Source organism: Schistosoma haematobium, chromosome 1 (genome assembly GCF_000699445.3).
Source record: "Schistosoma haematobium chromosome 1, whole genome shotgun sequence".
Taxonomy (NCBI): domain Eukaryota; kingdom Metazoa; phylum Platyhelminthes; class Trematoda; order Strigeidida; family Schistosomatidae; genus Schistosoma; species Schistosoma haematobium.
This window is the reverse complement of record NC_067196.1, coordinates 37,205,023-37,349,201: the sequence shown is the minus strand read 5'-3', so window position 1 is coordinate 37,349,201 and position 144,179 is coordinate 37,205,023. Positions and strand designations below refer to the sequence as shown.

General features: G+C 36.5%; 5 protein-coding genes across 11 annotated transcripts; 2 read left to right on the top strand and 3 right to left on the bottom strand.

The window, feature by feature from the left end:
• The first annotated feature begins 41,136 nt into the window (after positions 1 to 41,136).
• On the top strand, positions 41,137 to 84,510 carry DRAM2_3 (DNA damage-regulated autophagy modulator protein 2). 2 transcript variants are annotated; one of them, XM_051217561.1, is made up of 10 exons: positions 41,137 to 41,253; positions 48,238 to 48,259; positions 48,319 to 48,447; positions 50,925 to 50,978; positions 61,500 to 61,567; positions 65,889 to 66,040; positions 70,626 to 70,794; positions 76,114 to 76,187; positions 80,825 to 80,941; positions 84,117 to 84,510. In XM_051217561.1, the coding sequence occupies exons 2-10, from the start codon at positions 48,252 to 48,254 to the stop codon at positions 84,186 to 84,188; spliced, it is 843 nt and encodes a 280-aa protein (XP_051073943.1). In that variant the 5' UTR covers positions 41,137 to 41,253; positions 48,238 to 48,251; the 3' UTR covers positions 84,189 to 84,510. The 2 variants fall into 2 exon arrangements, with proteins under 2 accessions (XP_051073943.1, XP_051073944.1); XM_051217560.1 differs by lacking the exon at positions 48,238 to 48,259 and having other exon boundaries at positions 84,117 to 84,233.
• MS3_00009241 (uncharacterized protein) lies at positions 41,268 to 45,426 on the bottom strand. The gene is made up of 5 exons (XM_051217578.1): positions 45,298 to 45,426; positions 43,156 to 45,257; positions 42,954 to 43,113; positions 42,339 to 42,924; positions 41,268 to 41,410 (listed from the first exon to the last, which is right to left on the bottom strand). Exons 1-2 carry the CDS (start codon positions 45,389 to 45,391, stop codon positions 44,179 to 44,181), a joined length of 1,173 nt encoding a protein of 390 aa, XP_051073945.1. The 5' UTR covers positions 45,392 to 45,426; the 3' UTR covers positions 41,268 to 41,410; positions 42,339 to 42,924; positions 42,954 to 43,113; positions 43,156 to 44,178.
• A 716-nt stretch (positions 84,511 to 85,226) lies between the features above and the next one.
• Positions 85,227 to 107,527, bottom strand: DRAM2_2 (DNA damage-regulated autophagy modulator protein 2). Its single transcript, XM_051217554.1, has 9 exons — positions 107,270 to 107,527; positions 101,644 to 101,764; positions 100,291 to 100,344; positions 96,723 to 96,790; positions 93,496 to 93,644; positions 89,521 to 89,692; positions 88,813 to 88,883; positions 86,694 to 86,810; positions 85,227 to 85,460 (listed from the first exon to the last, which is right to left on the bottom strand). The coding sequence occupies exons 2-9, from the start codon at positions 101,712 to 101,714 to the stop codon at positions 85,404 to 85,406; spliced, it is 759 nt and encodes a 252-aa protein (XP_051073942.1). The 5' UTR covers positions 101,715 to 101,764; positions 107,270 to 107,527; the 3' UTR covers positions 85,227 to 85,403.
• A 6,415-nt stretch (positions 107,528 to 113,942) lies between these two features.
• On the top strand, positions 113,943 to 130,522 carry DRAM1_3 (DNA damage-regulated autophagy modulator protein 1). 5 transcript variants are annotated; one of them, XM_051218464.1, is made up of 10 exons: positions 113,943 to 114,097; positions 115,277 to 115,392; positions 116,807 to 116,860; positions 119,038 to 119,105; positions 119,780 to 119,845; positions 124,725 to 124,870; positions 126,854 to 127,025; positions 128,127 to 128,209; positions 129,221 to 129,337; positions 130,103 to 130,522. In XM_051218464.1, exons 2-10 carry the CDS (start codon positions 115,310 to 115,312, stop codon positions 130,151 to 130,153), a joined length of 840 nt encoding a protein of 279 aa, XP_051073937.1. In that variant the 5' UTR covers positions 113,943 to 114,097; positions 115,277 to 115,309; the 3' UTR covers positions 130,154 to 130,522. The 5 variants fall into 5 exon arrangements, with proteins under 5 accessions (XP_051073937.1, XP_051073938.1, XP_051073939.1 ...); XM_051218465.1 differs by lacking the exon at positions 119,780 to 119,845 and having other exon boundaries at positions 113,943 to 113,963; XM_051218463.1 differs by lacking the exon at positions 119,780 to 119,845 and having other exon boundaries at positions 129,313 to 129,337.
• Positions 130,523 to 131,381: 859 nt separating this feature from the next.
• On the bottom strand, positions 131,382 to 134,603 carry MS3_00009197 (uncharacterized protein). 2 transcript variants are annotated; one of them, XM_012945626.3, is made up of 3 exons: positions 134,117 to 134,603; positions 132,468 to 132,746; positions 131,382 to 132,417 (listed from the first exon to the last, which is right to left on the bottom strand). In XM_012945626.3, exons 2-3 carry the CDS (start codon positions 132,736 to 132,738, stop codon positions 131,627 to 131,629), a joined length of 1,062 nt encoding a protein of 353 aa, XP_012801080.3. In that variant the 5' UTR covers positions 132,739 to 132,746; positions 134,117 to 134,603; the 3' UTR covers positions 131,382 to 131,626. The 2 variants fall into 2 exon arrangements, with proteins under 2 accessions (XP_012801080.3, XP_051073936.1); XM_051217535.1 differs by lacking the exon at positions 134,117 to 134,603 and having other exon boundaries at positions 131,382 to 132,594; positions 132,630 to 132,669.
• Between the last annotated feature and the right edge of the window lie 9,576 nt (positions 134,604 to 144,179).

Below are 144,179 nucleotides of genomic sequence, written 5' to 3'. Positions count from 1 at the left end.
TTTTCTTTAACCTATTAAAATGCTCTCTCTTAACAAATACCTTAATAAAAGAAAATTAGACTGAGTAATCATACCCTAAACATTTCTTCATGAATATTGGCTACTCTGCCTCTCGTTCTTTCTTTTACTTGCTCCCTCTTTCAGCCCCCTTGTGATATGGAACGAAAGATTTCATCCTGCACTATCCTCAAAGCCTTAGACATTCCAAAGGGACATAAGGTTGCGACATTTAGAAGCTTCCACCTTCAATGGACCTATCCTTGACCATCAGTTGCACATTTGCAACGCAACTTTCGTGAAGCGCGCCAACTGTAGTACTGATTAAAACCATCTACATTCATATCTTATAAATTATCAACCCAGCTATGTAATTTACTACAGTGGATATTGTATCATTTGTATCAATTTGATCTTGCCTGTAAACTGGCATGCCTCATGTATCAAACTGTTATTTGAGAATAAATTGTTATTATTATTAAATGTTTTTCAAGTCGGAAGTAACACGTACGCAAAAGATAGTCTCACAAGAAAAACAAGAAACTGCAGTTACTAGGGACTCATCTACGCTGAAAACGAACTTAGCGTTCTAAATTGAAAGGGAGAAAACATATTTATTGGATACAACGAAGTACATGAAGATCCTAAACTTATTACGGGACCATTTGGTGAACACTTTTATGCTTCATTAACAAACGTAATACCATGAAGGAATCAGAGCTCATCAATATACCTTCATGTGATAACACTAATGCAGATTCCAATGAACGGAATATTCTTAAGATAATTAGCACACTGAAGTACTCCTACACTGAATGGTTAGTTAATGTTCCATTTAGCATGCTACAAAGTAAAAACAACTAACTGTGCCAAATTTCTTAAACTATTTTCTGTACCGCTTTCAACAGAGTGATGCTCTTCTACCCAGAAAACAACACATATTCCCAAAGTAAATTCAAGGCCTGCATTACCGGACCGTAAACATGACCTCAGAAGAGTCTGGAGTGATGGCAAAATTATTGAAAGTGACGTTGAGTCAACAACTACTTAGCAACAATTTCATTCTAATTTTTCGGCATGTGGTTCTGAGGTTCAGTTCATGTGATACAGTTCCGGTAGACTACCTAAAGGATACAACAGTAAAGTAAGACAACAGACTCCTTGTATCAGTGCTATTCTTGGACGTTTAGAAAGAAAAGTTACACACCAGAGGCTTTTCGTTAACCTAAAACCGCTCGAAATCGTCTACACACTATATTTGTGATTTGCTCCATTCCTAAACAAATATAAAGCATGTTTGAATGTGACTACTCTCTCTCATCATATAAACCAATAGCTAGTGAAGGTATTCAGTTAAATTTTGTATTTTCCCATCTTTTTCAGCACTTTTGTGATAAATCGCTGAAATACATTTGTCTAACGCTCTAATTAATACCTTCGATATTTCAGAAGGATTTATAGCTGTTTTTACTAGAAGCCTGATAGATTTCCTGCCTGGGAATACTGTCAAGAATTACGAAATAATACAATATAGTTAACGCTTTTAAGTGAGGAAATACGCATTTACCGCATTTTACACGTTTTAAACAGTCCTCTGCCTTGAATAAATTATACCGGAACGTTTATTTCTAACAACTCGTTTATCGAACTCGTTAATTATTCATTGTGACAGTTTTGTTCTTGTAGCGTGGGGTTGAGTCGCGGTTGACTATGAACACCGCTACCAAGAAACACGTGCCAAGTAAATCAGAAGGCGAAGGTTGGACGTAACCAAATAAATCCATAAAATCTCCGAGAAGCCAAATACCAGAAGGCAATTAATGCACCAAATCGAGATATATATTTGCTGGCGATCTCATGGTATCGAAAGGATACCGAGATCGTGCCAGGATACAAGCTTGGTTACAGAACGTAACCGAATTCGCGCGAAGTTACAATCAAAGTGTGTGTATATGGATGGAAGCACAAAATAGCTGTCATTAGCACAGTCAAACAAAAGCATATTAAAACAAGCACTGGTACAGTTGGTTATAATAATAATTGTTTTTATTAAACCAGTCGTGTTCTCGTGATAAACATGAGTCACTACATTTTAATACTCCTCAATAAATGTAAATTATTTAAAATTGCCGTCTAAGCCAATGGAAGACAAGTTGAGGTTCATGAAATTAAAGCTGAATAACTGTTACAAGGGATTAACAGCATAGCATATCCACAAGTTATCTGCTTAGAATAATTGACCGAGCGCTAGAGATTTGCCTGGTGAGATTAATGGGGTAAGCATTAATACTAAATACCGGTAAAACTATTAAGTCCGGAAATTTATTTAATTGAAGCGATAAATAAATTCCCGAAATAAATAGTTTTGTGAGTCTTCCACATTTATTTCTGACCTCATTATTTTTAATGGACACATCTAACTGAACGCGCTTGGTCACACATCCGCGCCATTAGCCAGCTTTGATTAAGCGCTTCTCGATACATCGATAGCCTTTCAAATATATCTCCGGACTCTTCACTTCTGACTTCCGATTTCAATGTCTTGACATACTTTCATTATAAATATGTTACAAGTAGAGGCGTTGTCATCTTCCGAATACCTGTATGATCTTCAATGATGAGACCGACATGATCTGGTAGACCAAGTTATAAACTGTGAGTCCGTTCCTTTACAGAACATTATATATCATTTCTAAGTTTTATTTTTATATATCATGATATTGGTCTCAGATTTTCGGATTTTTTCTCTCTAGATCACGAGAGACAGATAAACTTGATTGGTGCCAGTACCACAATAACTGTGGTGAATCTTCGCAAAATTTCGGGAAAACGTGCAATGTTGGAAAGTGTAAAGCGGAACCTATTGCTGGTAGTGTGAAGTAATCTTTGTCAGTGACATCAAGAGTTTGGGAAAGCATAATTTAGAATAAGCTCCTTTTAATAGGCTTTGAGATTAAATTGCAAAGCGTTTTTATACAGTTTGACCTTCTCCATAATTCAGAGATTTTCAAGTGACTCCAAGGGGATTAATGCATTTGTCTCTTCAGGTTCTTTTAGTATTATGACTCAGACTTCTCAGTGGTTTTCACCAAGAATCTGTAGGTCAACTAATTGAGAATGGTTTCAGCTGCGTTACACGGTTCCCTATGATCAGTAGAAAAGTTGCTTTGGGAGAATATGCCGGTTATTCTGTGGCTGAAAATATTAGGTTCAGACTGTTTGCTAGTTATTTTTTAGTGAGTAGGCACTCTATATTCAGCTAAGAGGTGTAAATAATGGTAGTCATAGCAACCCACTTCAGTAATGAATGAACATTCAGTATATGGATAGGGTGCAGGATCGACTACACTTCCCAAAGCATGGTCATAATAAGTGTCAGCTTGGAAAAATACCCAAATATCAACGACAAATGATGAGTTATGAGGTTGTTTCTTACATGTGACTAAGTTTAGAAGGGACAAACAACTTAGTGGTAATTGGTACTCAAATGTATAGTATGGACCTAATGAATTAAATGCATTTGATGGACGTTCAGAAACCCAGAAAAGTCGGTAAACGTGTCTGCAATGTTGCAGATTTTTCAATTTCACAACTGATTGCCGTTTTTTCTGTCACTTTAGACTGGAGAGATTATATGGCGTAGTCATAAGTCAGAAAAGTTAATATGGACGCTTTTTAAGGACTGAAAAGTTTTCGGAAAACTTTCGGTCCTTGAGCGGTAAAACACCTTTGAATAGGCGTCTATAGAATGAACTTGATAAAATACTGTAGTCACCTTATAAACGTGTACCCTAATCTTTGAGCAAAACTTAGAAGAAAGGTAAAAGGGCAATTATGTGGATGAAGTAACAGTCCTTTACGTTTCCATTCGATTAAGTGGAATCTGTGCAGATTCTGTGTGTTTAAGACAACAATTCATACATCCATGGAATCTGCTTACTTCTGAAATATCTCTGTCTCCGTCATATAATTAACTGATTCTGATGTTCCAACCGAGTGGACATTAGTAAAGCAAATATTACCTAGTCTATGTGGCCTCAGTTCATTGGGTTTGTTTGACAAATGAGTATGAATTTTCTTGTCTCACCAAAGAGGACCCTGACTAAAATGTGTCCACTTTAATAAAGTTTTTGTAGCTTGCAGTGTTAGTCATTAGTTTTGGCCCATAATATATCTTATTTTAGTTTTCGGACATTCCATTCTATTCATTCTACTTGAGTCATATTTTGACCTTGTTAATTATTCGCTTATTAGCCTTGACTGTTTTCATATGAGCGTATATGTGTGTACACTTCATGTCCCATGACTCATCACATGTCTGTAGTTCATTTTGTCTGCCTATAAATATTGAGTAATGCCCGGCTTGAAATGGAGTTGGCTTCCCAGCCATCTTCCATACGTGTCATTTTTGCTTTGCTATGCTTCATTCGCTTCATGTACGAAATATATGTATTCTCAAGTCAATTCTCGTTATTCGACTTATTTAATTCCGTTATTGGATGACGCGATTCAAGTCGACGATGATATACGAGAATAGGCGATGACAAACATCCATACAACCTAAAATGGAGTTGAGAACCACGAGCCACTAAAAGCTTTTTAATGTCTTTGCTCGTCTAAACGCTGATCAAAGGCCCAATGTGCTACTAAAATATCTCAGACAATCAGAAATGGAAGTTCTCCGTTATACAGGTTATTTTTTACAAGAAAGCTATATCCGGTCGATTCTCTAAACCATTTGGCCTATACAAAGTCGCGCTTGGAACCTGAAGTGTTTCGACTTCCATGAAAGTTTTATTATTGAAAGACCTAACCCCAATTGGTAAATAAACTAAAAATGGTCCACTGATGAAAGTAGCATTTCATCTGCCATCCATAGTTTGTTTTGCGGAACTTTTTGCTCACTTTTCAATCCCAAGAATCCTAAAACCCTAATTGTTTCAAAGTACTACTAGATCGATCGTTCGAAAATATGTATCATTAAACTTCAATGTCTCTCACCGTAAAAAACACGACTATATGCAGCTGGATTGCAATTAAATAAACACTCAAGGACAGTTAATAAAGTCTGTTTTCATCAAAGCTTCAGCGTGGATATCACAATGCAGAAAATGCTGACGGTGATGTTGAATAACACGGAGACTGCTCAAGTTATAACTGATGTATTTATGACTCTGTCATGGAAAATCAAGCTGATCCACTCCACACCTTAGACACTACCATGCTTTAAAAAAAGAAGTAGTCTGGATATAAATTTCTAAATTGTCTTCTCTGGTGCAAAAGAAAACATGACTCAAGCAAAGCCTGATGGGCTCAGCAAAATGAAATCCCAAGAGAAATTTAGAGTAAAAACGATAGACATATAAGGACAGTGAAGCGTCATCAATTGTGGACCGAATAACTTTTATATTTAACAGATCGTATTAATGGCAGACATGTACTGATATTACATAGACATATTCCGCGCTAGATGATTAATCAGTGGTTAAAGCGAATTTGTATGTTTCAAAATATTAGTATTTAACAGAATACAGTAAACACATGTATCATTCCCAACATGTGTTCATCAGAGTTAAGACATCACTTCGCACCATTTGACAAAAACATCCAACTCATCAACAGATTCCACAATCTGCAACTTGACTGTTCGACACTTTTCTTTGAGCTAAGTGAATACACTTTTAGTAACCAATGAGAAGTCAGTGATGTTGATGTGAAGATAAATTAATGCATTCACTTCATAGTCGATTTTATCGTCTGTCATCCAAAAGGGATTTTGGTTGCTAAAATTCCATGAACCAGCACCAATTTGTCAAAGTCGGTCACCAACCTTCAAGGAATATTCTGTTACCTCCTTCATCTTCGAAGGGAAAATGAAACCGAAATTCCCTGACCAACTCCAGAGTATTTCTCAAGGAAGAATATTTGAAAAACCTGACGAATAACTTACTGTATATCTGTGGAAGTGTCTGAAGAGAAACTAACTGCATCACGCTTCATCAGCATAAAAACTAACAAAACGTATGGAGTTGAATCGAATCCTACTTTTATCACTGATACTAAGACAAATTGAACTATTTTAATTATTCATCTGCCAGTCCAACCTTCAAACATACATTATTATTTATAGTTGGCAGACTTCACAACTCATTTCCGCGTTATTGAAAACGTCATAATAAGAAACCGACCAGTGTTTAAAGACAAACTATGGTCATAAATACATCTTGCTTCATTATTATCCCTTTTAGTCAAGGAATATTAGTGAATTGACACTGATGTTGTCGCAAACTTCACACTGTTTACAATCACTTAGGTGATGTAGGTGAAATATATTTACATAAAGTGGTGGAACAGAATTACTTCTGTGACATACATGTGTACATATTTCGTGTCTATAGGTAACCCTCGTGCTATTGATAGAAGAAACCAGTCAAGTAGTGAATAGGTCTTTATTTCGATCTTAGCGCAGTCACAGTGGAGCGTGGGATTATCTGTTCAGACAAACAAAGGCTCTCAACATTCAATATAAGATAAAAGGGAATATAACGCTGATACAAAACAAGGAAGTGAATGAATACTTGAACAATACTGTTTTGGCATATGCTTGGTTGTTTGAGGTCAACTTTTAACCAACCAACCTAAGCTGTTACATTGGCCTCCCCCTAGAATCGACTTCCGTAGGAACGTCGGTTTGATTAACCTAACTATCGAAAACACCTTGGTTCTATTTCTCATCCCAAGGGAAAATTATCAACTCGCTCACTGTTTGACTTCCAATCAGTGACGACTGACGCTGTCAACGATAGTCCATGGCTGTCTTTTAATTTGCTATCTTGTCATTTTATTTTGTAGCATGTGATTTCTTCTACAACTATCGCCGACGGTTTGCTGCGTGCTTTCAAGAGAAAGTGTGAGAATGTGGAATAAGAATATGTGAGGAAGTGCCGCGAGCGGGCTACGCAACACCATGTTGGTGAGGTACGATTTTTCCATGCTCAGACCGGCTATCAGGTGTTTACTCACCTGCCTCTTGAGTCGCCCTCAAGTAAAACGTAAAGAAGAATCTACTTCAAAGGTAATGGTGAAAATCAAGCAAACCTGAAGAACTGCTCCACTGCCTGCATAAAATAATAAGATACAAAATGGAAATACATAAATGTAATTGATAATTGTTCGGTTCCATGTAAGTGCTTTGTCTCCAGAACGGATTGGTATTCTGGAAGGGAATAGACATAGTGTAGATATCTTGTGCACGAAAAACCATGAAAAAATACGCTTTTGTAATGCATATATGTAAAAGGGTGAACTTGCTAGAAGTTGGACTCTTTAACACAATCGATCAAACGCGTGACCTTGAGCCTGTGATGACCGCGTTTTACAACTAGGTGCGTAACCAAGGGTGCATCAGAGTACTCCACAAAACGGAAAAGAATATACGGTTAAGAAGCAAAAAAATTGTGTAGAGCATGCGGATCAAGTACAGTTGTGTCAAATACCCTTTTCTGGTTTGATTTAGGTATGCATGATATATTGAAGCAATATTTCGTCAATTCATCCAAGTAACGAATTGGTTTTCACGTCAGAAGTGTGTAAGTCCTATTACTCATTAGTATTATGAGTGATTAATTGGTGTAAGGAAATATTGAAGTCACTTCCTCCGTGGTCTGATGTGGCTTAACGGCTAAGCACGCGGTCTAGCATTCAGGAGGGCAGAGGTTCGAGTGCCTGTGGGGCCTGCGTTTTTGTTCACCAGACCCACCTTCAATACGATGTTTGTTGCCCGTAAGTCGCGCACATATGAGAGAAAAATGGACAAGAGGACAGATTGATATATCAAGGTGCCATATCGGAAAAGTATAAGTTCTTTGTTTACATGACTATTATTACTATAGAAAAAAACTACAAGTTTAGTAAATTTCCATTTTGCGTTATATTTAAACCAACGAATATATATATATATATATATCAGTTATTGACATAAAATGTCTTTTTTATAACGCTAATGTTAAGTTCCAGGACTTTGTATGGGCCACTAATAATAATTGGTTTAACGTTAGCATAGTCGTGATATTCATATTGTCAGTTCAATGTTATGATTACTAAACAGTTCCCTTATAAGTTGTTTAAAATTAGGTATGTGGAATCAATGCGGCTGACATAGTAACCTTACAGTAACGCACTGTACTATATCTTCACGGTTATTGATTCTTGAATGTCAGAAATTAAAAAAATCTGAATATTGCCAATAAAGATGGGTTATATGATCACACTAAAAAGCATGCTGCAGGGAAACTGGTTAAGTCATTACGTAAGTTTCCTAAACATGAAAAAAATGATGAGAGCTTTAATAAGCACATGAACATGGTTTAATCCAAAATGTTTTGTCTAGAAAACTACTTATTAATAGTAGTATTAATCGTATCAAGCTACTAAACATATCCTTAACCGAAAACTCTTAGAAGTAGTTCATATGGTATATATTGTATAGCCAGTCTACGTGAAAAATGTATATAAATATATAAGAAGTACAACCAACATAGTTAATTAATCAGAAAAAGAAATTGTAAAACTCGCCTGGGTTGCTTTTAGAATTCGTTGTATTTGCCAGTGTTAGTTGTATGAGTTTGATTAAAATCCTCAGCCATCGTTTCGGAATACCTAGCTTATGTGTCCAGTATTTAAAAAAATATTTAACATAACACGTATATATCAAAGGTAAAATGTCTGGGGAGTTGTCGGTGAGGCGGAATGAGGAAAAAAATTATTTTTTAGTAAATGCAGGGTGTGATTAGCTACGTGGTTAGATCTTATCGTGCAGCCGAAACTGTCGACATCCTTGACTGACTAATCAGATGTGCCCAGCGAACCGTTTTAGTCATTTGTAAAGATTTATTATCTTTACATTTCGATTCCGTAATGGATTTGTCAGTTAAACGATCTAACAACACGTATAGTGGTTCATGATCTAGATAAGCCGGCTTTAGTCTATCAATACTTACTGTGTCGATGTTACCATGTTTTTCTATCACGAAATATTTAGATTTTCTTGAGACGACTTTGAAAGGACCTTTAAATGGAGGGCTAAACGGTGCTTTTTTGTCACATCTTATCCAGACGTGCGTGCAATTGCTTAGATCTTTAGGTACATGTATGGCGCGCGTTTGTTCACGAGTATTAATTGGTTTAAGTTTGGATATATGGTCCCGTAGCTGATCAACGTAATTTTCTAAATTAAGTTTTTGACTGTTAGTATTAGGGTTAATAAATTCACCTGGTAGTCTCAGAGTTGTTCCGAAAACCAGTCCCGCAGCTGAACACAGTGCGTCACTCTTGACAGATGTTCATATTCCCAGCATGACTAACGGTAGGAATTCTGTCCACTGATTGGGGTTTGAGTGAGATATAAGGGCGGTTTTTAGCTGACGGTGAAAACGTTCTATCATCTCATTAGCCTGAGGATGATATGCAGTGCAGCGTATCCTATTGGAGTCTAGAAGTTTAGTCAAGTTGTTAAATAGTTCGGATTCAAATTGCGCTCCTCTATCCGTCGTTAGTGTTGTGGGTGTACCAAAAATGGTTACCCAGTTCTGCATGAAAGCCTTGGCTACTGTTTCCGCTGTGATGTCCGCTATCGGAATGGCTATAGGGAATCTGGTAAATCGATCTATGCATGTAAAAAGATAATTAAAACCGTTTGAACGTGGTAAAGGACCTACCAAGTCGATATGCATATGGGCAAAACGTGCATCTGGTTGCGAGAAAACACCTATGGGTGAATTTGTGTGACGATTAATCTTTGATTGTTGACATGCTGAACACTCTCTAACCCATTTGTGTACATCCTTCTGTAAATTCGGCCATATATATCTGGCATTGATTAGTTTAGTTGAAGCTTTTGCGCCAGGATGAGACAAAGAATGAAAGTTATTATATATCAACTTTCGCATATTTTTTGGGAACGAAAGGTCGCGGCATTGCCTTGGTCGTGTCACAATAAATTAGAATACCATCGATAGGTGATGGGAATTGTTTTAAATTCAGACTTGAATTGTTTGTTTTAAGTAGGTTTTGTAATTCTAGATCCTGCTCTTGTTCGTTTCTCAACGTTTCGAAGTTTACTGTAGACTGCTGTAGCACGTTCATTTCTAGTCTGGATAAAGCATCTGCCGCCTGATTGTCCTGACCTTTGACATGTCTGATATCGCTTGTGAACTGTGATATATAGTCAAGGTGTCGGACTTCTCGAGGTGAGTATTTATCGGCTCTCGCTTTTAATGCATTCGTCAGTGGTTTGTGATCCGTAAAGACTATAAATTCTCTGCCTTCTAACATGTGTCGGAAGTGTTTAATGGTCAGGTAGATTGCAAGAAGTTCTCGCCCGAAGGTAGAATACCTTGTTTCGGCTGGAGCGAGTCTTTTCGAGAAGAAAGCAATTGGTTTCCAGGCGTTTTTAACCAGTTGGTTAAGGGTACCGCCTACTGCTTTATCTGAAGCATCCACCATCAAAGCAAGTGGGGAAAGAGAATTCGGATACGTCAACGTAGTTGCTTGAGCCAGTTTATCTTTAAGCTTTTTAATAGCTTCGATGGCGTCAGAAGACAGTTTGAATTCTTTTGGTTTTCCTTTAAGTGAATCTGTCAAAGGTTGCATTAATTGTGCACAACCTGGTATGAATCTGCGATCAAAGTTAATTAGACCTAGAAAACTTCTCAGTTGTGTTAAAGAACTAGGTATGGGGTATTGTTTGATGGTATCCACTTCTTTTTTGATCGGTTTAATCCCTTCTGGGCTTATTGTGTGACCGAGAAATTCTGAAGTTTGAACACCGAAAACACACTTACTTTGATGTATGTTTATTCCATGTTCATCCAGTCTTTTCAACACTGCTTGTACATGCTGTTCGTGTGATTGCAAATTGGGGCTGGCAATTAACAAATCGTTTATATACCCCTGCGCAAATGGCATATCTCGAAGTAGGTTATCTTTGAATCTTTGAAATGTCTGTGCCGCATTTCTCAGGCCGAATGGCATGCGTACAAACTCGAATAAGCCAAAGGGTGTAGTAATAGCTGTCTTGGGGATATCTTCATCAGCCACCGGGCTATTGTGATATGCCCTGACTAAATCAATTTTAGTGAATATGTTCATACCCTGTAAACCGTTCGTGAAATCTTGGATATGCGGTATTGGGTGCTTATCTGGTACGGTTTGACGGTTGAGGGCTCTGTAATCCCCGCACGGTCGCCAGTCGCCTTCATTCTTCTTTGGGACCATATGCAAAGGGGATGCCCATTGACTATCAGAGGGATGGATAATACCCAGTTGTAGCATATAATCGAACTCGGCCCTGGCGATTTTGAACTTATCTGGTGCTAGTCTCCTGGGTTTTGGAAACACCGATGCACCTTCGGTTTTGATAGTATGGCTTACTTTTAGTTCGTCTTTGGAAGGCTGTGGGTTTGGTCTAGTTATGTTTGGAAATTCCGCGAGTATATCTTGGAATTTCGCTGTTGTTACTGGGGAGTTTGAATCAAGTTAAGAGATGTGATATGGCTTTCTGTGCCTTTCGTGTAATTCGAAGTTCCTTTCAGTGTTTAGCGCCGTTTTTTAGTGTCAACTAGGAATTCGTATCTCTCTAGAAAGTCCATCCCCAGTATTGCCAGATCTAAGTCGGCTACCGTGAAAACCCAAGGGAATTGCCTCCTGAACCCCAAATCTAAGGTTAAAGTTTTCTGCCCAAATGTCGCGATTTTAGTTTTATTTGCAGCTTGAAGTGTAATTGATGATGTTTCTCGACTAATCTCAGTTTTATTTTGAGGGATGATGCTAAGAGCAGCGCCAGTATCCACCAAGAAATTCAAGCCAGAGTTTCTGTCTCTAACATAAAACAAGCGACTGTTTAGGCGCCCCTCCTCAGTCGTCGCGACCTGGGGAGGGGGTACTCGTTTCCCGCTGCCTTAGGATTATGCTTAGGCCAGGCGCATGGTTGCATGCACTTGGTTGAGTTGACACCAAACTTCCAGTGGTACCAACAAAACTGCCCAGATTGTCTGGACATTTGTGACCTGTTTTGTGACTTGGATTGTGGTCGTTGTGGTGACCTGCTCCTGTTTCTATGACCCATTTGCATTCTGGTGACAGCCTCAGTGAGACTCTTAACACTCGCAATGAGTCCTTCTATTACGGGGTCTTTTGCTGATTCTACTTTTTGTGTGTGATTTATTGTGCCTGATCCAGTTGGAGGACCTCTTTCCATTATTCTGTCGGCTATACGCGTTAAATGAGATAATGAGGTTTCAGGATCTTGTGCATCCAAACAGTGTTGGACGTAGCATGGGAGAGCTTGTATCCATCCTTGTTTTAGGACTGCTTCACCCACTGTGTTATCACCCACTAAGACTTGGAGGTGACGTAAAAACTGTGACGGCGACCGATCACCTAGTGTTTCACCTTGAAAAAGTCTTTGAATTCTTTGACTATCTGATAATGATAAACGGTTCATTATCTCTCGTCTTAAGATGGTGTATGGTTGTGGTGATGGTAGATCTAAAATCAAGTCACGGACTTCTTTGGCGACTGAAGGAGGAAGGATAGAACAGAAATCTCTATAGCGAATCCCTTCAGATTTGATATTGTGTCTCGTGAAATAATGCTCTAGTTGAGCAAACCACAACTCAGGATCACTACGATCAAATTCTGGAAGTCGGGATTTCGTAGTCATAACAGTGTCTATCTCCACTGGTGACAAATCATCCAGATTATGGGTTTCTATTGAGTCTGACATGAGGTATGTGACAAATATAGCAATAAAGTTAGCACGAAAAAATGGTTTCTATAAAACGAATAACTTAAGGTAATTAAAAAAAAACTATTTATATATCCAACTTAGTTTACGGATAATCAGGTCTACTTTTACGATTGAGTACAAAAAATATAATATTAATAACAAAAATGAGGTTAAATTTGTGTTCAATCGGGCTCACCAATTTCGTGTCTATAGGTAACCCTCGTGCTATTGATAGAAGAAACCAGTCAAGTAGTGAATAGGTCTTTATTTCGATCTTAGCGCAGTCACAGTGGAGCGTGGGATTATCTGTTCAGACAAACAAAGGCTCTCAACATTCAATATAAGATAAAAGGGAATATAACGCTGATACAAAACAAGGAAGTGAATGAATACTTGAACAATACTGTTTTGGCATATGCTTGGTTGTTTGAGGTCAACTCTTAACCAACCAACCTAAGCTGTTACACATATACTCATAGATAATCATTACCTTCATACGAGCGTGATTTGATTTCCAATAACAGATTCTTGATTTTCTGATTATCTGGTTCAATGGTTAACAAACACTGACAATAGATGGTAGCATTATGATAGTCCTGCCAAACAAATAAATACAAAAGAACATTATTATCAAGGAATAAAATAATCATTTTTAATTACATTTAATTTTAAGAAACCAACGGCCAAATGATATAAACAATCAGTTTGTAGTTTGGTCAATTTATTGTCTTTTAAAATATCTACATTTTAAGAAATATTCATGTAAACGTAATCTGAAATTAGAATTTACATAAAATAATAATAATAATACTTTTATTCTCAAATAACAGTTTGATACATGAGGCATGCCAGTTTACAGGCAAGATCAAATTGATACAAATGATACAATATCCACTGTAGTAAATTACATAGCTGGGTTGATAATTTATAAGATATGAATGTAGATGGTTTTAATCAGTACTACAGTTGGCGCGCTTCACGAAAGTTGCGTTGCAAATGTGCAACTGATGGTCAAGGATAGGTCCATTGAAGGTGGAAGCTTCTAAATGTCGCAACCTTATGTCCCTTTGGAATGTCTAAGGCTTTGAGGATAGTGCAGGATGAAATCTTTCGTTCCATATCACAAGGGGGCTGAAAGAGGGAGCAAGTAAAAGAAAGAACGAGAGGCAGAGTAGCCAATATTCATGAAGAAATGTTTAGGGTATGATTACTCAGTCTAATTTTCTTTTATTAAGGTATTTGTTAAGAGAGAGCATTTTAATAGGTTAAAGAAAATAAGTGTTAACAAGGTGTGAGTGGACATACAACTGACAAATGGAGGCGATTCGGAAAGGAGCTGAGAGTATGGGATTATGTGTGGTTATAAAATAAAATATAGTGCTAGAAACAGTATGGTGATATACAATTGGCTATCTTCCTTTTATTATCGAAGCTATTAGAGCCCCTTTCGTTTTTTTGTATTATTATTTTTTTCAGGTATTATAGGGTCATGAGTAGGCTTCGTATATTCGCGAATTGTCTAGTTTGCTTGTAATAGGATTACTGGGTAGGAAGTGAAACCAATTCAACGTTCGTAACACGATTTAATGAGGTATTTTGCGTGATAAATCAGCATCAATACCATAAGTTCGTGACATCCCACTAAACCATAAGGAGCCGTAATTAAACAAAATGTTCTGCCCTACAGACATGGGTGGATTGAATTTATCTCCCCACCATCATGTTTGCTAGTCAGTAACGCCACCCTCCCTCCTTTTGTGATGTTAGGCTCTCTTACGTTTGTGGTAAGTATGAATACTGCTTTAATCAAAGCCCATGGTTGGAATACACTGTCTCTACTAGGTCCATGTTACAAGCAAATCAGATAGTTGAAAAGTCTGTTTTATGGGTTAGATGTCCATATAGTATATCACACTGCTATGAAAATAACTAATGGTTTAAAGAAGTAAGGACTTATAACAAATCAAAAGATATGAGAGGGTATAAAATTGTAGAAAAAAATGTCAGGGTAAGACAAATAAAACATTAAGAAACTCACAAGACTTTGTGGCCAAATTTTGAGCTTTGTATGATCGGCCTTAGTAGATCAGCATCCATAAAATTGAGCTATCTGTCTACTTGCAGTAGAAAAAAAGGCATGACTTTAGGAAGAATAATGTACATTCAACCTGTAGAGATTTGGGAACTGAAGGCTAGGGTTAGGAGCATAAGGCCATGATTAATAAACAATGAATAATAGGAAAGGATAAGCCATATATTCTGTGATTTGGTTATATTCGTATTAGTAACAGTCGAACTTGTTATAATCTTGTTCTTTCTAGATACTAGGCGGTCCGTAATAAAGTGCCTCATCGGTGGGCGGGAGTTCAAGGAAATGTTGAAGCTCTTTGGAGTCTAGAAATATGGTTATTAGCTTTTTGAATCTGGTAAACGTATCGCAGTTACGGATAGGCATTGGCAGCCTGTTCCACAATACACTATACCGTACTGTAAAAAACTTACAACGCATTTCTTTTTTGTGTTTTACGGTAAGTAGTGTATATGCGTTGTTTCTAAGTCTATAGGCTGGGTCGTGGGTGATAGTCGGGCAGGAGGTTAGAAAGGAGAGCCCATATATCGCTTTGTAGAGAAATATTAAATTGTTTTTTAGCCTACGGTGCCATAAAGGTTCTAAAGATAGATGCTTACATCTGTCTGTGTAATCGATATTCGAGTTACATCCTATTGGTTGACGTGTGAAACGTCTTTGAACATCTTCTACTCTTATCTTGTCTGCGATATTCATATTAGAGAAGACAAAAGAGCAGTATTCAAGGGAGGGTCGTACACATATTTTGTAGAGAGTAAGCTTAGCCTCTGTTGTGAAAAAGTTTTTCATTATAAAACCAATTAGCCGTCTAGATTTAGAAATAATAGAGGAGGCATGTTCTTCAAAGTTCAGGCTTCCTGTGTAGTTAATTCCTAAATCGTGTACTGATTCGAGTGTTTGGACTCTACATTCATTTAAGTGAAGTCGCTGTTTATAGGGATGCTTTCCAAAGTGCATGATCCCGCACTTGTTGAGGTTAAATGGTAATTGCCACTTTTCACTCCAGATAGTTAAGTTATTGAGGTCCTTTTGGATCTGAGATACACTTTCGCTTAGTGTCTCAGGCTTATAGCTGTATACTATTTTGAGATCATCAGCATATAAGTATGGTTTCCCAAATTCTATGGTGTTACATATATCGTTTATATACATAAGAAACAAAAGTGGACCTAATACGCTTCCCTGGATGACTCCACTGGTGATTGGTCTACGGGAAGAGAGACAGTCATTGTACTTTACCATCTGTTTACGTTCTGTTAAGAACGAAGCAAACCATGAGTACAGTGGTTTGTGTATTCCGAAGGACTTTAGTTTGACGAGTAGCCTTTTGTGTGGGACCTTATCAAAGGCTTTCTTAAAGTCTAGGAATAGGACTGATACAAGGAGTCCGCTGTCTCGTTTCAGAGTTATATCATTCAGGTAGTCTACTAGGCATGTATCGCATGATCTGGACCTAAGAAATCCATGCTGGGAGGTCGAGATGAGATTATTAGTTAGTAGATGTTGGATTACAGCCGCCTTAACTACTTTTTCCATCACTCTGGATACCACTGAAGTTATGTTTATAGGTCGGTAATTTTCAACGTTTGCTTCGGGTCCTGTTTTAATTTTGGGAATGATATGTGTAGTTTTCCAGGCAGTAGGGTAACACGCTGAAGAGAGTGATATCGCGAATTGTTTGAGAAGCGAAACACACATATCATCACCTCCACGTTTTAACATGCTAGATGGAATACCATCTGGTCCATCAGTGTAGGAGTGTTCCAATGTACTGATTGCCTTGGAGATATTTTGTACACTGAATTCTACATTAGTAATTTCACAGGGAGTTACTGGGATTGGTTCTGAATCATTAAATGGTTTTTCGTTAGTTAGTGAGAAACAAAAATGTCCACTAAATAATTCTGTGATAAGTTTGGGATCTTCGTATACTTGTTTGCCTGTAATGAATATACTCCCTCTCGATTTAGAGCGTTTAAGTTTATTTTGGAGCAGTATGGTGAGTGCAGAGGAGTTATTATTAAGTTCAACTGCACGTTTTTCCTGTGCTACTGCTTTTTGTTTACTTATTGCCTCTGTTCGGACAAGTATTTCTGTCATCGTTACTAAAGAGGAAAAGTCATTTAAGTTGTGGAATCGAGTACAATGTCTTTGAAGACGTCTTCTTGTACTGATCGGTATATAGAGATCTTTGGAGAACGTAGGTTTACAGTATTCTAAAGGTGCGATGTTGTTGATGATACTTTTGATGTTGTGATAAAATATATTGGTTAATGTGTCGGTATTGTTTGAGGTAAAGAAAGTTCTACAATCAGTGCTTCTTAGGTAATTGTGGAAGTTATTCCAATCAACCTTGCGATAGTTTCTACGAAGTGTTACGGTTTTACTTCTATCGGTTGTGGCTTTTACATTAAGGCTGCATATGACAATGTTATGATCACTACCTGGGAACGTTTTTCCAATATACAAAGTATTGGGGATGAGGCCACTGGTAAAGACTAAGTCTAAGATGTTTCGATGTCTGGTAGGGCTATCGACATACTGAGTCCATTGTCCAAGCTCTAGACATTCAGTAAATGATTCATCACGTCTCGGCGCTTTGACTGGCAGCCAAGAAATTTCAGGCATATTGAAGTCACCACAAATGAGCTTGCCTGTGAATGAGAGGGATGATGCTAGTGTGAATACCTCCGATAATACTGCTATTTCATCTATTGATGCGTTAGGTTGACGATAAACACAGCCAAGCAGTAAGGTAACGGAATTCGACGGCTTTAATACAATCCACACCGAATCCTTCGGTTTGTTTAGTTCAGGCATATCACATAGCAGTGAGTTTAGGCTAGAGTGAGCGTGAATAAGGCATCCTCCGCCTCGTCCATTCAATCTATCGCTTCTATATAGCAAATAGTTATCAAGAGATATACTTCGGTCGGAAATATTACTGTTCGTCCATGCTTCAGATATAATAATAAGTGATGGTTGGTATATGGATACAAACAGGGCTAAATCCGTCTTTTTGTTGCAGATCGATCGAGCGTTGATAAGACATATATTAAGCAAGTGGCCTACTAAGTTAAAATGGGTGAGGGTATCTCGGATAAAGTCATCGTAACCCTCGCGGGTGTGAGATGAGTTTGATGTGAGGGATTGGATGTTCTTCATTAGCTCGGTATTTTGATAGCTAGACTTAGTGGGAGATGTATCAAATGAGCTAGTAAAGTTGATTGGGGAGTTTACCCAGGAGGAAAGGGTGGGAGTGTTCTCTGATGGGAACTGTACGGAGGAAACAAATTTATGGTTTGCATGTGGTTTGAAATAACCTGGGCTATATGCTTCAACAGAGGTGTCACTAGGGGTCTTATTCCAAAAAAATCTTGTACAGGCCTACTGTGAAGTGTATGGTTATTTACAAAATAGTCTTGATGGTTAGACTCGTAGCCCCTGTTATGGCTATTTACGTTAGCGTGAGAGGGGTCTGCTACGCGTAACTGCGAGGAGTTGCGACTGTTGTTATACATGGGAGCCGTTGTTATGTGATGGGTCGGTACTAAAGGGTGTGAGAGGTTTTCTTTCTGAGAGTAATTACAGTTGCGATCCTGGGGAATGTAGGTAGGGTGTGGAGTGAGAAACCTATTATGACTATTCTTATTTATGGTTTTAGGCTTCGATAGCTTCCATTACATTAGATTTCTTAGTAGTTTTCAACAAATTTACAGCATAATCTAAATACAATTTATATCTAAATAACTTTTTATTGTCGGGTAGGTTAGTAGTTCTACATGATGCATCATTTTGACTTAATTGTCTAATTGGGTTCATTAGTGTTGGTTTGAATTTTGTCAACAATATTGAAATCAGTTCGTATGTATAGAGCAAAATATAACCAATTCCGAAGTGTAGGATGATGAATAACTTTAAAATAAATGACATTCCGATTTAATTGTCATATACAAACTGATAACATCTAATCTGTGTTTAAATATATAGTGTCAGATGTGAATTTTTAGAAACAAAACCATATTACAGTTCAAAGTATTCTCATTAAATGATTTGAAGTTATTTTAACACTTTAGTCTCTATTGATTTTTACTTGAGAATAGTTTGTGTGCTAAAACTATCGGTTGATTTCATGTACAAACATCAGAATATTCTTCAAAACCAATGCTAAACTGAAGTATATATATGTGTGTGTATGAGCAAATCTAAAGGCAATTCTGTTTATTCACCGTAAGGGATAACATCTAAAAGACCGTGCAATATAGCAAGCATAAGAACAATCCTGTGAATAAAAGATGACTTTTCTAAATGAAAACGGATCAACCGTTTCTTCAATCATTATACTGTAGCGTGGCGTCGAGTTGAGATTAACTATGAACACCGCTACCAAGAAACACGTGCCAAGTAAATCAGAAGGCGAAGGTTGGACGTAACCAAATAAATCCATAAAATCTCCGAGAAGCCAAATACCAGAAGGCAATTAATGCACCAAATCGAGATATATATTTGCTGGCGATCTCATGGTATCGAAAGGATACCGAGATCGTGCCAGGATACAAGCTTGGTTACAGAACGTAACCGAATTCGCGCGAAGTTACAATCAAAGTGTGTGTATATGGATGGAAGCACAAAATAGCTGTCATTAGCACAGTCAAACAAAAGCATATTAAAACAAGCACTGGTACAGTTGGTTATAATAATAATTGTTTTTATTAAACCAGTCGTGTTCTCGTGATGAATGAGTCACTACAAGTGTACACACACCTACGCGCTCATACAAAAGCAGTCAAGATTGATAAGCGAATAATTAACGAGGTCAAAATGTGACTAACAGAATGAATAGATTGGGCTGTTCGAAAGCTAGAATAAGGTACATGGGCTTAACATAATAACCGACACTACATGTCTCAAACTAACATTAGACTTCACAACAATAACTTATAAACCAAATGACTCCGCCTCAACTAATTTAGCAAAGAAGAGCCCGGATATTAACACTTCATGTAAATTTTCACACAGTTCGTAGTAAAAAACACTAATATCAATAACTTACACGCCTAGACTGAGAATAATAATTATTATTATCCCTTCAATTTCTAGTTTAACTTCACATTTTTATATAGACGATAGAAGATCAACATTTCCTGTAATTACTTATTCAGAAAGCTTCTGTGAGAGTCTAATCTTCTGTATAATTATTTTATTGGGCTTTTGAAGATCGAGTGTGTTATCTTACATGTCCGTGATTTGAAGCGATGCAGAATTATTTGGGATTTTGCTTATGCACTGATGACATGTGAAATAATGAAGTTTTTCTCATTAGCAATGTATTGTCGAAGTGTTTTTCAGGTGTACATGTCGCGAATGTTTTAATACTCGATAAATATTTTGGAGGCTAGTCCTATCCAAGAAAGATATTGGAGTTGGTACTCGTAAATCTTGGTATGTCTTAATACTGAATAAGCACACATGACTCGTGATTCAACTATTCGTATCCAATCAGATTTGACGCTTGAGGATCTGATCAAGTTGAAGAATGCTATTACGGAGTTTAGAACTGGAAAGCTAAATGGCTAAACAAACTTCACTCACTAGTGAATAATGGTCACGCTGTACTTTACTTTGAGTTTCGGACGCACTGTACACGATTTAAAGAGTAGGAAACACTTTTGGGACTTATTCTTGTCAACAGGACATGCATCATTTGTATATGAATATCGAAAAATCCAGAATGCATGTAAAAAGGCAATAGCTAAATCCCGCACTATTTACGAACGACAGTTGATGCATGATAACAGTACTTCTCCGAAACGATTGTTTTCGTATTTTAAACGGCGAACAAAAAGTAGTGATGGTATTCTCTTGTTAGTGTTACACGAAAATTCAGATTTACTAGCTGAATCAGATCGGGCAAAAGCTGAAACTTTTTTAAGCTATTTTAGCTAAGTCTACTTTACGTGTATTGTTACAAATACTTTTCTCAATGACACCGAGATACCAGCCATAGGATTTTTACATGTGACTAAGGAAGCTGTTCTTCCAATGATAACTAACCTCAAACGTTGTAAGATTACGGGCCCTGTCGGGTTACATCCACGACTGTTGTTATTTCTCGCGGACATCATTTGAAGACCGCTCGCGACGCTCTTCAACATGTTCCTTTCATTCGCTCAACTCCCTAGAGATCAGAAAGATGCTTTAGTCAGTTCTATATTTAAGGATGGTCAGAGATAGATCGTATCCAATTACCGGTCTGTCAGTCTAAATGGCAAAGTCGTTAAGTTACTTGAAAAGATAATTCGGGTTAAGTTACTAAGCCACATAGGTTCATACAGTCTGTTAACTGACGAGCAGCATGGGTTTCGTTCGTGCTTGACTAACTTATTGCGAGAGCGGATTGTAAAGCAGCCCTAGATATTTGTCTGTCTGTTGATGTGATCGATGAGTCTTGCTGATTGAACTCTATATTCGGTTCCTAAGCTCTCCTAGTAACCCCCAAGCTAGAACTACACAGCGACCTGAACACAAGAGAAAAGGCACAAAATATGCGAGAAGCACTTCACTCCAAAGGTTCGTTTTAGTACACAAAATATAGGGCTTTTCATAGTATTTTGGATGTCGTTGGGTTTCCCGAAGATTCTGGAATGCTACTAAACATGGTAGCAGTATAGTAATCAGCCAATCAGAAGCTCCACATTTGAGTTTTCACTTTCTTGATGTTTCTGGCAGATCTTCTAGTAAGCGCTGATTGTATAATATGCCTCTCAGTGTTTTCAGAGCTTTTCTCGGCTTTTACGAGGAGTTTTCTGGATCTCCTTAACACTCCCCACCTTTCAAAAAATAAGGCCTTTACTTCGGGTCTACTTGCAACTTGATAACTGGTTTTCTGCGGCGTTCGGACTTTCTTGGTATCCAACGTCTATGAGTGTCTGTTGGGGTTCCTGTCATTGGCCTATCTGTAATTATCTCTGGCGGAAGCCTCACTCGACTGTCTACCGTGCCTAGAGTCCTGTAGTGGCATTGGACAATAGCCACACAATCCACAAAGCTGTGAACACGAGACTACTCAGAAAATAGATATTCAACATTTAACGCGGAGAAATACCTAACAATGGAGAAGGCGCGAACAATGAATGGAATGGACTGGAGTTGATCGAGTGGCATGGCTCGACCATGCAGGTGTGGTCTCTGCTGAATGTTACCTTATTTCTTCTATTCATATTAAATATATTGTTCTTTCTCTAGCCTAACCTTGTTCTACATCATGTATTGGTAATTGATACGATACAGTGAGTTGGTGTAGTCGATGGTGTGACTTCCACGTAAGATCTTATAGATTAGGCAGTTATATCATGACGAATCTACAATTTTGGGATTAGGTCTATTATTAGAGCAGTACTAATATAATAGTAGACCATAGTTCTACATTGGTAAGCCCGACTAGAGAAACGCAACCTATTATTGTTAATCTTATTTCCATTCTAAATTTCTTGATCTACTTTGTATGTATGCTAACCCAATATTGTAACAGTCCTGATTAATACTCACATGTATTATCGTAATGTTATATTGATTAGTTCTCATGACATTATAGCTCAATCGATAATAAAAACTGGTCGTCTATATTAACTAATTAGCTTTGATGGTTCGTTAACAAGCTTTAATAGCATTTACCTGCTTCAGCAACATAGACTTGTTTAGACATCAAGCTCTAGCAAATATAACCTGTAAATAGCGTAAATATACATTGACTAGCAATGCAATCAAGGACTAAATAGTTATCTGGATCTAATTCTCAGTGTTCCTTCACTTAACACCTCATCCTGTTTTAAACTATGCACTATCCTGTAATATCTTTTCTTCCGACCACTGCCTGCCTAATTTCATATTCTCGAGATCCATTGCCAAACAACAAGGATGACACTTCTCCAAAAACATACGGTGAGTTCCAGCTATAAGTTTTCTGCAATCATAAGGTCATTTTTAGATGGTTCGTTCAATGACAACCACACAATTATCTGGGTTCATTCGATTGTTCTGATCCGAGCGAGTGGCAAAAACCTCAACAGCATCAAGCACCCTGGAATTAATTGCCATACTGCATGTTTTATTCTGGATGCTTTTGGATCAATACTACTCATGAATGGCGTTATATATGTCGTCCACTGAATAATCTAATTTTCAAAAATAATCAAGGCGAGTTCAACTATTTTACTGGATGATTTTTTTTTGTACTTAACATGTATATGTTTTCCGGTTCCTTTTGCCATATATTTGTAAGTGTCCCTAGGCTAAATGCAGTAACTTCTTATGAAATGTTTATAACGCGTCATATTCCTGCCTGAAGTTTCATAAGCAGTCTCAACTTTAAAAGTATTTTTCGGGTCATGTTCATTATTTTTAAATTGTCATATACGTCAACAACCTGCATGTCAACCTGGCCCATACATACGTTACACTATATCTCCATGTCTTCTAAATTTAGAAATCATCTGGATCGCCTTTAACATTTATTAATAAACCCATCATAGTCGTTGTTGCTAATCGTATTTGGGTTTATGGATTGGTTTATCATATTAGCAGACTAAAATGCGAACATAGTTTAGATAATAAGATTAAAAATTTAGGTACTATCAACTGCACTAGTAAAATAACTAAATCCTCAGGTAGCTGTTGGCTAAACAAACGTTTAAAATCAAAACTCCGTAGCCTACTAGAATTAACACTAAACGAATATTTCTGAATTGAAATTTATAATTAAATTAGGTGTCTCGGATTCTTTAACGTTATAAATTTCTGATGATTTCGAATCACCTAAAGCAACAATACCTATTTTTCCACTGACTAATCCTCATTCAACACTATAACTAGTTAAACATAGTAGTTTCAGGATATCGTCATAAAGCATTGTCATGACTTGACAATCACGTAATATGACTGATAAAATTAATGAAACTATTAACAAAATCGGTCAGCAAATTGACTTATAATTATCACTAATGTTGGTTTTCTTTTATCTTCATTCACTACAGATGATTACAGTATGTTTCTTTATCAGTTGCTCATTCAGTAAATATCTCAAAACCTTGTCAGTCTAATTGATGGTTTAGCGACACAATCATGCATGCAAATAATCAGTATAAGCAGTCGAGCAAATCTCCTGCAAACTGAAAACATCGATGTCGAATTTACCTCAACACTGACTAAGGTTCAAGCCATTATCATAGACATAAGTTGGGAGTGTACTCCCCCTGGTTACAACTTATGTTCTTTCTGATAATCACATGAGCATCACTCACTATTAATCATCTTGTAAAAACTTATTTAGCTAAATGCATCTTGCAGCACCACATCACTTCGTAATATGACACATAAGCTTAACTGATTTTAATAACTTATAACCACTATATCTCAATTAAATCGTATTTCGCCTTATGATAAACTGCATACTTGCAACTAACTTGTATGCCCAATCAGCCAGCAAGTATAAATATAAATAAAGTCTGCCGCAGATCAGAACATTGAGTCCAGAGCATGTCTCTTACGAATACACTCATGTTTAACGATTTGTTCTTAGCTATCTGTCTAAAATCCATATAATTATCACTCATGTATTTAAATTTTATTTTGATGAACATTCATGTGTATTAGTGGTATTACTAAATTCTATCACGGTCAAGTAAAAATGAGGTTGAGAAAATCTCCCCGTAACTAAATAAACCGTATCAAACTAACTGGAACACTAGTTGGAATTCTTCTCCACGGTATACTTTTGTTCCTTCAGTTAGCCTACTAATACAGATGCATTTGGAATTCAATTCATATGGACAACTTACCGGCATAATCGTTATTTGATTTCATAATTTAAACCAAAACTAATACCAATATTAACATTTCTACAATATTCATTACTTTAATATTTCTAAACACAAAATACTTACTACCTATACGTTAAGTTATTAACCAACGGCTATTAGCACGCATCGTTTTATTATTATTATTATTGTTATGCCATTCTTTATAGTTCAAATAATCTTCACCCAAATCCTCATGTCAAGCGTTTTAAGCATGAAGGCAGATATTTTAAAATTATTATATGTATTTCCCGACCAGATGCTGCCGCCTTCTTTTTGATTTATCTTTCAGCTTACCAATACCCGGAGGATTCTTATTATCCTTGGTAACCTCCGGCGCGCGACGGTCCCATCCAATTTGGTATCGAACCAACATCACGTTGATTCTGGTGGGAGAGTAGTGTAGTGGCATTGGACAATAGCCACACAATCCACAAAGCTGTGAACACGAGACTACTCAGAAAATAGATATTCAACATTTAACGCGGAGAAATACCTAACAATGGAGAAGGCGCGAACAATGAATGGAATGGACTGGAGTTGATCGAGTGGCATGGCTCGACCATGCAGGTGTGGTCTCTGCTGAATGTTACCTTATTTCTTCTATTCATATTAAATATATTGTTCTTTCTCTAGCCTAACCTTGTTCTACATCATGTATTGGTAATTGATACGATACAGTGAGTTGGTGTAGTCGATGGTGTGACTTCCACGTAAGATCTTATAGATTAGGCAGTTATATCATGACGAATCTACAATTTTGGGATTAGGTCTATTATTAGAGCAGTACTAATATAATAGTAGACCATAATTCTACAGTACTTTTCTCTCTGTGTATTTGATTGATGTGTCTAATCCACATTCCAAAAGTCCCAGGTACTTCATATAAAACATTTCCCTCTCTTTTTCCAACGACTCCCGCATCCACAACGATTTTTCCCAATGCATAAACTGACGATCACTTTATCACCGACGTCAAAACTTCGTATATTCTGATTTTGTCTGCGCCCATCCGTTGGTTTAGGTGGTAACATAACGTCGAATGTTCCTCCCAAACATCGCTTCAGCACAGGATTTCCCATGTGGAGCGATAAGGTTAGGCATAGTTTTATAAGCTGTTGAAAATTTCTTATTTACTTAGCTTGTGCCCTCTCGTTCCCCTTTCAGTAGTGCTCGTTTGAGTGTGTCCAAAAAAGCGCTCTTCCTGTCCATTTTATTGGGAATGATAGGATGAATAGCGTATATGTACAGTTACATTAATGTTGCAGAAGTGTCTGAATGATTCTGCAGTGAACTGTGAGCCATTATCGGTCACTAAAGTCTCCGGAACTACAAAGCAGCTGGACAGTTCAGATAACTTCTTAATTGTTTCACTGGCGTTGATTTGTGACCATTTTGTGAGTGCGTCTGCTATGATTAGGTACACTCTTTCTCCTATTGGACCAGCTAAATCTGCATGCAGCCTCTCCCAGGGGATATTGGGCTTTTCCCATTGTTACGTTCACACTTTTTTTGGACTTTTAGCTGCTTGCAGGCATGACGAACACTAGAGGCATCTGGTTTCGATATCTTGATCCATTGTCTCAGAACCTCGTGGCGTAATGTTTTTGGAACAACGATTCGGTCACCAAACACAACACAGCAATCGACCATCATGAGTGAGTCCCGTCGGCGAAAATATCACAGCGTTTCTCCTTGAAAACGACGGTTCGGCCACTTCGTGAGAAAGTAACCACTGACTTCGCTTAATGTCTTGTCGTTTTCCGTGGCTTCTCTGATGGTTTTAAAAGTAGCTGGTGAACCAATGACTGCGTCTTCTAATATTCGATGTACTTCTGTTTCCGTCTCAATGGCTGCCACCAAAGTATCTTCCCCCTGTTTTACTCGTGAACCAATCAGTCTAAGTAGAGCGTCAGCTTGTCCAAAATCGATAGTGGGCTGGTACTTGATCTCGAATTCACAACCCATGAGTGTATTTCTCCTCTGTTGCAGTCTGTTTGCTGTGCATACCCGGATAACTTTTTTTGACCCAAAAATGACTATTAATGGTTTATGGTCAGTTAATAGAGTGAACTGACGTCCGAATATCATCTTGTGAAATTTCTTAACAGCGAAGATAATCGACAATGCTTCCTCCTCGATCTGACTATAGTTACGTTCTGCTGTAGGTAATGTAGCGGTAAATAAATCCCCAAAATAAATAGCTCTGTAAGTTTTCGACATTGGATGCTGATCATATGTTTTAGTGGAGTCATCTGGCTGAAGGAGCTCGGTCATGCATCCACACCAGATCACGTGTGGTAACGCTGTGCTCAACATCTACTGCAATCGCTAGACAGATCAGATCAGAGAATTCCGATATATTGGTAATCGCCAAATACACTCTTCCGATCTCCTCGACTCTGTTTTTTGATTTCTCTGGGTGGTTACGAATTATATTAGAAGGTGTTACTGGTAGAAGCGTTGTCAAACACTGAATACCTGTGTCATCTTCACTAACGACCTAGTCGCATATGATATGGCTTTCTCAGATCCATCTGGCACGATGTGAGAAATAGTTGCACCAATTCCATAGTTCTAAGCGTCTGATGCTATAACAGTGTGTAAAGATGGATCGTAATGAGTGAGCAGTATTTTTGTGATTTCAACGAAAGCATCTTGGCAAGTTGCAGACCACTTCCATTTACATTCTTCTCCAGAAGGTTATTTAAGGGGGCACGTAGTTGGCGAAGTTTCGGAATAAAAGCTCGATAATGACTAACTAGTCCCAAAAAGGATCGTGGTGTGGGGACTTCCGTCAGTCTGGGCATAGTTTTCACTGCCTGGGTATTGTCTTGATCTAGTCTTCTGCCATCTTTGTCGATTATAATTCCGAGGTAGAGTACCTTATGCATACAAAAGTTACATTTCACTGAACGAAGCCGAAGTTCATATTCGGCTATTCGCGACAGCACCTGGTCGAGCTTCTATTCTAAGTCTATTCTATTTACTCCCATAATTAATATATCATCCAGATAAGCTGCTGCACCTGGAACATCCTGTAGAATAGTATCCATTACTTGACGAAATATGGATGGGGCCGTCATTACTCCGAAAAGTAGTCGATTATACCGGAATAGGCCCTTGTGTGTGTTTATAGTGAGCAGACTTTCACACTCCTCAGCAACAGGAATTTGTAAATAAGCTTCCGATAAGTCCAACTTTGCAAAGAGCTTACCTCCATTCATTTCAGTAAGAAGATCTTCGGGTAGGAGTAATGGATACTGATGAGTTTCTAGGGCTTCATTTAGCACGACTGAGTAGTCGGCATATAAACGGACGATAACATTAGTCTTTTTTACTACCACTATCGGTGCAGCCCATCCTGAAAAATTCACTGGTTCAATGACACCTAGTTTCTGAAGTCGTTCTAGCTCTTGTTCAACCTCTGGGGTGGCAGAATGTGGTACAGGTACTTTAGGTCGAAACACAGGCTTTGGTTCTTGTCGTAAGGTAAGTGCAGCTTTGAATTTAGTGCATTCTCCAAGACCATCACCATATACCATCTTATGTCATTTTTATAATGCTTCCACTGAGTTTTTATCATGAGCTTTAAACGTACTGACGTTGTTACAGGTTGAGTTTGTGAGGCGATCCGCTAACTTCAACCCTTCTATCCAATAAAGCCCCAATAGGCCGAGCGATGGACGGTCTGTCAGAAATATTACACCCTTCTAAGTAAAGTCTTTGACCGTGACTTCACAAAGAACCTAACCAGCAATATTTGGAATTTTTTGTGCCTTAAGGTAACTCTTGTGCTATTGATAGAAGAAACCAGACAAGTAGTGAATAGGTCTTTATTTCGTTCTCAGAGCAGTCACAGTGGAGCGTGGGATTATTTGCTCAGACAAACAAAGCCTCTCAACATTCAGTGTAAGATAATAGGGAATATAACGCCTATGCAAAATGAAGAAGTGAATGCATACTTGAACTATACTGTTTTGGTATATCCTTGCTTGTTTGAGGTCAACTTTTAACCAACCAACCTAAGCTGTTACATTAGCTTCCCCCTAGAATCGACTTCCGTAGGAACGTCGATTCGGTTAACCTACCTATCAAAAACACCTTAGTTCTCTTTTCTCGGCCTAAGGGAAATATAAACCCGCTCACTGTTTGACTTCCAATCAATGTCGACTAATTCCGTCAGCAATCAACGATAGTCCATGGCTGTCTTTTAATTTGTCATTTTATTTTGTAGCATGTGATTTCTTCTACAACTATCGCTGACGGTTTGCTACGTGCTCTCAAGAGAAAGTGCGAGAACGTGGGACAAGAATATATGAGGAAGTGCCGCGAGCGGGCTACGCAACACCATGTTGGTGAGGTACGATTTTTCCATGCTCAGACCGGCTATCAGGTGTTTACTCACCTGCCTCTTGAGTCGCCCTCAAGTAAAACGTAAAGAAGAATCTACTTCAAAGGTAATAGTGAAAACCAATCAAAACTGAAAAACTGCTCTACTGCCTGTATAAAATAATAAGATACAAAATGGAAATACATAAATATAATTGATAATTGTTCGGTTCCACGTAAGTGATTGGCCTCCAGAACGGATTGGCATTATGGAAGGAAATAGACATAGTGTAGCCATTTTGTGTATGAAAAAGTATGAAAACAAAAAAAACTTTTTATAATGCATATATGTAAAAGTGTAAACTTGCTAGAAGTTGGACTCATTGTCAAACCCGATCAAATGTATAACCCTGGGCCTATGTCGACCGCCTTTTATAACCAAGTACGTACCCAAGGGTGCATAAGAGTACTCCAAAAACACGGAAAGGAATATACGGTTAAGGAGGAAAAAATTATGAAGAGTACGAGGACCAAGTACGTTTATGTCAAATACCCTTTTCTGGTTTGATGTAGGTATGCATGATATATTGAAACGATATTTCGTCAATTCATCCAGGTAACGAATTGGTCTGCACCTTAGAAGAGTGTAAGTCCTATTATTTACTAGTATTATCAATGACTAATCGGTATAAGGAAATATTGTTATCCCCTCGTGATCTGATATGGTCTAATGGCCAGACACGCGGTCTAGCATTCAGGATCTTGAAATGCAAGTTTTACTGCTGCATACGAAGTAACCGATATCTATTACTTAAACTTCAGGTGCCTTAACTAATCGCTTTCTGTCATCCTCTGTCAACGAAAAAGACCTTGGTAAGCTATATGACGTCGCGACACAAGGTTACTTTCACGATATCCGAGACAAGATGATAAAGCGTAATAGAAGAAAACAAGACCAGGTATGTACTAATTTAAAGTGATAACCTCCCCACGGCTCTATAGTTGCAGTCAACAGTACTAATGAACATAACCGTAAGTTCAACTTCAAGTATTTGGCTGAGCCAAAGCATGTCATTGAGATATGGTTGTGACTTTTTTCTTTTTTTTAAATTCAGAATTCACAGGACGACTACCTCAATCCTCAATAGCCGAACGAACGTGGCTTAAGGGAATAGTCCGTGCAATTGTTTTGATGTTCTACCTACATTTCAATAGACATTATTTTTTCAAACAGCTTACTCTTTTACTTACATGGGAAACTGCTGAAGTGTTGAAAATGTGTGTTTGAGTTTCAGTTAACTTTTGGTTAAATGCACATTCCTTATAAACAAAACATCACCTGTTCCTTCTTTTTCAGATAATTTCAAATAACAATGAATTAGCAATTGCATTGGATATGCAAAACAATCGATGCTTAAGCTTCTGCTCTAGTGTTGTACAGTAATACGCTTTTCCTTCTAAATAAAATTTTTCAAAAATGTACCGCTTTTCCACTGCATTACAGATATATTTTGATCTGTTGTTGAAAATAAAGGCGAACATAGGAGACCTTTGGGGTTCTGTCAATGGATGGAAAATAGGGGGTTATGTATGTATTAAGGCGAAAAGTAGACAATTAAGCGTATAAGTAGGCAATTCCGCGGAAATTTAGGCGAAAAGTAGACAATTCTGCGGACGTTTAGGCGAAAATCCGACAATTCGGCGGATATTTAAGCGAAAATTCGACGATTCGGCGGATATTTAGGCGATAAGTCGGTAATTTGTCGACAAAACGGCGAAAAAGGGAAAAATCCGCATTATTTTCCCCGGACAGGCGAAAAAGGCGACATTCTGGCGCGTTTTCCCCTTTATTTCCCCTTTCGCTACCAAAGCATTTACCCCTTTGTTTCCCCTTTTTTGGTTGTCTGGAGAGGGCAAAGGTTCGAGTGCGTATGGGGCCTGCGTTCTTGTTTACCAAAACCCCCTTGCATACCATGTTCGTTGTCCGTAATTCGTTCAGATATGAATAAAAATGACAAGAGGACAGATTGATATGTCAAAGTGCCATATTGGAATAGTATAAGTTCTTTGTTTATAATAATAATACTGTAGAAATACTACAAGTTTGGTAGATTTCCATTTTACGTTATACTTAAGCCACCAAAAATATAAGTTATTGAGATAGCATGTTTGTTTTTTTATAACGGTAGTGTTAATTTCCAGAATTTTGTATAGGCCATTAATAATAATTGGTGGTGCCAATAAGACTGGGTTATATGATCACATTGAAAAGCATGCTGCGAGAAAACTGGTTAACTTATCCCATAATTTTTCTATACCTAAAAAGATGATGAGAACCTTAATAAGTGCTTGACCATGGTTTAATCCAAAATGTTTTGTATAAAAACCACTTAATAATAGTAGCATCGATCGTATCAAGTTACTAATCATATCTCTGACCGAAAACTTTTAGAAGTAGTTCATATGGTATATATGTATAGCCAGTCTACGTGAAAAATGTATATAAATATATAAGAAGTACAACCAACATAGTTAATTAATCAGAAAAAGAAATTGTAAAACTCGCCTGGGTTGCTTTTAGAATTCGTTGTATTTGCCAGTGTTAGTTGTATGAGTTTGATTAAAATCCTCAGCCATCGTTTCGGAATACCTAGCTTATGTGTCCAGTATTTAAAAAAATATTTAACATAACACGTATATATCAAAGGTAAAATGTCTGGGGAGTTGTCGGTGAGGCGGAATGAGGAAAAAAAATTATTTTTTAGTAAATGCAGGGTGTGATTAGCTACGTGGTTAGATCTTATCGTGCAGCCGAAACTGTCGACATCCTTGACCGACTAATCAGATGTGCCCAGCGAACCGTTTTAGTCATTTGTAAAGATTTATTATCTTTACATTTCGATTCCGTAATGGATTTGTCAGTTAAACGATCTAACAACACGTATAGTGGTTCATGATCTAGATAAGCCGGCTTTAGTCTATCAATACTTACTGTGTCGATGTTACCATGTTTTTCTATCACGAAATATTTAGATTTTCTTGAGACGACTTTGAAAGGACCTTTAAATGGAGGGCTAAACGGTGCTTTTTTGTCACATCTTATCCAGACGTGCGTGCAATTGCTTAGATCTTTAGGTACATGTATGGCGCGCGTTTGTTCACGAGTATTAATTGGTTTAAGTTTGGATATATGGTCCCGTAGCTGATCAACGTAATTTTCTAAATTAAGTTTTTGACTGTTAGTATTAGGGTTAATAAATTCACCTGGTAGTCTCAGAGTTGTTCCGAAAACCAGTCCCGCAGCTGAACACAGTGCGTCACTCTTGACAGATGTTCATATTCCCAGCATGACTAACGGTAGGAATTCTGTCCACTGATTGGGGTTTGAGTGAGATATAAGGGCGGTTTTTAGCTGACGGTGAAAACGTTCCATCATCTCATTAGCCTGAGGATGATATGCAGTGCAGCGTATCCTATTGGAGTCTAGAAGTTTAGTCAAGTTGTTAAATAGTTCGGATTCAAATTGCGCTCCTCTATCCGTCGTTAGTGTTGTGGGTGTACCAAGAATGGTTACCCAGTTCTGCATGAAAGCCTTGGCTACTGTTTCCGCTGTGATGTCCGCTATCGGAATGGCTATAGGGAATCTGGTAAATCGATCTATGCATGTAAAAAGATAATTAAAACCGTTTGAACGTGGTAAAGGACCTACCAAGTCGATATGCATATGGGCAAAACGTGCATCTGGTTGCGAGAAAACACCTATGGGTGAATTTGTGTGACGATTAATCTTTGATTGTTGACATGCTGAACACTCTCTAACCCATTTGTGTACATCCTTCTGTAAATTCGGCCATATATATCTGGCATTGATTAGTTTAGTTGAAGCTTTTGCGCCAGGATGAGACAAAGAATGAAAGTTATTATATATCAACTTTCGCATATTTTTTGGGAACGAAAGGTCGCGGCATTGCCTTGGTCGTGTCACAATAAATTAGAATACCATCGATAGGTGATGGGAATTGTTTTAAATTCAGACTTGAATTGTTTGTTTTAAGTAGGTTTTGTAATTCTAGATCCTGCTCTTGTTCGTTTCTCAACGTTTCGAAGTTTACTGTAGACTGCTGTAGCACGTTCATTTCTAGTCTGGATAAAGCATCTGCCGCCTGATTGTCCTGACCTTTGACATGTCTGATATCGCTTGTGAACTGTGATATATAGTCAAGGTGTCGGACTTCTCGAGGTGAGTATTTATCGGCTCTCGCTTTTAATGCATTCGTCAGTGGTTTGTGATCCGTAAAGACTATAAATTCTCTGCCTTCTAACATGTGTCGGAAGTGTTTAATGGTCAGGTAGATTGCAAGAAGTTCTCGCCCGAAGGTAGAATACCTTGTTTCGGCTGGAGCGAGTCTTTTCGAGAAGAAAGCAATTGGTTTCCAGGCGTTTTTAACCAGTTGGTTAAGGGTACCGCCTACTGCTTTATCTGAAGCATCCACCATCAAAGCAAGTGGGGAAAGAGAATTCGGATACGTCAACGTAGTTGCTTGAGCCAGTTTATCTTTAAGCTGTTTAATAGCTTCGATGGCGTCAGAAGACAGTTTGAATTCTTTTGGTTTTCCTTTAAGTGAATCTGTCAAAGGTTGCATTAATTGTGCACAACCTGGTATGAATCTGCGATCAAAGTTAATTAGACCTAGAAAACTTCTCAGTTGTGTTAAAGAACTAGGTATGGGGTATTGTTTGATGGTATCCACTTCTTTTTGATCGGTTTAATCCCTTCTGGGCTTATTGTGTGACCGAGAAATTCTAAAGTTTGAACACCGAAAACACACTTACTTTGATGTATGTTTATTCCATGTTCATCCAGTCTTTTCAACACTGCTTGTACATGCTGTTCGTGTGATTGCAAATTGGGGCTGGCAATTAACAAATCGTTTATATACCCCTGCGCAAATGGCATATCTCGAAGTAGGTTATCTTTGAATCTTTGAAATGTCTGTGCCGCATTTCTCAGGCCGAATGGCATGCGTACAAACTCGAATAAGCCAAAGGGTGTAGTAATAGCTGTCTTGGGGATATCTTCATCAGCCACCGGGCTATTGTGATATGCCCTGACTAAATCAATTTTAGTGAATATGTTCATACCCTGTAAACCGTTCGTGAAATCTTGGATATGCGGTATTGGGTGCTTATCTGGTACGGTTTGACGGTTGAGGGCTCTGTAATCCCCGCACGGTCGCCAGTCGCCTTCATTCTTCTTTGGGACCATATGCAAAGGGGATGCCCATTGACTATCAGAGGGATGGATAATACCCAGTTGTAGCATATAATCGAACTCGGCCCTGGCGATTTTGAACTTATCTGGTGCTAGTCTCCTGGGTTTTGGAAACACCGATGCACCTTCGGTTTTGATAGTATGGCTTACTTTTAGTTCGTCTTTGGAAGGCTGTGGGTTTGGTCTAGTTATGTTTGGAAATTCCGCGAGTATATCTTGGAATTTCGCTGTTGTTACTGGGGGAGTTTGAATCAAGTTAAGAGATGTGATATGGCTTTCTGTGCCTTTCGTGTAATTCGAAGTTCCTTTCAGTGTTTAGCGCCGTTTTTTAGTGTCAACTAGGAATTCGTATCTCTCTAGAAAGTCCATCCCCAGTATTGCCAGATCTAAGTCGGCTACCGTGAAAACCCAAGGAAATTGCCTCCTGAACCCCAAATCTAAGGTTAAAGTTTTCTGCCCAAATGTCGCAATTTTAGTTTTATTTGCAGCTTGAAGTGTAATTGATGATGTTTCTCGACTAATCTCAGTTTTATTTTGAGGGATGATGCTAAGAGCAGCGCCAGTATCCACCAAGAAATTCAAGCCAGAGTTTCTGTCTCTAACATAAAACAAGCGACTGTTTAGGCGCCCCTCCTCAGTCGTCGCGACCTGGGGAGGGGTACTCGTTTCCCGCTGCCTTAGGATTATGCTTAGGCCAGGCGCATGGTTGCATGCACTTGGTTGAGTTGACACCAAACTTCCAGTGGTACCAACAAAACTGTATTATAGTTCAAGTATTCATTCACTTCTTTATTTTGCATAGGCGTTATATTCCCTATTATCTTACACTGAATGTTGAGAGGCTTTGTTTGTCTGAGCAAATAATCCCACGCTCCACTGTGACTGCTCTGAGAACGAAATAAAGACCTATTCACTACTTGTCTGGTTTCTTCTATCAATATCATGTCGGGCTCACCAGTTCCGTGCCTTTAGGTAACCCTCGTGCTATTGATAGAAGAAACCAGACAAGTAGTGAATAGGTCTTTATTTCGTTCTCAGAGCAGTCACAGTGGAGCGTTGGATTATTTGCTCAGACAAACAAAGCCTCTCAACATTCAGTGTAAGATAATAGGGAATATAACGCCTATGCAAAATGAGGAAGTGAATGCATACTTGAACTATACTGTTTTGGCATATCCTTGCTTGTTTGAGGTCAACTCTTAACCAACAAACTAAGCTGCTACAAATCCCCTGGGATGCACTATGTGCTGATTGATATGTTGAATATATTCTCGGTCTCCCAAATGTCTCTCACGTTCTCCTGCTTACAAGAGTTATGTCGGAGGCTGTGTTTAACTGTAAGCGAGCATCACACTCTTTGATCTTGACAGAAACATACTTTCTACGGTTATGAGAGCCGGCTTTGTGTAGAGCTACCGTTACTTTAGCTGTTTGTGACTTGAATCTTTTAGAATACATTTCTGGTTGACGGCGTTTTCGGGTTTCATAATGACCTTCTTTGTGCCCTTTTCTGGAACACGTAGTACAACAGTGATTCTTAAACAGAGAAAACCTTTTGAAATGCCAACGACCACATAATCAGCATAGGGATGATGGTTTGTCGCTGTCATTACGATAATTTAGCATGCTGAAACCTTGTAAAACGTTTCTCTTGTCTGCACTGACGTGAAGGAACCGGTTACCGTTCTCTACCATCGAGGTATCATGCTTCAAATTCACTAACCTTTGTCATTCGGTCAATTCGAACTAATTGAATTCATTCTTACCGCTTTCTCCATCAATGGGTTTCTCTCCGCGTTTAATGTTGAATATCTGTTTTTCCATTTCTCTCGTGTTTAGCTTTGAAGGTTGTGTGGTTAGGACTCAATGCCACTACGTGATCGGTAGTTCATTCATCCTTTAGCTGTTTAACAGCCTCAGAAGTCAGCTTCAATTCTTTTCATTTTCCTTTAAGGGAATTCGTCAATAGTTTCACTAATTGTACATAGCTGAGTATGAATCATGGATAAAAGTTAACGAAACAGAAAACTTCTAGCTTGCGTCAGGGAACTTGGTATGAGGTATTGCTTAATGGTGTTCAACTTTTCTTTGATTAGTATAGTCTCTTCTGGGTTTACTGTATGTCCGAAGAATTCTAGAGTTTGAACACCGAACACGTACTTTGACGTATGTTCATCCCATTTTCATCTAGCTGTTTTAACACTGCTCTCACGTGCTATCCATGTGACTGTAAATCAGGATTGAAAATTAACAAGTCGATTATAATCTCCGGTGCAAAAGGCAAACCACGAAGTAGGTTGTTGATAAATCTTTGAATTGTTTGTGCTATATTCCTCTGTCCAAATGGCATACGTAGAAACTCAAACAATCCGTAGAAAGTAGCAATAACCGTCATGGGTATACTTTCCTCAGCTACTGCAAAGTCATGTTATGCTGTGACTAAGTCATTTTTAACAAGTATGCTCATACCCAGTAGGTCATTTGGATATAAGGCATTGGGTATCTAACTCTTACGGTTTGACGGTTGGTAGATCTAAAATCTCACACGGTCGCCAATCGCCTTCGTTTTTCTTTGGGACTGTATGCAAAAAGGATTCCCACTGACTGTCAGAGGGACTGATAACACCCAGCTGTAGCATGTAGTAAGATTAAATTCTAGCTATTTTAAGCTTATCTGGTGCCAGTCTTCTGGGTCTGGCAGACACATGTGCACTTTCGGTTGTTTACTTTTAGAAGACTGGAGATCCGGTTTGGTTAGGTTTAAAAAATTTCACGAGTGTATCCTGAGATTTTTCCGTTGTTACTGACGGATTTTTTTTAATCGAATTTAGAGATGTGATTTGTCTTCCTTTGTCGTTTGTGTAATTTGAAGTTTCCTTCGGTGTCAAACGTCGCGTTTTAGTGTCGACTGGATATTCATATCACATTAAAAAGTCCATTCCCAGTATTGCCAGATCTACAGTAAGCAGTAAGCAACCAGTGGAATCGTTTCCTAAATCCTATGTCTATCGACAGCGTTTTCCACCCGAACGTCACGATTTTAGTCTTGTTGGCAGCTTGAGGTGTATCCGGGGAAATGTTTCGACCCAGGTCAGTTTTACTCTAAGGAACGATACTAAACTTTGCACCGGTATCCATCGAAGTGTTCAAGTATGGATTTCTGTTTCTAGCACAAGACAAACATATGTTCAGGCACCTGTTCTCAATCGTCGAGACCAGCTGGGAGGGTATAATTCGTTCTCCATATTCTTGATAGTTCATTTAAGCAAGACACATATCTGAATGATTCTGATTGATTGGACAGAAAAGTTACAATAATATCAATTAAATTGTCCAGATTGTCTGGACAGTTGTGACCTCAGTGATGATCTGCCACAGGTTCTACGATCTGTATACATTTTAGCTGCAGTCCCTGTGAAATTTTAACACTCGCAATGTATTCTGCTATGATTGGATCTTTTAATGATTCTTATTTTTGTGTATGATGAAGCGTATGTGATCCAGTTGGGGGATCTCTTTTGATTATTCCACTTGCAAGACGTGCTAAAAAATATCAAGATGTGCCGGATTTTGACCATCCAAACAGTTATGAGTGTAGAACGGTGAAGCCTGTATCATTCTTGTTTTAGGATTGATCCTTTCGCTCAGACTTGAAGGCGACGTAACAACTGTGGTAACATAGAACTTATCGTTTTACCTTGGAAACGCCATTGTGTCCTTTTTCCATCTGATAAAGGTGGACGGTTAATCATCTCTCATTTTAAATTGATGTGTGGTTGTAATGTTTGTGAACCCAAAACTAAGTCACGAACTTATCTGGCGACTGAAGGAGATAGAACAAAGCATAAATCTCTGCACCGAAATCCCTCAGATTTATTGTTATGTCTTATGAAATAATGATTTAGTTGAGCAAACCGCAACTAATGGCCAGTAAGATCAACTTCTGGGTGTCGTACTTTCATGGCCGTAACAGTGTTTATTTCTGCTGTTGAGAAATTACATTTTTCCTTCAGGCTTTCGGTTTGTATTGAATCTAAAATTTGTTACATGACCAATATATTACTATAATATGAACGGGGTATAACAATGACTTCAGCACGAATGCTTTGTGACGAAGAAACAATGCATAAAACATAGGTGTACGAAATTAACGATTAAAACAACCAGAAGTTTTACTTTAACGACTAAGCAAACAAAATATTAAGCTAAATTAAAATTACTTTTTAAGTTCAATATAGGGCTCCCCAGTTTTATGCCTGTGGATGCCCTTCGTTTTATTGATAGAGAAAACCAAACTAGTAGTGAATAGATCCTCATTAATATCGTGGATGGCATACAATCAACATTTAATACAATATGATAAGAAATATAATGCATATACAAAAGGAGGAGTGAATGATAACTTGAACTATGTTTCGACATTACTAAGATGTTCGCGACCAACTCCTAACCAATCAGCTTATGTTGTTACAGATCTTGCTTCCCTGATTTATTCCATATACCACTTAGCTCACAGTTATAACAAAAGGTTCAAAAATGGTTTGCTAGAGTTGTTGTTTTTATTTAAACTTGACCTGATAACCAATGTACATTTAATGACGACACTAATCCGATATTTTCCAAGTTACCATTCGAAGCCCATAAGCAAATACTTAGTCCTAATGCGACAGTTCTTAAAAACACTATCAAGATTGAAAAGTCTATGCCACGTAAGAAAAATGTATGTACAGAACCTGGTTCTAGATCCAATAACAAGAACATTACGAAGGCCCTACCAAATAAAGTAAGATTATACTTCCCAACACCATGCTTTACCCTACGCAGGAGAGGTTATAAGGGCAGGCTTCATTCAAATGTCCCACAAGACCATTGCAATCATTATGTGAACAGGCCTAATATTGGACAGACCACAGTGAACTGACGTGTCCCACGGTTACCCTCAAATGTTTTAAATAATAAGCCTGTAAGACGTAACTTTTCTCAATTTTCTCCCATTGGACAAGATGGATTACTAGGTTACTCACCACAAACCCAACCCCATCTGGCAGGTGCTTTTCTTAACTGTTCGCCTAGTCAAGTTCAACAAATTAATCCACTTTATCAAAATAACGATTTTTTGGCCTTCGAAAATTCCTGGTCCCACTTGCACTACAGTTTGTTCAAGCGATAGCCCATATGATCAGTCAAACATAATAAACCATAGTCTATGCAAATCGGAAATGCACAACATCAATAGGGAAGCTATCGGTTCTTTTGCACTCCATACTCTCTTTTTAAACTTATCAATGCACGTTCACTTCTGAACAAAATTTCAGCGTTGAGAACATTAGTTTTTCTAGCCAAGCCTTCTTTCATACTTGACACTGAAACATGATGCTCTCAAGCAGTATCTGGTTGAGAATTAAATGTCCAGAACTATCGACTCTCGTTGTGTCAGAGGAACTAAACGAGGAGGTGGTTGCATTATATTTGCTTCGGACACCATAACAACCACTAAAGTTGAAGATAGTGTCCTGAATAGTTTACCAGAATCAGTCTGGATATAAGTCAACACCCTAAATCATAGTCTACTCCTTGGATTTATATACAGAGCTCCTGATAGTTCGAATAATGGGAATGATATTATTATCAATGCATTCATACATTCATCTGTTATCACTGGAGATTTCAATCACCCTGGGATTAACTGGAGTACCGGTGGTTGTCAGTTATGTGATGATGAGTTCTCGGCATCCATTAACAAGCACTGCTGGTCACGGTGGGTTCGTACCCCAACTAGAGGCGTTAGTATACTCGATCTAATATTTAGTAGAGATGTTATCCCACTATCTGTAAAAGTTTACGATGAATTTGAAAGCAGCGACCATAAAATAGTAGTCTGTGCTCTCCCTATCTATCCCTCTTATAACCGACCCATTCAAAAAACCAGTCAATATAGAGACTATAAGCATGCTGACTGGGACCTCCTGCATTCATTGATTAAACTTTCAGGCTGGGATAACTTTTTTTCATGTAATATTCTCATGGATGCTATCGACGAATTCTATCTGATCGTTAACTCTTGTTTAGATTCCTCTGTCATTTTGACTTCTTTAATTTGGTCTATTCTCTACGTAGCCAAGGATATCTAGTCTTAGTGCTATATCTGGACATTTCTGAAGCCTTTGATATGGTTAGCCACCAACTTCTTATAGGTAAGCTCGCATCTTATGGGGTTCAAAATCCTTTGCTTTCTTGGCTTGATTCCTTTCTCAGTAATCGATATCAAATAGTTAAAATTAACTCTTCATTGTCTAACGCTGTCCCTGTTAGAAGTGGTATAATACAAGGTTGTGTCTTAGACCCTTTGCGCTTTTTAGTGTTTATCAATTATATTTGTGAAAGTTTTTGTGTGGGTAAGCCCCTTCTATATGCGGATTATCTTAAATCAGTTTATTCATGTTCTTCACATGAGCTGAAAAATATGCAAAATTGCATCAGCATGGAGCTTAACAAGGTAGCACGGTGGTGCTTAAAATGGCAACTGGAGCTTAATACGGCTAAATGTGGATGGATATGCTTCGGTGATACATCACTCAACCTAGACATTACCATAAATGGAGAAGTGTTATCTAGGTTACATACAGTAGTAGACTTAGGACTTAGATACTCCTAAGACTTATCGTTTACAGAACAGATATTAAAACAGACCTCTAAGTCTCAACGTCTAATAGGTTACATAACTCGAAACCTTTATAACAATGAGTCACGTATTCTAGTGTACAAAGTTTGTGCTCGACCTCTTCTAGAATATTGCATACCAGATAATATCAAGATAAGGGCTGACAGGTGTATTGAACTCGATGATGGACATTGAGCAGGTAGCTTTTCCTAACAACGATAACACTTGGGTTATCCAGTCAGCGGTTTATAAAAACTCGAGGTTAGTTGGGAGTTCTCGTTTTTTTTACACTTACTATTCTATCACGTCTGTCCAGAAAATTTTAGTAGTATTAGTGTTCTAAGGTTGTCCAATTTACAAAAATCTATCGACGTTATCGAAAACTTTTGCAAGTGCTTTCTTCGGTTATATCTGTTTGCTCCCCAGACAACCCAAAAAGCGGAAATAAAGGCGAAGAAAGGGGAAATAAAGGGGTTAATGCTTCGGTAGCGAAAGGGGAAATAAAGGGGAAAACGCATCAGAAATTCGCCTTTTTCGCCTGTCCGGGGGAAATAATGCAGATTTTCCCCTTTTTCGCCTTTTTGTCGACAAATTACCGACTTATCGCCTAAATATCCCCCGAATTGTCGCATTTTCGCTTAAATATCCGCCGAATTGCCGCATTTTCGCCTAAATATCCGCTGAATTGCCGCATTTTCGCCTAAATATCCGCCGAATTGCCTACTTATGCGCTTACTTGTCTACTTTTCGCCTAAATACACACATTACCTCCTATTGTCTATCCGTCGACAGAACCTTAAAGGTCTCCTATGTCCGCCTTTATTTGCAACAACATACCGAAGTATATCTGCAATGCAGTGGAAAAGCAGTAAATATTTTAAAAAATTTATTTAAAATATTTACTGCTTTTCCACTGCATTGCAGATATACTTCGGTATGTTGTTGCAAATAAAGGCGGACATAGGAGACCTTTAAGGTTCTGTCGATGGATAGACAATAGGAGGTAATGTGTGTATTTAGGCGAAAAGTAGACAAGTAAGCGCATAAGTAGGCAATTCGGCGGATATTTAGGCGAAAATGCGGCAATTCAGCGGATATTTAGGCGAAAATGCGGCAATTCGGCGGATATTTAAGCGAAAATGCGACAATTCGGGGGATATTTAGGCGATAAGTCGGTAATTTGTCGACAAAAAGGCGAAAAAGGGGAAAATCCGCATTATTTCCCGGACAGGCGAAAAGGCGAATTTCTGATGCGTTTTCCCTTTATTTCCCTTTCGCTACCGAAGCATTAACCCCTTTATTTCCCTTTCTTCGCCTTTATTTCCGCTTTTTGGGTTGTCTGGGACAGTAAAGCACAAGCTTAAGCATCGATTGTTATGCATATCCAATGCAATTGCTAATTCATTGTTATTTGTAATTATCTGAAAAACAAGGAAAAGGTTATATTTTATTCATAAGGAATGTGCATTTAATCAAAAGTTCACTGAAACTCAGACACACATTCTCAACACTTCAACAGTTTCCCATGTAAGTAAAAGAGTAAGCTGTTTGAAAGAATAATGTTTATTGAAATCGAGGTAGAACAACAAAAAAATTGCACGGACTATTCAGAATTGAGGTAGTCCTCCTGTGAATTCTGAAATAAAAAAACGAACAAAAAAAGTCACAACCATATCTCAATGACATGCTTTTGCACAGCTAAATACTTGAAGCTGAACTTACGGTTATGTTCGTTAGTATTGTTGACTGTAACTATAGAGCCGTAGGGAAGTTATCACTTTAAATTAGTACATACCGGATTTTCTTTTCTTCTATTTCGTTTAATCATCTTGTCTCGGATGTCGTGAAAGTAACCTTGTGTCGCTATGTCGTACAGCTTACCAAGGTCTTTCTCGTTTACAGAGGATGACAAAAAGCGATGAGTTAAGGCACCTGAAGTTTAAGTAATAGATATAGGTTACTTCGTATGCAGCTGTAAAACGTGCATTTCTGTAGTGCTCGTTTTGAAGAGGTGCCAAGTAACGCGAATTTACTGGCAACCTCCGGTGTCAGCAGATGCGACAGAACAAAACGCATGGACGTTTTTGGATCGTCACCTGATAACCTAGTGACCATTGCCATCTGTAATAGTAACAAATTATCAAATTCATGTAAATGACTTACAAATCTGTCCCTGGTTTCTTTCTGCGACAAACCAGTATCTAGCATCTGTAGTTCCTCTTCAGATGACAAAGGGAACTGCTGACTTGACAGTCCTAATTCGTGAATCACTTTACATTTCATAAGCGACCAATTTTCATTCGGTTGGTCGCACTTCTGCAGGTGTATTTCGACCAGCTCGTTCGGAAGAAGGCAAAGGTCATTGCCAACTATCCAGTTATTTGATGCTATCATAAGTTGTTTTTTCTGTAGGACGTCAACAATAACGTATTTCTTGTTAGTGGGCTGAAAAGAACATAAGACGTAAGTAAATGATTTATCATCATTACTTAAACACTAATGAAACAAAATGCATTTACAATAAAGTATGCAACAATGGGATTACAACTATATAATTGATACAATTTATGGCTATACATTTACAATCAATGTCCTGAACCGATACCCAGGAGTATTCGTGGCTAACTACGGAGCACATAAAGATTCCAATATCACTAGATGGGAAAGGATCTTCAAAGTAATTGCGTGGTTCAGTGAAAGTCCTAAATTTTAGTAGTCCATCCTCCTTCATATCAGTGACTAAACCTGGCTGGCCGTTCACTACTACTACATTATCAGGCTGGCATGAAGTTATTTTACTGTTGTTAAACATAATTACTTGTTCAGTGGAGACATCATTATGGCCTATTGCGGTAGTATTTGTTAAACCACTAATTTGAAGCCTATCGCTGAAGGACATTCTCTCAGCATAACGCTGTGCTGCTTGCTTAGCTACTGCAAACCCACTACGCACGGAATCCTTAATTGTTCTCATATAAGACTCGAATGGAAAGGCTGAAAAACTATCTAAAGGTCCATGTGCACGAACGTCGTCAGGGAGGTGCTGTAACGAATGCACATTGTAGACTAAGTTTTCACACCCATAACACCATTTGTATTCATTCAGGAAGTTTACTAAATCTATTTTGGCGGTTTCTACAACACTTTTATGTAATTGTGGATGTGCAAGCAGATACATGGATAACGCTAAACGCCGAAAATTAAGATAAAAAGGTTGTGGCAATGTTTTTCAAGAATCACCGGGCCTAAATACAGAAGGAACAATCTACATTCAGAAGCTTTCCATGCCGATACAAAGTCTAGTGTGCGGCATTTACGGGGAAAGTCAGAAGGAGTACTTGCCACACAACGAGATATTAAATTATTTATGTCCCGAATCGCACATGAGTTAAAGTTCCGCAGTCTTCGGTGTGCTAAATCTATCCATAAATTAGCTAGTTTTTTGGTAACACCAAGGTACACCATGTGCATAGGATCTAGAGGAAAAGTTACAATCATATTAATAGAAAGCGTTTCCATTATAGAATGTCCTTGATGGTGAGTTGGCTGAGTCTGACGACGGAAGGTGTCGTCTGTTCTTACAGTATATACCCCATTTGGAAAAGTCATCTTACCCTCCAGTCGTCTCCCAGGAACAGTACACCTATCGCAACCTGCCTTACCGTTATGATTCACCGTGTACCTAACAGAAGAACGAGCAGGTGCGTCACATATAACAGCCGCCAACCTAATAGCTATACATTTATTAAACTTAACACTAAAAAGACCCACGTCAGTCATTTCTTTTATTTCAGAAATTGTGTCCGCAGAAAATTCGTTGAATTCTGCCGGCTTACTATTCCCTCCGTAGATCCCTATCATGAACACGTCACTAAGCCGAGGGGCAATGATCCGTCCAAGTATAGGCCATAACTGTTGATTGGAGCTTCTAGACATAGAAAGTCCATCTATATTGACATATAAGTTTAAAGAGTCAAAATCAATAGTACACAACCAAAGCTCAACGTATCTTAGCAGATTGGTTTTCAATCCTAGATGGTAGTAAACCCCACTGCCGATGAACTTGGGTTGAACACTTGGACATGTCTTCAAAACGCCTCTGATGCTTTTCGGTATGTCCGGGATAAGAAATCTTAGACCATACAGAACCCGATCAGCATCTTTTATGCTCAGAGATGTATTTGACATTAGATACATCATAAAGTCGTTCATCTGTTCTTTGCGATTCACGAACTTTGTAGAGCACAAGTTCACTTCACTACATCCTATAAGATATATATTCACGTACGAATTTAATGTTCATACCACTATTAGCTGAAAGCCTTTGATTGATGTTGCTAGTGGACGGTGTACTAATCGAAGTACTTTCATTACAACTGACTTCTCTCTTTACTTCCATCAATTAAGTAAACAACATTGTTAAACTCAGTTACCTTTTACGGTGCTTTCATTAGCAAACTCACTGACCGAAGGAAAGTGATATTTTTTCATTAAAGCAGCTCTCATTTTATTCCACCTCCGATTATAAGTGGTTCTGTGACAACCAAGGGAACGTGACAAGTTCACAGTTGCCCTACGTCTACGAACATTCTCACTGATATCAGAAAAAGTCATATTATTGGCTTAAGAAGGTAATCAGTCACAATGAACCTAAAGTCCTGAGAGCACGTCACTCACCTGCATCACGTAAGGTTCTGTCGATGGATGGACAATAGGAGGTAATGTGTGTATTTAGGCGAAAAGTAGACAATTAAGCGCATAAGTAGGCAATTCGGCGGATATTTAGGCGAAAATGCGACGATTTGGGGGATATTTAGGCGAAAATGCGGCAATTCGGCGGATATTTAGGCGAAAATGCGACAAATCGGCGGATATTTAGGCGAAAGTGCGGCAATTCGGCGAATATTTAGGCGAAAATGCGGCAATTCAGCGGATATTTAGGCGAAAATGCGACAATTCGGGGGATATTTAGGCGAAAATGCGGCAATTCGGCGAATATTTAGGCGAAAATGCGGCAATTCAGCGGATATTTAGGCGAAAATGCGGCAATTCGGCGGATATTTAAGCGAAAATGCGACAATTCGGGGGATATTTAGGCGATAAGTCGGTAATTTGTCGACAAAAAGGCGAAAAAGGGGAAAATCCGCATTATTTCCCCCGGACAGGCGAAAAAGGCGAATTTCTGATGCGTTTTCCCCTTTATTTCCCCTTTCGCTACCGAAGCATTAACCCCTTTATTTCCCCTTTCTTCGCCTTTATTTCCGCTTTTTGGGTTGTCTGGGGTGCAGTTCTGATTCAGTCGGAACTATGCTATCCAAAATTTAAATTAGCGAGAGGCTGTGAAACCACTATTATTTCACGAAGCAATCACACGTGGTATTAAATTTATGAATATGAAATGGGCGAAGATTGAAGGACAAAAACATTACGTAACAAAATTTTTCGAATTATAGAGTGAGATATCTCACTATATCTCAATATATTGAAGGAACCACTGGCAAAGCACTTTCCCAACAACGTCTCAACCATCATCACCTTTGCTTCCGAAGCACAATACGTAAATTTTCAACTGTTACAACTCAAATGTGTATCTTTGTGGATTGTAGTGGTGGTTCTGTTTTACGTGATCACAACCTTCGCTTATGGGCTGCACTAGCCATAAAAACGCGGTTTGGAAAAAGGAAATAAACCAGTAGATAGCGCTGTTCCGAGAAGTTATGGAGTTATATTTTGAACCAAGGAGGAAGTGCAGACCTGTGAATTTTTCCCAAAATGATCATGACCTCATGACTATACTCAGTGTGTTTTCTGTCACGTAAAACGGTATTTTGTCAGAGTTATGTCCTCTGCGCAACTAAACACCGGTAACCACCGAATATAGATACCTTATAGTTGGGACCAGTTAGTTTTAGTCCATTCATTTCGCAAAATGTCGCACTTAATGAATACCTAACTATGATTTTTTAAAAGTGAAATTTCATGAGAGCTGGTATGTATTCAAGTTATACTCTATATGCTCCTTAATAACACTGGGATTTATCATAACTACATGGGTTCGTTTAAAGTGTAGAGTTCCTGGACATGGTAACAAATTTCATGTGTACCAGATTTGTTATTCCAAATAATCATCATTAAGCTTTTCTGTTATGACCCCAAATAATGGGTGCGGTCCTGCATTTTTACAACTTACTGTTTATGCGGAGTATTTACAGTAGTCGCGAATTTGTTTAATTTATTATTTCTCCCGACTTAATATAGTAACTGGTTAGTACGCCAGCTCTTGAAGCAAGAGTGTGAATTAGTTCTAAATGGGAATTTATTTAGTGACATGTACCGTTTGGGGTTTACGACTAACTGTCTTGTTTCATACACCAGTAGGGCGTTTAGTTTACAATTCAGTTACCTTCGTCAAAGCTGGTGAAGTTTTTGTTCGTAGAATTCTAGTGACTGTCCTGCAGTTTATAACACATGATAGTTGGAGCTTTTTAAATATCGGCTGCTAACAAATTGTGCAAGTATTAAATGAAGTATTAAGATAAACTGTGATCATGAACATAGGATAGTTTAAGTTATAGTTTTTGGGATTGTTACTGTTTGTAACTCCTATGTTTCAGAATTTTTCTTTTTATTAATCTCACCATAGCTAGGTTAACTAGATCGACTAAGGAAATGAAGTCTTCGTTCTCAATTTACATAGAGTGGTTTCAAAGTCTATCATCGAAGTGCTTCATAATAAATTACCACAATTGATTGTGTTGTCACAAATTAAATAAATATTTGTTTATAAATGGTGCAAGTAGTTAGGCATCATTTTTATAAATTTAAGTTTGTCTCTAGTTTTTCAAACAGATAGGTTTCCAACTTCATCTATCTACGCAGAGTTTCTCCTTACAATTTTGCATTTGGCTTTCATTTGGCTCTTTTTGAACTAATTGTGTGTTTTCAGACTCCGTTCTTCATATATTTTGTCAGCCAGTGATGATATAACTTATTTATCAAGTGCGAATTCATGTACTTGACTTCAAGCTACACTTAATGTGAATGCTGGTAAGGCTACCTGGCTCCCAAAACTGAAGCAGATGGTATTAGAACCTAGTTGTTGCACTTCGGACATATAAATCATTAAACCACAAATTTAAATAATGTAATATACTAAGTTCATTTGTACTACGTCACAACGGTGAATATTATGTGATCTTATGCACTATCGTATAATTTCATCGAATTATTTTCTGATTCTTGTAGTTGTCTGTTGCTAAATGACCAAGTAAGTAAAATCTGATTGTTCTGTTCATGAATGACATCGTGATACATTCTGTATTTCAGGCAATTTTTATACCCATTACTATATTTTTGTGGGATATCTAAATCAATGCTTCTTTGTTCAGGCGGCATTGGATTGCATCTGTTACCGATCCTCGTGTGTGTTCTCACCTTTGTTGCAGTCACGTCTTGGTAGGTGGTTTAGAATTCTCCATTGTACTTTGTTTTCCACGTTATAGTCAATTTTGACTTATCATTTTATCTTTATCAGAAAATAACTGTGAATCAAAGCATTCAGTAAAAGAGTGCTCAATCTGAGAGTTGAGTTAATTCGCAACTCAATTTACTGTCATCTATTAGGGATTTGAATAATGATGTTAAAAAAATAATTATTAATATGTGTTTTCAAACGTAATTTGTATGAAGGGTTCTCTCAGATAATTGTTGTACTCCCTTATATCACTGTTGTTATTCAAAATACTGGCAACCTATCAGGTCCTTCAACTGTCTTTAGCGAAAACTTATATCCTAGTGAAGATTAAACTACGGGTAACTTCTGAGAACTATTAATGGACTAACATTACATGTATATATATACCTATTGTATAAATGTTCAGTATCTAGATTATGTGTATCTGTATTCCTCTTATTATAAGCTTCATTTTGACCTATAGATTATTACCATACGATTTACTGTTCTTGAATTATACTGAGTTTATTGATTACAATCTCCCATGTTCACTGTCACTTTTTGGCTTTATCTTGTGTAAATGTCATTTCCTATTTTATGGTGTGGTTTGGTCTGTTTGGCTGGTATATAGACCAAGTATGTTTGAAACAAATGATTCGCATAGTAGGAGCTGTTATTGGCGTTTTGAACTCAACTGGACGGACTAGGCGAACAAAAGACCAATAAGGACGCTAGGCTGCTCGTACCGCTCGAACGTCATTGGTTAGCACATTACTGAGATTGAATAAATCGTATTTCGATTAGCGAATAAGTCACGTGACAACTAGCCGGGTTTAATGTCACAACAAAACCCTCGGGTATTTGACATTCTTTGTAGTCATCGAATACAGAGTGATAACCTAAGGGTAGTTTCCGCGTTCATTTAGTTTAAGAATAATGAGGTAGCTGACTTTGTAGATCGCTATATTTATTTAAGAATTTTCACCAGTCATACTAAACAGACAACTGATAAAAGTCGTTAATAAGGTGAGCCAGTTTGGCATTTAAGAACATAATACGGTAATGGGCTACCTATCAAACGGAGTATATTCCCCCAAATGCCCTGGCACGTCCGAGGGTGGGGAAAGTCAGCTCTCCTTCTCGAAATGCTCTCGCATGGCTACGCGTATACAACCACTGCCAGGATATTTCTACTCACTGCCTTCTCATGGTGGGTGTGTTATTTACGAAATTGAGAGGACGAAAAGCGAATGTCCGGCTCTTTAACTGGATTGGCGGATGAGGGAGGTCCTCCTAGGAGGATTGGGAAGCCCTAACTACAAACGAATGGTACATATGGGCTCCAATATTCTGAGGGTACAAATGGCGTATGAACCAATCGTTTGTCAACGGCTACCATGGGACTACATTTCCTGACGTTACTCCACTGCCTTGTGGGTCAGACCTTTAGGTCGAAGGCTCCGGGTGTGGCCCCTTAGGAAAACAACCCGCTTCGGTTTAAGCACCCGGGCAGTATCCCAGCCCTCACACAAATCGAATGTGGCGCATATCTATTTGGTGCCTCCTTGTACCAATTTTTATGTGTTTAAATAAATAAATAGATGCATACATAAATAAATAAGAACAACACATATAAGCGAACAATTGCTTTCAATTAGATCATCATCAGGCTTTACTCTAATATACATGAATATTTATACGAAAATGTTAAACCAATCAAGGCAATATGGGTCAATAATCACAATGAAATAGAATAAGTCACCACACATAATGGGTAAAATTCATGTTGATAGTAGGAAAACAGGTGTACTGATAGTAGTAAGAATAATAAAATACGATAACAAAAGTCTTATCAATAGTTCCAAGTCTATTTACCCACGTTTGACCTTCTATTTCCAACGTTTAACTGTTGATAAGACTTTTGTTATCGTATTTTATTATTCTTACTACTATCAGTACACCTGTTTTCCTACTATCAACATGAATTTTACCTATTATGTGTGGTGACTTATTCTATTTCATTGTGATTATTGACCCATATTGCCTTGATTGGTTTAACATTTTTGTATAAATATTCATGTATATTAGAGTAAAGCCTGATGATGATCTAATTGAAAGCAATTGTTCGCTTATATATGTTGTTCTAATTTTCACAATAGGAATCTTTAATATTCATAAATAAATAATATATTTGTAATATCCCAATGAGTAGAAAAATAGGATTTTCTGACGTTTCGTGACTTAGTGTAAGCCACTTCTTCAGAGAATAAATAACCAAATCATGTTTTATAAATTTATCATCGTATGCAAATATCTGACCAACTATCGTTATTTGTGACACTCAGCAGAAATGTAGACAATTTTAACTATCTAATTCGGTAACAACAAATATATATATATATATATATATATATATATACTGATTGCTCATCCAGTATGTTGTATCCACTACTTATTAATTCACACGATTTTTTTGTAGTTATTTCCTCTCTCTTACACAAGACCACTTATCACCGTATTTTCCGTACATCAGGTAAGTATTTATTATGAAATCTGAGAAATTTAATTAGTTATTTAAACATATACCTGATTCATACTAAGCTAAAAGTTGAACGTGTGAAAGCATAAGTGAAGTTTAACATGCTGCACTTTAAAACTTCAGTGTCAAACTCACTTGCTGACCTAAACGTAAATCAGTTTTTTCCTTTTTTTGTATTGTGGGTGATAAACACTCGGCTGTCGGAAACTGAAAAAAGCATCTATCTAACCTTTCAGGTGATATCATTCATTAATGTAGACATTTAGTTAGAGATAAGCTGTTCAACTTGTACTAATTTTATTCGTCAAGTGAAATACACTAGTCTTTTATCAAATGATGTTTTTTAAAGTGTCAAAATAATTAGCACTGATTATTTTCGTCTTTTCTTTGTGGCGTTATGGATATACTATTGTTGATTTTTTTATTTTTTTAAATATATTTAATTGCATAAACATTGGTACAATGGAGCACAATAAAAATAAGATTGTGGAGAGATAGTGAAAAGGCGAGTGTAGTATAAAGAGAGAACAGAATGGGCAGGAATTAGTGTACGAAATAATGATAATAGAAGCAATTCATTTAGGAAAAACAAAATCAGAAAGTAATCTTTCGGTGTAAGAAATTCTCCCACTTTTATGAAAAAAGTAAAATAAAGTTACAACAGGATTGCCACTGGCTTCTACTGTAAGCCATGTCTGGCAACTTTGATTTACCTCTCGGACTCCAACCACGTCGCCGTGAAGGTCCGACGGAAGCCACTCCTGTGGAGCTTTTTGTCATACCACGAAACCATGTCATATACTGACCACCCCCACTTAAACAACCAGTCCCAGCGTCGGCAAATAATGCCTTAGAACATTCCCAAGCCATTGAATCCGGTGTTTTAAGACAGCGACACCGATTGAATGATCGTCACTGTCCCCGAACCTCCTGATTACTAACATGTTGCCTGTGTATGTCAACAATCCTTCAGAAAACGTGATGATACAACAAAGTCGCTTAACATCCCCAACTTGGAAAGGCTAGGTTTCACAAGCATACAGTAAAATGGCTCTTACTGGCGAGTCGTAGATCCGACCTTTTACAGGTAGACCAACATCATGAAGACACCAAAGTTGAGAAGGAATAGTGAGATTGGGCAACCCTGTCTAACTCCACTGGTTGAATGGAACAATGGAGAGCGGTGATTGTATTCCCTCACTCTATCTGAGGTGCTATTATATATGGCTTTTGAGATGTTAATAAATTTCTCAGGCATACCTTTCTTCAACAGACGATCTCATAGAATAGTCCTTTCCAACGAAGCGAAGGTGGTCCTGATATCAAGAAACACTGCGATTATGGACCTGCAATAAGTATGGTGGTGTTCTAACACATGGCGTAGGGTGAAGATATGATCAATACATCTTTGACTAGAATGAAATCCAGCCTTCTCGCGAGTCACTCTTTCCCGGGTCTTGAACAGTCTATACATATAAGTATAATTGTATACGAACATTCGTCAAGATTAGAATGAATAGTTTGTATTTTAAACCAAAGTTCATTATATGTTTAAGTGGTCTATATACATGTGGTATATTCAGTCAGTCAGTCAGTAAAAACGTAGAACTTCGTACGTACTTACATCAGTTCGAGTTGCCATACCACATTCGCACAGAAATGCAGTTGTCGATTTAAATCCCGTAGTGGTAGAGGTAGGAAGAGTATGAGCAGTAATCGGAAAGATTAGGGTTTGGAGATGTTATTCAATGAGTATAATCCAGTGAAATAAATTTGGAAAAAGGAAAAAAGGGACATGGAGAATTCACAAGATTAGAATCTGGGAGAACACGAAGAGTGGATGCACCTGCGCCATTGCAAACGATTTTGAGCCATGTCATTCAGGGTCTCTAACCATCGGTTGCTATCATCTCGTGGTCCCCAACCAGGTAGTCTACACCTACCAACATGACTCAGTCCACTTGTCAGTGACTTCATGGACTTGTGCCATGTTTTGGTCTGGCCGCCCCTAGCTTCCTTCCAACCTACTCCCACACCATAAAACATCGCACGTCGAGGCAGTCGATCGTTGGGCATACATAACACGTGTCCAAGTCATCTCAACTGATGAAGTTTCACTACTTCATCAATTGATTTGCCATCCTTACCTAGTACCCGTTTCCTAACAACTGCATTACTTACTCGATGGTCCCATGATATACGAGCAATATTTCGAAGACACCTATGATCAAATACTAGTAGCCTACGGATATCCTCTACTCTTACCGGCCATGTTTCACTGCCATAAAGTAGGACGGAACGAACTGCTGCGCAGTAAACACGTCCTTTGGTTGATAGACGGGTATCTCGCCTACACCATAAATGACGCAAGTTGGTAAAAGCTAGTCGAGCCTTCTGTATCCGTGCTGAGATTTCGTCACACACCAGACCACAAGGGCTGATGAGACTTCCAAGATAATTGAAGCGGTCGACACACTCAATTACTTCACTCCCTATCACTAGTTCAGGTGTCGATGTAACCCAATCCTGAAGCAACATTTTGCATTTCGAGGGAGCGAATCGCATGCCGAACATGCTTGCATTGTTGCTTAGAGTGGTCAGAAGACTCTGCATTTTGCCAGCGTCTTCACCAAATAGAACTATATCATCGGCATATTTTAGGTCAACAAGTGAGTCTCCCGGTAGAAGTTCAATCCCTGGAAATCTAGACGAGGAAAGTGTTATTACTGAAAGTACGTCAACGACAAAGTTGAACAAAAATGGAGAGAGTGGACAGCCCTGACGAACACCACTTGAGGTAATCAATTCTGATGACAGTTCGCCATAAGCTCTCACTCGACCAGTTGTGTTCGAGTAGAGAGCCTGTATAAGGTTAATGCGCTTCTTTGGTACTCCTTTCAGTGACAAACACTGCCATAGAACCTTACGATAAACAGAGTCGAATGCCGCCTTAAGGTCGAGAAATACTACCATTGTGGGGCGTCTGAATGTGTGTCTGTGTTCTAGAACCTGACATAGTGTGAATATCTGATCTATACAACCCCGTCCAGGTCGAAAACCAGCCTGATTTTCTCTAATCTGTTCTTCACGAGCTTTGGTTAGGCGTCGAAGTATTATTGAAGCTAACATTTTAGACACTATATTAGTCAAACTGATTCCTCTGTGATTGTCACAAGAGGACTTTTGTCTTTTTTTGCAGACTGGCACAATCAGTGATTGAGACCAGTCAGATGGGATTACGTCCAGTTCCCAAATTCTACCTAAGCCCTCAGTTAATCTCACTGCTAATACTGAATCACCATCCTTAAAAATCTCAGGAGTAAACCTGTCAGGGCCTGTTACTCTCCCTCGCTTCAGATTTCCTATGGCTTTTTCAGCTTCGTAAAGGGACGGAGGACCTACATTAACTTGCCATTCAGGTTGACTGGAGATCGTGGGAAACCGAAGTGTGGTTGGAGGCCAGTTGAACTGATCCCTAAAGTGTTCTGCCCATCGATCCAATCTCCTGGATTGAGAATGTATAATATGTCCATCTTTCTCTGAGATTGTTACGCTAACGGTCGGGTTCCTAATTCCGGTTTCCTTAACGAGTCTGAACAATTGTCTGCTATTACTTATTGCCGCTGCCTTTTCCATCTCTCTTGCTTTCGCTACCCACCACTGTTCACGATCATTGCGTAGACTTCTTGTCAGCTTGTGCTTAAGCTGACTCCGCTCTTCATTATGTTCAGAGCCAGATGGAATGAGTTTTCGAGCATCTATCAGTGCGGTAGATGCTGCTGAGATCCAGTGTTGCTCCCTTACCTTACGGTTTACCTTACTAGCAGATATCACTGCTGTTTCCACAGCTATTCGGATATCATTCCATCACATATATGGCTGCCTAACTGTTTTTCTAGTTGTTCCTGAAATATACTCTTAGTTTGACTATCATTAGGTAGGCCCCTAAGAGGTTTCCTTTTAGTGTTTTCCTACATCCAGTAAGACGCAGGCAAATACGCGCTCGTACTAGAGCGTGATCTGAATCTAAGCATGTGCTCCAGAATGGGCGACAGTCTTCTATCGAGCCCCTCCATCGGTGGCTGATAGCGATGTGATCTATTTGGGTCCAACGTTGAGAAGAATTAGGGGATCGCCATGTTAAAAGATGTTTTTACCTATGCTTATAGTTAGTATTTGCAAGGAACAGGCGGTTATCTGAGCATAGCTGCAAAAGACGGTCGCGATTATCTGTTCTCTGAGCCACGACACTATAAGATCCACTTAGGTGTCTTTCCCTATCGCTTAGTTTACCTACTTGAGCATTAAAGTCACCAGCCACTATTACTACATCAGAGCGCCCAGCTCTTCGGAGAAGGTCAGAGAGCTTTCTGTAAAACTCATCTTTTACATCATTTAAGCTGTAGTCTGTGGGAGAATAGGCAGAGACGACGAAGAGGCAACGACGAGTGTCCCTATCTTTCCGACTTCTTACTGTTCCGTTTAGTCGGACAGCGCACAAACGACTGTCTACTGGGATCCACTCTAAGAGAGCTAGTTCTGCCCTAGGACTCAATGCTATACCTACGCCGGCGAGGCCACGAGAAGCAGCATCAGGGCTTCTAGATACACGAAGCGTAAATCGAGTTGGTTCTTTATTTTGATATGCTGAGGTCAAGTGAATGACGCTACTCGGATCCTGTATGCGCGTTCCGGAGACGCAGCACACACCGATGACGCGAGATTCTAAAGTTCTAGCTAAGGAAGCCTATTGTCCTGTTTGGCATAATGTTCGGACGTTAAAAGCTCCTACATGTAGTTTAGAGCGTGGTTTCAAGAGACCACGAATAGCGTTCCACGTACTCGAATCGTTTGCCCTAGCGGTGCGAGATGATAAAGAGACGTGAGGAAGGTTAGTCATGGAGATAAGAGAGGTATTAGGAGGTGTAGAAGGATTTGAATGTGACCAACTTGGTCTCGTGTGGTGTTACGGGTATGAGGGCTGGTGTCACTTCCCGGCTGCTCACACCGTGAAAGGGTATTCCTTGAGGAACCTGAAAAGGAAGATGGATTAATGTCGGCCTTAACGGCCTGGGAACGTGACCGCCGAGCCCAGGGGACAACTGCTTGAGGCCGGCCTTTTTGTGGGAGGTTTTTGACGCGTTAGCTCTGTTCTTCAAAGGGTCTTACCGCCGGAGACGGAAATCCGTGAGGTAAGGTGAGGTGTGACATTTTTAGGGTCGACCCTCTCTAACCCCCTCCTTCCTTATGAGAAGGCAGCATCGCTGCAGATGCTGGTTGTCCGAGGGAAACACTACTGCTGTCACACCCCTCGACAGTCAGCAGTACGACTTCATCCTCAAATCTTGAGTTGCTGCTTTTAGTCTTACCGTTCTCCTATCGACCTGCCTGGCATGGTAGAACCTACAGGAACATATGTTCCAACCAATATAGCTCGGTTGGGTCATCACGATAGGCAAGCCCGACCACCGCGTCAAGGTAGCAGCTACGACCGGGATGTGGTATATCCAATATTATATGACTGAAAATTATGTCCGCCGTTAAGATTGCACAATGAATATCATTCTTGCCGCGCTTAAGTGCGATGGCGTAATGGTTAAAGTAATCAAGACCCTTCTTCATATACATGTGTCTGTGCAATCAGATAGTATCACTAATCCCCACACAAATGTGTGACCCACTGCTGAGTGCATAAACTTGTGCATGGTAAATGAGTCACGTTATTTATTTATTTATTTATTTGAACACATATATATTGGTACAGGAATGCAACAAATATATATGCGCCACATAAAACAATGCGAATTTAAGAAAAAAAGTGAGGAACGTAAAATAATAATAATAATAAACAATAATGAAGAGATTGGTGTTAAGTAGTGTAATAATAAAAGTAATAGTAGGGGAACAGAAGGGTACAATCAGAAGAAATCTCTCAGTTAAGGAAGATACAATCACGTTTTATGAAGAAAGTAAAAGAAGGTTACAGCATGATCGCCACTGGCTTCTATTCTGAGCCATATCTGATAACGTCTCTAGCCACTGTGTCGCATCATCTCTCGGACCCCAACCAGGGAGTCGTGAAGGACCGACAGAAGCCAGTCCTTTGCAGCTTTCTTTCATACCACGACACCATGTCATATACTGACCACCTCCGCTTTTTCCAACCAGTCCCAGAGTCGGCAAATAATGCACGACGTGGAATTCTCTGGGACGACATTCGGAGAACATGTCCAAGCTACCGAAGTCTGTGTTTCAAGATGGTGACACCAATTGAATTATCATCTCTGTGCCCGAACACACGATGCCGAACCTCTGCATTACTGACATGGTGTTGCCACTGAATGTCAGCAATCCTTCGGAGACAGCGATGATCGAACACAGAGAGTCGTCTAACGTCCTCAACTCGGAGAGACCAGGTTTCACAAGCATAGAGCAAAACTGCTCTCACCGACGCGTTGTAGATCCGGCTTTTTACAGCCAGACTAACATCACGAAGGCGCCAAAGGTGGTCCAGATTGGCATAAGCGGCTCTAGCTTTCCCTATACGTGAATCGACGTCACCACTCACGTCACCACCAGCAATTATGCAGCTACCTAGATACACGAACTTCTCGACTACTTCTATCTGCTCACCATCCAGGGTGAGTACAGGATTGGAATCCTGCCAGTCTTGTAGAAGTACTTTGCACTTCGAAGGTGCAAAGCACATACCATACCTACGGACACTGATTGCCAACTGATTAAGTGCGGATTGCATGCCTTGGGCATTATCGCACAGTAAGACAATATCGTCCGCATACTCAAGGTCGAGAAGTCTTTCTCTAGGCAACAGATCCATACCACCATTACTTAAATCCATCAGAGCTGTTTCCAGAATGCCATCGATGGCAAAGTTGAAGAGGAATGGTGAGATTGGGCAACCCTGTGTAACCCCACTGCTCGAATGGAACAATGGAGAGGTGGTTGTATGCCCTCACTCTGCCTGAGGTGTTTTTATATAGGGCTTTTAGAATGTTAATAAACTTCTCAGGCACACCCTTCTTCAATAGACAATCCCAGAGAACAGTCCTGTCCAACGAATCGAAGGCAGCCCTGATGTCAAGAAACACTACGATTGTTGGCCTTTGAAAAGTATGACGGTGTTCTAACATTTGTCGGAGGGTGAAGATATGATCAATACATACTTGGCCGGAACGAAAACCAGCTTACTCCTCGCGAGTCAATCTTTCTCGGGTTTTGAACAACCTACGAAGTATGACGGAAGCCAATAGTTTGGACGCAATCGGAAGTAGACTTATCCCCCGATAGTTGTTACAGGAACGACGTGAACCGTTTTTAAAGATAGGGACAACTATCGACTCATTCCATGACGTTGGTACACACTCTAGTTCCCAAACCTTTGTAAACAAAGTCGTCAATTCCTTAGTCAAAAGTCACCACCATCTTTAAAAAGAGCCGGAGGTGAGTCATCTGGGCCAGGTGATTTGTAACGATTCAAGAGTTGGAGTTCCTTGCGGACTTCCGCCTCATTTGGTGGATCAATCGTCACCGGCCATGGAGGGCAGGCCAGTCTGACCGATGTTGCCGGAGCAGCAGGCCAGTTGAACTGCCCTTCAAAAATTCTGCCCATCGTCCAAGACGTCGATGGATGTTAGTGATTGGCATCCCATCATCTCCGCAGATTGTTACACTCACATCAGACTTCTTGCTGCCAGTGGCTGGGATGAGTTTGAAGAGCTTCCGGTAGTTACCAGATGCAGCTGCTGCTTCCAGCTCATTAGCACGCTCCGACCACCAGGCTTCTCGGTCCTTACGCAAGCTTTGCCCAATTTCACTACGTAACAACCTTCGTTTGTGGTCAAACTCACGGTCACCCAGAGTAGACCGACGGGCTTCAATGAGTTGTAAGGAGCCTGAAGAAACCCAGTGCATATAAGCGGGACGTTTCGCAAACCCACAAATGAGTGTACCCGCCATTTTCATGGCGTCATGCAATTGCAACCAATGCTCATCTATACTTTTCGGTGGAGTGGTAGCTAGCCTAGAAACTAGCTCGGTTTGCTACTTACTTGCAACAGAAGTTGCAACCAGCTTGCTAACATCAATCCGTTTGTGGCGGTCACTTCGTTGGCCACTGAAAAGTAAGGCAAGATTGACGCAGACCAAGGCATGGTCAGAGTCCAGATAGGTACTCCAAAAGGAGCGGCAGTCTTGTACACAACCATGCCAGCGGTAGCTGATCGTGATGTGATCAATCTGAGTCCAGGCTTGAGATGCAGAGGGAGGACGCCAGGTGGCATATCGGCGATGACTGTGCCGAAAGTTAGTGCTAGCCAGAAACAGGTTGTGGTCTGTGCACAGTTGCAGTAGACGGTCCCCGTTATCTGACCTGCGACCAACGAGTCCCCATCGGCCACCTAAACGACCCTCTTCTGTGCCTAGACGCCCGGCCTGAGCATTCAAGTCTCCGGCTAGTACTACAATATCTGTCGAACGCACTTTCTGGAGAAGAACTGATAACTGGTGGTAAAACTCATCCTTGATTGCATCCGGGCTGCAATCTGTCGGGGCATAGGCGGAGATGACGAAAAGACATCGTTTCTCACGCCGATTTCTTCTCACTTTGATGGAACTCTCTAATCTGACAGCACATAACCGACTGTTAATGAGGATCCAATCGATTAGTGCTACCTCAGCTCTAGCGCTTAGTGCGACACCAACGCCAGCAAGACCAGACGAAGATACCACAGGGTCCCCGGATAAGCGCACGCAAAACAAGCTTTTCGAAGCAACAGATGGAGATCGAATTTGTAGTACTTCACCAGAGTCTTGAATACGGGTCTCGGATAGACAACAAACCTCAATATTAAGACTTTCCAAAGACATAGCCAACCCTATCTGTTGTCCGACCTGCATAAATGTGCGAACGTTGAAGGCATCCAGTTTGAATGGTGCACGTGGTTTCAGAAAAACTGCTTCAGTCCTCGTATTCGGTGGTAACATACAATTTTCAACCGGACAGTGACTCGAGAATGTTTAGATACAACCGACTTTCCACCATAGACGAGCTGCTGCATAAGTCGAAAAAAATAAGTATAGACAGAGTAGGAATAAAAGAGGGTGAATAATGACGTAGTAAATAATAATAATAATAATGGCTCAGAATCTTTTGCAATAGTACAGATGCACGTACTCTTTGTTTTCCTTTAGAACCTGAGTCCTGAGGTCTCTATACCTAGTTTTCTCTTCTTATACCTAATCTTTACTACTGTTAATGGTACTGTTACTACTTTTATCACCTTAGGATTTCTTGATAATTTTATCTCACTGTACTAGAGTGGTATGACAACTTGAACTGATAAATATGTATGTCAAGTTCTACGTTACAAATAACATGACTGACCCGAAACAATGTCTCAAATCTTAAATGGATAGGGACCAAGAAACAATATTCAAGCGAATTAGTAAATATATTTTTTATCCGGTTGTTTTAAGTGAATATGTTAGTATTTAACAATGAATGACTAATTAATTAAACTATAAATCACTCTAAAGTTTGTGGATTACCATTTTCGGCATATTATTTGTACATTGGGGTAAGATATGTAGTATCATATAAAATCTATCAATATTGAAGATAGTGAATGAAAGAAAATACTGTTGCCAACCTTATTAGTTCATTGAAATTAACGGTTTTATCAAATAATTTATATGAATGGTTTATTTTTGCTTTTGTTTATGTTGGGATTTTCTCCTCAGTCAACCACAACAGAAGCTGTCACAAATATTTGTTAGTCCAAGTTGCCGTAACTACATAAACATGGAGAGACGAAATTAACAAGGGGAACAACAAAACAACCGGGGTTATAGTAGTATCATTGATGGTGAGAAATCATAAACATTGGAGAATACGGTTCGAGAACATGATCTGAATACAACTGATAAAAAGTACGAAATAAGATTGAAACTCAGGACTTAAGAGATGATAAAAAGTGAATGCTTATGTGTTGATCCATATGTAATCATTCAAAACCATTTAATGAGACTGAAATGAGTGAAAATTTGTTTTAACTTACAATTTGTTTGGGGCGACCCGGTTCCAGTTTGGGAAGAATAGAACACTAGAAGGCATGTGTTATTTCTTATGAAAAGTTTTGTAATTATCATTGAAGCAATAGATCCTAAATCTGAGTCTCTTGGTTAACATAAACGCTAGGAGTCAAGTAAATGCGACTAACCAGTCCTAAATCAGAAGAAAACACCTACTTAATTCCACTGCCAGTCAGAATGTATGGTTTATAGTTTAGTAGCTCTCAAAAGAATGTATGATTGACTGAAATGTTAGTCAATTTCTTTCAGGAAACATTTTACATGGTTAATACTATAAAAAGTAACCATATATAAGACAAAAATAAATTATTTTTCATTGTTACTGCCATTATTAAAAATATAGATTACAAGTGGATCTAAACTGTTTTCTTCCCACTCTTCTTTTTCTTTTTTAAAATACCTAAGTGATGCTGGTTCAAAGATCCCAGAAAGTTGTATTTTCGGTCAATTATTAAATATTGTTTCAGTTTTGGGTAAATGACAAATAACATAGTTCACATTGTTTAATATTCTGTTAATGTAATGTACTTCAATATGTATATTTAAAGATTTAATATGTAATCATAATTAACAGGTTGTAATTCAACCTACGTGTCATCTTTATCATTTATCTGTATGAGAGATTATTGTGTCTTTAGACTTGAAAGTATTCATTATCCTCACCAAATCATATATAACGGGTTGACATTAAGCCCACGGCAATTAAGATTCCCTACCACCCATTTCTAAAAAATTGTATGGTGTGAAAGAAAAATTTAGCGATCGGTGATTGGTGTACTCGTTTTGCAAGTGTGTGCTCAAGTGATAATGAATAAACATTTTGTCACCTTTAATCATTTTGTAATTGGTCGTAAACTGTTCATCTTTGTAATCTGATTAGTTGAAATTGAAATCGCATCTGCAGCTGTGATTGGATGTCAGAATTTTGATTTTTACATTTGAAATTTAACGATAGTGAATAAATCTTTTTGTGTAATCTTAGTCTTATAAGAAATTTAGACATTTTAAGAAAAAAACACCAACTTAAGTGCAATCCTACTGTCAGTGAATGTGTATTGGAATAAATTTTTGATTTCCGGTCAAGTGATTTAATGTCACGAGTACTTATATGTATCAAATAAAAAGAAAGTTGATTGAAAAAGGAACTGAAAATCGGTTTGAATATTTGATAATAGTGATTACTGAATTCGGTCGGTTGTCTAATGCTGAATACCCAATTAGTAAACAAATTATTACCGAAGTGTGTGCATAAGTTTTTTTAGTAACACATGGTCTGTTAATCGGAGAAACAAATCAACATATCAATAATTCATCATGGTAAATTACTGGTTGAAATATGTATAATTCAGGTGAAGCAACCGTAGACCATCATTTAATGAACCGACTTTGACAGTACATGAAAGTAGTAATAAATTTTCCGAAAAAGGCACTTAATATTTAGTGAAAGTTTATTTTGTAAATGGCCATTCTTAATGAAAATTAGAAAACGTTAGATTTCAATGCGGTTAATTTTGAAAGTCCATTGAAACGGTTCATTATTTTAACTTGTAAATTATTTGTAGTTCTGTATTTTAAAATTAATTATTTGGTCGTAATAAGAACTAGTGTGTTTAATCAGTCATGTGTGAATATTGTTAACCGCCGTAATATGAAACCTGAATTATCTAGACATTATGAATGTAACCATTTTTGACAAGCATTTGAAATATCAGTTTCATAAAGTGTAAATGAACAACCGTACGTCGTCTGACTTAACAAATATCTATCGACTTTAAACGTATAAATATGACAGGTTGAAATCATGAGTCAGTTGAAGCTAGACCACCATCGAAAACCTGGAAGCACTGGACGGCCGTTTCGTCCTGGTATGGGACGCCTCAGCAGTGCGCATCCACGATCCCGCACCACGCGGGATCGTGGATGCGCACTGCTGAGGCGTCCCATACCAGGACGAAACGGCCGTCCAGTGCTTCCAGGTTTTCGATGGTGGTCTAGCTTCAACTGACTCATGATTTCAACCTGTGAAATTTCTAAAACTCTCCACAAAACCCATTCTGGTATAAATATGAATAAGGTCAACTGTATCAATGAACATTTACAATGTTATTATTATTTATTTTCCTTATTATTATTATTATTATTATTATTATTATTATTATCATCTCAATTGACAAGATTCAATTCTCATACTATGTATTTCATTGACACAAAATGTTAATGAACGAAACACTTACCCTCTTTATAACATTGCGAACAAGGTGGACGCGACACAAGATATGGTGAGCATTGGGATACACCTGCATGATGGCAGCAGCTATTGCAGGTGAATCATCTGTCACAATGCCTACCACCTGTCGACTGTTGGTTGACCGTTGGAAGAACGACAGGAATCGAGAAATCAAAGTCGATGTTTCGCGACTTATAAATGCAATACAAACGGGTATTGCCTTCAAATTCATATCAAGGGCTACGACCTGATATAAATAGATATTCTCGTTATTCGTCTTGTATGTTCCGTCCAAACCAATAACATCACCGAAACGATCTGCAAAAATCTTTTGATCACCAGTGGTGAAGAAAAAGTACGATAGACAGTTCTCATCGTCTAATTAGTATTCGCATAGCCCACCCAAAGATGTTATGTGCGCTTTCAGTTTTCCGTAATCACCTATCGTTTACATTATAAATTAGCAAATGGCTTACCAGGAATGTCCGCCTGTGAGAACACTTTGTACCGCATATTATAGATATCTTGATCATTCAGTAGTTTCCCATAAGAATGGTAAGCATAATTCTTAATGTGGAATGAAGCAGTACCAGATATTAGCAGCGGTCGCACATTTTCAAACTGGGCCTCTGTTAACCTGCGCACCCATGAATTACCTTGGTACCTCAGGGAATTGCACTCGTGATTGTGATGCACATTCCCACGTACAACAGTCCAGTAGCCGTCGATAATCTTACAATACATGAAGGCCGGACATTGAGTGTTCATGGAAGCCCTTCATGACAAAAAATGTTAATAACATTTATAAAATTACCTCCTCCGTCTGATCCGCTGTGGCGAACCGCTAGATGTTATACGGCCATGTCTCCAGCACACAAATTTAATGTACGAGTTTTCATTTCTGCACAAATGCGAATCTCGAACTACATAATGACAGTAAGTTGATCTTTCATAATTTGTGATAGCGGACTTCAACGCTTCAACCGATGGGAACGCAACGAGAAACAAGGTTGTCAAAAAGACTTCCTCCATTTCTGTTACGTGAGAAACAACAGCGTTTGTACTAGGCACGTTACTCTCCTCCATAATGATGATTAAAATGTACTTCGTCGACAAGTACTGATGTTTTATAACAATCCGACAAAACATAACTAACAAATTAAAAACGAACTTTAAAACTAGCCATTTCATTGGACGAAACGGGATGAAAAATATTGCAATTTTGGGTTGAAAAAACATTTTAAAAAAGGGGGGGTTAAAAAAATTGCCGTGGGGCTAATGAATTTCTATATAACGTATATATATAAACGTATATAATTAACTGTATCATCTAGTCATTGGATAGTAACCATATAAGATATTAATTGTTGGTAGAAAAATCTATGGATCGAAAAATTCAATGTGATTAATAATGAGTCAAGTGTCGATGTATCAATAGACTAGCACTGTTTTATCTTCGACACTTGAGGTTAAACAAAATAAAATTTACATTCCTCATATTTATTGGGATTCTTTAAAATGATATCTATCTAACAATCAATACCTCAATGTTTCTTACTCTATATGTTTTGTTTATTTTCTCCCATTTGTTTATTTGTTTCATGTTATTAAATTATAAGCAATGATGCAGTTTGTAATCTATTCAACATTATTCATCATCGAATACTTCATTTCGACTAGTGATATCATAAAAAAATTGTCAAATAATTATTAGCAAAAGCAGTATTTGTAGTCACTATCACATGTTCGATTGTTAGCTAACAACAATCTTTGTTACGTTAGTGAAAAATACTTTTATAATGTTTTGAAAATTTATAATTCATCTGGATATACTTGGGTACTGTAATAGTGCTTTCATTATTAACACACATAGACTGCAACATTTCCTGATATTAACAGTGGTAGTAATAGTAAAATTAAGAAAGTTTTCAATTAATCAACAAGTTTAATAAGTATAACTAATTAGAATTGTTGGATTCTTAACTGAATGTATAACCTTTGCTTAATTTTTTTGTCCTAATCTATTGATATGTTGTAAATGATTAGGTGAAACTTGTTTAGTTTTATTTTTACCCCTTCTGTGTAGATATTTGCTGAAGATATATGCTATACATTCTTACTGTATCAGCTACTCTGATGGATAGTGCAGAATTAAGTTAGAAATATATGGATAAGTTTATGTTTAGTTATCTATTACCATCGCTATAATTATTTTCACTTATCACTACAGAACTTGCTAAATTCCTCCCATTGTTCTGATGTGAAATGTGGCCAGTTGAATCGTTGAACACATTTGTCAGCTCTTACATTTGTTTATAAATGTAAGTAACTATTCGGATAGGTTATTTTTTAGTCACCATATGAAAAATTGCAGGATACCTTGAGGTAACATTGTATACGTGCTATACAATATTTGTAACTATTTTATTGATCTTGTATTTGTTATTTGGTTTAATAACCTTATTTAAGAATACATGTTGCCTTTCTCTCTCCCACAATTTTTCATAATCATGTATTATTTGTCATTTTTTCCTTACTGCTGTCATCTGTTCGTTATAATAATAAAGCAGGTTTATGCTTCTACTCATGGCATAAACATTTGCTAGATTGTAGCCAGAAATTTAATCAACAATGTTATCGTCAAATTAGATTGGCTAGAGTTGCTTTATGTTTTGGTCTTATATGTGCAGTTGGTATGAGTATAGTAGCCAACTTTCAAGTAAGCCAATATTATAAATTATTATATATTTCTTATAATTTTCATATTTTAAAAACACCACTGTATACTTGTATCCAAATATTTCCCTGAGTATTGTCAATTTATGTGTAATAATGAACATTGTAATGAGTTTATGTTACAATTACTTGTTTGATGTTGTATATGCAAGTAAATTAGTTTTCGAAGTTTCTAACTTTGATTATCGAACAATTGAAAACTAGGAATCACTAAACAGCTGTTTTGTCCTACCATTAGCCCACATTCATTACTTCACCAAAAAAGAAAAATGTGCTTATATGCTTACACATGTAAAATAAGTAAATTAATTATTCAGAATTAAATGAAATATTTTTCAGAAAACAAGAATCTATACAACTGTGAATTAGTAATTTGTTCGAGCACACAATTTTTCAGTTAGGTCAGCTTTTGCTGCCTGTTCTTCACATGGTAAATGTTCTAGATAAAGTATTGCATCCATGAATCCTAATGTATCTGCTTCTCATTTTGTCCAGAAGTATACATGAATAAAGATGTAAATGGAGTGAGTGATTAGTATTTGACAAAGTAACACATCCAAGACTTAAAATGTCTATTTACAAACCTCCACAATGGCATTAATGATTCATCAAATACCTTACAAATGCCTTTAGCACTCTTCACAATACAGCGAAACCGTTTCTCAAAAGTCCAAAAAATAATGGGAGGCAGTAAAGCATGATATATAAAGTACAAGAATTTACAAATCGTAAGAGTAAATATCGGTTAATGCCAAAAACATGTAACCTCTTCACATAAGACTGACAGGATTTTCTTCGATAATAATATAACATAAGTACATCAAGAGGGATCAGAGGAAAAATGTACCCCAAGGTAAATGAACTTTGACATATTTTAACTACAGAATCTCCAATCATTAAAATCAATGTTATTCCAGCAGAATGTTTAAGTAATTTTCATTTCTCAGGCTGAAGTTAACAGATTTACATTTAGAAGGAATAAGTGTAAGACTATTAAAAATGGACCGTTGTTCAATACGCTCTAAGAACTCATTCATTTCAAGGCGATTTTAATAGGAAGAAACTTGTATATATACAGGTAGATCATCCGCATACTTAAAAAGTGATTTTTGTCGAAGATGGAAGATCATGAAAAATAAAGAAGAAAAGAAAAAACAGAAGAGCAGCTCTTTGTGGAACACCAAGTTGAGTTAATAAAGAGGAATAAGCACGGTCAATCGGTTATCTAGCTGTCAGTGCTAACGCTAGCAAACTTTCTAAATGATACTGATTTTTGGAAGTGTCGAATACAGAAGTATAGTCTAGAAATGCTCATCGAATATATTTCTCATCCTTCCAAACTGAACATTATTATGCAGAACAACAGCAGCACCTAGGGTATCTCTTTAGCACTTGTAAGCAAGTTGACATCACGGATCATTTTCCTCTGACTTAAATTAGTTTCTAAATATTGAAACATTTTCCACAAGATAATGGTTTCTATGGATACATCAAAATCGGATATTGATTTTTGGCTTATCAGACCATTTAGCCTTCAAATCTCAATAGAATTTTTTCCTTACACAGCCCTTCTTTTTCCCTCCTAAATCTTCTTATTTGCGGGGATGTAAATCGTTAAATCTTACAAAAATCGTTTCACTGAGACAATAAAAATTCAAGGCAGAATTTAAGGTAAAAAGTGGCAAGATCAACGGTGTCATTTGTAAATAAATCCGTTTGCCGTTTTGGACATGTTTTTCATGTCTTGGATATTTGTCTCTGATTAGCTTCTATATCTAACTTTTATTTGTATAATGTAAAAGTATACTTTTTCTCAGCTTGGCATATGCTTTCTTCTAATTCTTTCCCTTGGTTTATTTATTGGGGTTAAGTGAAATAATATAGGATTTTACACTATATTCTGCTTTGTAAATGGGAAATTTTCATGAAAAGTCGGTAGTACGAACAGGTTACATATGTTTAATTACTATCACTTTTCTAGTATTGTTGATATGTTGCCGGACAACTGAGCGAACAGTTATTAATTCGGAAGTAAATTATCAATTGAAAACTAGTTACTATCTGATGAAACGAGAAATCTAATATTCTTAGCTCTAGCTGTTATGACACAACTTCGTCTCCTCTCATATGATCCTATCTAACTTTTTAAAAAAACAAGCTAAATCACGAATGAAGAATTTATTAGATTAATCAAAGATAGTATATAAATATACCGTTTGATATTTGTAAAAGTGTTACAATTTATTCTTCGGAGTGAGAGGATAGAATATTTGTTACACCTTCAACATGCCGTTGTCTTTTGAGTAACAGTATGTATTTGTCGACCACAGAAGTGTTGCGTTGCTAATATAGACTGGATGGAATGTCACTAGTCGTAGGATTCAGGATGCACGTTTTGTTCCATTTAGGACTCGTTGACTGGATGTACCCACATCCCAGAGTTGATGTTCACTTCAAGACTCAAACCCGGCACCATTGGCCTCCAACAGCGTCGCGTTATTCACTTAGCCACTGGGTCCAGAAAGACGTTTACTTGTGCAGCGAATATGAGACTTAATTCAGTTCAAAATGGTTTGAATTATCTTGTTGATATTTTCTACTGAAATTTGACTGAAAAAAATAGAATTATCATGTTGAGATTTGGTTATCTGAATTTCTTGAGTATTAAACTTATTGACACTGTATAACTAAAGTACAGTTGTCTGTGACACAATTTCGACGGTTTTATTTATTTATTATAGTCTCCAGGGGGACACTGGACACTTTACCGTAAAAGTTTTCGGATTTTTCAGTGTCCATTTCAATCTTTTCTCTTCGTATTTTTTTACTGTTGGTGCGTCGAACTGTATTTTCAAAGTACAAGAAAAATTATACTCAATAATATGCTGTTTTCAGGTATCTTTTAAAATTTACAATTGGTTAACTTGCCGATGAGTGCTAACTTGCACGAAAACTATGTCTAGGGCTTCCTGTCGATTACCTCTGACTTCCTACCAAATAAGAAATGCGATTCTTGTAATTTACTTATCTATCGATTCACTTGTGCCTAAATTTTATTTTAGAATCAAATGTCGTAACGAGAAAAAAATCACACTGTATAAGCGATTTCCTTTATGAATCGATTATCACTGTGTACATATGTCATACATATTTTAATGTATACATTACATGAGAAAACTATATCACTGAGTAATTATAGTGATGTAATTACAAGGACTGTTATTCTAAAGTTGCGTAATAACTATGTGGTGTTTGTAGCTGAAAACGGCGTATAATATCAACAAAGAAGTAATACACGATTGTTTGAATGGTGTAGGTTCATTAAAATAGACGCTTCATTTATGTCATCATGAAAAGTGAAGGTATTAGGTAACTAATACGTGAAATGATTGAGTGAGGAATTTAAGGCAGTATGAAAAACAGTTTAGGGAAGTAGGGAATTTTCTGACTAGAAAACTATGGGGAATATAATAATATTAATAACCACAACAATAATTGATTAAGACCCAAGACAAATAGAAAGGTAAGATACGTGTACATACATAATTCAAGCCTTATGTTATGAATAGTCAAAAATCTTACCGTTTTAAAGAATCACAATATAACTTTTAGCAATTGAAAACGAAGTGTATAAATAATCTTAAAATCACTGAATGTATTTGAAAAGTGATCTAAGTTAAATACTCAAAGATTGCCTACGCAACGGCTTTTTTTCTTACGCCTGCGAAACTGTCTCACAACAGACCTGACTACGCTCCACTGGTCACGGATTTTCATTAGAACTCGAGGAAATATCTCTTGAAACCAGTCACTAGTGAGCACATGATGATTATTATCAGAAGAGGATTTTGTGGTGATTTTAGTAATTTAATAATTGAATTCATGAGTCAATTGAAGCTAGACCACCATGGAAAACCTGGAAGCACTTGGGAGCCATTTCGTCCCAGTATGGGACACCTCAGCAGTGCGCATCCGATACTTCATCAATTGGTTTGCCATCCTTACCTAGCACCCGTGTCCCAAAAACTGCATCACTTACTCGGTAGTCCCACGATATACGATCAGTGTTTCGAAGACACCTATGATCGAATACTAGTAACCTACTAATACCCTCTACTGTTACTGGCCATGTTTCACTGCCATAAAGTGGAACGACACGAACTGCTGCGCAGTAAATACGTCCTTTCCTTGTTAGATGGATATCTCGCCTACGTCAACTTTGGTAAACTTTTATCAAAGTGTATGCGGATAACGAAAAAATTCCATATGTTGGTAGTATTACTTACGCTTTTCTAAATTGTCTGTATTCCGTGATACAGTGATTTTTTAGTTATTATTTATTCTGATGATCCGAGCACTTTGTTTGATGACATGTTATTTTTTATGGTTCTTTTGTTTTAGCAACGAAATATGTGCTCGTTGTTTTTATGACCTATGTTTTAAAGGTTATAAAGGTTGATTCATGTGAAATACATGTATCGTTATTATCGTGAGATTAATGGAACAATGTCCTCTTAAACTCATTTTACGGCATTATGCATCCAGTACTTTATCCGATTTCCTTCTAGGAAACAGCTGTTTGGTCTATGCATCTCCTCGGTGCAGGTCTACTTTTTGGTGGTGGTTCGGCGTATACACTTGCTGTTACATATATTACATATAAATATCTTGGACATAGTCGAATTCGGATTACTCGTTTGGTATTGACATTCATTTCTGTTTCTTCATTTTTATTACGTAAGTCAGTACTAAATAATATTAGTATAGATTTGAGAAAGGTGAACCTCAATTTCTGTTAATGTCATAAAGGATTATTTAAAATTTAACATTTGTATAAATATACATTTCTCAATCAGTGAAAAGAGTGCGCATAGTTTGGCCTACATTAATTCAAGTCCATCTACATACTCTCATGTATAACCAAACCCCAAAGGAAACTGAGTTACTGGGACATATATATAACAGTGAATGTAACACAAGTCAGTGATTTATAAAAAGACCTACTGTTTATATCTGGCAGACTGGGTTCGTAATCATAAACCCTCGCTTTTATAAAATGTAATATATTGAATGAAAATAAAGAGAATTCAGCGAAGAAAATTTTTTTTCGACGAGATCATTTACTTAAGCTTTACATTCGTACTTATATGGAAAATATATGTCTATAGAAGGATACAAAAGACTGTATTCGAAACTTATTATCATACGAGGTTACGCAATAATCAAGGGTAAGAAAAGAATTTAAAGAAAAAATAATTTACAGGTCAGATAGTTGTCTAATTGAGAGATACGAAGCAAAGGACAAACATAAATGGTGATAATAACAAAAACTGAATAATAATCAAGAGAACTAGTTTAGGATAATAATAATAATAATAATAATAATAATAATAATAATAATAATAATAATAATAATAATTGAATGCAGTTTAAAATTGCAAGACACTAACTGAAGAAATCAATAATAATCAGATAGAAATGAAGAAAAAAGTAAAAAAGGTCGAAACACCATTAAAGAGGATTGAGGTCAAGGAAGGGTGAGAGGCTGAACGAACCGTCTTTGCACTCAAAGTTCGTGGATTGCCAATATCTCAGCGGTGCATAAAATATTGGTTCGACTTCCCTTCTATCCAATTCCTTTGACTGTGTAGATTACTTTAAAAGAAGACTCCTTTGGAGTGATGTGTCCATAGTTGATTAAATGCGCCTGTATTGAACTAGTAGTTGTTTTACATTCTCCTTTTGAAAGCCATACCGGATAGTGTTCTGAGATGCGTTTGGAACGTGATCGGTTTGTGCGGCCAATGTAACCTGCCCCACATGAGCAAGTAAATTTTTATATGCACATTGATGTGGCCCAAAGCGGAGGTTTATCCTTAACACATCCGTGATTGTTAGGCCGGCTTGAGAAAAAGATTCGGAGTTGAACTGCTTAGAACGATTTATTCAACGATTTTGAAATCCGTTTATTTAAGATTTCAGCAGCCGTATTCCTTTAAATTCCATATTCATAAAAAGGGTTCTTTTGTACTGACGGTGCTTTTTCAGGATGATGTCTAGGTGTTAAGTGGCTATCGACGAATCTAGGTGGTTAATCATTCCCAATGAGAAGTAGTTCCTCATCTGTTGTATCAGTAGAACACATTCACCTGATCCTTGAGGATAAAGAGTGAATGACTTTCCTCTTTCTAATCACTGGGGCCTAGCTATGGAAATTCGTGTACTGCTCATTCCAAGTCAATTTTCTATATATAGATCTCTGTAAAAAAAACCATCCAGCCTTCTTTTCAATCGGACATCAAGAAAAGGAAATTTATCGTCTACCTCTGCTTCCAAAGTGAATTGAATTGAGGGATGACAATTATTGAAACTATTCAAAATTTCATTAAGGTCCATGTCTTCTTCACAAATAATGAAAGTATCATCCATATATCTCTTACATAAATTAAATCTCTCAATTATTGGTGGAAGTACAGTATTTTCATGATTGGCCATGGAACAATCAGCCAAGAGGGGACCCAATCGAGAATCCATTGCAACTACATCTGTTTGTCTACAAAAATCATCATTAAATCTAAATTGCATGTTGAGAGTAAATCGTAGAAGTAGCTCTTTTGGATAATGTTTTGGAATATTATTATTCTCAATATAGTCACACAAAAACATATAGTTTCTGTGAGAGGAACATTTGTAAAAAGAGAAGCGACATCCAATAAGATCATTTTCCTACCATTTAAAATGATATTTTCAATTGAGCCGACAAAGTAAAGGAATCAAGAGAGTTGTATCAATTGAAGTTAATGTAAATTATTAGCCTCGTCTTTAAGCCGTAAACGCTTTTTCTTATATGTGAGTCTTTCCCTCCTAATTTGCACACAATATTACTAAATGTCAGTCAGTCAGTCAGCTACAACGTAGGACCGCGCACATATATGCATCGGTCCAAGTTGCCATACCGCATTAGCACAGCAAGATGAACAGATTCATAGGAGTAGTTAAGTCAGTGGTGGTAATGTATAAAAGAAAGATTGCATATAGGGATATAGTACAGGAAGAAAGATTTTGTACGTAGAAAGAAAGATATGAAGCGATTCCAATCTCTTAGTTTAAGGGAAGAGAGAGAGTATATACACCGACGGCATTGTGATCGATTCTGAGCCATGTTACACAGAGTCTCCAACCATTGGTTACGATAGCCACGCGGACCACAATCAATTAGTCTGCATCTACCAACATGGCTCAGACTAGAAGTTAGTGACTTCAAGCACTGATGTCAAGATTTGGTTTAGCCGCCCCTAACCTAGTTCCAGCCTTCTCCAACACTAGTCAGAGTTGCGAGACGTGGTAATCAGTGTTCAGTCAACTCAACCAACCATCTCAGTTGATGAAGATTCACAACCTCATCAACTGACTTACCATCATTCCCTAATATCCTGTGTCTAACCTAACTATTACTTACCCGGTGATCCCAACAGTTGCCAGCAACATTTTTAAGTTATCTAGTCAAATACTAGTAGCTTACGAGTATCTTCAACTCTTAATGGCCATGTTTCGCAGCCGTTAATTAAAAGAACGAACTGCCGTGTAGTATACTCGTCCTTTTATTAATAGACGGATATCTCGCCCTCGCCATAGGTGACGTAAGTTGGTGTAGGGGGTCGCCATGTTAGACGATGTCTCTCCTTATGCTCAGAATCAGTGTTTGTCAGAAATAAACGATCGTCCGAGCACAGTTGCAGCAGATGTTTACCACTCTGTTCACTAAGCCAGAATACTAAAATACTCACCTGAATATCTTTCTGTTTGGTTTAAGCTATCTGCCTGGGCACTAAATTCACCTGCTACGAGTACTATGTATGAGAGTTTAGCTTTTTGAAAAGTTTCAGAAAGCTTTCTGTAAAAGTCACCTTTTACTTTATCTGGGCTGCAGTCAGTGGGAGCGTAGGCAGAAACGACAAAAAGGCAACGACGTATGTCCCTATCCTTCCGAGTTCTTACGGAGCCGTTTAACCGAACAGCACATAAACGACTGTTAACGGGGATTTACTCTAACAGTGCTTGTTGCGCCCTCATGCTTAGTGCCATGCCCACACCTGTTAGTCCACGAGAGCTGGCCGTCAGGTCACCAGATACACGGAGGGTATATCTCGTTGACTCTCTGTTTTGCCGAGGTGAGGTCAAGTGAATGTCCGCACTGGGATCCTGTATGCGTGTTTCGGAGACACAGCATACATCAATGGTACGAGATTCTAGGGTTCTAGTCAAGGAAGCCTGTTGACCGATTTGACATATTGGGTGCGTACGTTGAAGGTTCCAATGTGTAGTTTGTAGCGAGGTTTTAGTAGACCTGGAACAGTGTTTTGTGCACTAGAATCGTTGGCTATGGTGACACTTGAGGAGGAAGTCCAAACAAGAAGTTTAGTATTGAAAGTCGATGTGGAAGGAGTAATAGGAAGTGAAGACGGAGGTTGATTATGAATACAGTGGTCTTGAGTGCTGTTAGAGGTATGAGGGCTGTTATCACTTCCCGGTTGCCCACACCCTGAAAAGGTTCTTCTGGAGGGACCTGAAAATGAAATCAGATTAGAGGTGGTCTTAGTAACCTGGGAGCGTGACCGCAGTGCCCAAGGGGCAACTGCTTGAGGTCGGCCACACAAGACCTTTTTATGGGTAATTTTTGCGTTAGCTCCGTACTTGTTGAGACCTTACCGCCGGAGCAGATATCCGTGGGATAAGGCGAGGTGTGCATTTCAGGGTCGACCTTTCCTAACCCCACCCCTCCTTGTGGGAAGGCAGCATCTCTGTCATGCTGGTTGTCTGAAGGAAACACCTTACTGCTGTCACACTTCTGTACAGTCAGCAGTACGACTTGGCCTTCGGACCTTAGCTTTGTTGCTTTTAGTCTTCACGCACTTCAACTGACCTGTTTGCCATGGTACGAACTTGAGGAACAGTTGTTCTAGCCAGTATGGCTCGGTTGCTTCATCACGATAGGCAGGCCCGACCACCACGTCAAGGTAGCAACAACGGTCGGGATTACTAAATGGTGTATGTGTTGTTATTTCGGATATCGTGAAGTTGTGTAGGTCTTCATTGCAAATTGCCTTAGTGAAAGCGCATATCCAGCGAAGTTCATCGAGATTTATGTTAAAGCCAACGTACGGATTAAATACGATGCAGTAGATAAGAAAAGCTGCTCCTTATATATAAGACTAATTCTTCCAGACTTTCCTTTGAATAAAGTTTACTTACGCGACCAAAAAGGTTTCATACACTCCCCTTGTTGTAACTTATTGGACAGAAACTGTTGTAATTTATATAAACTCCACTCCATGTATTCTTGCGTTAGATATGTCTTTATAGTATGCCGCAACTGCTCTAAGCAGTGCAATAGTCTGGCATCCAATTGACACCGAGCATACCACTGAAATTATACAAGCCTTCAAAATTATTAGCGGACACAAAATACAATGTCTTTCCCGTTTGTCGAAGCAGTAGCAACGAAAAAGCTGAAACCTGATTTATATATACAGAAATTATTTTTATTGTGATCATTATTTTGTTACGTGGTTTTCTCCAAACGAATTCTTATTTTATGTACAAAAATTCATTCCTTCATTCATAAGTTTTAGTCCAAATCCTGTTTAGTTATTGTGCAACACATCTTATCAATTTCCAATTCCAGTAATCTTATGTAGAGCCTTCACAACCTCTAAAATTATCACAATCTATATATACAGTTATTATTGGTGACCTTTGTCATTTTAATTCTTTTCGTTCATCTACATCAATTGTTTCACATAATATCCTACTTCATTGTTACCTTTCAATATACATACGGTTGCAAGCGGCTGTTGAGAAACTACTAAATATAACGAATCAACATTATTCTGCCTCAATTGTTGTTCTGGCTTTATTCGAATTCACAAAGCAATCCATTGTATGAGACTATCGTTTTAAGCTTTTGAAGTTTCAACTGTTTAATCTGATTGATTCTGCAGTCTATCTCACAGTAATGTTGTACACTTATTTATTTATTTTTAATAACAAAACTAGAACCAACAACTGGATTAGTCGCACGTTTCATGTATGATGGTGATAATATTAGAAAATGGAAACCAACTGATCAAGTTAGTCCTTTTTCCGTTCAATAATTGCAAATGTGTTAAAATAATGAATTATTATGTCATTCTGTTATTTGTAATAAGCTCATGTAAAATCCATCAATTTGTGTTAACTGCTTCGTCGATGCTTTCAATCAATATTGTTTATCACTAACAAGATTTTTTTAAAGGACTAGAGTAACAGTCTATATATATATATATATATATATATATATATATATATATATATATATATATATATATATATATATATAATTTCATGTGAAAATAGGCAGTGTATCGTTTTATTCAACATTCTTGATGTTACATATGAATTTAACAAAATCTGTATGGAGAAATAGTTAAACTTCGTTTTCGTAGACTAAAAATTCTGTAATATTTTTTTGGCAGACTTATTTAGTCTTGATGTTAAGCTAACGATTAAAATTGTCACACTGTATATTCTTCTTAAATTTTTTAGTGAATAGATTTAGAAACAGTTTATCATATGGATTGTTTTCAAGATTGCAAACAGATCTTACTAATGAATTCCAACTAAATATCATAGAAACTTGGAACTAAGCACTCTACCAAATAGCCTGAATATTTTTGAGGTTTATAAAACTTTTGAATAATGGATTCTCGTAGATACTATCCTAAAATATATCAGTATATTAATTACTCTAATAGAATAAATCAGTCTGGTGATTTATATTTGTGCATAAACACATTCAAACTATAATTGAAGACATTTGATCAGGATAATCATTTATCTATTAGTCACATTTAGCGTACTACAACTACACTGACTGTACTAAGAAGTATATTTTCCACAACTCTGTTTACCTTATAAAAGTGTTTTTAGAATACATGAAGTGGACAGTAATCTTGAGGGAAGTTGTCATTCCTCGTGAGTATTTGTGTGGCAGTTAGGAAGAGTGTGTAAGATAACGAGACGTTACATGAAATAAATGCATTTACGACAGGCAAGAAAGTCTGTTAGACTTACTTTTTAACAGCCGCGTCACATTCACTGAAAATTGATAAAAACATTTTTCAGTGATTTAACTCAAATAGGTATTTGTGAATATTCTTCAGGTCTGAACTTAACCTCATAATATTTCAGCTCAGGAAGCCAAGTAATCTCACATGAGCTTATCAAAACATTGTAGCTCAAAGCTGAACACATAAACCTTTACTTGCCAAATGAATTACGTCAAATTAGGTTAGAAATTTCTTTTCAGCACTCTTAAGGCTTCTGATTTTTCATCTTTTGCTAATAGTTTTCATATTTTTGTGTACTATGTAGTGGACAGTTACTTGTGGAAATAGTTATAACCTTTGTTTTAAATCTACTCAACATTAGGTATGTATCGGAATTTCTAAAATTATGTGGTACCGTTTTAACTACTAATTGGTATTCTGTATATTAAGAATTTGCTCAAACTGAATTACATGGGCCAATCCTAGTCCATTATACAGAACAATAAAAATTATCCGAATTAAAAATGCTTTTAAAAAAAACAGGTAACTTTTTTATTGTGTGACGATTGCAAGTTATGCTGAAAAATAAAATCGTTCAGTGCTCTGAAATTTCAAATGACTTGTAGTGACCTCATATAGGAAATTATGGCTTACGATATGTGTTATGTCGTAATAGTGTGTATTATCACTTATTTGGCTGGTCAGTTGTTGATTGTGTCCACGTGTGTATTTTTCGTTTTCATAATAAAATTTATGGGACTACATTAAGTTCCTCACACAAATAAAAAGATGAAAATTTGAAGTAAAAGGAATGTAAAAGATCGTACAACATATAAATAAGTGAACAAGAAAAACATGCTTCAAGTTGTATGGTTCAATTGAAAATACATTTAAAAATAGGAGTGTCTTGGTAGTCTGTTTATTGTCAACACAAGATATTGATTCATTCACCGTCGTAATTCAGTTTTGTTGGACATTTTCAAAAGCCATCTTCAAAGAGTCAATAATCATTTTTACTTGAGTTGTTTTTTTTATATTTTTCAATAAAATCGATATCACTGCTGTCATTGATCGAATGGGTTTACTTTCTAAAACAATGGTATGTTCCATAATGTTTGAATCACTTTTGGTTAGTGTTTAAATATAAATTTGCTATTATTGTCGTTAAACTTTCTCAAGGGAGGTTTTTATATTTAAGCCGACAAGTTAGTGGACACCTCCCTTCGTGGTCGTAAAGGGTGCGGGGTAAACTTTGATGCTTGATTGATATCGGTCATGTAGTAAATAGAAATAAGTCAGTTTGAGTAATTCATCGTATGCCTACTACCTTTTCTCATAAAATTTGATGTCATCTTTTTCATGCAGCAGAAATTATACAGATTCGACCTAATACCTCAAGTGTTTGTATTCGCAAAAAATTTGTAACATTTGTATCTCTTCTTTGGCCAAATGAAACTTGGCAAACGATTTCACTTATTATCATTCCCTATACTCGGTTTGTTTACTTTTCTTCATCCCCCTTTTTTAAATATTGGCTTCACTGACTGTTTATTTGAATATTTACTACGCGATTCTAATACTTTTTAATAAATGTTATTTCCGTGTCTCATTTCTCAAGTCGGCTTGCTGCCATCATTCAATTCTGCTTATAATGCTCATGATTTAGTGGCAATATTGCGTCAATCCGTGCCGAATGCATATGCCAATTGCAGTCCTAAACATCAATGAAAAGATTTAGATAACCAATATAAATTTATTTTTACTTATTATCTATTCATGTAATCTATTCCAATGTTATTACTGACTCATAAACTGCCGAATGTATAGCTTAAGTTAATGATTTCGTCGAAAAGAAAATTTTACTCGCTGAATTCTCTTTTTCTTATTCAATGACACCATGGTTTTTTTTAATTATCTGCCGTAATTGATTTAATAGTTTCATATATGCATTTAAATATTATTGTATGTTAGATTTAAGACTGGTAAGGATCTAACTCAAAACAATATTACTTACTTACTTACTTACGCCTGTTACTCCCAATGGAGCATAGGCCGCCGACCAGCATTATTATTATTTGCCTATATATGTTTTTCGTAAATGATATATGCTTTCATACTTCAATAATAATTATCAATAGTTTCTACGGTATGTTACAAGTACATATGAATAACTTGACTTATTAGTTTGTCCTGGTTTGACCTTGTTGGAACTTTTAATCTACATGTTTATCAATGCTCGAAAAATATATATTCCGTGTTACTTATCAATCTTGTTAATTCAAATATCCATAGAAAATCATAGATTGAATATTATCATTCTTTTCGTGTTTTTAATAAACATAGTTATTCTGTTATACTATAGTAGAAAAAGTGTTCATTTGTATCCTTGGCCAAATGAAGTTGGTTGTATAATTCTCAATCTGTGTCGTTAGATCTCACACTTAAAGTATTCAATTAAATACAAAGAGAAACCGTTTAATTTTTCTTATCACATGCTTTGGTTAGTATAAATTAATCATAAAGCATTCTATGGAGCTTGAGTACATTTGTTTTGACACTGAGATGTCTATAGGTTTTCTTCAGAGTCATTATCGCATGGATTCATCATTTGCACTAGGGTCTACATTCATTATTCAGTCACTAAAATTAATGTAAACTTCTAAGTTTCTGTAACTACGTTTTATTAGATGGAATAATACATTCACAAACCTAGTGTACGTATTCGGCTTTATCTTTAATAATAGAAAGTTTCATTTTAATGTATCCTTATTCGTAGATTACACTGAATTTTTTCTGTGCCAATTATTTTTGAGAGACTCACTATTACTTATCCTTTTTGGTTCGAATCAGCCGGTCTTATTATCACTCTCTTACAACGAGTAAAATATACATACAGGGCTTTGCTTCATGTTTATTATATTGCATATTATTAACCAGACTTTTTTCATTCTGATTGCTAATCAGAAATTATACAATAGTCTGTCAGTAATTTGAAACTGAATCATTTTCGCAATACATCATTAGGATGAATGTGTCGCTTCCCTGCTTTATCATAGAAAGCCAACCACCATTAGCTTCACCGGTTTTCTATATTTATATCAAGGGATAACAAAAAAATTAGTGGTTTTTAAAACTTTCGTATAATCCTCACGTAGTATTTAGTTGGTAAATCATTTGAAACTCAAGATTATTTGAACAGTTATTTCGTTTCTGTCAAGTCTACTAAGCTGGAAGTCATAAGAGCCGATGAAGATCACGCTTTCCTACACACTTACTAAAGTTATAAGTACTAACCATTAGATTCTGATTCGATAACTTAATGTGATTGTGTTCAACATTCGGAACTGAGAAGTATGTATTGAGTTTAATGATGATTTGTAGCTTCACATTGTCTAGAAACTTCATGGTAATTAGTCACGTTTATCTAGTGTAACAATTTAATGTCAGATTTTTCATTAATAGTATTGATAATGAGATTTAATTATAAGTACAAAATAATGATAATTTAGCTATAAATTATGAATATTTGATAATTGTTTATAAGATATGTAGTTTTACTATGTTATAATTGATTAATAAGGTTATTTCAGTTTAATCTTACTTTTATTTTTGGTAAAATAACATTTCAATGAACTTTGGTATCAATCTATTGAATTTGTTTTTTTTTAAATTCTTAATAGGGTTATTCGTTTCATGTAGTAAGTAGTATGTCGGAATGGATTACAGCTTTATCATTTATATGCTTTATTTTTACACTGGTATGGGAATTGAAAGATTACAAAGTACATGAAATAAAGGTACGTCATTTATTGTCCCTAATAACATTATTAATGGGTTTTTTTACTGAAACAGTAATCAAAAAGCTAAATTCTTTTAAAATCTTTAGAAGTAGTATCTGTACGTAAAGAAATAATATATATGGAGCAAACCACGTGAATAATTTTTGTCAATGATATTTCTATTTTACTTTGTCTTAAACTGCTCTCAAACACAGAAATATTTCTATGGGATCGAAATATGTGACCAACTCAACTATGCTAGACGAATACACTGACGAAATATAATGTCCCGTACATGATACATTTATACCCATAAAACTACAGCTGTAGAGTTTTGTATGATTTTATTGCGAGTATAGTTTGTACCAATCACATATTTTACATATGCAAACACTATACATTACAATTAGTAAGAATTTATTCCATAGCGTCAATTAGATTTATGGAACCTCATCAAATTTCACTGAAGAAGGTGGAATAAATTCCACCTAATAACACGTGAGTCTAGACCTGAGGTTCGTTGTTTAGGGGAAGAAAAAGTGTTTGAAAATGTTACATTCAAACTGTGACATGTCTCAACAGCAATCAGTCAGACAGGATGTAAGCAGAATAAGTTGTAAAAGTCCGCTCCTTTTCAAAATATCGTATAAATGTTTTTTTAAAAAAAACAGTATGAAAGTCTCGCGATCAAACCACATATCTTGCACAATCTGACATCTCCAAAAAGTCTGGATGAAAATGAACAAATTTTATGAAGATTACAGGAATTTTTGCCAGTTTATAGACATGATCAGTTTGATGTGGGTAGCAATGTTAAACATAAAAGAGCTATATATAATCTTGGATTGTTTGAATTGTTATGGCTAAAAATTGTTTATGTAGTACATTTTCCACAAGGATTACATTAGCACAGGGTATCAGTTTTCTACTATTATTTCTTTGTAAATGTATATCCTGTTAATGTGTGAAGTGTGTTCAAGGTCATTTTCAGTGCCACAACGAAATGTTAATAATAATCTTATAAGTAGAGATAATAAAATAAACGAAGCAAGAAGCAACAGCAATAATTTCCATTACAGATGTATTGGTATGCACGTGCCATTTTGTTTAGTGATCCACTGTTCGAGCTAGACATTATTTAAATTATTTTAGTATACCAGGGACGCTGTAAGATTCTTCGATACAACACAGCATACACCAATGCAGTCACAATTGATGGAGATTTGGAAGATGTAAAGACTTTTACATATTTGAACAGCATCGTTGATGAACATGGTGGGTCTGATGCAGATGTGTAAGCGCAGATCGGTAAAGCAAGAGCAGCATATTTACAGCTGAGGAACATCTGGGACTCAAAGCAACTGTCAACCAACACCAAGGTCAGGATTTTCAATACAAATGTCAAGACAGTTCTACTATATGGGGCAGAAACCTGGAGAACTACGAAAGCCATCATCCAGAAAATACAGGTGTTTAACAATTGTCTACGCAAAATACTTCAGTTCCATTGGCCGGACACTATTAGCAACAACGTACTGTGGGAGAGAACAAACTAGATCCCGGTGGAGGAAGAAATCAGGAAGAAGCGCTGGAAGTGGATAGGACACACATTGAGGAAAGCACCCAACTGCATCACAAGACAAGCCCTCACATGGAATCCTCAAGGCCAAAGGAAAAGAGGAAGACCAAAGAACACATTACGCCGAGAAGTGGAAATAGACATGAGAAAAATGAACAAGAATTGGGTGGAACTAGAAAAGAAGGCCCAGGACAGAGTGGGTTGGGAGAATCCCGACCGAAGCTGCTACCTTGACGCGGTGGTCGGGCTTGCCTATCGTGATGACCCAACCGAGCTATATTGGCTGGAACATATGTTCCTGTAGGTTCTACCATGCCGGGCAGGTCGATTGGAGAACGGTAAGACTAAAAGCAGCAACTCAAGGTCTGAGGGCGAAGTCATAATGCTGACTGTAGAGAGGTGTGACAGAAGTAAGGTGTTTCCCTCGGACAACCAGCATCTGCAGCGATGCTGCCTTCCCACAAAGAGGGGTGGGGTTAGAAAAGGTCGACCCTAAAAATGTCACACCTCACCTTACCTCACGGATTTCCGTCTCCGGCGGTAAGACCCTTTGAAAAACGGAGCTAACACGTCAAAAACCTTCCACAAAAAGGCCGTGCGCGACCGGCCTCAAGCAGTTGTCCCCTGGGCTCTGCGGTCACGCTCCCAGGTCGTTAAGGCCAACACTAATCCAATTTCCTTTTCAGGTTCCTCAAGAAATACCCTTCCACGGTGTGGGCAGCCGGGAAGTGACATCAGCCCTCATACCCGTAACAGCTGACTGGCTTGGAGAATGCTGGTCGGCGGCCTATGCTCCATTGGGAGTAACAGGCGTAAGTGAGTAAGTACCAGGGACGCTCTAGGTGTAAAATATTTTCAGTTAGGGAGGTTTAACGAGTGGAATCGTGTCGATAGCGATCAAACTCTTAATGTTCCTATAAGTTCACTAGTAGGATGGGATATACTTAAAGGTCTAAGAAAATTCAGACCATAGATACAGCAAACAATTGATAGTGATTTTATTTCATGGACAGATTGCGGCAAATTATTCGACTCACAAAAATTGAATGATAAACAGCTACGCAGTTTATTACTGTTTCAGCATATTGAATTGCACTAGTGGATGTGTAAAAAATTTATTCAGTATTTTAAAGAAAAAGATTAGTTAAAGTCTCCGCTTCCATGAAGTGTCGATTACAAGCTTATTGCACAAGGATTTATAGTTTAAAGTACAATCATTTAAGATAATTTCCTAATTGAGTCGATACAAAATATATTAGACATCCATTTTAACACAAGCGAACTTTTTTCATCTTGGAACTCAGTTGACTTTCCTAAAAAAGTTTTAACCAACCAGTGTCTTGTTGTTTGAAATAACTACAAGTGACAGAGAAAAAAAGACTTAATGTATTAAAAAACCATATGAAAGCTTTTTTTGAAAACAAAAAAAGAAGACCTTCGAAATGAAACTTTGATTAGATTATTTGAATTCGATTATCAAACCGTTATTCTATTATAAAGTTGGATAAATTATAATTAACTAGATTGTATCAGTTAGCTATTATAATAGTGCTTGTGTGGTATATAATTTACGTGTCAGTAGTATTGAAATTTGTTTTTTATTCATCTTTATAGATTGTTCATCGATGGAGTATAATAAGTGATGATAATTATGGTAATAATAATGATGACAATATGCTTTCCTAGAATTTCTTTTTCTAGATTTAAGCTACTTTTAAATAGATGAATTTCGAATCACATCTCTTATCTGTCCACTGTTCTTTTTCATATTTAAGATTTCTTTATTGAAGTAGAAGATCATTTATAACCAACTTTTTATGAAATTATATTTGCATAGTTAACTAATCCTTTTTTTAATTAAAAGAAATCGTGTATACTTGTCATTTTGTTTTAACTGAAATAATTTATTACAGATTTGGTTATTGTTTGTTCATGAAATCATCATATAAACTGTAACTGTCTCATTATAATTTCATGATGGAAGTAAAAGAAAAATTAATTTTATCAAGTTTGTTGTTGTTTTGTAGTGATATTATGATGTAAAAAAGTTAAAATAAAGATCGTTCCGAGAATAGATGACACATTTAGTAGACTAGTTTATGACACTGTATACTTGTGAATACATTTAAAAGTGAAATGATGCTATTATTTGTGAATTTGAAGATATTAAAAAAAAATCTTCATGTATTTCGGTCTACTGCTATTACAAAGTTAACGTCTAATAATTACCAAATAAATACTCATGTAGGATAGTGTATTTCAATGTTCTACCTGATATCACTGTTACACATGTTAATCATGATGTAGTAATTATGTACATGTTCAAATACACGGCTTTAATCCAAACGTTTTGTGTTTGGATTTCTCATTACTCAAAATGTAAAAAACACTGTATTGTAGGTTTATTGATGTATGGGAGATGAATTCACGAAACTTGAAAATCAAATCACGAGTGTGATTTAATAAGTAAATGTCACAACAAATCTTTTAGCCATTTGGTCTCAGGTTCACAGAAAGGTCAAAAATTTCGGTTCGGATTGCTGGGTAGTATTACTGGTCTATACAAACTGTGAGCTTCAAGACTGATTACTAAAACATGTAATTGACCTAGAAGTCAAGTTATCGCTAAATCGGAAGAGGAATTTCCAAAGTGCAATTAGATTCTGACGTGTCAGTGGTTGTTTTATTTTCTTTTTTGCCTAACAAAACACAGAAGGCTTAATATTTTTCCGAATTAAATTCGTTCTTTCGATGAAAGTAGAAAAAATTACAAAATCAACATTAAGAAATAGATTACATCGTGTATTAAGTTAAATAAAAATTGTAATCCTAATGAAATGGATTAAAGCACTTTGTTCTTATTCACTGAGTTATAGTTACATAAGAACAGAAAGTGATGGCTTAAGCGAGGAGAGGTGTTTGTTCATTGTTTTCATGCGCAATAACTATACGCCTTATCTAATATAAAAAAAAGGAAATTAATTAGACAGTTAGGAATCATCATCCACAATATTAATAAGTTTGTATCAAAATCAATAACTTAAAATCATAATCCAAACATATTTTGCCAGTTAACTGATGTAGTGTAAGCATTGGATAGAATGATCGTAATAATGAATTATAAACAAATTACTGGCAAAAAAGTGTAAATTAATAATACTGGGTCTATGTTTACATCTAACTATAATGATAGTAATTGTATAACCAGCACACTGGTCTAGGCATTGTAAATCAAAAGTATTATAAACAATGGGTGTTAAATGCTGTAGAATCTTTGTAGTATGTTAAACCCACATAGGTTATTTTGGCCTCTGGACAGATCAGTCTGTTTCTTCTCCCTGTCAGTAATTCGCTTGTTTATCCTGACTTTTATGATCGCATGTGTGTTGACTATAAATATCGGTTCACTCACCTTATCCACTGCGCGTCATTTCGTTTCTCTGATCGTCTGTCTGGACCAACGATTGTATGCAATATACGTATTCGAAATCTATTCTCGTGTTTTACTTATTTTAATCCCGTTATTCACTAACGCGAATTAATTCGATAATAATAAACGAGAATTGGCGGCATGTATATTTCGATAACAACCATCCATACGATCAAATCGGAGTCAGATATAGGGGCCACTAAATCTTAACTAAGATAAATGACTTATTTTTCTTATTCAATTAGTTGGGGTTGCTTAAATGAAAGCAAATGGACTGAAAACTCAATAATGATGATAATAATAATAGTGGCCATTCCTAGGATATGATGAACAGGTTCAGTTTTTATTTCTCCAGAACTTTAAATTTTTATTACTTATAAGTCTCAGTATTGTTAAGAATACCTAGGTTTTCTAGGTATACTGAACAACCATGGTGGACTTTCAGTTTATCAAATGACCACTACACTATTTTAGAACAAAATGAATTTTATTTGTCGACTTTGAAGAAGTGACTAGGATTAATTCACGAAACGTCAGAAATACAATTTTCTAATCATTGCGAAATCACACCTGTATCATTTACATTTATTGAAAATGTAATTGAGCACTATATCAGGAGAATACGTTAGTCGTAAGACCAACCTTGCAAAATTTGATAGTGGGTGTCGTGATGATAGTTCTGCATATTTGTTCTTATTAGACATTGCCCCATAAAGTAAATGTTACGATTATAGATAATAACGACAATAGTAAAAGCTTACTTTAACCGACTCCAACTCATAGTTCCTCAGTTCAAATATCATAGAAGCGAAAAACAGTGAGAATGTGAAGGACATTAACCATTCGCAAAAGCTACTCAATGCATGATATTTGAAACCCTACATAAAATAAAATAAAATATAGTATTGATGAGATATAAGTACATTTCTACGTTATTGAACTATCCCAGATACTGACTTTTCACGTATTATGTAATCTTTCTCATTGTTATCATTGACTCATAAACTACCTTGATTGGTTTAATAATTTCGTATATGCATATAAATATTACTGTATATAAGAGTAAAGCCTGATGAGGATCTAAACGGAAACAATATTGTTCTAAAAAGTGAAACATTAAAATTACTGCAAAAGCTATATAACGTAGAGTAATGTATTAATATAGTCCCGTTTATATCATAACACGGTTGTTCAGAAAAGGATAGCAGGATAGGATCCATATTCCTTAAATTAAAGAATGTTTATGCAATATGTATACTTAGTCTTCAGTTATGTATTTGCATCTTGTTGTGTATTCTGCGATCCAAGTTGATCATAGACTGTCTTCTTTATCTTTTATGATCTGCAAAGTACTGTGCGTAAGCCATGCTTATTGACTCCCTAAATCTCTTCAGCTGTGTAGCAACTCCCAAGCGAAGTTCCGCTAAATGCCACTTATAGGCAATCTTGTAATTTATCTATTATTAGTTTTATTCTATTATATTTTTGGTACTATATAGAATTTTCAACGCGAAGTATTTAAGTGAGTTTCTGTTTTTTATTTCTTGATCGATATTGACAATAAATATTGAACGATCCCCAGTTAGATACTAGCATTTCAGAAGTCGACATCTAAATAATATTTATTCTTTTCAATGCATATGGCCAGTCATCACGATGTCTCCGATTATACGTTTTTCTAACTTGTACAGCGAAAGGTCGTAAACTTTTCACAAACGCACCTGAATAGGTTATACAATTAATTGATATGATGACCAGTTAAGACAAACAAGGAAACAGATGCTTGTTGAAATATTAAGTGGCACGAACAGGTGGCCGAGATATTGAAGCAGGTCGCTTAAACTTACATAATCATACCTTAATTAAATGTTAACAAACAATATAAAGATGCCATTTTTAGGCTGTGGGCATGCTTATTTGATATGTATTAATGAAATTTACAACGAAGACATCTTTGATCAGTACGATAAAACTAGGCGGAAAACAGTAGGTAAGGGTACTTCAAAAACACAATAATCTATACAAAGATATACTTTGTTTAAATAGAATCACGACTGTCAAACTAAATATCATTTCAGATACATCAGTGTAATTTAATAATTTAGTAATTTGGATCTCAGTTATACAGTCGACAAATTCTGTTGTAATAGACATGAATAAATTGTCTAGATTAATGTAATCATAAAGATGTGCGGTATAACTGAATATAGGATCAATAAATTAAGCAATACAGAATAAATTACTGTATTGTATAACAACAATTAGTTTTTTTTATTTACCATTGATTACAGTCAATTACTTAAGTGCTATTTTTTCATCAGATGATCAGAAGTTATGAAAAAAGAAATCAAATAAAACTTGATAATAATTACATCTATAATATACCTGTAAGAAAAGGAAATAATTGGATAATAAACAGAATAATGTGTAATTTCGTGTACAATAAGTGTAAACAATTATTACATCTGATCAACTGAATAAACAATAACATTATGAAACCATTCATAATAGCTGAAGAAACTATTTGCAGTCATAAATCAAAATACACATAGTAGGAAAATAAAGAGGGAGATCTAAATACACGTAAAGTAGGCAAGAATGATTTGATTCAATAGTGTTACAATGAAGGAGATCCCAACAAATAAACATTATTGTTGAGTGAAATAAAACAAATTAGTTAAAAACTGATAAGTTGATCAACAATTATACGACAATAACTTAATAACAGCAGCTTAATATCATTATTCATACAGAAAAAACTCCCAAAATGATACTAATAATAATAAGGTAAATTATATATATATATATATATATATATATATATATATATATATATATATATGATGGATTTAAAGTGTTTTAGCAACGAAATAAACCTACCACTTCAGATGGATCCCATTTTCTAGGGAATGGACCATGGATTCCCCCAGCTAAGTGCCCAAAAATGAACACTAGAATTAATGAAAAAACAATAACACATAATTTAATATGGCTCGTTACAAAAAAAGACAAGGTGACTGAAAGTCGATCCTAGGAATTTCTTTTTTTTTTGAGTTAACAGTTGTAATGAATAATCTATACAATGCAAACAGTAACACTTCTTTGATACTGTACGAATAAATAAAATAAGTGACTCTATCAGAACTGTCAAATACTGAGAACTCTTGTCCTAAGAATTATACACTTTCATTTTGTCAGACTGTGTCACAAATATTTATACAAGCAAACTGATAATGGTTTATACTCGGAAATGCAAGAAAAAAATTGAGTTGATTCCGAGTGGATTTTTGAAACAAGTTAGATGTATACTCATCAGATGATAAAAAACTTTACTAAATTTATCGTCTGAGGGAAACTGGAGAAATCAATCACAGCTATCGATAGTCAACAGAATTTTTTAAAATAATTCTAAGCTAAATGAAAAAATAAGTGTAAAGCAAAGTTATAAGTAAAACCTATCAATGTTTATGTTGGACGTGTGTATACGCATGTACCCCCATTCATTGTGTGCAACTTAGCTGAGGCAATGAAATAGTATAAATGAAAATAAAGATCGATCTAATAGTAAAACTTTAAAATCATACGCACCTCCCAGATTCGCGAGAAAACCACAAATAGTTAAAAACAGACGGAATACATATATCCTGAAATTGTATTCCAAATGTCTACGTGTAGAATAGGTGACTAACGCTGAAAATACGATGCCCAGTCCGAAAGTCATCACTGCACCGATTAAATGAACAACTATTAAAGATGCTTCCTAAAACAAAACGAAAAGATAATTAACTACATGTTATATGGAGAAAAAAAAATCGTCTAACCTACACTAAACTACTTATAAGTAGATGAAGCATTTAAAGTAATATCCAAATCATGCCAACTAGAGTGGCAGTTGTTTACCATATAAACCATTGAATCTGACAATCGGTCACTAATTTATTTAAGATTCTGACGCATAAGCGATTATTTCACACGAAGTTGGTAATATCATATGATCGTCTAAATTAAGGGGATTTAAAGGACAGAATACTATGTAATGGCACGGAAATGTTGAGAGTACCCTTAGTAAATCGTCGTCCATTCATTAATTACTTGAAATTCCTCAATAATCATTGGTTGGGAAAGAATTTCCTGGATTGGATTAAGCTAACTAGTTAACGAGCTCATTTTAAATACTTCCATTTCTTCAGATATCTTATTCAGAGATTTCGGTTGGAGTTACATCCAAACCAAAATTCACTGGCATAAATGATATTCGATACTCTAGAGTTATTAATTATTTTAGACAACTCTTAGAGTGACATATTATCTAGATTAAGACGAATAATAACGACACAAATTTTACAATCATGAATGATCTTCTAAATACATTTAAAATTAATTCATTGTATATTAGTTGAGTTCAAAATGTCAACAATCCATCAAAATCTACACATGATGAAACTGAAACATGCAATCTACTTCTGAATTTTTAAAAAACATTACATCATATAACAATACTAAAAATAAAGAGATCCAGTGTCAGGTACAAAATCACTTCATTCATAGGATATATGTATGTGCAGTTAACGGTCAATGAAAACCAATAAATTCAGGCAAAATATACATTTAATAACTTGAAACACATATATTGACACGTATAACTTGTATCAATAATGATGCTTTTAATAATAGTATTGTAAAACAATCAAGTCATAACTACTGCGACCAACTTTAATACAACAAATTAGTTGATTGCAATATTTCTTATTTACAGACAATTTGAATAATATATCTCTATAGTCGGAATTTTTGATAGTATTATTATTTTTAGACAGAATTAATATGCGTCTACCGTTGAATCAACGATAACTAATATCAGGACAGGAAGAGGACAACAGTAATAATTTAAAATGAGATAAAAAGTAAAAGGATCTTGATATTTAATAAATGAAGATACATAAGACCTCTCATCATTATTTTTTAACAGCTCAAAAACTTCAACAACACTGACGTTTTGAAAGTTCATTAAAACTTATGGAAGCAAGCTAGTCTACTCATGCATGTCATGAGTTCAACGATAACCGTAGATTCTTGCCCATACAGATTTTGCAAGGTATGAAATCACTTTGAAAACATTCAATTCGTTGGACAGGACTGAAAAATAATGTTACCTGTGGAGGAAGGGTGTGCAAGGGAAGTTTATCCACATTTCGAAGGCTCTTCATACAAACAACTTAGGCAATGTGAGGGTATACAACCATCTCTCTCAATCGTTCCACTCAAGCAATAGGGTGGGGAGGATTGTCAAATTCAACCACTCCTCTGCAGCGTTCCTACTCATGACATTTTGGCAGTACTACTAAACGGAGAAAGTGGTGGTATCATGGATCCAAACTTAGAGATAAAACTTCTGACTTCGAGTAGACAGATGATGATGCCTTACTATGCGATGATACACCTCTACAGATTGAACCTCATCAAAAGGTAATCGATATCCGTATGTATGTTATGTACTTCGAGGCCGAATTCGAAGCACTTCTGGAGGACTGGGAGATATCTGTGCATATACCTGTTTATTGTGGTGATATGTTAGGCTTCCACATGGAGCATCATTTTCGGTCTCTGGAGCTGGTTCTAAAAATAGGAGAGGCGGTCACTTTATGACTTGACACATATATATATGTAATGACGTTATATAAAAAAGCTGTACAGGAGAGGCATCGGCCGGTCCATCATAATCATCTGATTGGGGTCCAAGAGATGGTGCAAATTAGTGGCCTACGACGTTATCGGACATGTATCAGAATAGAAATCTATGAAAATCCTGTTGAAGTTTTATTTCACATTTTTCATAAAAAGGAATGGACCTCTTTAACTAGAAGTCTTTGCCAGTTTTGTAATTAAATTAAATGTACTCCTACTGTATAATACCCTTGTTTGCTCATTTTATTTTTGTTTTACCCTTTAAATATAGTCCCATTCTGTCTTTCTTCACAGTGTTATCTTAAAGTTTTGCGTGGGGTATTTTAATTTTGGTGCCCAGTTGGCTGTACTAGATTATACGTGCATCACAAATTATCACTCTATATAGTATTTAGAAACAAAGAGATATTTCTTGATATCAATAGTTCATCATTGGAGGTTGGAATAAGATTTGGTGAACGAATTTCCTATTTTTAAGATGAAAGAAATCGATACGCTGGGCCAAGCAGATACATCAGACAAAGGCCAAGTGACCAATGAAAGATGCTAGTGAGTGTACACTATTGGTCAGGATCAAATCTAATTGTCCGAAAGATGTAAATATGTGCTAATAGTTGAAAATCTGGTTTAACTTTCTGAGGGATAAATATCAATATAAATGTATATATATATATATATTGGTTAGCTTAACCAATACGGTTTCCTACTCACTCTTAGTCTGTTTATTGAACTAGCACGTTAAGTTAGCCTGGAACTTTAATTGGAGTGCTGACGAAAGAATTTCTAGAAAACTCCTGACCACAGTACTTGCAACACGTATGTTGTTGCATGAAGTGGTAACTTCGGCAATGATGCGTTCACTCTGAACTACATTTGGTCTTGCACTAATAATTAGTGGATAGTATCCAGATTTCGACTCATTATGAAGCACTTGGTTGAGTTCTGTTCGTGATTACGTTGACTGAATGCATAATGGTTTCCTCTTATCTAATATAATCGATAACTTGTCGGCTTTTTATCCCTTCGTCACCGTTATGATGTAGGATCTTATAATGACACTAAGCGCAGCCCAGGCTGAGTAAGGGATAGAAGTGGTGAAGCCATGATATTATCACTATGTAAGTCCCTCAATGACTTTCATTAAAAACGCACATAAAACGGTGCTTTTGGATCGAAACAGAGGGGACGCGTTAGGCTGTAATGATAATAATAATTTATTTATTTGGTAATGAACCATATCTAGTTCGGAAAAATCAGTAGTAGTTCATCTGAGTGTGCTGCAGATATAATGGATTGGACTTTATTGAATGTGGAACCAAGAGGCTTGTCGGCTAAAAGTATACTATCAAACCAGTCGGGACTTAGAGAGTTTCGATTAGCGGCAATGAGAAAGTATTTTCTAGTGAGCGATTATTGGAACGACTAACTAGATTTAAATTTACCTAACAATCCCAAGTTAACTCTAGAAACGCTTACAAACTTCTTTTTAGGCAGTTTCGCCGAAATTTTTCTCAGTAAAATACAACATTTTGTGATATATGGGTTACAAGAGCCTCTAAGTTTACCTGTGGGCGTGCAGGTTAGTGGTTGGTTATTAGGGGCGATGTACTTTCCCTTTCCCGATTCTTTTATTCGATGGATATCAAGTAAACTCAAACATAAAACTGGTGCGTCAGTGAATATCCGTCTTTACGACCCAATGCTTTGCAATGACGGTATCCATTTTGATTGAAGAAACATAATTTGATAAAATCCTATTTCCCACGGTCCCACCATGCTTTGTTCAGGTTATTTAAAACAGTCACATCTAACTTTTGTAGCCTTTATGCATTCCACAATCTGATATACTGAACAAAAACACCAACAAAAATTAAATACCTGGAAATTAGCCACAATTGACATCCCCAGTGCGCTTAGACAGCCAACGATGCAAGTAATACGTGCAAAAACAATATGAGAGTTAGGTCCTTCAAGGGCGTATATTACATTGCGCTCATGTAGATACCAACAATAAATACATACGAAAGCTGTGGTAAAGAAAATAAACAAATACAAGCAGCCTAAATGACAATAAAGTACAAATAAATTAATGTGGAAGGATAGTAATCATTTTATGTGGACTCTGTTTATTAAGACTGAAAAGGCTCACTTTAACAACTGTACACTTACACGACAAACCAGTAAGTTTTCTTGAGTATTATTTCGAAGTTAAATCTACTTGCAATCGCTAGACAGCTATCCACAATAAACATGACGGCTGAGGAAAACTATATTGATAGACAATAGAAGGTGAAGGATCCTTCACCTAATCTAAGACGAATCTACAGGTAAAAGGTTGACTCGTGATTGTAATACCTGTTGGATCCACCTAAGAACATTAATTAACTTAACAGCTATACCACGTAATTTTCCACATCCTTTGAAATATGGTGGTAAAACAGTCCATGAGAAGAAGCCACTAAAAAGAAAGCTCTTAGCATAAGTAAAATATACGATATAAAACTTGGAGTATTTGGGATTATATTGTCACTTAAAATTTCAAAAAGCCTTATGAACTGTTTTTGAGGATTTAACTATCTATAACAGTCGCCATACATCTTTGCTTATAATGCTTGTGAATTAAGGCAATATCGAGGCAATTCGCACAGGATGCATATATGCCAATACGAGGCTGATCAATTGCAGTCCTAAACATCAATGAGAAGATTCAAGCAAACAAAACCACGTGAATTTTATGATATTCTTTGCATTAAATTAATATGAACTATGTCCAGCATGACATACAGAGTGTAATCTTGCTATCATTTCATAAACGTAACTTCTTCCTTATTAATTATCAAATGTATGTACAAATCAATACATAAACAAGTGTATTTTCGACTAAATTTTTCGTCGTGCTTCGAGGTTAATAAATCTTCACTTTTATGAGTCTTGGTGTTCTTACTCCTCATCGTGAGAATTGTGGGGGTTCATTGTTTCAAAAATAAGTAATAAGAGAAACAGATATATTACAGTGACTACAAGAAAAATGCCACGTTACATATATGAAGTTTGGAACTACGCTAAAAAACAGGCAAAAGTGATTAAAAGGTGTTAGGTAGCATAATTTGGGAAGGAAAACTCACTGAAGTTTAAGAAAATTAAGAAATATAAAGTGATAGTACTTTATTACTTTAAGTAAATAGCACAATATTTGAAAACCGACAAACAAAAGAAATGTAATCTCGAGTATTAAAAAGATTTTAGAACGTATGCTAAGCAGAATAAGCTGTGTAATCCTATGCAAGATATCTTTCACCGAAAGATAAATGATATGAAGACAAGAAGCAACTGTGATATGCAGTCAGTATTATGTTGATTCATTTAGAAAATCAGATTAAATAACATACTAGTGACAGTTAAATGAGACATACTCCACATTATGAATTTATTCAAGTAATTAATTATTACCGATAGTTTTACTGAAGAACCATTACGAGTTAAAATTCAGCTAATTTTGAAGTAGTATTTGTGAATGATTAATACCTACGATGCAGTAAACAACTATCAGAGAAGCTTAGTGAATATAAATGAATTCACGATAGGCAATTAATTACATTAGTATGAATGAAGAACCAGATAGTGAAACAAATTTGAATTTCAGTCAGTGATAAAGCAACAGGAAATCTACAAGCTCAAACCAACGACTTTATAACAAAAAGTAAAAAACACACTTACGGAGTCATAGAAAAAAGAACTGAGTTTAGAAAAATCACATTGTTTTATGAACTTCGTGAGACTTATTAGTTTATGATGTAGGAGTTACTTTCACGCGCTGGACAACTACATGATTAGTATTAGAAGGGGTTTTGTGGAGATTGTAGTAATTTCAACAGTTGAGATCATGATTCAATTGAAGCTAGACCACCATGGAAAACCTGGAAGCACTGGACGGCCGTTTCGTTCTATTGTGAGACTCCTCAGCAGTGCGCATCCACGACCCCGCCTCGCGGGATTCAAACCCAGGACCTATCAGTCTCGCGCCAGGCGCTTAGCCGACTAGTTGGTTGACTCATGATCTCAACTGGTGAAATGAATACATGATTCACAGTAGTTTTCAACTCAGAACTGATATATTTCTATTCACCTACTATTCTCATTACCAGCGATTGAGAGATTAAGCAAAACGATAAACGACATTTGCCACTAATGCATATTAAAATGAGAGTTGTCTAGGTAAACACATAATATTTATATGGTACTGACCTACTAGAAGTGTGATTTTTCGGAATTAAATTCGAGTCTCGAAATTTATAAAAATGAAGCTCCAAGAGAGCAACATCACTATCCGCAGAAGATATTCAATAACTATAACACAAGATTAAGCCAAAAGTGACTGTGTGTGAGAGGCTGTAATTAACAAATTGGTAATAACTTAAGAATAGTAAATCGTATAACAATAACCAATAGGTCAAATGAAAGCTTGTGAAAAAATATAAATATGGATATTTATATAATAATAGTCTATAAATAATTCCTAGAAGTAACCAGTCATTCATTCTTTGTTCGAACATAACAATTTCTTCGGATTTTGTGAAAGGTAGTTACTTTTCAACAACACACTATATTTCTATGATAGAGTTATTTTGATGTAAAGTAGTTCAATTAAAAAGTTCAGACAGAAAATCGAATGAAGTACATTGTGCAAGCACAAAATGTCTCGATGTCACAAAACAGCGAATTGGATTAGGTAATGTGAACAAACAAGCTTAGCTAGTGTATTCAGTCCAATGTGATTCAATTGACTAACAGACAAATAATTAACAAACGTCTAAAAAAATGAAAGACAACAATTATTTTATCCTGATGAGAACATTAATTAAAACTTCCCTTAGTGTTCATTATAAAACAAGTTTTCTGAAAAAAGCTTTATAATCTGTAAATTACTTAACGACAGGTTTTGGAATCGACTTCGTCCAAATACTTCAAAAGAAATAAAATCTTGATCAATAATTGCAGTGAAATCTCAAACTTAAAAAAAAACAACCAAAGAAAACGCCACCATTAAATAATATACATTTTCAGTAAACCTGTCGTTTTGAACGAAAGATATAATAACAACTTACAAAGAAACGAACATATATTGAGCAGTTGACCAAATACGCAGCTTTCAGGCGGTAGAGCACCAGTATCACTGAGTTACAAAACAAAATTTAAAAACATAACGGCTAATTTAAAAAGTCTAAGAGAATCGCTTTACATAAAAAACACAAAAATTCAAATGAAAGTATGAAAACGATTCACGAAATATAGGTAAACAAATGAATCACACTAACGGATTACAGATTAGAAAGCTACCATTTATGAAATGTACAGTAATACATAGTACTCATTTATCTATAATTATAAACAAATATCAAATACTAGTCTGTAAATAATAAAGAAGTTATCAGGGTTACATTTTGACGTTACATAAATTTCTTTTGATTGAAATGATCAGTCGCTATGAAACGTGAATAGATAAATGGATCAGAATATTATGCGAACATATTAATCTAACTTCAATATAAAGTATTTGTTTTAGAAATCTGTAGTCAAGCAAAATAACAAACATATATAAGTTATAATTGTTTTTTCAATCCTACAGACAATAAAAAATTGCTGCGATAGAACAACTTATGTAAGAAGAGGTTTTCACTAATCACCAAAAACTTCTGCAATTGTAGTGGCGTAGTTATATTCACGTTTTTAAAGGTTAAATAACTATGTCTAAAACTTAATTACATCTATAAACTTCCGGTTACATGACACCCAAAACTGACCTTTGTACTATATACTTTGATAACTTTGAAAGCAACCATATGTGAAAATTTCAGAGTTAATTTAAAACCGAATACATATGAAATTACTCAATTTCTTTCTACTACTTAAAATATTTTATTTCGTGAGTACTGCAACCTGCTTCACGAGGAATTTAATTACTAATAATAATTACATAATAAAATGTAGTGAAATAATATTTAATTTGAAATTATTATAAAGTGAATGCTTTGTAAACAACAAATTTCTAAATATTACAAATAAACGAGTAAATAATTCATAAGCAGTGTTAAACGAGGAGTGTTGATTCCGAAATGACTTCCTTTAACATAGTTTTAATTAATGATATAGCGAGTAATAGTTTAATCAATTGAAATGAGAATGATATATGAAATTGATTTTCTTTCCAATCATATGCGACATGTATTCATCACATCTTAAGGATTATAGGTTCTTAGTTACGTTATATTGTAAATATGTGCTTGGATAGTAAGTTATTGGATTATGATTGCTAAATACAACCAAATTCAATTTACATATATCTGACCGTTAACCTAATAAGAAATAGATCATTTCGAACTATTTTTGGAGTGAAATAAATTCTTATCATCACTCTTAGCTCTTTTCCAATGTGTTCGGATTTGGCGTGTAGATTTGTACTGGGGTTATTAAAAGAACTTAGGAAACCGATTCAAGCTTTCAGTTAGAAAACTTATCAATTAGGAAATAATGTTTTCATCAGCAGAAGAACCACTTAAAATTAAGGGTTACTGGAAAACGTTTTCGTTGAGGTTTGATTATTTTTAACAGTGATCAGTTAAGACCATACACGGGAACAAAGCTGAGACCACAAAATCTCGTAAGTTAGTTTAAGAGCAGCAAAAAAAGGTAGACAGCATAGTATCAATAATCAGTAAAAAATTTAAAAGTGTAAACGCTGAAAGAAATAAGTACAGGTTTAAAAAAATACTAATCATCCAGTCAGCACTGAACAACATGAAAGAAACGTGCAGTCTAATAATAAAAGATTTTAAATTGAATAATTGGAGCTTCTTAAGAACACAGTGTTAACTCAATTGGATAGTAAATATATGGACTACACACTTATAATTATTGAAAAACTTTTTAAAATATGAATTAGATCGAAAAATACCTTCTGTAATCTTCTAACAAGTAAAAATGAAGAAATTTCTGATAGCTAAAGCATCAATTTCGCCAAATTAGTGGATTTTTTGAATTCCTTATATTTTAACAATAACGAGAACTGTAAAGAAATCGAATACGACATCAAGGTTCAAAATCAGATAGCTATGAACTAAAAGCATATATAGTAATTATAACTATAAATAGACTACGCCGTTTGTTCAATTATCTTCCGTTTTCATCTGTATTATCCTATTTGTCACGCGGAAATGATATAACGAGGCGAATGGTGCGGAAATTTAACCTTTGGGATTAATATATTAAGGATCATTTATAATTTTACTTCATAATTAGTAGACGATTACAATGTTGTATTTTTATCTTCTCTTATTTGTAAGCCTCCATTCGATCCATAAATCTTTGTCATGTCTTATTATTCCAGATTTATCATTACTTATTTTTTTTAATTACTTTGGTTTTGCATCATTTATGACGAAGTTATTCTAATTTTTTAATTGTGTTTCTCTGCGGTCAGACATTTCAGGTACATTACTGTAAAGATTTTGAGTTGTAATTGAATTGAATACAATAGAGAAAGGGTCTGTTTTCGAACTTCCTCTTGTTATTAGCCGAATGTTTAGGAGCTCAAGGACCAATGAACGTTAAGGCTTTGGTTGTTGCTCCTCGGTTATTGTTTCAAATAGTACTTAGATGGGTCACCGATCCAACTGACAATATCGGTGAATTAATGAGTGATTAGGAAGAGAGATCATGTAACTGCTTTTCTCGTGAATACATCCGTATCACAGTGGACGTAATACAACTTAGGCAAGCAATCTAGGTCCTTTTCCGACATAACAGTCCGTGCTTTAATAAATTAAGCGGTCAGTAAAAGGATCTTCATTTTTACATTGATTACATTTAGCATGATTTATCAAGTCGCCGACCACTGGTTTTTAATATTGTGAAGACTTAAACGTTAAGGCTTGTAGCTCCTCACACATTTGCAAAACCAACTAGTACTTTGAAGAATGGCATTATGTCTTACATTCAAAATCCTATCTGTCTGCAAACAATATTATAGTTCAAGAAAGTTAAGTTTGGTAATTGTGAAAAATATATCCAAACCATTCGTTGACAAAAGTTAAAAACATAATTAGATAGTAGAACTTTATTACTAAATCCCGTTAAACAAAGGGAGAGCAGTAGAAATTAATGATCGCTTTCTAAGAGTTAGATATTAGTATAAAATATATGGATTAATGGAAATGGATGACACGTTCAGACCAACGCAAATTATTACCAATGAACAGGTAAAGATGTCCCATGGAATACAAAGTTATTCATATCCTAGAAAGAGGTTTCCCATGATAAACTGGACATTTTACCGTGCATATGATCACCATTCCCTCTGTATTTCTTGCTGCTTCAAAATATATTGTGTGAAAAATTCAACTCATTTTGCGTACATTTCAGAATGTGGTAATTAGTTACCCAGACGTTAACCAAACCTAAATGTGATTTGAACTACCAAAGGTACTGACTAATAACGACAAGCAACTGGGCCAAAAGAAACCAAAATATCTGCCAAGTCAACAGAAACGGAACGAACTGAAGAGAAATTGGTGAAATATGGGACTGGAAAATGCACCAAAAAATAGGAAGTAAAAAGCAGCATAGTCTATGTATGAGATATAAATGTAAATATCTAATACCCCACAAATTGCTCACCTTATATATGGGAAGATAATAGACGCATGCTGTTCTGATGTCGAAATTAGGTAGCTAGAAGAAAAAAGAAATTCGAATAAATAACAATATTCAACAAAACCGATGGAATTTATTGTGTTAATAGATTGTCATATCAGATAAGAGTTAAATGATTTTTAACACTAATATATATTATATAAGAGGTCTCATTTCAATTATTTCGATAACATATAGTATCAATAACGTCCACATGACATACGTAATTGATAGCCTATTATATGAAATAATATACATCACCCGAGTCCATTTTAGCGAACAGAAAATTAAAACATTGGAAACTATGAGAAATGGAAATATTCTAAGTTACTCAATGGTTTCATAATCATACCGACTGGTTTGTTGGCACACCTTTGACTTTTAGATTGCTAATTAATGCCCTTAGTTAAGATTAAATTATATCCTCACTTTTCGACAAATTGTTGTTTTGTGGGAAAATGTGATGTTTTCATAAATTATTGACTCTATTGCAAAATTGGTGTTGTAACATTATCTGTACTTCACGGTGAAGTGTAAAAGAATGAATTTCGGTCATTAATAATGCTATTTAGTATACAGCCTCAAAATGCCCTGGTACGGCCGAGAGTGGGAAGAGTCATCACACTCTATCAAAGTGATCTCACATGGCTACGTGCCACTACCAGGGAAGTCCTACTCACTGACTTTTCGAGGCGGTGTTTTTTTACGAAATTGAGAGGATAAAAAGCGAATGTCCGGCGCTTTAACTGAGTTGGTGGATACGGTGAATCCACCCAGGGGAGTTAGAAAACCCTGATTCCAAACCAGTGGTGCACATAAGCTCCAGGATCTTAAGGAAACAAATGGCGTATGGACCAATTGTTGGTCACCGGCTTCCATGGGACTGCATCTTCTTATGTTGATCCAGTGCACTGTGGATCAGTACTTTAGGTCGAAGGCTCCGGATGTGGCCCCCTAGGAAAACCACCTGCTTCGGTTTGAGCACCCGGGCAGTATTCAAGCCCTCACACAAATCGAATGATCTATGTGGCGCATATCTATTTGCTGACTCCTTGTACCAATATTTGTGTTTAAATAAATAATAAATATTTAGTATACAACTACTTAGAGGAAACTAGTGTGTGAGACAGTTAGTTATTTTGGAGAATTAAAGAATTTCTTCCCTATAGGTATTGTCACCGAAATCTGAGAAAAAATTAAAACCTAAATAATAAATTTAACACTAAAACGTGAAAATGCTATCTCGCGAATTACTTATTATTAAAGATCATACAAATGTAAACTAACCACGATTTAAAACAGAGCCAGAAATTTAATTACCTAGGCAGAAGCCCTCACCTTATAGAAAATGTGCCCACAATGGCTAAAATCAATCCAATGACGAAATAATGGACCGCAAATGAAGCCATGAATTAAAACAGCTAAACTAAACGAGATGGATCTTTGAAAATCAGTTGGTCTAAATTTAAAAACACATAAAGGAAGTAAAAGTAACTAAGAAAACTACTACAATAAAGCCATTGGTAGAGTGCATTCAATCAATTGACAAAGTTACATACACAATTAGTAGTGTGTGATCTTCACTTTCTTAAAAAATCCGACCACAATTGCTGCCCGACATGTTAAAACTGCTGCTCAAACACCTCAAGCAAAACACCATTTCAAAAATAAGATACCAATATGATTGGATTCACAACAATTACATTAAACTTCAATTTTAAATACAGGACAGTCATAAATATCTATAAAGCACGTTGAAAAAGCACTATAAACATTTTTTTAACCTCGAAAAACACTTGGAACAGCAACAGGTTTGAAAAGGTAGTTCACTATAAGCTAGAGTTACCAAGTGCTTTAGTCTTCAAGACCTCTACTGTTCATAAAGGATATGGTAATCGTTCTTGATCACATGCGAGATAAAATGCGTAGGACGATGGGAAGAGTAGGATTAAGACAAAACCTAACGATCCACTGCTAAACACTACACCTTAGATTTTCTTGTCTACATATAATAATCGGTTGCATAAAATGTGACCTAAAAATTAAGGAGTCGTGCCCTATACTCGAACTGATTGTTTGGTAAATCAAACTTTTTTATCTCAACAATTATTTGAAAAAAAACATGTTCACAGGCCACACAACCTAATGGTTCAACTTTTTAAAAAAACGCTTTCAGGCTCTCAGTCCTTATAAAAGATGATTTGAACATTTCGGAACAGTAACATGAGACGAAAGGCAATGCGGTTCTAAAACCTCGAGGCTTACCACAAACAACGCGGCTCGAATAGTTAAATCTATGTAAGTTAGCTTAACACGGACTAAGGAGATTTGGTTATAATGAATACTATAAAATGGTTTTTGACATAAATGATACTCTCCTTTCCTACAAACTAGGTAAACGGATTTCCTTAACTTGTGATTAACCCTTGGAACATACCCGTCAGCCGATCAGCTACAACGTAGGACCAGGCACATACATGCATAGGTCCAAGTTGCCATACCTCATTAACACAACAAGATGAACACCAAATTTATAGAAGTAGTTACTTCAATGATAGTAATATATAAAAGAAAAATTGTGTATACAGATATAGTACAGGAAGAAAGAATTAGTCCGTAAAAAGAAAGGTATGAGGGGATTCTAATCTCACGGTTTAAGAGAAGATAAATAGTGTATACACCTACGCCATCGTGATGGATTCTGAGCCATGTTACACAGAGTCTCCAACCATTGGTTACGATAGTCACGCAGACCCCTACCAAGTAGTCTGCACCCACCAACATGGTTCAGTCTAGAAGTTAGTGACTTCAAGCACTGATGTCAAGATTTGGTTTAGCCGCCCCTAACCTAGTTCCAGCCGTCTCCAACACTAGTCAGAGTTGCGAGACGTGGTAATCAGTGTTCAGTCAACTCAACCAACCATCTCAGTTGATGAAGATTCACAACCTCATCAACTGATTAACCATCATTCCCTAATACCATGCGTCTAACCTCACTATTACTTACCCGGTGATCCCACATGATTCGAGTAATATTTCTGAGATATCTATGATCAAATACCAGTAGCTTACGAGTATCTTCTACTCATAATGACCACGTTTCACAGCCGTAAAGTAGGACAAAACGAACTACTGCCCAACGTACTCGTCCCTTAATTGATAAACGGATAACTCGTCTTCGCCACAAGTGATGTAAGTTGACAAAAGGCAAACAGGCTTTCTGAATCCGTGCTGAGATTTCGTCAGACACCAACCCATTAGGGCTGATCAGACTTCCAAGATAAAAAAAGCTGTCACAATTGATTGATCACTGGGTGGTGATCAATCTCATGCCTGTCTAGTCCTTATTAGTGCAGATCGAATGCTATCGATCATGTTGCAATGTGGCCACCAGTCTAGGTGACTCGACACTGCGGGCACTATGTAGCACGAAACCCGGGTCCAGGGTTTCCTGTTGACTACCTCCAACCACCATCTAATCTCAATACATAGTGCCCGCAGTGTCGAGTCACCTAGACTGGTGGCCACATTGCAACATGATCGATAGCATTCGATCTGCACTAATAAGGACTAGACAAGCATGAGATTGATCACCACCCAGTAATCAATCAATTGTGATTACATCTCAGTCCTACAGGAGGTTAGTCACGGCTCGGATAGCTCAGTGGTAACGTCTCTGACTGTGAAGCTGGGTGACACGAGATCGAATCCGCCAGGGAGCACCAGTTCCCTCAAGATTACAGGTACACCTTGCTGACGAGTGCCAAGTAGCACGAAACCCGGGTCCAGGGTTTCCTGTTGACTACCTCCAACCACCACCTAAATGAAGCTGTCCAAGCGTTCGATTACTTCACTCGCTATCTGTAGTTCAAGGGTTGACGCAGACCAGGCCTGAAACAACAACTTGCATTTAGAGGGGAGAGAAGTGCATTCCAAACATTCTGACATTGTTGCTTAGTGCTACCAAAACACTGTATTTTTTAGCGTCTTCAACAAAGAGGACAGTGTCATCTGCGTATTCTAAGTCAATAACTGTACCTCCTAGTAGGAGATCGATGCCCGAAAATTCAGTCGACGAGAAAGTTATTTCCATCAGTAGGTCTATGATGGAGTTAAAAAAAAGGAGAAAGTGGACAGCCTTGATGGACACCACTTGAAATTGTAAAATCGGATGACAGTTCGCCATAAGCTCTCACTCCACTAGTAGTGTTCGAGTAAAGAGCCTTCACAATGTTTATGTACTTTTGAGGTACGCCTTTCATTGACAAACACTGCCACAGAATCTCGCGGTCTACAGAGTCAAATGCTGCTTCTAAGTCAAGAAAGACTACCATTGTCGGACGCCGATAAGTATGCCTGTGTTCTGGAACCTGACGAATGGTGAATATGTGGTCGATGCAGCCACGACCAGGTCTGAAGCCGGCTTGATTCTCTCGTGTTTGCAGTTCACGAGTCTTAGTTAGGAGTCCGATAAATATCAAGGTTAGTATTTTAGATACTACATTAGTTAAACTAATCCCTCTATGGTTGTCACAGGATGATTTTGACCCTTTCTTATATATTGGGACGATAAGTGATTGTGACCAATTCTAATGAGTCTTTTCAGTGGGACATTTTTGCGTCCAAAGAGGCGCAAGTAGATGCGTGCCCGCATTAGAACATGGTCGGAGTCGAAGCAGGTATTCCAGAATGAGCGACAATCCTCTATCGACCCTCTCCCACGATGACTGATGGCAATATGGTCTATTTGTGACCATCGTTGGTTTGGTGTAGGGGGTCGCCATGTTAGACGATGTCTCTCCTTATGCTCAGAATCAGTGTTTGTCAGAAATAAACGATCGTCCGAGCACAGTTGCAGCAGATGTTCACCACTGTCTGTTCACTAAGCCAGAATACTAAAATACTCACCTGAATATCTTTCTGTTTGGTTTAAGCCACCTACCTGGTCATTAAAGTCATCTGCTACGAGTAATATGTATGAGAGTTAAGCGTTTTGAAAAATTTCAGAAAGCTTTCTGTAAAAGTCATCTCTTACTTTATCTGGGCTGCATTCAGTTGGAGAGTAGGCAGAAGCAATGAAAAGGCAACGACGTGTGTCCCTATCCTTCCGAGTTCTTACGGAGCCGTTTAGCTGAAAAGCGCATAGACGACTGTTAATGGGGATGCATTCTAATAGTGCTTGTTCTGTCCTCGTACTCAGTGCCACGTCTACACCTGACAGTCTGAGAGAAAGTCACCGGGTCTCCAGATAAACGGGGGCCCTCCATTTTGGCGAGGTGAGGCTAAGTGACTGAGCACACTAGGATCCTGTATGTGTGTTTTGAAGACATAGCATACATTAATGTTACGAGATTCTAGGGTTTTAGTCAAGGAGGCCTGCTTGCCGATTTGACGTAGGGTGGGTACGTTGAAGGTTACAATGTGTAGTTTAGAGCAAGGTTTCAGTAGACCTGGAACAGCGTTTTGTGCACTGGAATCGTTGGCTATGGTGACACTTGAGGAGGAAGTCAAAAGAAGAATTTTAGTGTTGAAAGTCGATGCAAAAGGAAAAATAGGAAGTGAAGACGGAGGTTGATTATGAATACAGTGGTCTTGAGTGCTGTTAGAGGTATGGGGGCGGTTATCACTTCCCGGTTGCCCACACCGTGAAAGGGTTGTTCTGGAGGTACCTGGAAAGGAAATTGGATTAAAGGTGGTCTTAGTGACCTGAGAGCGTGGCCGCAATGCTCAAGGGACAACTGCTTTAGATCGGTCACCCACGACCTTTTAAGGTAACTTTTATGTTAACTACGTAATTGTAGAGAACTTACCGCCAGAGATGGATATCAGTTGGATAAGTAGAGGTGTGCATTTTTAGGGTCGACCTTTTCTAACCCCACCCCTCCTTGTGGGAAGGCAGAATAGCCGTTATGCTGGTTGTCTGAAGAAAACATCTTACTGCAGTCACACCTCTGTAGTCAGCAGTACGACTTTGCTTTCAGACGTCGGGTTTGCTGCTTTTAGTCTTAACGCTTTTCAACCGAACCGTCTGACATGGTTGGACCATGAGGAAAGATTGTTCCAGCCAGTATAGCTCGATTAATTCATCACGATAGGCGAGCCCGACTACCACGTCAAGGTAGCAACAACGATCGGGTGCGCTACATACTACGAGCAGTATTCGTCTCAAAGTGATACGTTAAACACATCACGCACTTACAGAAAATTATTTTAAGAGAATTCAAGAGTCATCATTTTGATTTGATTCTACCATTACTAACAGGGTCAATATGGATCACAGTAAGAACATAAATAGCTTTTTACTGATCATGAAAAATACATTTTCTTTGCCACTCGATTAACGAGGAAAAAGACGAGATATGTGAAATTAAAGCATTACAGTTTAGATTTAAGACTTGACTTACAATATTACGCTTAAATTCAGCCAGAATGATAAATACTACACATAGTCTCCAAATTGTGTTTGAACAGTGACAAACGTTAGTAGTCAGTAAAATTCGCAGACAATGAGTTGCAACAGGTGGTAGGTTCATAGCGTCTGATTGCCACTAGTTAAAACGGTGAGACTATTATTTATGGATGACCTTTGAGCGACGCTAAAGTGAACTTGAGAGTGAAAAACTACTATCTAGGACTAAATGAGGGTTAAAAAGCAGCTAGAATTCTCATTTACAGTTGATGGTTGGGGTTAAAAATTAGATATAGGGTTTTCATCACGAACTGACATCAGCTATAATGCCAAAACTCTATTTAGCCGAATGTATGGATGAATTTCACATCCGAATTTGTGACTCGTTGTCCTATATCTGGTTGGTTTGTCCATAAATTATGGTCTCGCCATTAAAACAACATACAATATTTTTTCTATGCAGATGTTACAATCGAGCGACTGAAGTGCGGGATAATGGCCACAGATCATAGGTACACAGTTTCAGTTCAAAAAAAGTAGTTTATTGACACTTACTATATGTTTTTCAGCAGCGGGTTTAGAAAACAGTACTAAAACCAAATGAGATGAGCGAAGTATGATTGAAGCGACCTTCAGAGGACAAAATTACCGCTTTCTGATATACAGTTATTATTCCACGATTTTTTAAAGTTTATTTTTCACTTAAGATATATGTAGCTAGGTGTTTACCGTATCGTTCGGCCAAATATGTTTACTTAAAATTCCATGTATTGTGAATCAGTCAACCAATTTATTCTCGTGACATGTTATAAATAACAATATGCGCGGCTCTGTCAGCCAAGTTGATTTTATACAAACGATCGTATTCAAGCCATCCATAAATGGCCCTGACAGAAAAAAAGGCTATATTATAAGCTCAACGGTACATGTTAAATGGAAATTTCGCGAATAGAAACCGGAATAATTTAAATCTGTATAAAGAATATGATCAAAATATATTAATCAACTTTAGAATATAATCAGTGCTGTGATAACAAGTAAGTATTTAAACTCAAAGAAGGAAAAACGAGACATTTTCGGAACCTGTTTAGAGTGCTACATGTGAATGATCCGGAGTCGTAAGAAAGTTCCAAAACTGTGTAGCTTCTAGAGATTTTGGTATTGATGCTGATGATAATAAGCTAAATGGTCACCCCTTAACAGAAGATACTTGGCCAAGCGATTGGTCTAGATCGTAGTAAGTCAGAACGTCCGAAATAACTTCGTCAATATCTGGCTAGCTTGTTTTATGCGCCACATTACAGCGATATTTATTCGAAATTGGCGTTCACAGACCATTATCCATGGCTTCATTTTTCATCAGCTTCAGTTTAAATGAGTTACAATATATTTCGCTCAATAACGTTGATGATACAAAATCTAAATAACGGAAAAACCGAGTTACTTGTGTCCTGACCCTCTGAAAGCCTAGAAGATTGTATGTAGACAAAACGGTTAAGGAGTATAGAATGTCTTACACGCTTATATCTGTGCAAAAACTAAAGGGAAAAGAAAAGAGGACTTCATTCCAGAATTATTGTGAGATGACTGTACTAGATCATTAGTGGAAGATTATTGTGGTAACACTCAGGTAGTCCCAAATTATTTAAACAATGTACACGCCGAAGAGATGTCCTAAGCTTCGACTCGCCAGCTTTATCAAATAGGTGATAAATCTTTTTAAAAATATTTGGAAGGCGTGAGTTAAACATATGGACAAATGTTGGGTTAATTCTGCAAGCACCACGTGTTTCGAAAAGTTTATTCGCATATGATAAGTATTTTATGGACTGTAAAATGTGATTATCTCTTTAGATCAGAAGCTACCTGCATATGGAGCCTTCACTGAGTGCAGCAGAGCTTTTGATAAAGTTCTATGTGAGGCTTTTAGACAAACTTAAACATTCCTAATTTTTCATAGCGTTCAACGTTACTTAATTCGCGTATTGCATTAAGCTATCCACCGCCTAAATAATGATAACAGTCTATTAAAAATGTTAAAGGAACTACGAATAAGATGATATCTCGATTCGCATAGCTCTAACATCGCAATAAACTGGCTAAACTAGTTCTATTTTGTTTCAGACTTCAATAATAAGGATAGTACCTCGATGAACCTGAATTCATCCTTGTGACTCGTATTCCAGTGGAGGTCAATATTCTCCCTGACAATGTCCTCTGATGAGATTGATACCACTTGTTCGGGTAAGGCGTTCCAGTCAATACTCACTTAATGAGAATGATGGAACTGTACATTGAGTTTATGAGATCAAGGTTTCTGTACTTTCTTGCTATGGCCTCGGAGATGATTAGTTCTGGAAGGAGTGAAAAACAAAAATTAATGTTACCCGAATTATTATTAAAGATACGGAATGCCGGTGTAAGGTCAACCCGCCTTCTGCGACACGCTGGAGAGAAAATGTTCTGGCGTTTTGAGTGCTAATCGTAAGTGAGTTGGGAAAATCACTTTACTAACCTTGTTCCTGCTAGCTGAACACGCTCGTGGATGATAGCATCCTTAGTAAGATACAAACCGGCTGCTCAGACAAAGTACTCTTGGTGTGGTCTTACATAGGTGGGATTTATAATATGAAAAATCTCCTCAACAAAGCATTTGAATGCTCAGCAAAGTGGCCATAGCTCTCAAAAACCCGTATCATATAGGAGAACCAGGAGTAAGTTGATCATGACTTCTAAATTACTTAGAGATAACAATGTATCCGACATAACCTCATTTTTCTTCTCTTCTAAGACAGAGAACTTACTAGTTAACTCAAAATGAGTCCACAAGCCTAGAACAAATTACTTGTCAGATGGAAATTCACTATCCCATCTAATAATCATTTCAGTCTTCAGTAACAATGATAGGAGGTCTATCGACCTATATTAATCCTTGCAGTTTGTAATACTGTGGAGGTCCAACCTCGTTTTGAATATATTAACAGACGGAGCTGATATTACGTATTCCGTTAGAGAATTCCAGTAATTCAATACTCGGTGCGAGAAACGGAACTCCAGACGTAAACGATTTGATCTCGGTTTTTGAACTTTCTTTGAATGTCCTCTCAAATGATCGGTTCTGGACGGAAGCAAAAGATAAGACATGTTAATACCAAGGTCATCGTTCAGTATACGATAGGCCAATATTAGATCACCCCGTATTCTACGGTAAGATAACGGAAATAAGTTAAGGTGTCTCAGTCTGTCTTCATAAGATAGGCCAGATAGACCTTGTACCATCTTAGTAGCTCGTCGTTGGACTCTTTCTAGCATATCTGCTTCATACTTGAAACAATGACACGCTGCTTGAATCCCGTATTCTAAATGTGGTCGCACATAAATCGGGTATAGTAATCTGAACATTTCGTCATCTAAATACTGGAAAGACCTACGAATTGACCATAATACCTTATAGCTTTTTGCAGCAGCAGCCTTACAGTGACTAGTCGTTTTGAGATCATTGCTTAATATGACTCCTAAATCTTTATAGTTTCTTGCTTTGGGTAGCACGAATCCACGTATTGTATAGTCATACGACTCATCAGAGTTATTTAACTGCATCACTACACTCTTATTAGGATTTACTTCTAATGATCACCTGTCTAACCATGCCACCAATGAGCTAAGATCGTCCTGTAATACTATTCTATCCGACATACTATGTACGAGTCTCCAAATCTTTATGTCATCAGCGAAGAGTAGAACGGATGATTTTGCTACAGTCGGCAATTCATTTACATAAAGTAAAAAGAGAAGAGGACCTAGGATTGTACCTTGGGTAACCCCACTTTTTACAGGTGCCCACGAGGAGAGAACCCCATTAACCCTTACCCGTTTTCTCCTGTCATGGAGAAAGTTGTTTATCCAATCGACGACTGTATGATGGATTCCAAAACGTTCTAGTTTGAATTTAGGACAAGAGTTGGAAACCTTATCGAAGGCCTTACTTAGATGTATGGAAATCACATCCAAAGGAACATTCCGATCTTTTGCAGCAGCCCAATCTTCACTTGCAATGAAAAGATTTGTCAAGCAAGATAGTCCTTTCCGAAAACCATGTTGTGCCCTTCAACATAGTTTATAACAGCTATCCGAATGATTTTCTCCGTCAGTTTTACAACTACACTAGTTAAGCTAACGGGTCTATAGTTACTAACTAAATCCCTACTCCCAGCCTTATACACCGGACTTATTATGGCGTCTTTCCAGTCTGTAGGAAGTCTGGACTGTCTCAGAGATATGTCGAATAGTATCGCTAATGGTTCAGCAATTTCATCTGATATGGCCTTCATAATCGTAGGATGAATATCATCAGGACCACTGGACTTATCAGGTTTGAGTTGCTGAAGTAGCCTTAAAACAGTATCTTTCTCAATGACTACAGAATCCATCGGCGAGCCGTCACGGTCGCGATGAATCGTTGGTCGTTCCTCATTACCGATAGAAAAAACTTTACCAGTATATTCCGATAAAGCTTCAGCTTTTTCGGCATCATTCTCTGCTAAGATTAACGGATTATCTCGTATCAAAAGTGATGGAATTCCATCGCTTCTCTTAGTTCGCCTTTTTATATACGAGAATAACCGTTCCGCACCATATCTAGAATCCCTAACCAATTGTTTTTCGTATGATAGTCTAGTCTTGCTTAGTAACGCTCTACAGGCATTCCTTATCTTACAATAACTGGATCTGAATTGTTCTAAGCCAGTAGAGATGAACATATTCCGGTGATTCTTCCTTTTTCTAAGGATTTTCCTGACCGTTTTAGTTATCCATGGTGGATGGTTATTCGGTCTTCGCGGTACCAGGTATGGTATGAACTGGGACGTAACTAGTCTAAATTTACCTTTAAATACAGATCATGCTTCTTCAACTAATATGCTAGCATCTACTAAACAATCTGTCTTAGCAGCGCATTCCTGAATGGCTGGTATGTTAGCTTTCCATACATTTGGGCGAGGTGTAACCTGATCGTATAACATGTCCCTAGTTCTAAACGCGAATGACAAAACAGCGTGATCGCTGTTCACTAACAGTGGGAGAATACATAAGTCGACAATATCCTCAGTTTCATGAGTGATTACCAAGTCCAGAAGAGAAGAACCCTGGTTAACACCAAAACGTGTGAGTTGGGATACATGCTGCACTAGTGCATGCTCCATTATTGCTATCAGGAACCTACTATCAATAGAGTTTATAGATCCTTCTATGGTCATATCAGTCCAACTAATATCAGGTTCGTTAAAGTCTCCTATTATCAAGCATCTGGTATTTTCATTCCAAAGGTGAATGTGCTGTAAAATAAAGTCATCAGCTAGGCAGATTCGGCTGCCATAGATGACACCTAGCATAAATGTACTACACCCTATAGCCAACTTACAGCTAATGGCTTCACAAGTGCCGCTATCGTGGGATTCGCTAGTAGAGGAGCGGATGTTTATGCTATTGGTTATATATAACAGGACGCCGCCTCCTTTTCTACATCTATGTCTATCACTCCTGATATAATGGTACCCGGATAATTCTAGAGTAATGTCCAAGTCATAGACTAACCAAGTTTCTGTCACTGCTACTATGAGTGGGTTTAACCTGTCCATTAGTGCTTCTAGTTCGTAGAACTTTCGAGCGTTGGAATATAAAACTCCTAATTAGAACAGCCTATCCACACAGGCCTTGGTAGCATTCGCTTCCAAGACCTGACTATCCGTAAACCCACTAGCCGGAGATTTTCCTCGCCGTTTTGCCGACGGGTTTCAAGTTCAGCTACTGCACTCTCCCTTTTTATTCTATCTTCGAGAGACATGTCAAGTCTAACTCGGATGTCAGAATTGTCGTGACAACGAGCGCTACTTAACAATAGATCCCGTTGCTTCTCCGATCCTAGGATTACCTTAAGGAGTCTGCATGGACCGGGTTCGACATTGTCCTCGGTCCTCTTGCCTATTCTTACCAATTTTTTGACCTGAACTCCTTTGGAGTTATCTGGTAAAATACTACGAATGTATTCTCCTAGCTTTTCTAAGTCATGCGCGTGTCTAATTTTCGGATCAGGGTCGTTTGACTCCCGCAATTTGCTCACAATAATATTCGATGTTATTAGATTTTTCTTCTCAGTCACGCCAGGATGGGTTTCACTCTAAACATCAGATCTTGGTAGTGCAATTTGTGGCTCACAATTTGAGTCCACCAGTGAGTTATTAACTACCTGTGTACTGCTTACAGCTTTTTTCTTTTCGTTTCGTTTCCTACGTACCGTAGTCCAAGTTTCATCCCTCATAACACTGGGACTATTTGGAACGGTGACTGTTTTATCCAGATCTTCGATTCCCACTAAAGATGTATTATTAACAATGTCAGTACCAGGTGGTACTACTCCCCCTGTTAATGTCAACGGAGATTTCACTTTTACGTCGGTCAGAGTCGGTTGTTTGAGGCGTTGCGTAACAGCAGGTACTACACTCACACATTCGTCACTGTCAGTGCCCGTGTTGTCAGCGCATATGCCATCGTTCTTCTTACAGCCCAAAGCCAATAGGCTCATAGCCTCCTGTATTAGTAATGCCTTGTTGGCACAGCAAAATATGCAAAGCCAATGTGAGTTAGGCTCCGAACATCTTTTGTATGCGGTGGGACTTAAACAGGTGCACACTTTGTGGAACCAATTATTGCATTCGTCACACTGCATTCCCTCCTCCACAGGGAACAAACAGTTTGGTTGTCCACATTTGTGAGTACTACCAACCATTTTAGTCAGATCAAGGTGTAACACACAATCTGATCACAGTATGAACACAAATGTCAGTCAACGAATAAAAGGTTACCACAAGACAAACTTAAGCAAGATTTCAAACCTTAACTAAAGTACTTTGATACAGACCAGAATGCTTTCGAATGTAATAAATACACGAAAGCCGAAAAAACTCAATAGAATAGCACTTTAACTGTAGTAGATTCAATTAAAGTGTGAATCGCAGTTTTGATACGTAAGTTACGATCAAAACAGTCAACTAATTCAACGAGAAACAATACCACTGTCCTTTTTAAATAGCGCGCCCACTATTTCAACAGCATGTTAAAGACTATATCAAACAGGAGGCCGCTAGGATTTACAGTGGCTAACCACCCTTCTGACATTTCTGAATTGAAAAAGAAGATGAAACTGACCTTTTAGCTCACGGTCTTGATATTTGAAGGTCAATATGCGCGAAAAGTAAGTAGTAACTTGCATTCGAAAATTTTTAGTTGAACTCAATTTCTACAATACTTTTAGTGTACACTATACGATTGTCCTAATTTCACACTCGCATTTTTACAAATCTTTGTTGATAATCTTCAATATTTAGTGTAAGTTCAGCCAGCGAATCGTTGGCTAGGATTCATTTGTTTTTATCACGTCTAGGGCAGTGTTATTTTCTTTAGAATGTGAAAAAAAACATTTAGGCTGTACGCAAATCGTGACATACTTCTATATCAACCGATTGTTCATTTTCAGGTCTATCACAGATATATATGTTATATAACAGTTGGTTTTATTGCACTTATTTTTTGTCTTTAGTTTGTGCATAAATACCTTCGTTATCATATGTCAATATCTTTTTGAGTACTTCAGTAAATTCTGGTTCGGTTTTTTTGGATATATTGCTGATAAAATATCTGATCTTAATTTCCTCTGGAAACTTGTGCTTTTTTCAATTTACCAATTCATTTCTTGAAGATTCGACTGCAAAATATTATTATGGAGATACTTTCTGTCTTTAATAATTGTTACGACGTAATCTAAGGCTTTCGTTATTTTTTATCAGCCTCTCTTCTGCAAATTGTTTATTTATTCATATCGTTTTTATGTTAGCCGTGAATATCAATCCGATACACACATACATTAGCAAAATTTGAAAATTGCATTTAACGTAGGTTATGGAACAGAACTCAGCAGATTCATGTATAATGTACTTTTGTGCATGCGAAGAGACCTGCACCTGGAGATATTAAAACCCCGTAAATTCACGTACATTTATTGTCTTCAGTCTTCAGTAATAAGGACAGGTCTGTCGATCTATATTAATCCTTACAGTTTGTAACGCTGTGGAGGTCCAATGTTGTTTTGAATATATCAACAGAAGGTGCTGATATTTTACTGGAATTATGGATAAAGCTCATACGGATGCTCAAAACAATCATCATTAAACACACAGATCACAGCCATTTTTTACAAATCGTAGAAGGACTGTAGATCTGATAGTGTTAGTTCGAACTTTCACACTTATGCGTTACATATGTCATTTGACGTTTCTGTTGCATGTGTACTGTTTATACAGGGACATAGTATGTTTCATGTCATAGAGTTGTTTAGGCTCAACCATTTCGAAATGGTTTATAAATAAACAAAAAATAGACCTATTAAGGCAAACTAACTAAGTTTTTCCCCGAAACAAATTTGAATAGCAAATGATAAAAATTGACAGACTATGGATACTGTTTTGTGCAAAAGTGACATTATAAAATATGGCATCCAATATATTCCAGGTTATATACAGCTAATACACAGAACTCAGCGATATGTTTGTTGCATGTCCTCATATTGGTCTGCAGTGGGTTGCGCTTTTATTGGCTTTGATCATGAGTTTTACAGTCCTAACAACGTAAGTTGATTCCCGTGTTTATTATTTCAGATGTAAAACATATACATATTTAAGTCTTTTACGTAACATGATTACTGTTGTGCTCTGTTGGAAACAACTTTGTGAACATTCTTCTGTTAGTTGATGGAAGGAATAAATTTCTAGTTAAAGTTCCAGAGTATTTAAAACTAATTGGCTTTTTTATTCCCATACATGACAAGTTCACCCAAAAAGAGTATATATTTCTAAATTCTCAAGTAACTTACAACTATCGGACGTATTATGTCTTACAAACTAAACGAGAATAGGAAGAGGTAGTTGGACAATCGATTGAGACCGTAATAGTTTGCAAAAACTAACTGAAATCTAGATAATTCTATTGCTTATTTGTTAACTTCTAATGCATGCATGATGAAGTCCAGTTTTATTTGAATTGTAAACGCAGAACAAAAGTTTATCTCTTAAACAAATGCAAAAGTAATTAAGTCCAAAATATATTTTTTGGCTGCTGACTTAATTAGACCCAGAGTTTTGAATGTTCTTCACGGCTTTGAAATATCTGTTAACGTAGTATATTTTGTAAATCATACAATTGTTACTGAGTCTCCACGTTGTCAGCAACATAATCAATCTTGTTGCTCGTGGTGTTTCCTAGCTCTAAAATTCATGTCATATTCAAATAGAGACTATCCGGTTTCTTTCCAGGCTTGGTTTCCAATCACTTTTCACGATTAAATTCCGTTTTTTTTCTAATTAAAAGTTTGTAACAATGAATAAAAGTAAACTTCAAAAACCTTCCAACCTCAACTTCTCTGATAAACATAACCCCTATGTAACGTTATTGAGATAGCATCAGAAAAATATGGAGGTTACCAGGTATTTGCAATATGTTTGGAATATCGCAAATATTTAACTTGAAGATGGTAGTAAGAAAAATATTTCCTGAAACTGAAAAATACCCCTTTGGCATTCTAAGAGCGGTCATAAATTGTGTGAATAAATATTTTAGGTAGATGAAGATCTACTAAAGTGTGATTTTTTTGGATTACTCCGTGAAGTAGTTCACACATTCAGTCGTGGATTCATCATACAGTTGAATATATATACTATCTTTTGCTTCTTACCTTAATAAGATAAAAATATGAGTTATCGATCCAAGTCTACACAGTTTTTGAGTCATTTCAGATGGATGTATTTGAACATCCCTATTTGTTAAACGGGTTTTTGGATGAGTACTAATAGAGCAATATGATATGAGTGTTAAATACAGTCCCGTAAGTTCACTGCTTGTTATTTAATAGCATAACTTGAAAATGTAATCTGTTAACTAAATCAATCTTTCGTAAAAAATTAGCATTTTATAAGTTATTTGCTTTTAGAACTAAACCCGATGATTTTATTATGTAATAAAATCTTTTTGTTTACTTCAATATAGATATCTTATTTCCATCCATAGAGGACATGTAAATGCAGAATTGCCATTTATCAGGCAAGTAAATACATATTGATTGTAATAATGCATTACTGCATTATATTTAATCTAGATTGTGTTAAATTAATAGCCATCTGAAACTCTTTAGTTAGCCCACTAACAATGTACAGTACTGTGAGAGGTTTATAACTTTCAAAAAATAGAAGACGTAAGCAGATTGCAGATATGCAAGGACGGAAATTTGTGTTTCCATGTAAAATTCGGTCGTAGGCAAATAAGAGATGGTTGAAACAAATCATTTGTAATGTTTGACGAGCTAGCAACAATAGTGATGTTTTTGACAGGGCTTTGAACTTTAATGAAGTTGTTAATAACTGATACACCTTTAAGGAATGTTTATTAAGTCTAAAATGATACCAAATTTAAAATCTGACTGACATTTTTCCTTCAATCAAGAAAATAATTTGGTTAATGAGTTGAAGTTTTTGACTAGTTAGTAGCTTCAAAGTAGACTGCTTCCAATTTTTTCATGATCAAAATAATTTACTAACCTCAGTAACTTATTGGGCACTGAAGTCTGGAGCATCATACACTATTATTGTGAGTTGCGTGGAAGCATTGAGGACATCCGGAGGAAATACTTGAGAAGTCAGCAGTAAGTGATTTGAAACCCTAGCTCACGACGTAAGATTTCATTCAAAATAACCTAAATACATTCATGATACAGGTTGATTAGACAGTCTTAAACTAATGAGTCACATAAAATGTAAAATTAGACTTTTTGAACTGAAGCCATTTTTCTTATCAGGAAATGCAATCGCGTTTGCGAGTAAACAAAAAGCTCACTGTGAGACGGAAAAATGAATGTTTTTCAGCAAAGAGATTTTTTGCGGAAATTTAATTTTCAGAGTTGTACAACCATTTGTATATAATGTTTTACAACTATGAAGTATGAAAAAGACGACAGATCGAACACAGAAAAACATATAATAGACTTGGAATAATGTGTTAATTATATCATAGGTTGAAAAGAGCTGGAGTATTTAATAGACATAAGGCAAATAAAGATAATTACAAAACGAATTGCGTTTCACAGTAAGATAAGCCTGGGACCTGAATTGTAGTCAATAAAAAGAAGTATAAATAAAAAGCAAGAGTCCCACTGCGTGATAAAGGGGGATGAAGATATGTAAAGAAGAACTATTGGTTGGTTCAATCTCAAAAGAAGTCAAACGAATTTCTTTTTTATTCCTAGTTCGGGCTTTTTATTTGTTTATCGAGAGCTCCTAGACCACAATAAGGCGGTAACTATTAAGTTTTACAGGCCTTTATTACTTTGTTAAATGCTGCTAAAATGAGTCCTGTTTTGATTTTAGAGCTAATATCTACTTCATGTTCTACTATAAGACTTTCAATTCAATTTATGTAGTCCATAATTACCCACCCAAAATAATATTCTTGAACGCTTTTAGGAAAAATAAACATCAAAATATCAGGATACATTGATTCATAAGAACAAGTAACTTAGCTAATAAACTCAAAAGCGGTCAGATACGAGAGATTTCCGAAAATATAAGTCGACCATAGGACATTGTTCTCATAGTCTCTGTAAAATATTTTCCTTCAAGGACATTCGAAATCCTATTCTCTAAGTTATTAGCATCTGTTTGGTCTTTGACGTGGGCATTTAAGTAAATCATCTTTTTTTAATCGAAGGTAGCCGATTATCTTGAAGGTTTGGACTTTATCTTTTTACTGATGAAGCTTGATGTAAGCCTATCTTCGACCTTTGTTTTCTAAGAAAGTGTGTTATTTCTTCCTTAACAAAGGGACATATCATCGGATGCGTATATTACTAATTGTAAAAATATCGATCTATTGGATAATACTGCGGTCATCATTATTCTTTAACCCAATGAATAACACACTGATATTTTTACCAATAGACCCTACGTCTAGCCCTTGGTATGAACATTAGATCTGTTTGACGTCTGAATTTCATCAGAAAGTTTATCTTATATATGTGATGCTACTTTATTTCATATACTTTTTCAGCTAAACGGCTTTATTTTTTATTTTAAATAAGAATATGATATTGGCTTAGCTTATGTGTAAACGAATTTAAGGATTATTACTTTCTTATGCCTCAATCGATAGTTTGATAGAAATCTATGGTTCTTCTTGTCTACGTTACCGTAAAACCCATTTTAAATATATTTTATACGCTTTTTCAGCTCTACAGGTGCTTATCCACCAGAAAGTTGTATATTTGGTGAGGGATTAAACTTAGCTGCTTTTATCAGTAAGTCTGAGTTTCATAATTCTATCAAAGAAAGTATATTCAGCAAAAGAAATTATCACGATTTTAATTATAGTTCAAGTAGATTTAAACAAGTTGAGAAAAAGTAATAAAAATAATGATTTATTTGGAAATGAAATCCAAACTAATGGTTAATTACTCTGTACTTTTTCTACTGTGCGACGGAAATTCTCAAGACAATTTTGTTTGAAACCTTTTCTGACTGTTAATATTGTATACTTTCACTCTGATTATTGTACGGTAAATAAGCCAGAAGACAAGTCATCTTTCACCATTTGTACTGTCCTTCATAAAAGTGGGAAAATTAACTTTGAAGTCTTGACCTAATCTATCGACATGCATAGATAAATTCTTTCTAGACTAGCTATTTGGTATTTGAATACCACATTGGAGGAATTTACTCAAGAATTAAAAAAGCTGTTAAATACAGCTTAGCGTTTGCGTACAATTTCAGTGCATTTGGCTATGAATCCTATTTATCTATACTGTTAATAGCCATCTATAATCATCTAAAAAGATGGAATCATTATTTAGTCTAAGTGATAACGTTATTAAAAGTAAACTATAAGATTATTAGACTTGGATTTATCGATTTTGTGAATCTATCCAGTTTGTTTAGTATTTTTAGTATTTTATATTTCCATATTTGTTTCAAGTAAAATCTCAACACCATTATTTATTGATTGGTGCTGTTATATGGGTTGAAGACAGCTTGTATCCAAGTAAGGTTTGATAAATTTTATTCTTTAATACCATCAATCGAAGAAAACTAACTAAAGGCTTTTTTAAAAATTGTTGTATTCCAGAATAATGGTTTCGCACATACTCATTGATTAATTATTTGCTCAAAGTAGTTTACATACATATTAAACAATGATAGAGTTCACATTATAAAGTGAATAACTTCCGTCTGTTCGAATAGATTTAATGGCTAGTTTTTAAAATATATTGTCAACCAATCTGATTTTTAATGTTTCAGCTAAATGAATACATTTTAATGAAACTGGAGTAATATGATCGTTCGACTTTTCAGCTAGAAAGAAGCTCGTTCGACTTAAACCGCAAATTATTTACATGCTCAAAATAAGAAAGCCAACTGATAGTTCTACGCATTGTTGCTACAAATGACAATTTTATTAGAATACCCTCTCTTGATGAATAAAGTCACCCACGGTTGTTTAACGAAATATGACTTTTAGTTTTTTATAATGCGATAATTTATCAAATTCTGGGTTTTTAAAATAACGGATTAAATTACAGACTTTAAAGTTGATATGCATTCTAAATTGTGTAGAAATTACGTAAGGTGAGACTATAATTTATGGCCGACCTTTGGGCGAAGTTAAAATGGCCTTGAAAATGTCCACTCACTTGCTAGGGCCAAATGAGAGTTATAAACCTGTGTGAAGAATGATGACTATGATTTACAGTTGATGGTGAGGGTTAGCAATTAGATTTAAAGTTTTCACTGACTGACATCAGCTAAATTCCCAAAACGCCCTTTAACCAAACGGATGAATAAATTTCGTGCCCAAACCCAAGATCTGTTATCCTAAACCCGCACATAGATATTTATATAAAGCGAAAAGAACAAGATTTGCAAAATAACATAGATTCACTAGATTTCAAGGCTTCTCATCAGCTACAGACGTTCCAATTTACATCGGTAATATTGTTGCAAAAATCTTTATACACTGTAATCAATGAAGTTTAGTTCAACACGACATACGAAATAAGAAAAGGAAGCAGTATATTAGATCAGGGAGTTAAGGCTGATTGGTATCTATATTTAGATTGATATCATGAATAGATCGATATTAGATCACCAATTAAAACCTGGTAGCACTAGACGGTCGTTTCGTCCTATTTTGGAACTCCTCAACAGTGCTCATCTACAATCCTGCACGCTGTACTCGAATCCAGGACCTTCGGTCTCGCGCGCAAACGCCCAACTTCTAGACCACTGAGTAGGCATCCAACGGTCTTAATGCGCACTTCTGAGGAATCCGATACTAGGACGAAACGGCTGTCTAGTGCTCTCAGGTTTCTAATAATGATCTAACATCGATCCATTCGTGATATCAACCTAAACTCAACAATCTCCACAACTCTATACTGATAGTATTTATATGTTGAAGATGAAGTCATGTGAAGATCAGGTTGAAGTTATGAATCATAATAGTAGACAATGACTAGAAACAAATAATTGAACAAAATAACGTGAATTCATTTTATCTTGTATGGCTTTCATCACCTACTTATAATTTATGATATTAAAAAAATCAAAATCACTGTAAAGTTTGCATGCTTATAACAGTAAAAATAGATATGTATCATCATAGTGGAGTAATAAGGGTGAAGATATATAAAGTGTTACAAAGACGTATGATATGTGAGATGGGATTCTAGATTATCAGACATATTAGTAAGAAATTATAGCGATAAAATAATTACTTGATTATATAATGTAGTTGAACATAAATCAAAAGCATTTAAGATACCATATGTTGGGATCAGTTAGCTAAAAATAAAATTATGAATTTAATGGTAGTGATGCAACTAAAATAAGAGGGAAAAACAGGTGCAAGAGTGATGTAATGAACTGATAATGAAATCGTCATGATAAGGGAAGATTTGCAACTACTTCCTTTTGGATACATAAATCTGGCTTGAGTCGTTTGATGGCTATCGCTCCGAGAAGTTTAACAAAAGTGGAATTTGGCTGTCGATTGATAATGCTGAAAGATTTCAGTCTGTCAACTTGATACCTTGTGTCACAGAAATATTTGGCAATAGTAATGTTAAAAGCCTTAAGTTCAGTTGGCACATTTTAGGATGTGTTCTTGGAATCGGACATGGGCCGTTTTTGCTGTTCTACAAATGTGAATGTTTCAACAAGTGCATGTAAATTCGCATACGCAGTGGGCAGTAACATGAAAGGTGTAACTGTCGATCTTCGATTGGAGTAAAGAACATATTGTTTCATACAGGATAAGTTTTAGTCAATGTCGTTTTTAATCTACTGCTTGTCGTCATTAAAACGCCGTCACTTTTGGACTCAAGTTGAATGAATATAGGTTTCTTTTCTTCTGCAGTTTCTTGGAGTGTTTTGTCTTTACTTTTCCTATATTGCTCAATAAATTCCTTTGGATGCCCACTGCCTCTTAGGATTTCTTCAACGTTCAATAATTTTGCTTTCAGTGTATTGAAAGTACATGTCCGTTCCTTTCTGTGGAAGTGTTTTGATAAGTGCCGTTTTGTAACTTATCGAACAAAAGCTGTTAAACTTCATATAAATATCATCCCATGTATCTTTTCGATAAGCTGAATGTTGAACTGTACCATCCTATCTCTGTTGTACTGTAATGTTGAAAAAGTGGAACTCATTATCCTTTTCGTATTCCATGGTAAACTGAATATTTGTATCACCATCGCGAAAGACGTTAACCAGGTGTTTTGTCTGCTGTTGATCGTTACATACAATAAAAGTATCGTCAACATACCCTGCGTAACATATCATTTCATTAATCGCTCCTTTAAGCTTGGTCTTTTCAAAGTTAGCCGTGAGTAAATCTGCTAGGACAGAACTAGGTGGACTTCCCATTTCTACACTATTTTGATGGCGTATGGTGTCATCAAATTGAAACTGTACATCTTTCGTGTACATACTTAGCAGTCGTTCGAGTTCTGGCACTGGTAGAGATAGGAGGTTAGATTGCTCAAAAATTATGTCTATGGTTATCTGAAGTGTTATTTTGGTAAGAAGAGATGTCATATCAAAAGAAACCATAGACTTACTAGCAATATTTATGTGGTTGAGACTGTCAGCAAATCGAAAAGAGGCTAAGTGGTGACGATCGGATTCTAAGTTTTCCTCTAGCCGGTGTGCAACTTTGTGATGAGGTGAATTTACCGTTGACAAAATAAGCTTAAGCGAGATGCCCTATTTATGAATCTTCGGCAGGCTATACATATGCGGTGAAGGCTATTAATATTTTTCCTCTACAATAACTCCCTGAGTACGCTCATGATTTGTCTTTCTGTTGAGCCAGTTAAGTCTCTGTTGCATTTATCTGATCAATATTTTGTTCTTTCTGTCTTCAAGATAGTAAAGGGAACTAAGTGCATGAGACTAGAAAATATTGTAAATAAATGAGTGATAGTCAAAGCACCTATCTGACACAAAATTCAAGTTGATACCACAGGTGTGTGTAATTGTAATTTGTTTTATTTTAAGTTATTAAGTACACAAAAGTAAGAATGTAATTGGCAAACGTTCATGACGACGAAAAGGTTACCGCACACTCGCTCTGTGTACAGAGGTCAAGTTGAAAGCGCTTGAATTTATAGCCTCTGAAAAGCGGAATAGAAGTGATGTTTACTATTTGTTAATTATTACAGATTTTTGTTGCATCCGTATTGTGAGCACTATCGATCAAATGTCTGGTGATCGCACATATGAATACCTTAATCCCTTTCAAGCACAGCTTTGAGCGAATACGTTTGGGAAACCTTGTCAATCCCCTATTTCAGCCCTTCTATGTTTTTACTTTCACAAATACATGTGGATTCGTAAACACATTTAGAGATTATCTTAGAGGGGTATTAATCCACTTTTGATTCGTTTAAGAAACGTTTAGTGTTTAGTGCTAAAGTAGTTAGGCTACAGGAAACATTCTTTTCAGAACTGCTTTAAGCCTTTCGTCTATCCTTCATGAAATCTCCTCACCTTTCAATCCTAGGCGAGTGAAAACCGGCTTTATGTTAATATTAGTATAGGATTGTGGAGATTGTTGAGTTTTTAATTGAGATCATGAACTGATCAATGCTAGGCCACCATTGAAAACCAGGAAGCACTCGACGGCCGTTTCGTCCTATTATTCATTGATAGAAAATTTAATTTTATTCATTTGTTATACAATAAACTAGTGTTGTTTCTATTTCAGTACAACGAAATTTATAGACGTTTCATGCTAACGTTATTATTGTTGTTTTGAATCATAAACTAATTAGTTGATTTGATTGATGTGAACTGTTAGAATGCTATGTTTAATTGGAAACCTCAGTTTATAAGTAGTAATGTAGTATATGCATTTTTATGCATGATTCTTGCATATGTATGTTCGCATAGTAAATGTGTGCACCACAGATTTTTTAGAATAATTTTTTTCTACCTTTTGGTTTAACGAATTAGTAATTCTTCTGCTTATTTACAAACCTTTTCTTATGGTAAAAATCCAATGACAATATCGATCCTCACTTAATGTATAAATACTTGCTAAAACATTAATTTTCATCACATGATGAATGACGTGTTCTATAAAGTAAAATTATGAGACCAACTCACAAGTCACAATGACAACACGTAAAACAAAACTTTGGAACTCAGCTAAATTACAATAAAGTCAATTTTCTCTTATTTTGGTTGAAATCGTTCTGTCTTACCTTATAAATAAACATTCACATATTAAATATCATTTGCAAATCTTAAAAAAGATACAAAATATTCGGTATTCTTATTAAACCACTTAAAAACAAGTTCTTTTTAGCTTGATATAGTTAGTGAAATTTTTATCCGTTGTGATTTTTTCACTACTATAGGTTTGATATGCTCCTTTTTCTGGTATTTAATCGCATTGGAGAGAACAAAATTTATGGGCATACATCAACCAAAATGTGTTCTTAACTTTATGCTTTTATTGTCTCTAGTTGCTTCAATTGGTTTAACATTGGTTGGGAATTTCCAAGTAAGTTTACATAAATGAATCTATTTGAAATGCATGTATCTGTAATAAATGTAAAGAGCTGCCCATACATATAATCGGATTATAATTTCGATGAATGGGTACAGTTTGTTTATCAAACTTTTTTGAACAAACGTTCAAGTATAGGAAAAATTTCTGAATCCAAATCTCGTTGTGAAATTCGTTAGCTTATTAACTCGTAGTCTGAAGTGGAAAGTAGTATTTAACTTTCAGATAATCAGTGGTATAATTTCTATCAAATCCATCTTGAAGTATATACACATTTCCATATTTGACTTTTTGTACTCATGAAACAGATTGTGCTGTTCTGTCAACAAAAACAGTCTACATCCATCGGTTTTTATCATTATACTAAATTCTGTTAAGCCTTTGGACAACTGAAATATCAAATTTGTTAACCTAAAAGTCTTTTTGTAACTTTCTTTATCGTTTGTATAACATAATTTGAAAGAAAACACCTATAATCATTATCTGAAGTGACTAATTTATAACTGTACAACCATGGAAAATAAAATGAACATCAACAACTTCTAAAGAAAAACCGCAAATCACTGGGCGTGTAAAATCGAACAACGAAACGTAAATCGCATATCATTATTGAAGATATTAATCAGTGTTTTTTTACAATTTGCATCTCCAGATGTCCTTAGGTAGATAACTACCGAAAACGACGTCAATCAGCAGCAGGGTGCATCCAACTCTCGACTGGGAATCAAACCCAGGACCTGCAGTTTTTTAGAGGTTTAGTGAACAAAGCCCCGTGAAACAAATAACTTTTTTCTTTTGTTTGTAACGATAATGTTCTTACATTTTTATATGCTAATGATAAGATAAATTACGCATTCAAGATTATTATTTTAATAATCTGTTAAATGCACTTCATTTAATGATGATCAGAGTTGTGGTGGTCATTATCTGATCTGTGATATTTTTATAATGGCTTATGCTCTGCTAGTTATCAGGTGACAAAGTCGACAATCTGAATATCGACTTATATAACCTTGTTCTTGTGTTAAAATTATTGTGGTGAATAAGTACACCAGTGGGGACAATCGAATGTATTTGAACACAAAATTGCAGAACGTCTTAGTAAAATCTGAGAACCATACAGTAAATGCTTCATTTGCAAATTGTTTATTAATTGTCTCAGACTTCATTGTTCCTGCATTTCTAAATCAATTGTTTTCTGTTCCCGTCTTTTCCTCCTCAACCTTCTACTGCCAGATATTCTATCCCTGACTAGCGTTATACACTACTTATGTCGACATCGGTAGCACACACCACACAATAACACGTTAAGCAGCATTAGAAGCCTTGCGTCAACTCTTAATCTTTATTGGTGTTTCTTGCCTAGCCCTGCCCATTGAGCTGAGAATTTAGTCTCAGTTTCTACTGTATGAATCGCGTATTTCAGACGTACGTGGTTTATATACTAGTAGACCAGACCGCACCACACCATGAAATAAAAAATAAAAATTATGCCAAATCATCCCCAAAGTGACTGTGAGTGTAAGAGACTGTAACTAATAAATTGGGAATAAGTTAAGAATGGTAAATCGTATAACAGTATCCAATAGGTCAAATGAAAGCTCATGATAAAAGGATATATATAATTCAGTTACCTAATAATTACCCAATAAAAATATGTGTAATAATAGCCTTGGTCGGGATTTATGCATCCTGTGTGGATTGTCTCTGTATATCATTATGACACAGATGTATGTAGAATAAGTACACTTTAGGTAGAAGTAGAATCCAGAACACGCGGAATCATCGACATCGTTAAAAATTCGGTTCAAATTCATTTTCCTTGTGCAAGTGAGTGGCTTTTGGGACTTGGCAGGTTATTGGATAACACGTTGGCGTTTGAAGCAAGAAAATTTCATCTGTCATAAATATTCACCTTACATTCTTATTATATGTTCATATTTATTCATATTATTTTGATTTTTTTTATATTTTTAGCAAGTTAACGTTGAATTAATACATGATATTGGTGCTGGGATGTCTTTTTTCGGAACCACTATTTATATCATTTTGTGTGCCTTAGTTAGCAAGCGATACCTTGGGACACATTGGTGTATATGGGCTTTTAGACTTCTCTTAGGAATTATGGCAGGAATAACATCAAGTTTTTGTAAGTCACAAAAAACACAGAGAATACTAGTAAAATTTTTTCGTATAGAAAGTAAAACTATCAATTCTCGACATAAAAGTAGTTTTTAAGTCTCTCTGGTTATATTACCAAAATATATTCATTTGGATACAAGATGCTCTTTTTCCGTGACTACAAACATATTCGTATATGGTTACTTACGATCAATGACCTTTGACTAGACATCTCTTTACAGTACTTGTCGCCTTCATTTTTACATCTAGTGGTTACCAATTTTATTATTCAGTTGTCTTATTAATGTCTGCTCCACTGAATGCGACCCTACTGTTGTACCGGAGAATAAATCACTGCCTAATCGATCGATATATTTGACGCAATGTTGAAAGTCGATGACTTTTTACTATTGTGATGATACGCGTCCTGCAGTGATTTAGAGTCCTATAAAATAATGTTTCTCTTCAGAACGTATTTTGTTAGATAAACACTTATATTTGTATAAAAAGGTGAAACGAAATATGTATGTGATAATGATACTGTAGAAATAATATGATTATAAGTAATTTGATAGTTGACAACTTTGATCCTAGAATCTCAGACATAGCTTCGAAAAACATCATGGCTGAATAATAATGCTTTACTCGAAACTATCGAAAGTGGTATAGCGTGAATTTGGATTATAGTTATACAGACGTTCACAAGGTAGTTAAGGTTCGTGAAAGGAAAGCTGAGTGTACTAAAAAGTCATTTAGTTTACTTAATCACAGTACTAGTGAACTTTTGATGGTATTAAGTCGGTTACAATTTTGAATTTCAGAAAATTAAGTTTTCTTATGAAATGAGAGATGCCTTGGACGGAAATACCCTGAAAATCTATTGCATCCTACATTTAATCTCCTTAAAATTCCTCATCAACGACCGTACAAAGATTTTAACCTAGAAGCTTCAAATCTCACGGCAAGTACGGTATTATCGAGCAATGGAGTCGTAATTTAATTGTCTTTATTTTCACTTCAGTCAATAAGTTAAATAGCACGATTTTCCTTCGTCACCCACTAGTAAATTATTTCATTTACTTTGTTGCGCTGATAAATTACTCGACTACTTTGAAATTTTTGGTTTTAGTTTCGATATGTCATACAGTTTCCAGGATAAATTTCAACGGTACACAAGAAGAATCTTTGACTTATCGGCATCCTGGTCAAGGTGTAAGTGTATTTCTTCAGTTTTGTGATGCGGCACAATACTCTATATTCATATGTTTAAATTTCTTGGAGATATTTGCAAAGTATAATGATCATGAGTTAGGGAGAACCATAAGTGTTTGTTTTCTTGACTAATGGTAGACTTCCTTCTTCGCAGTGAAACTTATTGATCTGTTTGTGATATCCTTCTACACCTTAACGGTTGTAGATTTTAACATTAAATTCTATATAACAATGATTGTTCAATGCCTCTTCGTGGTGAATGAATCTCTCATTAACTTCAGTTCAGAATGAAAATCATCCTTTAAATGTATGTCACTACCTGCAAAGGTAATTCGTTTAACAACTGTTCAGTAAATATTTAAGCTTTGTTCATCCATATCACTATTCAGCAATGTGTTAATTATCAATAATACGTGTTAATGGCAGGAATTTGAAATTGTTTGTTCCCGACTTATCGATCATTTTGATTCAGTTCTTATCACACTTTAAACTTAATCCAAGTGAAGCAAGATCTATTATATTAACATACACATCCTATTTCTGGCTGAATTTTCAAAGTTTCTGCAAGAAATCATGGCACTGTCATGAGATGAATAAAGTCACCTTAAGACCCATTAGCTTGTCTATATTAGGTTGTGATGAATAAAATGTAATATTAGTTTATGATTGTATGTTTAATTACCTAGCTCTAATAGTGCTTAAATTTCTAAGTTTTACTTAAATATTTATATAGTATCTCGATGTTTGTAAAACATGTCGTTTCTTATCGAAACGTCGTGATTAATTTCTGTTATTTACTTTAAGGAACTTAGTTACGATTTGTTTGTTTGATAATTCATGTATGGTTTACTTCATATGAACAAAATATCTTAGAATCTGGTGGTTGCTTTTCTATCTAAATATTTAATCTGGAATATGACAAGGTTCAAATAACCAGATAATTATATGTAAATGTAGAACTCAAATATTACATGAGAATAACGATTGATGCCTAAATGGTTTTACTTTCAGGGATTTTCATTTTATCTATGCAGTACAAGTTTTGAGTGGGCTGCAGGATTTATCATTATTATGTTTTTTATCACATGGGCTTACGAATTCAGATCATATGCTTTACAATTACCACAGGTAAATGTTGATGTTATTAAAATCCTATTCTTTATCACTGTTCTCTTAATATAGTGCCAAAAAATGCATGTAAAACGAACTCTGACTTATAGTTGTTATTTTCAACACCTAAATCTAACAAATAGTCTTTAGGTTTCTAGAATATAGTCGACCATGCCAATGAGATTAGGTTCATTTTACTGTTGTGTATGTGAGTAATCCACATGAACATTTATTCCCTCAACAATTTTAAAAACCGTAAACTTTTGTTTGATTTTAGTTGTATTGCCGTAAAACGATATCACTAAAAACTAAGTTCGTCAGAACGAATGGTTTCTGAGTTATGAATAAGTTATCCTATTGTTTCCTTAAAATATAAATGAAGGTCTTCACTTGTTTTATGATTCATCCACATGTCTTTCAAGACACGTTATATGACTTGCAAATGAATAACAATATAAGCAGATTAACGAACTACTTAACTAAATAAAAATGATTTATGTGATCAAGTTCACGGCCAAACAAAAACTTACATCCTTTTCTCGATCTCAGCTTGCCATGTTTCAAAAAAATTGATATGAAAATTCTTACCAGACATTACAGTTATCTAGTTTAAATATATGTAAATGTATTTGAGATGCTACTGTTAAAAAAGTTTGATAGATGGACATATTTTGTGAAATACTTTTCATCATATAAGCTCAGTTGTTGAGTGTATCAAAATGATATCAAATTATTTAACAAATCTTATCTGTAAATCTGTTGTTTATGTTTGTCTTTTTTCAGATTGTTAGAAAACACCCATCTGAATCTGATATCTACAGCCTCAAAAGTTGAAGACAGATACTGGTCACTTTAGAAGCTTTCTCCCTCAACTTCAAATAATTGAAATTTTTAACCCATATGTTATCACTATCTAAATTCATAATTACTTTAATATGATATTACTGACCATTCACGAGTAAAATCACACTTTACGTCATTATGAAGAAAGTAATTGAGTTTAATTAGTGTACCTAGTTTTGCGTTCTCTGAGTAATGATTTCTTAGATTTTTACCAAATAATTTATTCACCGTAACGTTATGACTACAACCGACAACTTAGATGATGAGATTCACGGTAAGGATCTAAAAATCGATTTTTATTATTCAACACATAGTGTTCACATACTTGAAAAGTTAGATTATTATTTAATTTTAGATGAATATTGCTTCGTCTTTGTACTACACAACGAAAATTCGGCACGGTAACTTTTGCCAATGTACATATACGCTGGGATCTATGTTCTTTATTTTTCTATTTTACCTTTGATAAGTTCATATAATGGTTTACAAATATGGTACGACTGTAACCAAGGCTACATACTTCACTATAATAGCGGATAAAACTTTTACGATATAGGACCACATGGAAATGATTGGTAAGAAAACTGGAATCCCATCAATTTTCGTTACATTCAGGCAAAAATTATTGATTATTTTGATATTCACGGACAATACCAACATCTACCATTCGTGGAAAACTATCTTCACCTTAGATTGCTGGTTACTCAATTAAATGAGAGCGTAGACAGTAGTGAATATTTAAAAATGGAAATGTCTAAGTACTGAGGGGATAAAGCTTTATTTTGATGGAGTTTCGCTTTCTGAGCTTAGTGGTTTAATCTTAAAACTTTCATCGTCCTTCGAAACAATATCACCAACACAAACTTTAAATCAAAGTTACTTATCCGAATTTCGCCACAAATGACTTGGATCCTATTCTTTCCGCCTTGATTTTATTAAGGCAATAAAAGTCTCACAAATACACCATCTCGCTCAGAAAAAGAAACCACTAAAAATGGGTTTTTGCAGAGGAACTTTCAGTACTTAGACAACTTCATATCTGAAAACACAAAAGTCATCCACTTGGGCTGTATATCACTGTCATTTAACTTGTGTAAATAAACTACTTCAAAATACTGACTGTACTATAAGTATTCTTAAAATCGTTAGTTATAAAGTCAGAAGATTAGTTGAGAATTTTGCCCTGTGCTGTAGAAAACATTTCTGAAAAAATGTTGACGTAAATTTTTATTGGGAAGAAAAAAGAACTACATGGAGAAAGGTCTTTTTCCTGACATCGTTTCATCAGTCAACAAATTTTATTACTTACTGATAAGCAACAGATGTTACTTGAAAAACTAAGTTAGTCATAAGTGGTTTAACTATTATCCTTATCAAAAATTTGAATTTATTTTATTCCAGTACAAAATATTTAACGAAGTTAACCAATCAAATGCCCATTATGTATTCTAGTATTATTGTCTTTTAAAACTTTGCAGTGAGCCTGATAATTTTATTTTTTAAAACAAATATAGTAAACATTAATCCAGTAAGTTGAGCCATTGAAAACCTTTCTGTTTGATTGGTGGATGCTTTTTGTGCTTCAAGCCATCTGTCTAAAATCTGTACCCACTGAGAGGCTTGTTTTCTGTCGAAAATTTGATCATCATCATCAAAAGATTTTAAAAGATTCACGGAGAGCCATATTATATGGGCACATTTGCTTACTTGGAGAAACAGCATTTTTCCATGATTCGAAGCTAATGTCTGAAATTTTTCACACAGTTTTTTTAATACATCATCTACGAACTCAGTGGTAAAATGGGCAATACTAGTACGATATAGTGTGTTTAGATGTGCTTTGAACGAACTGGAAAGGATCAAATTTAACTCAAGTATTGTTGAATCCCAAAGACTATCTGTTTCTGCAGAGAAATCCTTGGAAACAACAAATTTTCTTAAAATATCAAGACATTGAATCAGACTCTCCGGGTTTTCGTTTAGCAGCTCCATTGTTTTGTTAATCCATAAACGAAATGTAAACTCTGCATCTTGTTTCATACTAAGGAAGGTATTCAGTTTCCTTGAAGAAATCAATCCTTTCCCACAATTTGCTTTAAAAGCATGAAAAAGGATATTGTAGGATGAGGATAAAATTTCTCGTAAATAATATTTCAACTGATTAGCTGTTTGATTTGTAAAAAACATTATATTCTGCAGATTGAATTTGGTCATCTTTAGCTGACTTAAACTAAAAGCTGTATAGGTGCTGAGGTCTGTAAAACAAATAAAGTAAAAGTGGACTGTTAGAAAACTAAAATATCACCTGTTGTTTTAGTCCCCATTTTGAAGCTGATTTCGCAATTTGAATTGTGGTCACTTGGCTGCTTTTCATTTGAGAAATAATAATTAATAAGTGCTTCTTTTTCGTCCTCCCTTCTCATATACTGATTCTGAAGAAATCTGACAAAATCGTAGCTTGAAATACTTGGTGGCGTCTGTTTGACAAGATAAACTGCTACTGACACTTTCGCAACCACCAATGAAATATTTGCCAAGAATCTGCTATAAGTTTCGTTTTTTTGCGGAATCATCATCTGCAACGCTAAATGTTGCGTGAAATAATATAAGTTAATAAACGATCATCACTGTTAATTCAAAACATATCGCATTACGTAGGTTATTTTCTTTAAAAAACATCATTTATAGTTACTGATTTCAATGGTATTTTTATGTGTTTGTACATTTCAGTGTATTTTGCAGTTTTTATTTTAAGACTTGTACCTGAATTGACGGACATTACGACAAATGTTACGCTTCGTTTGAGATGTATCCGAAGAGGGATTTCATTTTAGGCGTTCTTAGCAACATCTATGCGATAATATAACTTGTACTTCCAGACACTGCATCAGTATCACCCGAATATAACCATACTCGAAGAATACCTAAGGTGAACTTTTCCATAATAAGGTGTGTACAGTGTTCTTTAAAATAATTAGTCTAATATCAGTTGCGTTATAGATATGACTACTACAACCAGATACATCTACAGATAAGTAATGCATGGTATGATCTGACTTGAATACAAATTGTTTTCACTACAAGCACACAAAAGTAAAGTGTTCTCTGAAGATGAAAGTTAATACTGTCATAGAACTGGGAAAATATAAGTCAAATAGCGGTAAAAGTAATAAAATATACAAAACCTAATCATCAAAAGTGACTTCAGGTTCCTGGCAAACTCTGGTAGTTAGTGGAAAATATATCTGCAACACCGAAGAAACTGGCGCTCTAAAAAGATTTGAGCCCCAACCACTCAAGACACTCCTGGTTTTTGTGTGATTATACCCTTCATTAGGTATTTTAATTTTTTTAATTAAGGGACCATGTGAAATATCGAAATTTGTTGCTGTAGTAAAAATTTGATAGATACGACTCGTCTAACAGTGATATCTAGACTTTATGATTTTTATTTCCCCCCTGTAGCCGACAAGTACACGAAAGAATGAATGCTGTACAGCGGCGGTACCTAAATTTCTGCTCATGAAACTGATGTTTGGTTCGGCATATTAAAACTTGTTATTACTTATTGAGAGCCAAAAATATTAAAACTGGACTCTTTCAGAAACTTTACTATCAATGAAATTTGAAATAAAATTAGTCTGAACCAATGCAAAAGGTGTAAAGAGTTCTAATTGCTTTAATCCGTATTCGTCACCATTCCTATTTCATCGGATAAACACGAGACCTTGTGACATATCTTCACTTTCTCGACGACCAAAAATGACCGTCAGGCGGTTTCTGTACAACCAAACATTTAAAAGATAGATATCGTAGATTAAATTATCAAGGAATTAATCCTGGTAATATCTGAAAGATTTAAAAACATATAGCGAAATATTTCATGCACTGGGTTCCCCTTATGAGTTTAAATAAAGCCAGAACAACAATTGAGGCAAGATTGTATGAACTCACTATATTTTGTGGTTCGTCATCAGCTTCTTGCAATCGTATGCTTATTAAAGTATTAATCTAGTTTAGTTCACCAACAAGCTCACTTGCTTCACACCGTATCATACCTCAGTGTTACATCGTAAAACGTATATAGCTGTAAGCAGCTGACAAAAAACCACTAAATACAATGAATTCACGTTATTCTACTTCAGTTGTTGTTCCAGATTTACTGAACTTGTGATGGAATAATTCGCTGTTGTTTTTACACTCCAACACTTCGAAACCAATCAGTTACTCTCAGAAATTATAGCTTTTTAATCGTACTAAAACAAAGACAACAAACGTGGTTCAGATAACAAAGAGACGAACATAAATGAGGTAAAGTGGCTTCAAAGCTAGTTTTAACTTTCAGTATGAAAGTTTGGTGAAGATTATGAAAGGCTAGTAAAAAACAATTTTGATGATTAAGGTCCTTACTTACATTGGAAATCTTTGGATAAAATACAACCTTGATACCTGTATTTAAACACTGATGCAACAAAACTCATGTGGAAAATGAGTTATTTACAAGTTACTTAAGCAATGGTAATATATTTGCGAATATATCTTCATTATTACATCAGAATATGCATCATATAATCCCAACTAGGTACGCTGACTTATGGAAACATTTTGATGAAATTAATGTGTAGTGACCGCTATTTTCTGAATGAATTTTACATATAATAATTGTCCCGTTTTGCTTGACTGATGAAGTGAAATCCTTAAACCTGAAACTGAATGCACTCAGAGAACCCAATGAAACCGAAAGACGCTAATTTAAATTAGCTAATCTCCAGAACAAGATATTGATATGTTTACAAAGTTCACCAAACTTTTGTTCTGAGTTACAAGAAAATCAAAAAGTAGACAGTTTCGCGCTTTGATTTTCACGACGACTCACACAATCCATGATATACACAATTGGTACTTTACCTTCAGTCGTACCTAGTTTCCCAATTTTGTGGAAGTCCCCAAAGTCAAGTGGCCCTCCACGAAGTTTGGAGAAATTTTGGGGAATTCCCCAAAGTTAAGGGGAAATATTGAATAACTTCCCCAGACCTGAGGATGGATCACATTTTCCTCAAATTGGGAGATTGGGAACATACCGATATCTAGATAACGGTATATACAACTACATGACTCATTCGTACATTTAAACATTTATATGTACGTTATGATTTTCATGAATAAGGCATTCTCGATTTCACATTTTCAGTATACGCAACAGCTCAGGAATAACCACCTCTAACGATAACAGATTTTGCTTTTTGAAAAAAATGGTGTTGCAAAACTGATTAAAGTTTCAGTTTTAAGAGGTAATGAGGTTTGATGGCTTGTGTTAGTTCCGTCGATTATAGTCTTTCATTCGATCCATTTTTCTTTTAAAGCGTCAACAGATGAAGCCTCAACCACGTGCTGAGGTAATGAATTCCACTCGTTGATGATTCGATGGGAAAGTCAATAGTCAGCTGACAAGTAATTTGTTCTGGGCTTGTGAACTTTACTGGAGTGTCCTCGTAAATTCTCTGTTTGGAAGAAAAGAAAACTGAAGGAATATCAGGTGCGAATTTATCACTAAGCAATTTGAAAACTGTAATCAAGTCCAAAGTGGCCTCGACACCACACTCTTCGAAGACTTATCACTCGAAAATTGCAATACTAGGGTCCTTCTAGCCAGCGTCTAACCCCAGTTTTAGTTCTTTTTCAGGTTCTCGTCTTCTTGTGAGATCTGCGTGTGGCAAGCGATAATAATTTATTCTCAAATAATTGTCTGTTAAACAAGGCATGCCACTTTACAGGCAAGATCGAATTGTTACAGAAGACACATTCTTCATTGTAATGGTTTACTCAGTTAGTTTGATTTTTTATAAATTACATTGTCCATAAAAGTGCATCATGTGACTTGATGAAATTGTCTACTGAAAGATTCGGAGTAACGTTAGCTGTTCAATTAATCAGGAAAAAACTGACCGTATATGGATGTTCTCATTATGATGTGCCACTTGATATTTACGAATTCTGTTAGTGGTTATCTACAATTCCCTCTTACACCTACACTGATTATGGAAAGTTGTGGCTCTTCTCAGGCTCCTTCTAAAACTAAGGAGTAAACAGACCAGTTATTAGTAATGAAATCCATTATTGATTAAAACAAGAAATAGCTACCATCTGTACGTACGGAAATAGGATGAACGTCGAACATTTCTTCAAAACCTCTTCAGGATTAACCGTGAATATGATTTCTAGAAAGAAGAATCATATTTTTAGTTAGACTGACATCTAAACGGTTGGTATGGGCGTTTCAAGAATATTTTCTTGTTCTTTATTCCATAAGGATCCCTGAAATGTGATTTTACACGGAAACGTATTAATTTCAGTTATCCTTTAGTAAAAAAAAGGATTTTGAGTGGTTTCCGTTATTCTTAATGATAATGCTGCCATGCTAAATCCAACACTGTTGTTAATTTTTCGACGTGACTATACTCGTGGTAATACCTAATCCATTGTGTACTACTAATCCTGATAACCGCTATTGTTGGACCAAAGCTGGACACCAAAGGTTAGGTACGAGAGAGATTCTACTTTACTCCGGTCACAAAGAGGAAGATGCTTCATACACTCATGAGACTGAACTGATGCTGTCCAAAGAAGCAGGAAATGCACTTAATGGATGAAAATCTCATGGACCCTTGATCATCAAATCATCCTTCAAAACAAAGAAGGAGGGGATGACAATGAATATTATCCTATATTATGCAGTCACCAATGATATCAATTGGGACGATAAAAATTAGTTTTATGAAAGGTTACAATCGATCGTAGCGAAGCGCCCAGGAAAGAAACTGACAATCTTGATGGGAGATCTAAACGCCAAAGTCGGAATGGACAACAACGGTTACGGAGATATCATGGGACGACATGGACTGACTGTGTTAGCGAGACATATATTGGAATAAAGCATCTTTCGTGCACGATTGTGTTGCTGCATGTTGATTGGCTATTTCTTATCCAATCAGCGCTAGTCGATACTTAGAGAAGACTCTAGAATCTTCCTATGTAAAAACTATAGATACACTAACGTTTTTCCTTATTGTGCTTCTTACTTACATCTACCTTTGTTATTTAGAATGTAATTTCTTTCCTGTTCAACCAAGTTCTTATATGAGGACTGGTAAAAAAACGAACGAGAATAGTGACAGATTTACAAGATTAAGTTCATTCAAATGCATAGTTATATGCGCACAATGTCCCCACACAAACACATACACAAAGCTGCATTTGTCTCACCGGACCACACTACGGACAACTAGATCGTTCATATTTGTCACTGAAAAATTCAAAAGGTGAGTGTAGGGTGTGAGAAGCAGGAGACGAGCTGACATAGCCTCTGATCACTACCTGGTTGTGACAGAGATGAAACTGCAGCTAAAGGACTGGACAACTGGGGAAACAAAATTACAAAGGTTCAATACAACCTTATTCCGAGATACTGACAAACTTAACGAATTCAAGATAGTTCTCAACAACAGGTTCCATGTCTTACAAAATCTACTCAAAGAAGAAGAAACTTCTATGGAGGACAGCTAAAAGGGATCAAAGAACCATCAACTTCAACGTGTCAGGAGGTGCTGGGTCGCAAGGATCATCATCATAAGGAATGGATCTCTATGGAAACCCTGGACGGGATTCAAGGAAAGAACAAAAATACAGCAATTAACATTAGTCGAACAAAAACAGAAAGTCAAGGCACAGGCTGAATACACAGAAGCAAACAAGCAAGTGAAGAAGAGCATTAGAGCCGACAAGCAGAAATTCGTGGGAGACCTGACAACGACAGCGGAAATATCTGTAACAAAAGGAAATATGAGACAACTACATGACTCGTTGAAGAAACTGCTAGAGAAATATAGTAAACCAGGGAGACTGGTCAACAACAAGGAAGGCAAGCCAGTCACTGAATTCAAGGACAGAGTAATAGATGGGTAGAATACTTCGAGGAATTCTTGAATAGACCAGCTCTATTGAATCCACCGGGTGTTGAGTCAATACATACAGACCCTCCTATAGATGTCACTCCACCAACGATCGAAGAGATCAGGATGGCCATCAGACAAATCAAGAGTGGAAAAGCAGTAGGACCTGAAGATATACCAGCCGAAGCACTGAAATCAGACATAGAAGCAACTGCAAGCATGCTCCACACTCTATTCCGGAGAATTTGGGAGGAGCAACAAGTGACTCTGGTAGACTGGAAAGGAGACCTCGTCAAGATACCAAAGAGAGGAGAACTGAGCAAATGTGAGGACTACAAAGGCATCATATTACTGTCGCTATCGGGAAAAGTTTTCAACAGAATGTTGCTGAACCGAATGAGAGACTCAGTAGACGCCCAACTTCAAGATCAACAGGCTGAATTCGTAAGGATCGGTCGTGTATAGAACGATGCGCGACACTGGATCATCGTTGAACAATCAGTTAAATGGGACTCGTCACTATAAATCATCTTCCTTGACTATTATAAAGCATTTGACGGTGTGGATAGGAGAACATTATGGGAACTTAAACACTATGGAGTATCTGATAAAATCGTCAACATCGTCCGGAATTCATACGATGGGTTACAGTTCAAAGTCATGCATTGAAAACAGCTGCTAACAGACTCATTCCGATTGAGGATCGGAGTCAGATAAGGTTGCCTTCTCTCCCCTGTCTCTTCTTTTTGGTGGTCGATTGGATTATGAAGACCTCAGACAAGGTTATCTACTGTCCCTCTTTCTTCTACTGGTGGTTGACTGGACTCTTAAGTCCTGCATATCTCAGGGGAAGCATGGAATAAAATAGACAGGTTGGAAGCAACCAGACGATTTGGGCTTCGCAGATTACCTGGCCCTTCTATCCCATACACAGCAACAAATGCAGGTAAAGATTGCCAGTGTAGCAGTAGCCTCTGCATCAGTAAGCCTCAACATACACAAGGGAGAAAACAAGAATTTCCAATACAACACAGAGAACACCAACATACGAATTGATAGTAATATGACAGATGTACTGGTAGTGATAATAATAAAAAGTCTGAATAGATAACTCAACACAAGGAGTAGGTTAAAATAAGTAAATGCACATCAAAATATCAGAAAGTGAAAATTACGTTGCAAGAAAAGAATATGTGGATTATCAGTTTAAATTGTATGCATATATCCTGTTTGAGTAAATGTCACTGGTCGATCAAAAGCTGACAAAGACTAGCTGAATAGTGTGATTTATAACAGGATAATAATACTGACCTGTCGTATATTAGCAGTGGTTAAATACCCGAAGTACGTTATCAGTTCGCTAACATTGCACTACGATTCCTTTTTAGTCCTTTACTTAGTTTTTCTTAAAGCTTTGAATGTCTTGGGTATACACTTGGCCCCCGAATGCCCTGGTACGGCCGAGAGTGGGGAGAGTCCGCTCTCCCTCTCGAAATACTCTCACACGGCCACGCGTATACAGCTTCTGTCAGGGAAGTCCTACTCATTGCCTTCTCGTGGTGGGGGTGTTGTTTACGAAAATGAGAGGACGAAAAGCGAGTATCCGGCGCTTTAACTGGATCACAAATCAATGGTGTACATGGGCTCCAGTATCCTGCAGGAACAAATGGCGTATGAACCAATTGTTGGTCACCGGCTACCATGGGATTGCATCTCCTTACGATGCTCCACTGCCTTGTGGGTTAGACCTTTAGGTCAAAGGCTCGGGGAGTGGCCCCTAAGATAACCACCTGCTTCGGTTCGGGCACCCGGGCAGTATCACAGCCCACACACAAATTGATGAACTCTCTATGTCTATGGAAATTACTTTTCTCGCTTCGAAAAACAAGCAATTGATTCAAATTATTATCATTACAATTATTGTCACCATTAATACTATTATTATTGTTGTTATTATTATTTTCCACATTATTCACCCTCTTTTATACTTATACAGCGGCTCGTCTTTGGTGGAAATTCGACTGTATCTAAACGTTCTCGATTCACTGTCCGGTTGAAAATTGTATGTTACCACCGAATACGAGAACTGAAGCAGTTTTTCTGAAACCACGTGCACCATTCAAACTGGCTGCCTTCAACGTTCGCACATTTATGCAGGTCGGACAACAGATAGGGCTGGCTATGTCTTTGGAAAGTCTTAATATTGATGTTTGTTGTCTATCCGAGACCCGTATTCAAGACTCTGGCGAAGTACTACAAATTCGATCTCCATCTGTCGCTTCGAAAAGCTTGTTTTACGTGCGCTTATCCGGGGACCCTGTGGCATCTTCGTCTAGTCTTGCTGGCGTTGGTGTCGCACTAAGCGCTAGAGCTGAGGCAGCACTAGTCGATTGGATCCCCATTAACAGTCGGTTATGTGCTGTTAGATTAGAAAGTTCCATCAAAGTGAGAAGAAATCGGCGTGAGAAACGATGTCTTTGCCAATCACTAACATCCATCGACGTCTTGGACGATGGGCAGAATTTTTCGAAGGGCAGTTCAACTGGCCTGCTGCTCCGGCAACATCGGTCAGACTGTCCTGCCCTCCATGGCCGGTGACGACTGATCCACCAAATGAGGAGGAAGTCCGCAAGGAACTCCAACTCTTGAAGCGTTACAGATCGTGGTGACATTTTGACTAAGGAATTGACGACGTTGTTTACAAAGGTTTGGGAACTAGAGAGTGTATCAACGTCATGGAATGAGTCGATAGTTGTCCCTATCTTTAAAAAGGGTTCACGTCGTTCCTGTAACAACTATCGGGGGATAAGTCTACTTCCGATTGCGTCCAAACTATTGGCTTCCGTCATACTTCGTAGGTTGTTCAAAACCCGAGAAAGATTGACTCGCGAGGAGCAGGCTGGGTTTCGTTCTGGTCGAGGATGTATTGATCATATCTTCACCCTCCGCCAAATGTTAAAACACCGTCATACTTATCAAAGGCCAACAATCGTAGTATTTCTTGACATCAGGGCTGCCTTCGATTCGTTGGACAGGACTGTTCTCTGGGATTGTCTATTGAAGAAGGGTGTGCCTGAGAAGTTTATTAACATTCTAAAAGCCCTATATACAAACACCTCAGGCAGAGTGAGGGCATACAACCACCTCTCTCCATTGTTCCATTCGAGCAGTGGGGTTAGGCAGGGTTGCCCAATCTCACCATTCCTCTTCAACTTTGCCATCGATGACATTCTGGAAACAGCTCTGATGAATGTAAGTAATGGTGGTGTGGATCTGTTGCCTGGAGAAAGACTTCTCGACTTTGAGTATGCGGACGATATTGTCTTACTGTGCGATAATGCTCAAGGCATGCAATCCGCACTTAATCAGTTGGCAATCAGTGTCCGTAGGTATGGTATGTGCTTTGCACCTTCGAAGTGCAAAGTACTTCTACAAGACTGGCAGGATTCCAATCCTGTACTCACTCTGGATGGTGAGCAGATAGAAGTAGTTGAGAAGTTCGTGTATCTGGGTAGCTGCATAAGTGCTGGTGGGGGTGTGAGTGATGAGATCAATGCACGTATAGTGAAAGCCAGAGCGGCTTATGCCAATCTGGGCCGTCTTTGGCGCCTTCGTGATGTTAGTCTGGCCGTAAAAGATCGGATTTACAACGCATCGGTTAGAGCAGTTTTGCTCTATGCTTGTGAAACCTGGCCACTCCGAGTTGAGGACGTTAGACGACTCTCTGTGTTCGATCATCGCTGTCTCCGAAGGATTGCTGACATTCAGTGGCAACACCATGTCAGTGATGCAGAGGTTCGGCATCGTGTGTTCGGACACAGAGATGATAATTCAATTGGCGTCACCATCTTGAAACACCGACTTCGGTAGCTTGGACATGTTCTCCGAATGTCGTCCCAGAGAATTCCACGTCGTGCATTATTTGCCGACTCTGGGACTGGTTGGAAAAAGCGGAGGTGGTCAGTATATGACATGGTGTCGTGGTATGAAAGAAAGCTGCAAAGGACTGGCTCCTGTTGGTCCTTTACGACTCCCTGGTTGGGGTCTGAGAGATGGTGCTACACAGTGGCTAGAGACGTTATCAGATATGGCTCAGAATAGAAGCCAGTGGCGATCCTGCTGTAATCTTCTTTTACTTTCTTCATAAAAAGTGGTTGTGTCTCCCTTACCTGAAAGATTTCTTCCGATTGTACCTTTGCGTTCCCTCATTACTACCACACTACCTTACACCAATCTCTTCGTTATTGTTCTTTTCTTTTCTATTTCTCTTCGAATTCTCATTGTTTTGTGTGGCGCATATATATTGGCGCTCTCTTGTACCAATATTTATGTGTTCAAATAAACAAACAAATTTGAATGTCTTGGCTGATTCTCTGACCTTTATGTAAGCAGTCGTGGTGTTAAACTTCATTTACGACTCGATATCTTGAGTTCTAGATTTTCAAACAATTCAGCTAAATGAATCTCCTTTTCGACGATATCATTTACTCAAGCTGTGTCACCATATTCATAGCTGATAGGTTAGCAAATATAACAATCTGTTGGAAAATAGGAAGATTACACCTTATCATGGGTAAAAGAAGGCTCTATAACGGTCGCGAAGTTGAAGAAAGATAACGAGATGAAGTCAAACGTGTGGAAGTTGATAGAGCACTTGACGAGTATGAGAAATAACTAAAAACCATATTAGCTTATGTAACCAACTCATATTTAATGTTGTAATTCATCCACCCTATCGAGTATGTGTATGTACACAAACTTTGTCAATGGCACTGATATTACCATACTGCATAAACTAGTGTAGTAGCAGCGCGTTCTCTGTTGTACCATCAAACCTTATCATCTAATAGGCGAACTTGTTACAAAACGCACAAGAACAAATTTGCGCACCATTTCATCAATACATCTGGGAACTGCACTTCTATATACAATAGTCTGGTTTGTTTCTTCACAGGGCTTTGGTTCATCACTTACATTTCCCGTGTCAATCATAACGAATACATTTCTGATTTTACGAAATTTACTTACTACTTAAACTTGACAAAAATAAATTATAATCAATTTCTTGACAGATAATTGTTATTCCGTTGGTAAATCAATATTTAAAGAAATGCAGGTTTTCCAATAACTAAATATACATATTGTGTAAATTTATAATATATTGTTTCATTCCCTTATCTTTCAGTTTGGTCCGTATCTAACAAGCATAGTTGAAGTAATAAACCCCAAATCTGTTCACGAATTGAATCTGGAACATACGAGCTTTGATTATGATTGCTTTATTTATTAAAAAAAATAACTTATGATCTCAGAAAGTATTTTGTAGTAGTTGAAATGGGAGATAAATGCAAATTGTCGATCTTCAAATTAGATCTTCTTTGTTTTCGTATGAAATTTCGACGCAGATGGACAAATTGATAGATTTAAACATTCTTTACAGTTTGGATTTACTGGGCGACAAATTTGTTGGCCAAAACCGACTAGTAACCAATTAATTTCATCCCAGTGTTCCCTGAAAGTAATCGAAATTAGTTAGTGAGCGTATGTGTATGACCATAAAGCCAAATAATTCCTGGTTTTCTGCATTACATTTTCCTATAAAGATCACTGGAGTTAATCATTTTGCCATATCTTACTTTCATGGTTCGTACAGTGACGACAAAAAAATCTAAGTGCCCAGTCATTTAAAAAATTTATGTAATTACTCCAGCTCCGAGACTTTTTACTCAAAATAACAGGATACATTCGAAAGATTTAAGCATGGCAAAGGCTGCAGCTTAAGTTACTTTTGTCGTACATAACTTAAGAGGTCGATATTCTTTTTGGTGGTCGATTGGATTATGAAGACCTCTGTTGAAGCTAATGTCCTTAATATCTAACTCCAATAAATAATATCCCGTTATGTGAGTATTGAATGCAGTCTAAATCTCGTGTTAGAATTATGGATTTTGATGGAGTTTTGTTCTCTGAGCGAGATGCTCAAATCAAACATCATCTGCAAAACAAATCGTACCAGCTGCGACAAACACTACATCGGACAAAGCGGACGCCCCTTCCACCTACGCCTA

Bases quoted from the DNA above. Each gene is read 5' to 3' on its own strand.
- DRAM2_3 (XM_051217560.1), top strand. From the start codon at position 41,174: ATGATGGACATTGAGCAGGTAGCTTTTCCTAACAACGATAACACTTGG. The intron at 50,979-61,499 runs GTAAGTATTTAT...AAAATACCTAAG, and splicing joins CCGTATTTTCCGTACATCAG to TGATGCTGGTTCAAAGATCC. The intron at 61,568-65,888 runs GTAAATGACAAA...ATAATAATAAAG, and splicing joins AAATATTGTTTCAGTTTTGG to CAGGTTTATGCTTCTACTCA.
- MS3_00009241 (XM_051217578.1), bottom strand. From the start codon at position 45,391: ATGGAAGTAAAGAGAGAAGTCAGTTGTAATGAAAGTACTTCGATTAGT. The intron at 45,258-45,297 runs GTATGAACATTA...TATATCTTATAG, and splicing joins AAGGCTTTCAGCTAATAGTG to GATGTAGTGAAGTGAACTTG.
- DRAM2_2 (XM_051217554.1), bottom strand. From the start codon at position 101,714: ATGGCTTCATTTGCGGTCCATTATTTCGTCATTGGATTGATTTTAGCC. The intron at 100,345-101,643 runs GTGAGGGCTTCT...TTTTTCTTCTAG, and splicing joins GTGGGCACATTTTCTATAAG to CTACCTAATTTCGACATCAG. The intron at 85,461-86,693 runs GTAAGCTTTTAC...TTTTTATATTAG, and splicing joins ATGAGTTGGAGTCGGTTAAA to ATAAGGCGTATAGTTATTGC.
- DRAM1_3 (XM_051218464.1), top strand. From the start codon at position 115,310: ATGTTTGTTGCATGTCCTCATATTGGTCTGCAGTGGGTTGCGCTTTTA. The intron at 116,861-119,037 runs GCAAGTAAATAC...ACGCTTTTTCAG, and splicing joins GCAGAATTGCCATTTATCAG to CTCTACAGGTGCTTATCCAC. The intron at 119,106-119,779 runs GTAAGTCTGAGT...ATTTGTTTCAAG, and splicing joins AAACTTAGCTGCTTTTATCA to TAAAATCTCAACACCATTAT.
- MS3_00009197 (XM_012945626.3), bottom strand. From the start codon at position 132,738: ATGATGATTCCGCAAAAAAACGAAACTTATAGCAGATTCTTGGCAAAT. The intron at 132,418-132,467 runs GTGATATTTTAG...TTTGTTTTACAG, and splicing joins AATGGGGACTAAAACAACAG to ACCTCAGCACCTATACAGCT.